At 45.5% G+C, this 143,637-nt stretch overlaps 7 protein-coding genes across 7 annotated transcripts; 3 read left to right on the top strand and 4 right to left on the bottom strand.

The window, feature by feature from the left end:
• Nucleotides 1-2,253: 2,253 nt before the first annotated feature.
• On the bottom strand, nucleotides 2,254-7,600 carry LOC137795852 (eukaryotic translation initiation factor 4E type 3-like). The gene is made up of 7 exons (XM_068593370.1): nucleotides 7,318-7,600; nucleotides 6,177-6,249; nucleotides 5,566-5,660; nucleotides 4,922-4,982; nucleotides 4,762-4,828; nucleotides 4,395-4,550; nucleotides 2,254-3,640 (listed from the first exon to the last, which is right to left on the bottom strand). Exons 1-7 carry the CDS (start codon nucleotides 7,473-7,475, stop codon nucleotides 3,594-3,596), a joined length of 657 nt encoding a protein of 218 aa, XP_068449471.1. The 5' UTR covers nucleotides 7,476-7,600; the 3' UTR covers nucleotides 2,254-3,593.
• Nucleotides 7,601-9,007: 1,407 nt separating this feature from the next.
• Nucleotides 9,008-12,135, top strand: gpr27 (G protein-coupled receptor 27). Its single transcript, XM_068594287.1, has one exon. It carries the CDS (start codon nucleotides 10,241-10,243, stop codon nucleotides 11,411-11,413), a length of 1,173 nt encoding a protein of 390 aa, XP_068450388.1. The 5' UTR covers nucleotides 9,008-10,240; the 3' UTR covers nucleotides 11,414-12,135.
• Nucleotides 12,136-15,152: 3,017 nt separating this feature from the next.
• Nucleotides 15,153-17,955, bottom strand: prok2 (prokineticin 2). Its single transcript, XM_068595053.1, is given in 4 exon segments — nucleotides 15,153-15,275; nucleotides 15,477-15,602; nucleotides 17,720-17,928; nucleotides 17,931-17,955. Coding segments are annotated over 4 exon segments (483 nt in total).
• Nucleotides 17,956-53,300: 35,345 nt separating this feature from the next.
• rybpb (RING1 and YY1 binding protein b) lies at nucleotides 53,301-69,144 on the bottom strand. The gene is made up of 5 exons (XM_068594774.1): nucleotides 69,005-69,144; nucleotides 68,224-68,349; nucleotides 55,068-55,412; nucleotides 54,882-54,980; nucleotides 53,301-54,557 (listed from the first exon to the last, which is right to left on the bottom strand). The coding sequence occupies exons 1-5, from the start codon at nucleotides 69,028-69,030 to the stop codon at nucleotides 54,308-54,310; spliced, it is 846 nt and encodes a 281-aa protein (XP_068450875.1). The 5' UTR covers nucleotides 69,031-69,144; the 3' UTR covers nucleotides 53,301-54,307.
• A 19,979-nt stretch (nucleotides 69,145-89,123) lies between these two features.
• shq1 (SHQ1, H/ACA ribonucleoprotein assembly factor) lies at nucleotides 89,124-116,523 on the bottom strand. The gene is made up of 12 exons (XM_068594322.1): nucleotides 116,439-116,523; nucleotides 115,628-115,796; nucleotides 115,401-115,465; nucleotides 113,219-113,347; nucleotides 112,962-113,128; nucleotides 112,583-112,695; nucleotides 112,410-112,507; nucleotides 108,578-108,735; nucleotides 108,054-108,107; nucleotides 104,692-104,815; nucleotides 99,258-99,378; nucleotides 89,124-89,929 (listed from the first exon to the last, which is right to left on the bottom strand). Exons 1-12 carry the CDS (start codon nucleotides 116,518-116,520, stop codon nucleotides 89,296-89,298), a joined length of 1,914 nt encoding a protein of 637 aa, XP_068450423.1. The 5' UTR covers nucleotides 116,521-116,523; the 3' UTR covers nucleotides 89,124-89,295.
• Nucleotides 116,524-118,279: 1,756 nt separating this feature from the next.
• On the top strand, nucleotides 118,280-131,707 carry gxylt2 (glucoside xylosyltransferase 2). Its single transcript, XM_068594108.1, has 7 exons — nucleotides 118,280-118,704; nucleotides 124,224-124,422; nucleotides 125,386-125,517; nucleotides 127,480-127,731; nucleotides 128,067-128,190; nucleotides 128,831-129,003; nucleotides 130,766-131,707. Exons 1-7 carry the CDS (start codon nucleotides 118,370-118,372, stop codon nucleotides 130,940-130,942), a joined length of 1,392 nt encoding a protein of 463 aa, XP_068450209.1. The 5' UTR covers nucleotides 118,280-118,369; the 3' UTR covers nucleotides 130,943-131,707.
• A 2,680-nt stretch (nucleotides 131,708-134,387) lies between these two features.
• ppp4r2b (protein phosphatase 4, regulatory subunit 2b) lies at nucleotides 134,388-141,145 on the top strand. The gene is made up of 9 exons (XM_068594109.1): nucleotides 134,388-134,509; nucleotides 135,197-135,278; nucleotides 135,585-135,755; nucleotides 138,088-138,181; nucleotides 138,274-138,311; nucleotides 138,439-138,513; nucleotides 138,656-138,811; nucleotides 138,899-139,206; nucleotides 139,611-141,145. Exons 1-9 carry the CDS (start codon nucleotides 134,476-134,478, stop codon nucleotides 140,003-140,005), a joined length of 1,353 nt encoding a protein of 450 aa, XP_068450210.1. The 5' UTR covers nucleotides 134,388-134,475; the 3' UTR covers nucleotides 140,006-141,145.
• The last annotated feature ends 2,492 nt before the right edge of the window (nucleotides 141,146-143,637 follow it).

Raw genomic sequence — 143,637 nt, 5'->3', positions numbered from 1 at the left:
CAAATTAATTGTGGATCCCTATCAGTTATGCAACAGCCTCAATATACATATACACACACACACGCACAACAAAGTAATTAGCTTTCTGTTAATTAGGTAATTAAGCAAATGAATAGGAGCTCCTCTTGATTTACAAAGGCGGGGTCTCCCCTTGTTGCAGCAGCATTCAGCATGTAATGAAGGGAGAGGCTGTACAGATAATGACCAGTAAATGACTATCGAGTGACTGGCAATGACACTTCGTTGTTGTGCACCCAAGGGGGTGGGGGAGTTGATGTGGCGATGGAGGGTTTTTTGGGTAGTTTTTCTCATTTTGAGGGCCAAACCTGAAACAGTTTTCAATGCTTTCAATGCTAACCTTTTAAGGGTTTAATATCATTAAACGACAAATAAAACTATTTTGGAAGTGTGTTACTTCGCAACACATCTCGTCGAAATGTTTTGGCGTCGTTACATTTTTCACATACATACACATCTGTACATGAAGGTGGACACATGGACTTTTTTTTTTGAAAGTTCAATTTATGTATGTCATTCCCCTGTTGTGATAATAATGCAAGATGCAAACATACACTAGTACTCAGGGGGTGAATGACAAATCAAGCTCAGTCACTTTAATGCAGCCACATTAGAAATGAACATGTAATAAAACTACTGCAACAAAACACTTCTTGACATCATTGTAAAAACAACAAATAAATACAAGTTCATCCCATGTTAGTGTTGGCTCCATGGCTTCCCATCATACAGTGTGCTGCGTGTCAAATACATCATCGTATTTGAGCAGTCTTATAAAGTAATAGTTCATGATAATAATAGTGAAATTGATATTGTGCATAATAATGAGTTCTTAATTAGCTCAAGTACATGCTCTATCAATCTCATTCATGTAGTTCTTTGTTTGTTTTGTTACCGCAGTTTAAAAGGGAGAGAAAGGAGATGAAGTAGAAGAAAGAGATAAGTTTCGTTGGAGCTAACTGCTTGAGTATGTTTCGAGTAACTTGGAAGTACACAACTGTACGTGGCCATGTGATGTGTCACAGTACCACAATAAGCACGGATGACGTCAGGCTTCAGCATGCTCGGCTAAGCGTTCCAGGTGTGTAGTTTATAACACTTACCTCATTGTAAGCACAAAACTCTTTTGGCAGATGATGAACGATGCATCGAGACTGGAGAGGAAAGAACGACGACTGGGAAAGTTTCAACCGAATCGCAGAAAGTTGGGACTTAAAAACATCCATTTTAGAACAGTCAACAAGTGACAATGTGTTGAAATCATAGAGGAGCAGGAGCGTTTTCATAAAACACCGAGAGGCTTTTCTTGTAGCAGTCGTCAGCCGTATTGAAAGTGCAGCTTGGTGGAGGCGGACGCACTCCGTGCTGGTTTCTTTCTAAATGACCGACCGGCCTTCTGAATGCATTTTATAACCACAGGAGACACACACACTCTGAAACCTATGAGCAAGCTGTCCGTGTAACGACATTCACATCAACATCTTGTATATTTCTGACATGTCGAAGAGATCAACACCACTAATTCTCTGTGCTTTGGCTTACAGAGTTCACTCTGAATCAGGGGATCTGCGCGCTTAAAAAAAAAAAAAAGAGAAAAATCTAATTTAATCCTTTCTGAAGGCTCCACAAAGAACATGGATCCTTTCCACAGCAGAAGAAAAAAAGCACATTAGTCATAAATTAATCACGATTATATATCCTACCAGTATTATTATTATTATTATTATTATTATTACACACATGGGATATTCTTAAATATTCTATATAAGTCACTGGTTTATAAATGCTATTCATACTTTTCTTATGAGTTTATTGTATCTATTGTATCTTATATTTGAGGCTTAAGAGGCTTATAAATAAAAAGTGGTGTCATAACTTAAAAGCACAAATATCAATTGTGTCTTAAAGATCTTATAGGTGGGACATCTGGTGGCATCCAGTGGCCAATTTGAATATTGCAATTAATGGAAACTTATCCCGAGTGCCAAAGCGTGACCTGCGGCCGCCGACGCAATACCAGACAATAAACGACTCGTTTTAATGAAAAGGTAACAAAAACTCACCAGATGATTATAAACTAAAGAAAACATACTTCACTTTCTGTTAAACAGGTCCCCTATTTGCCACACCGTTCCTTTAAAAGTAGATTTAAAAACATGCCCTTTACTTGCTGTCTTCCAAGGGACATACCAGTAGGGTTTTAGAGTACTGTCGACAAAGAAACAGGCGTGATGATAATAATTTTATTTTCGTTTTATTCTCGTTGTGTCACTGCAAAACAAATCATGTTTACAAAAGGAAATATTGTCCCCTAATAATCAACCAGTCCAAAGTTGAACGATAAAAGTGTCGTGACATAATAGCACCTGTCGCCTACAATGCAATAGTATAACTGTTAGTGAAGGAAACCCGATCTGGGTGAATGTTTGGAAAGGGAGCGGATAGAAAAATATGTTCTTTCTCTGTTAATAGTGATGCTATTCATCATTATGGACGTTCTCAAGAAGTCAGTGTGACTTCAGGTTTAAAGTGTGTTGTTGTCTTCGAAGCAGCAGGTGAAACAATTATTGGAACTAGTCACATCTGTCATAATTGACTTTTGGTAAAAATGTAAGCCTCACGTTGCTCCCTCTAAAGCAAACGTTGCCTTTTCCCCTCTGCGTTACAAGAAGAAAAAAAAAAAAGTCCAGTTATATTGGTTGGGGAAACAAGTACAGAGCGCAAAAAATGTGCAGCTTCTCTTCAGATACTACACTAAACAATGTTAAAAACCCCTCCGACCCCGCTCAGGAGAGCACAGGGTCCACTTTCAAACACGCGGAGAAAGAGAAACGCTGAATGCGACGTGGCGGCGAACATTCAGAGAGGCACCTTTCAGGGTGGGTCTTCCTCTCCCACTAAAGCCCGGGGGCCATATCTGCGCTGGCATACGTTCTGATGCTCTACGATGGCTTCACAACGGAAAGGGACGCCGCGATCGGAATGGGTAGTCATGTGCAATATTTCCGAGCGTCACCCTGTTTTCAATTCGACAGTACGACCGATGAAGCCTCAACAAACCGCATGGGACATTCACTCCATCCTGAGAAACGCGGGTCAGACCCCAGCGGACTTTGAAACCCTCCGTTACGATTCAAATGTCCTTAAAGCGGCAGAAAAGGTGCTTTGGCACTGACTAAGGCTGACTTAATTGAAACCCGATATGAATCGAGATATCTTACAAACGGTAAAAGACACGTTTTGTGTTTAATAGCGGCTGTTTCCATACCAGGAATAAATGGTGGAGGTCCGACGGGCCGTGACAGCGCAGTTCATTATAGGAGGAAGTCAAAACCCCACGTTAGCTAGTGAACTCCGGATGGGATTTCTGCTGGACACATACTCTCTCTGAGGAGCCACGTCAAACTGAAACGAGGCATCAGTCATTAGAAGTTATAAAAATATAAATTGATAACAGTTTCCGTGTTTGATGCAGAACAATATCCTTGATTAGGTTGTGAACAGCACCTTTACGTCAAGGCAGGTACAGAGTTCAGGTTAAAATCATAAAAATAAAAAAAGTGCTTTACGGTCATTTAATGTCTTGAGCGTCCTCCTTCAAAGGCATGATGTTCCATGTGAGCTGAAAATGTCAGAGAGGTTCACGGTGAGTACAAACCCATTTGATGGCAAACAAACATCATTATTTTGTGTGTCCAGTGTGTTAACCCTCGCCCAGACAGTTTGAAAATAAAAACTGTAAACTGTTAAATTGCTTTACATCATAGCATCATTAAAATTCTCTCTGTATTGAAAAGACTCGCAGATGTGAATGTGCTTTGTGGAGCAGCTATGACGGCACATGGCGCGCTTCTCTGCAACGTCAGCGAGGCCCTGATTGGCCGACAGCTATGCATGCTCCTTAAATCATCCTCTGGCATGCTTTGGTTGGAAGTGTCATCTTTGGATAGTGTTTGGTCCAATCGGCAGTACAGATACATACTTCTTTTTCCCCTCCAGGCTGACTTGACACGAGATAGTTCCCGGCATGGTATCTGTAAAGCTGAAGCTCATCTAACAATGACGTTTCAATGGAGCGAGCCCCGCGGACGTGTCTATTGACAGTTTTTTAATGTTAAACCCTTGTGTTTTATGTTATGTGGTCATAATTAGGGTTATATTCTTATTATATAAAGGAAATGTATTAATTAGATTTTTTTTAAATACAAAATAATGAGTTTTTAGGCTTGACTGCTGAAATACTTTGTTTGAGAGTGGGTCTTGTTGCAGAAAGAGCATCTAGTCTCTGCCGCCAAGTCTGCACAAGATCGATGTTTGAACACAAAGAAAATGGTGACCGGCCTGTGTATTTACGTGGATAAAAAGGGCATACTTACACTTATAAAAAACAGCTTTAAAAGATATGTGCGGGAGGAGCTCATAGACTTTCGCCAAGATATTTGCTTCGCCAGCAAGCGACGCGTCGCTGTTCCAGACCTGGACAACATCTTCCCGGTCCCGCACGCTAACGCTGACACCAACGACCTCATCGTCTGGGAAATTACAAGAGAGGAGACAGAAAAGAAAACTGTTAAGAAATATTCAACTGCTCTGTTGAGGTGTTTGCACTTTTTGTAAGTCGCTTTGAATAAAAGCATCAGCTAAATGACATTAAATGTAATGGAATGGCTGTAAACAAAACCCCAAAAGCACATTTCTTCTTCTGAAAACAAAGGCATGAAATATGGACTGATAGTAGCTCACCTGAGGCACAGTAATCTGCAAACTGCTCCCCAATAGTAGCAAGTAACAATTCTTTCCAAACTGCAGACTGAAGCAAGAAGAACACAAAGTGGCTAATTAATAATTCACATATTTCATCTATTATTATGCAAAAAGCAGCGAAACAGAGCACAACACCTACAGTGCTTTCTTTTGGTATTTTCATCTTCCATACTCCTCCTTTCGCATTGCTTTCTTCTTCCCTGTTGGTGTGAAATAAAAAATAAAAAATGTAATTGATACCTACTATTCTGTGTAACCCCAATCAAGTTACAGGTTTCTCATTAAATATATATATGTGACTTTAAATGAATTGAAGAGACACGGAGATAAATGTTGGATCATGTAAAAAGATATCAGAATGCTAAATTGTCAAATTTGAACCTGTTAATGTGTCAAACAGGAATCTTTTAATACATGCATAATCAATTATCATGTAACCTGTCTAACGAATGGCCTTATACTAAAAATGATAACAACAACAACAACAATAATAACAATTACATGACGATTACAAAATATAATGTAACAATTTAAGCTTTAATGGCATACTTAAATATATTTTACATTAAAGTTAAGTAATTGCTTTGTTGTAATTATTTCATTATCAATTCTCACTATCACACCAATGAAACCGGAGGAAACATTGTATTACATTTTAACAATAACACATGACAGTTACGACATGAGCTGCAGTTACAATTTTCTCTTTGTTAAGGAATATACTCACAATATGTATAATAATACTAATAACAATAATAACAATAATAATAATAATAGGCTCACCACAATGGCCTTCGCTCTCCACGCATTAAGTGATAGCTACATCTCAGAGGCAGTGCTGTGGCTGGAGGGATGTTGTTGTATACACTCCAGAACAGCTGTAAAAAGAAAAAAAAAACATGTTGACAAGCGTTGCTTTCCCTTCTCAACGCTCCGAGACAAAAGTTACTATCCTACGACGCCACAGATCAAATTGCAGAGAATAAATTGATTCCAATTGTTTAATAAAATGCAGCATGTTTCCTCCTGTCAGTCTCATATTGATGCACATACAGTGTGCAGTATCACAAGCTACCGTCATTCTTACTTCATGACAATATGTTAATCAACAGAAACATACACATTTGCTGGAACAATAGAGTGGGATAGTTTGAATTTCACAAGAACAAGCTGATGAAATATGGTGTCAGTTAACTGCGCACTATGTGTTCGTGTTGCAGGATATTATGGTCTCAACTCCTTCACCACTACTTGTGCCTACTGGAGCTTTAAGTGTACACCAACAGCTTATTCCCTTCGCATCAAGGGAGCAAACTTGACTCCTAGCCAAGTCGTGCACTCGATCCCTTTCCTCTCAAGACGATGACGCCCTTTGGGCTGACACCAAAGCTCACCTGAACGCTCTGCACAGTGTAGATCTTCTTCAGATTGGATTCACACTCGGCAGCAGTTGTGCCTGGTAACGATCTAGAAGTACAAGAGGAAACTGTTTTAGCTCACATGATGTAACCAAATGCACCTAAACCTTACAGACACCAGGCTGTCCTACTTAGGGATGCAACTGACAGATTAGTTACTTTATTGATTATAATGTGTCTCGTTTTGTTCCTCCTTTATTAACCGTTTGATTGTTAAAATGGAGAATAAACGTCTAGTTCGGAGAGGCCAACATGATATGTTCAAATGTCATCTTTTTGTCAGCACAACAGTGCAAAAGCCAAATATATATACATACATACATACATACACACAGACACACACACACACACACATATATAAATATATATATATATATATATATGTTTTATAATTGTACAAAAACAGAAAAGCATCAAGTCGTCTCACTTGAGATGCTGCAACCAGACAATACTTCATATCTGCTTCATACAGCTGTAATGGTTTTCAGCAATGACAGAATGGATGCAGAATAATCCTTCTTGTTTAAGTTCAATGACTTGACTATAATGCTTTTCAGTCCTAATGAGGACTGGACCCTTTGAAAGCTTTTCAGGAGCTTATCCATTAACGAGTCCTCCTTTCAAGTCAATACGTTGAGTCAACAAAAGTGGACCAAACAGCGCTGTGTGTCGTCCCATGATCAAAGGAGAAGGTGACACGAGACCAGCAGGTTGTAGAAGCACTTTGCACCGAGGACAGATGGAGGAAAGATGGAGGCTGAATTATCATCATCTGTGATACTTTTTTTTTAAACGCAACTAAAGTAACCTGGCTTGAGTATGTCTGCGTGCAAGGGGGATCAAACTAGCATGTTTGAATACTAAAACAACAACAACAAGGTGGACGCATGCGCAGTAAGCTTGTATAACAACAGCAGACAAACGCTAACTTTCTAACGGTATTGTGAACAGAAGAGTGAAACACGACCCGGCTACATTTAGGCCTGCGGAAAGATGTGTAGCCTCGACTCTTTTTGTTTCTTCTCCTCCTCCTCCATCACTCCTGCTCCTCCCGAGAGGGGCTATAACCTCACGGGCAACGCGCGAGACGAGACCGGTAAACATGGTATTTATTTACCTGTCCAGCCAAAACGTCCAGGGGGAATGCAGAGGCAGCGTCGTCCCCTCCTCTTCTCGGTGTTTCTTTGTGATATTCTCCAACTCTTTCTCGTCGATGTCAATGTCGTGTTGGGCTCCTCTGTCCACACGCAGGGTCTGACCCGCGGGAGCCGCCATTACAGCGACACGGAGCTAACCTTCTTCTACCCGCGGTGTGAATCTTTACAAAAGCACCCGGTCTGGCTTTCTTTTTCTTCCTCCAGGCACCGACACGCACACGCACTACCGCTTTTCCGCCTGCCGACTAGTGACGTCTTTGCGTCACTGGGCAGAAACGCCGCAGTTAGTCCAACCCAGAGAGCGGGAAAAAAAGGGAGAGAGACCTCACTCTGTTTGGTTTCTCGGGTACCTGACGTGAATCCCAAATGTCCCGCTGCATCTCACGATCGTGAAGCTATAGGGGATACATTGTCTTACACAAATCTGGCTAAATGTGTTGTACTGCCATTCTATAGATACATCATCTTAAGAAAATAAAGGAGTTTTATGTTTTTCTAATTAATAATTGTACTTTGCAACTGTAGTGGCTCTAGTGGCTATACAATGAAGGTTATTTTACACATACAACACTGCATGCACTTGTATAGCAAAACATATCAACTGCACCTTAACTCTGCATAAGAAATTGGAACAATTACAGCTTGCCTGGGGGCATAATATCAACAACATTCAACGTATGTTGGTTGATATATAAGTAAGAAGAAATCCACGATCGGGTGACACTTTGTTCCTATTATACCAACTGCAACCAAAATGTTTCTTTCCACTGAAAAACGGTGTGGACTCAGAGAGAGAGGACAAGGGCCTCTAATGTAGATCCTTCAACTTTTGCTGAAAGCATGTGAGAAGTGCACTGTTCTCACAGAAAACACTTTCTTGTAACTTCAACCTCAATGTATATAATCTCCACTGAGTATAAAGAAAGCATCTCTTATCTGAAACACAGGAGTGAATGATCGCCACTTGTGCAGACGAGGAAGTGGGCACTTTTTATTTGTACTGAGTGAGGCCTCGTCCTATCGTACTATCTTCAGTCTCCAGCCGCTTGCTGCCTCTTTCAGAGGCACTTTGGGTGAAAGTAGGCCTCTCTGCAAGCTGCAACAAGACGGCTGATCTTTTGGGCATTTTCAGCACTCGAACCAGTGAAACGTGAGGTGTCGGAGCTTGATCCATGGGGAGCTGCACTAAAACCCCTGTGTTAGACTCAACCGCCTCTAATCTAAGACCCAAACAAAACTATTTCTAGAAAGGGGGAAATTACCCTATCAATGCTACTTTCATAACATATGTGTCTGATCTATACCTAACCAGCCTGAGCCGGGAGCAGTGGTGTTACTGGGATTATTTTATTACTCATCTGGGCTTGATCACGGAGTCTATTAAACAGTTTGACAAAACATCAGACTTTGGGCTGAGCATATCATGTCCTATGTGGATCCTGATCGGTTGTGAACCAGGCCAATGACAACGTCGAGGGGCCAACGTGCCATATGTGTCATGTGCTCGTGATGCTGCAGGGGGTGCTGGTGAATCACTCCAGCACCATATGCAGCCTCATCACATGATGGGAGCTGCGAGTTCAAAGTACACAAGTTCTGCTGAGAGGAAGATTTTATAGCTTTTATACTTTAGTTGATTTTATACTTTAACATATTATAGATTATCTTATACTGAGATTGTCTTTGCCTCGCTTGAACCCACATTGTAAGCATGATAAATGTGCTGCATGCTACTTTGGGATAGTCAATAAGTGGCGTATTAGTCAGTAAAACGTTTAATGAGGCCATTATTCTTGACTCCTGGCAAAACATGCCCACGTGACTTAAGTGCAGACATGCATTTCTTGCAATCAATGGGTGATGGGCCTTGTAATATTGATCGTCTAACATGCTGTGCACACATTGACAACAACAAAGAGAGAGATTTAATTAAAACTAATACCTAGTAGTTGATGAATATTGTTTTGGTTATTTCATTTTCGAGTATCTACTCTTATTCTTCCATGGCCTTGTAAAAAAAAAAAGAGATGTGTTACAGTTACACTATGACCTATGACCCATATCTTTAAATAAAATGAGATCAAGTCAATTTAAAGTTAAAGTCAATATCAAAGTTAAAGTATAATAAAATGTCCAATCAGCTATTTTTCATGACCTGTCGTCCATCAGGTATTGTGCAATTTCGGTCTGTCCACATTTGCATGTGTGCACGGACAGACTTCCATGTGGATCGTGCTCGACACACACCGTCAGATCCAGACTCTGCTGACTGATCCCAGGCCTGCTCACTCACTCACATGCAGGCGGACGTGCGTCCCACAGGCTCGAGTCTAGACGCTGCTGTGTGAGACCCACACTGGCGCTCCCACATCTGCTCTCGGCTTTTCCCAACATGTTTGCCTTCCTCGGCTACACGTTTACATGTAGCTGCCGCTGGTGATGGATGCGTAATTGCGCCGTGCTTCCGCACAGCACCGTCTGACTTTTTTTTTCTTTATTATTCCTCAATGCAAACGGGAGATCTCCGCCATCGGTTGTAAATTGAGATGTGTTTTCCGCGCCGCTCGTCTGCCGAACAGCTGCTTACCGGGATGGCGTTTCAAACTCAACCAGACCGCCTCGACTCAGCGGAAGCTGGACGGACAGACGGGGACAGAGACGCCTTTAGCACCGGACACTTGTGAGATGAAGGACAAGAAGAGAAAAAAAAGAAGCAGATGCTTTTATTTTTGTTTGTTGTTGGTGGGGATCGCGGCACACACACACCGGGATGGACGCGAGCCGATGTTGAACGGATGCTTCTGAGTGGGATTTATTCCTGAGTGTTCATTTGTTTGTTAAAGAAGGCTTTAGTTTGGGCTCTCAGTGCTCGTGGATGAATTGATGAGGGGGATCCGCGCCGCCTCGGCTGCACAGATGGCGAACACGAGCGCGCTCGGGGAGAGCAGCAGCCCGTCCTCGTACAACTACGCGTCCGCGGCCTCTGCGGTCAAGCTCGCCTCCCTGGGTCTGATCACGGGCGTCAGCCTGCTGGGCAACGCGTCGCTGTCGCTGCTGCTGCTGAAGGACAGCTCGCTGCGCAAGGCTCCCTACTACTTCCTCCTGGACCTGTGCCTGGCGGACGTGGTGCGCTCCGCGGTCTGCTTCCCCTTCGTGATGGCGGCGATGGGAGCCGGCGGCGGCGGCGGCGGCGGCGGCTCCGCCTGGCCGTACAGCGCGCTCTGCTGCAAGATCGTCGCCTTCATGTCGGTGCTCTTCTGCTTCCACGTCGCCTTCCTGCTCTTCTGCGTGAGCGTCACCCGCTACATGGCGATCGCCCACCACCGGTTCTACTACAAGCGGATGAACCTGTGCACGTGCGCGGCGGTGATCTGCATGGTGTGGACCCTCTCCGTGGCCATGGCTTTCCCGCCGGTGTTCGACGTGGGCACCTACAAGTTCATCCGCGAGGAGGAGCAGTGCACCTTCGAGCACCGCTACGTGAAGGCGAACGACACGCTGGGCTTCATGTTGATGCTGGCCGTCATCGTGGGCGCGACGCACGTGGTGTACGTCAAGATGCTGTGCTTCGTCTACGACCACCGCAAGATGAAGCCGGCGCAGCTGGTCCCGGCCATCAGCCAGAACTGGACCTTCCACGGGCCCGGGGCCACGGGGCAGGCCGCCGCCAACTGGATCGCGGGCTTCGGCCGCGGGCCCACGCCGCCGACGCTGGTGGGCATCAGGCAGGCGACGCACCCCGGCAACAGGAGGCTGCTGGTGCTGGACGAGTTCAAGATGGAGAAGCGCATCGGGAAGATGTACTACATGATCACGCTGGCCTTCCTCGTCCTGTGGGCGCCGTACATAAGCGCGTGCTACCTGAGGATATTTGTGCGCGGAGCTGCGGTGCCGCAGCTCTACCTGAGCGCTGCGGTTTGGATGAGCTTCGCCCAGGCGGGGGCGAACCCCATCATCAGCTTCCTGTTCAACAAGGAGCTCCGGATGAGCCTCAGAGCCTGTTTCCCCAGCTGCCTCGGGACCCAGACCCCAGTGGAGCCATACTGTGTCATCTGACTCGTACATATATAAACACATGCTGCCAAAGACACATGACATCTTGTTTCAGAATGTACAGACTGGCCCCCGGGATGTGTTTGCGCACGCACAGGGAGGTTTTGAAGGGTGAACCCACTTCAGTTTAATTTAGCCACTATTTTGATCTGACCAAAACTTTAATATTATGTCAATGAATGCTATTTGCTCATCCTAATAAGAATTTCTTTACACCCTTTTCAATACATCAACTTTTTTTTTTTTGTCAATACACAAATATTATACATGAACTTTGGCTATCTCTTTGTATATTTTGACATTCTATCCCAGCACACCCGTTGGAGGTTGTATGCCTTTTGCAGCATGAGGACTACACTACAGAACTATTTTATCAGCTGATGGGGATCAGTTCCTCCTCAGTGGCTGTGACACCTTTAGTGGTTTGGATTCCACAAATGAGATGCAGAAAGATCTCAGTATATTTTTAATGAGGACAGCGTCACATTTGTGAAAGCCTCTCTTTTCCCCTCTTTTCTTAAAACCCCCCCAGATATGTTGTATATTTCATAATCCAGTGGGCATCTATGCGTTTAAAAGGTGTCGAAACTCACTTCAAAGCTATTTGGAAAAACGTGTATTCTTCTTCAAGGGTCAGTTGTGGAAAAAAAAGGGTTCCCTGCTATATACAGATGTTTTTTTCTACAGATATGGACATGATAATGTTTAACAATTCGGTGCGTTGGAAAAGGATGTTTGCATTGTTTGTATTTCTTAGCAAATAAATGAGGAATGGACGATAAGTTGTTTGGATTCTGTAACCTTTTTTTTTTTAACAAGATATCTTTAACTGATCTGTTTCTTCCCCGAGTAGCGTTCTCACCATGCAGGACTCATCCAGCCTTATGGCAGTGTTTTTTCTTGTGTGCCCTGTTTCCTGCAGTCCTATAGCTTGTTGCATTGGTTTGTAAATGGAGAGAGGGTGGTGGACGTGTCTAAAGATGTTACAGTTGAGAAAAAGAGAGAGTTACACCCTGTATTTGGAAACAAATCCATACAGACATTGGTGTGTTTGTGGATTTTCCCATGTCCTTGGTATTTACTCAAAGGGCTCGGACTTTAAGGACTTAAAGGGCAATCCAGTGATTTAAAGTTGCACTTCCATAAAGTTAAGGAACGAGCAGGAGGCAGATTAAAAGAAGAATAATCAGGATTAAAGCAGCGGCAGCAGAAATATCTTGATTTTTAGTTTTCGGTTTGGGTCAAGCTCAAAGTTCATTTCCCGTAAAGCAGCGTCCAAAACATCCACTTCCTTCAAATTCCCAACCTCCAGTCAGCGATTCTTACTTGTAGACTTTTTTTTATCCCTCTGGGGTTCATCGTTAGACATTAAACATGTCTAAAATGAAGAGAGCCCCTTTAAAAACCAGCATGGTGTTAGTTTAATGACTAAACTTGTGCTTGGTATATTTTAAGCTAATTCCAGTATTTTTAGACTACATTCCTGGCAGTGTGCTGGCTTTCAGCATTTACACCTTTGGGAAATCAAATATAAACCAACAGTTAACTGCATATCAAATATGAATGCCTGACAGTGTAACGGACGTGTCATGCCACATCTCTGACGCGTGTCTGCCAGACAGTCTGTGAAAATAAATGTAAGACAAACAGCGTGCAGAAGCTTACTTACAAGGTTGGGGGCTGGATTTTTCCTTCTCGACACAGCATTTATCCAACAGATAATTCGATTTAATTAGATTTGTTTCAATAGGCCGATCGCGTGGCACCTGCTTTTCTAATCAAACTCCCTCAAAACCCCAAATCCCCTCCTCCCTCCTCAAGCCAGCAGCCGGCTATTGATTCAGCTAATTGCTGTTGCATTCACCGACGGCGGCCTCAATTACACCGACCCGCGGCTTTCAAAGGCTGAGCGGTCCTCCCGGTACACACCTTAATCGCTGTGATTTAGCGAGGTGTTCCCGAGCGCTCTGATCTGCCCTCCGACGGCGAGCTCCTCAACACGCCGCCTGCCCGCGGAGCATCCATAACCATTAGCATCACAACACGCCCGCTTGTTCCTGACAGATGGCTGTGCTCCGCCACCGGCGTGCCGAGGTCTCGTGGTGCAGTTGCCGCGTCTCCTCGGCCGCAGGAAGCTCCTCACCGGCACGTGCCCTCGTGCAACGCCGATGCAGGTTGTTGTTGTTTTTTTTGGATCATCGAGTCGGGTTGTGCCTCTGTGTGCTGGGTTTTTTACTGCTCTCTCTTTTATTGATCTTGTCAGCTAACTGCGCTAACTTCGGTACTCCTCACTGGGTACAAGTACAATTTGGACAGCTGGAAATGTAGCTCTTAAAAAAACGCTACCTGATGAGGTTAGGCTGGGTCGGGTATTCAAAGTTCTTAACTAATCGATTCCAAGCTCCACTTTTCCTTGTCAAAATATGGCGCCTGCATTACCCTCCGAAAAATGACATCCCCATACAAGCCAATAAACTGCATGCTCAACTACAGTTTACGAAACAAAACAGAATCAGTGTTTGGCTCAGAAGTATGTTCATTTTGTAATTAAGTTACTACGTAAGTTCAAGTAAGTCCTCGAGGACTTTTTGTTTCATGGACACACACACCCCGGATGAAAGTCCAATGTTTGTTCGATCCATCGTTACGAGCATGCGGACCTTTCATGAGCAACGTATTCCCTTTAAAACACGATGGCACATGCAGTTGGTAGGAGAATGAAAACTGCCTCGACCTGGAGCTCGGTAATGTTTGAAGTTTACGCTCAAAAAGGACGTTATAGATTATCAAAACAGCCTAATCAATATCTGTCAGCTGATTTTTATTTATTGATTTAGTGTTCCCGCGCTCAGTGGGTGATATGATCTAAAAACCATGAACGTTTTATGACTCCACACAGTTCATGGTTTATTTCATATTCCTTTATCTGCGCTCGTGTTCTCATCATCATTTTTACGCCGTTTGAATGCTCTCGTGTCCAGAGCCACAGAAGACCAACATCCATTTCATAAGATTCATGTGAGTCATTGCGTTACACGTCGGGCAAATCTAATTCGAGCTTTGGGCCACGAACGAATGCTGCAAATCACAGCCTGACTGATTAATTTTCTAGTGGTCTTACTGTTTCCTGCCGTGATAAAGACGTGCTGCCAAGGTGAAGGGGAGGAAAGACTCTCTCTTCCCCGCTCGTCTTTTCACCACAGTTTAAATGTTCTCACGCTTTGTCCTTCATCTACTTTGTCGTGAGTGAAAGCGTGTTTCTCCTCATGTTTCCCTGGAGGGCAGCTGACAGCATGTATTCTTACCGAATACAAATGAAAACGACTTGTTTCCATGTGTATTTTGAGTCCAATAATCCAATACTATTTAAATTATAATATATTTAATACGATTGAATCATTACAATATGTATTATTTGTGCTCTTTGGTGTATGTAACTAAAGTAACTGAAACTGAAGAAGCACACTCATACACAGAAAGAGGAGGTCATCATTCCCCAACACTACCAAGGTGGCATCTCCCTTTAATTATACAGTTAAATCCAACCTGCGCCAAAAATGACGATGCATTATGTAATTCAATACAAATCTATATATCTATATAGAGATTTATATATAATTTAAATATATTATACAGTTAAATTTAACCTGCACCAAAAATGATGTGTGTGTACATATATATATTCTAAATAAATAAATAAAAACAAACAAACAGGCAATTCAAGGCGGTTGAGCGTTGGTCCTTAGAGGAAGCCTGGATACTTGTATGGTGAGAGACATTTGGACCTCCCCTCCACTATGGTGATGCACAACAGGTTGGGCAGGCAGGGGCACGTGTGGTGGAGTCTTCTCCCACTGAAAGGAATCTGGAGGCAGAAAGGGAGACACAATTAGTATGAGATTTATTTAATTTCCATCAGGCTTAATGGACGCAGTGGAAGATTTATTTCTGGCCTCTTGGGAACATTTTTGGAGCGGAGGTGCTTTGAAAGCAGCACTGCCGTGACACCACTGAAAGGGGAGGAATCAGTGGTGGGCGGCTCCTCACTGCACATCCAGGATCTCACCTTGTGGCTCATCGGGTGACAGTCGTCTCCTTCACGTCCCGCCGGCGTGCACATACGCAGACTGCGGATCCACAAACTAACCGCACAACACATCCCTCCTCCACACTGAGAGTCCTTCTCACAGGCCTAGACACACACGCACACACACACACACACACAAAGGCAGTATATGCTAAAATTTAATTTAGGATATGATTGATTTATACAGATCAAAAAGACTTTGGCTTTATTGAATATGAATAAGTATGTTATATTTAGTAAAGAATCACCTGAAAATAGGAATTGTTGTGTTTTCTTTACCGAATGAGGCGTTTATTTCATTCTCATTGTTTTAACTCATTGTTTTAAGGAGAAGTGTTCAGGATTTAGTGGCAACCAGTGGTAGATTGCAACTAACTGAATACCCCTTACCTCTCCCCCCCCAAGGGTTGGAGAACCATAGAAAGCTCTATAGACGACAGGAGAAGTGGACCAAGAGTCACCCATTGGTTTGTGACTATCATACTTTGTAGAAGTAACGTGAGACAGCGAGATTGAAAACTTAACTCTGAAAATTACATTTTAAAGGCGACCAAAGAGGTTTCAATGAACTTTCTTAAAAACTGAAAACACACTGTAAAAGTGTTGAAGTTATCGGATGAAAACACGGACAACTCTCGACCAGACAACGCCAAGCATCAGACCTGAAGCGTACCCTGCCTATTATCTATTTCACTCTAAATGGACCATAATTTACTGGATGAGTATCATGCTGTATTTAAGAAGACTTGAAACAAGAGATGGAGACCATGAACTCATTACAAGTGAGAAGTAGAGTCATTTTCTCATTGACCTCTATACAATCTTATTTTAGCAACCAGAGGAGTCGAATTGCGCATTGAGCCAACGTTTGGTATGTCAATGTTTGGTATAACATTTATTTGTTCTTATTTTGCAGTGATTATATGCCAATAAAAAACAAATTATGAATATTATATTCTATTTCAGCCAATGAATGCCCCTGAATCCCACACACTGCTTCTTTAACATTAGGACATATGTTCCGTTCGTTCAAATTGTTTGGTTTGAAAATGGTCCAAAATGCAATAAAAACGTATAAAAGCGTAACTGGTGTTAAGTTAAGGAGAAATGTAATTGGTAATATGTAGGTAATGATATAATGTAGACATGCTATGCGATGTAATTAAACACAATAATATGCAAATTATTATACAAACAAGAAAAAGCAGGCTGTGTGTTCTAAAGCTTTAAGATGGGTGAGAAATGTATTATGAGGGGAAGAGTGACACCCAACACAAACTGGTGTTACCTTAACAGCATATTATGCTAATGGTGTTGTGTTATAACACCATTAGTCATATCATACCTCAACAAAACACCTCAGGATCGCTGGTGGTTTATTGTCTGGAGTGTCGGGATGAGATGCTGAGTGACAGTTCCCGCTCTGGATGACATGAAGGGAACACAATGAAGAGGAACAGAAGTGATTCCATGTGACAGACGAGGAGGAAAATCACTTTGGGCTTCATTGCTGCACGTTCCTCTCGCAGCGCACATCAGCGACCAGAGGCTTGCTGTGACAGGGAGGCTGTTTTATGAGCTTTTATGGCCACAATTTATGCTCATTGAATTATATGAATCCTGATTTGGAAAAGGAAATCTTGCAAAGAACTGGTTAAATTAATATATATATATATATATATATATATATATATATATATATATATATATATATATATATATATATATATACATACATATATGTAGTTTGGGGTGGTGGGGCTTGACTTATAATTTACAGTAGCCCTTTATGTTTTTAGATATCTGAAATGCAATGATATGGGGTATTTTTGAAAATAAATACATTTAATATCGTATAGTGATTAATTCTCTGTATAAGATATTTAAAATGTTGACCAAAGCTAAACCTTTCAAGCAAGGAAATTCAAATACTTAAATCACTATTTAAAGAATAATTTGACAATATTTGTTATCAGAGAATGAAGCGTCAGAGCATTAATAAGACTGTATTTTTTTTAACAAGAATATTGGTCTCGTTCTTTTTGTGTTGCAATGCGTGAAGTGTCAAAAAAATCCCCGCACCTTTGATGGTAAGAACTAATGCCCTTCACACCAAAGAATATATTGAACAGTGCACATCAGGCAACGTTTTCCTTTTTGAAAAGCAGGCACCTCCATATCCCCACCAAACTCCCCATCATCTACCTGTTGGCCCCACTTACCCCTGTGATCACTGCTGAAGATCCGTGGGACACCAGCAGCAGGGTGAAGAACAGCAGGACGAAGGACCTCATGATGAAGAGCTGTCTCTGCGCTCCCGTGCCCTCGAGGGTGGAAAGTAGGGATGCTGAGGCTGTCGGACTTTGCAGCATGTGCATACGTGACAGACCGCGGAGACAAGTGGCCTTCAAACTCATGTGTTGAGGGCTGACGGAGGTTTATAAACCCAGCCCGCCATTCAGAGACTGTGACTCACTCATCACCTCACAGGGCCTACGAAATAAAACACCCCAACAAATACCGAGGGTCGAACGTCAACATGAGGACCCTGCCTTTTGTTTTTCCGGGGAAAAAAAGGGATCCGTTAACTTTACCCTGACATTTTTTTACAGTCACTCATGCTCAATGTGATTTAAGATTTGTGCAGCGCTATTCAACATGGCATCCTGTTATATTCTCAGCCTCTTTATTCCCTCTCTTTTCTCGATTATAGATTCCAAGGCCACAGTTTTGAATGCATCCTTTCAAGCCCACAGAGTGTTCTCAACAACGAAAGCATTTGTGAGTCCACTGCACCCCTGAGAGGAAACATATACTTGAGTGCTGCACGCCACTTCACATCTCACACTGGGATTTTAGATTGTTTCCAGTTACAACAACGGTCATTTACTTAAATAATGATGTCCAATACTATGCATGGAGAAGGCCTATAGAGTCTCATGACTCACTTTTATATAATTAACAAAAGGAAAGTTCAACCTTAGCAAATGTGATTTGTTAATGCTATCTGTTACATATCATTGTAATTCAAAATCTTTGCAGATACCTTTTTAATTGCTGTTTTATATTCGTCACTTTTTTTTGGAACACAGATAATACAGAAATACAGTATTTTCCAACCTGTATCCCATTTCCTCATGTTTTTGTGTCAAAGTGACTCATGGATACAACAGTTTTTGAACTAGTAGAACCTGTTTTTGCCACTGACATGCTCCAGTTGTTATTATAAATGTCTGACAACATTATGGGCAGAGTCTCGCTCAAGGAGAAGTCTCATCCTCAAATTTGACGAGGATGATGCGTCGCCGCGAGACATCAGCGGTACGGAGACTGCTGGTGTTACGCGTCTTTATCTAAAAGATTGAAAGAATGTCATGGCCGCATATTTGTATGACCGTTACATTGACCCTGCACAACTGTGAACCAGTATGTAGATGACGACGAAGATGACGACGACCACGTGTGAACAACGTGTGAAGACTTTAGATAACTGTCGTGAAGTGACGAAGTAGTGCCGTCGCCTCAGTCAACGTCAGTGTGTTTCAGAGCAGTGGCGACTCTTGAGACTGACGCAGCCAATCAACACTTCTGAGCTAAATCTGTCTTTGTCACAGCTCGACAGAGTGACACCGACAACAGAGTCATGCAGGACGACACAAGTAAAGCATGCGGCTGTGACCCTCAAGTGCCTGTTTTCATCTCAACTATTAATTGATGGAAAATATGCAAAGTTTAGTTAATTTGTGGACAAGTTATAGACTCAAATTAGGCAAAAAAAATTGAAACACAAATAGAAATTAGAACGGTGTAAGGTGTGAGTGCAACAGTTCAGTAATATGCCGCTCCAAATACAACGCGGCAAATACAAGTGCAGTATTTAATCCATTGAACGCACAAAAGAGCAGCAGAGCTTTTCATTGAGATTTGAAAGTGGTGCATTCAAGAGCATCAGAAAGTTGCTTCCATCCGTACGTAACAGCAGCTTCACACTTGAGGTCTACTCTCTGAACTTTGTCTGGACGCGTCACCTCTAATTCCTTCTGTTTGTTTAAGATGTTGTATTTAGTTATTAAGACACGTTTCAGCATTATGTGTATCATGACAACACATTTATCTAAACTCTTAGATAAAGTCCCTCCTGATTGAGACGCTGATTAAGTTACTCCTTAAAGGTGCGAGCAACAACAACACAAACGCTGTAAACGCTGTATGAGCGTAGTGCAGAGCGGCCAGTGGGACACGTATGAATGACTCAACTTCTCTATTGATTTATTCCCTCAGTAAACATTGCAAACATGAGTTTATGGTCTAAATCTATAGTTTCAAGTCTTCTTTAATATAACATGATGTTCATTTAGTAAAGTATGGTCCATTTCGAGTCCAATAGACCACAAAGCAGAGTATGCTGTAGGTCTTTACCGCTACCAGAGCCATATACGGTGTCTCTATGCTACTCCGCAGTCTAAATATGGTCACTTCCCTTCAGTGGTTGCAAAAAGTCAAGATGGCGACGGCCAATACGTCAAACTCAAAGCTACACAACAGCAGTTCACCGCATGTTGAATTTAAACAGATTGCAGTTCAGACGGAGCTCATCCTGATTCCTTCGCTTCGCTTCCTCTTCCATCCCCAATCTCATTTGCTCCCCGTCCATAAACATGGACAGGGTCGTGGCAAACATGGCATTCTCTCTGCCAGAGCGTGTCATCAGAGGATCAGCTCCCCTCGGATGACATAATGTTGCTGCTGTCGCCGCATCACGCTCCAAGCAGGCCTCCTCCCTTTTTTTGTGCCGCATAAACATGCCCGCATCCCACGCAGATAATCTGTCGCTTTTTTTCTTCTTTCTTCTCTGTCTCTCTCTCTCTCTCTCTCTCTCTCCCTCTCTCTCTATTACATGACCCTCTTGTAGGTTTCATGTTGGCTGACTCTAGGTAAAGCCACGCCCCCCACCTGCTGGAACAATCCATGGGGCAATGGATGAGCATTGTTTTCAGTATATAAACTCTCTCTGTATGGTAAAATATATGAAGGAAAATGAAAGGAAAGAAAAACTCTTCCCCAAGGATTTATGCTGAATCCAGTGTGGAATTCTGAATTACAGATTTATTCTCTTTCAAAGGAAGCATTGTGACGCTATTCCACAATCGTCAAATTAACATTCTCTCAAAGCAGCTCAGAGGCCGCCCCACTTATTAGCCTTTCATACACTAGCATTTTGGCAGAGCTCAAATTTTGTCCTCGGCTGTCGGATTCGCAGCTGAGGACTGAATGTAGCACAAAAACCGAAGGACACAAGAACAGCTGCAGATTGTGTGTGGGGAAAATTACCTTTTTAAACACTCGTTCCATGTGGTGAAGTTCAATGTCAGCGTCGTTTTGCGCATGGGAGCTCTGCCGCACACCAAAGTGCCATTTTGGAATAATAATTTCTTCTCATTTGTTGAAGCCTCTTGTTGATACAAGCCTAATTTTTGCCCCGGCAAATGACAGGTGTGGATGTCACGAATACGTCTCGTATTCGTGACATCCACACCTGTCATTTGCCGTCGATCGTATTTGAAAAAAATACAAATAAGTCCCTACCGCCTTTCATCCAAACACAAGGTTGTAGCCAATCCATTTTGTTGGATGTCCTCGCTTTCACGCCATCCTTCTACAAAGGCTTCTTCTCATGGCCGCCGTCTATTCTCGCCTCGCAGCTACAAGGTGTGACGTTCTCACAGCAATTTACATTCTTCTCAGGATGGCCCACACGTTTGCATCTTTTGCAAATCCCACCGCAACTTGACGTGAGCTCCGAGAACATTTAAGGCCGTAATGGATGAGTTGTTGGAGTCCTCACGCAGCAGCTTCGACACTTTGCTTATTTACTGGAAGTGGAGACAGAGAGCGCAGAGAGCACAAAGAGAGTCACGTCTCGCTGAACATTGTCTTTCTGTCAGTGTGTGTGAGTGCGTGCGTGTGTGTGTGTGTGTTAATGTCTTGAATTTTCTGGCAACCGCTCATCAGCTCGACCTGAGTATTGCAGAGGACCACAGCAAGTGCGAGCTCTCGAGATCAACGGTATATATTTGGTAGCAGTGTGATGTGTACACAACGTGGAGTGACTTGAGAGGAGACCCCTATCAACTGTTACGCCCGCAAACGGTATGCTGGGTGCTGCTCTGCTGCCCGTTGCTCGCTGCAATACGTTCAAGAAGCGACACACATGTCTAACGTATTGGTAATTATCTCAACAGTCGTTCCACAACAACGCCCACAGCAGTACAGTGAGTGAGGCTCAGTCATCTGGGAAACTCCGCTTGGATGCCTTCTGTGTGGAATATGTGATGTTCATGTGTCTTTCCAACAAACGTGACTTGGTTGGTGGATTCACAGCTTTATGTGTAACATATTTAACTAAGTACATACTGTAACCTAGAAGTATTTTTTTGTCAGAAGTAGAATAATTGAAAGGTTCCTGGTTTGATGCCATATTCATACATGCCCTGCATGGCATGCATGAATATGTGAACAGGTGAATGTCAGCATGTGTTTGAGTGATTAGTAGGAAATTGCAATGTTATTGCAGTCCATTGACCCTTTCACCACGTGTTTAACTGCGACCATCTCACAACGTGCGCCTGTCGCTGGTTTTTCATGCTGTTTGGGGAGTCATTGTAAAAGTAAAGCACTGGTGATGTATCTGCACATGAATGTGATGTAATAAAGTGCAATATAGAGACATAAAGGTTCATATTTTCGGAATATTGCACAAGGATTGTGTTCGATAAGGTCCTAAATGAATAAACAAAAGCCTGTGCGCATTTGAATTGGCATACGCACATACCTGGGCTCACATTCATATCCACCTGTCTCTATTCACACACTTGAGTGAACAGAGGAGGGCAGCTCTTGAGAAAACAAAGCAGGACTATTCAGTGTGCATAAAGCATCGCTGCCAAAAGAGCTGCTATTCAAAATTCTATGTGAGTACGGTCTGCAATTATCTTCTCTGTCTGTCTGATTAATGTATTTTTTGTGGGGGGTTTTTCAGAGGAGGGGAATGAAAGGTGCTTCCACGTTCCACTGAGGTTTATAGCTGTCTGAGTGAGTCAGATGATTTGGGTCTTCAGCAAAAGCAGAAACCAAACACGCCTCAGTGCTCGTTTGATAGAGATGTTTTAATAAAAGAACGGCTGAACTGCAGGGAGTTTGGTCACAAATCTGTTGCATGTAAACACTTTGTAGTTTGGGTTGGGCTTTATTCTGCAGCCTGAAAACCAAATTTATACCGGAGTTCACTGAAGACATCGTTAGCGTTGTAGCCGAGTAAACAAGCCTGGCAGATTTAGATGTCTCATTAAGCCAGCCAGTAAAAGATATATGCTACAGATGCTCATTACCTCACAACAGCGACTTGACATGCTGTATGTTAAAGACTCGCACACCACTGGAGGCAAGGAGGTGATTTCGTCTCCACTTCTGTTGAGCGAGGGGACAACTGGGCCAAGCTCTCACGGAGTATAGTTTTAATGGTGACTTCAAAAAGGGTTTGGATTGCAGAAAAGCCTAAGAAGCCTTTCACTTCCTTGTTTTGATCTCTTACTTGATCCACGACTTGAATGCTCTCAAAAGGATGGGGAGTATGCCATACCTTTCTCTTGAGGCATGAAGGTCAGGCTCAGTTTCAACATGTAAGGGAACCCGGCGAGGAGCTACTGAGGCCGGTGGCGACGTGTAGTGTTTCTGATGCTAACACACAGCGACGTGGGAAGCTCCGACGGGCCCCGGGCCCGACACTTCGTCACATAGGCGAGGTCATTTGAGGTCTCGGGGAGCAAGTAGGCTGTCACGGCCGATTGGTCAAAGATTCTGTCATTATCAACATTGATCAGAGCTGCCATTTGATTGATAAAAGGTTCTCCAGAGCTGCAACGTGCGGGCTGATTTATCTAGTGTGGAGTGGATGACACATTTCAGGGCCCCTGGCTGCACCATCCACAGTTCAGTGAGGCAGAACACGAGGACAAAATACATTTAACAAATCAATTTGAGACCGGAGAGGACTAAGAAAGATACAAATTCAGGTCAAAAGTAATGTAAAAGTAAAAGTAACGCGTCAAAGTCTGTAGAGCTTGACGTTCTATTGAAATATCACTGCTGGCACTTTTCTTGGCCCATGAGAAAGACCAGTTACTAAAACAGTCTCACCATAAGTTGCAAGCTGGTCTGGAGCTTTCCAACCATATCACATGATCTTTATCAGCAGAGTTCCAGTTCAATAAAGCAGTTTGACCCTCTGATTATCAGATGAACAATTAAAGCTTCTTCAAAGAGCGAAACCTGTGATTGGGAAAATGAAGGTCCTGAATGAATACAACTGGATAACCACGCGTTATGATTGATGTGTGTTTTGTCGCAGTCTGTTTTGTCGCCTAAAACTAACCAATCATTTCACGACGCTAGCCACATTGTCGTCATTGTGCTTTTCTGCGAACACAAAATGAGGCTTATATAATATCTGTTGATGAAATCCATATTTTTAACCTTTTCCAGAGTTTGCAAAAACATACACTGCCAACACAGGCGACTGGATTGAAATAATAGCATGTGGAGAGTAAGATAGTTGGTTAGTAGGCTAATAAAAAAGCAAAAGAAGATAGCAAAGCTAGTTAGAGATCACCGTGTGGTGCATTATTCATGAACCATCATTATGCAGGTCTCTGATCTTAATTATGTTCAGGACTCACGGGTGGCTGCACTCTATAATCGTGAAGATCTGGATGGCATCACAGCTGACCCGTGCATTACTAATGAAGACTCATTGTGCCCAAGGGGTTTCAGGACTTCATGCAGTAACTAGTGAGCATGTACAGTAGATCTGTGGTATTCCTCGAGGCAATGCAAGCAGGACGGGGATTTCTCGAAGCTCGGACCAGTGACCACTGCAACCTTGATGAATGTCGCTAAATGTTTTCTTTCCTCATTTAAGCCTGAGTGAAATTACTATCCATGTGATGCATGTTTCCCCAAGGGAAAGAAAACCACAGCTTGGTTTGTCATCAGGGAAAGACAGCATTGGTAGGGATGCAGACCAAACACTATGCGTCCCCAGCAGCAAAAGGTTATCATTACCATCTCAAAGATTACGCCTGAGTGCACACGGCTCCTCGGCTCGTTTTTGCCACCTCCCGTCCTCATCCTGCTTACACAAGACAAGCCCCAGGGTGAGAGAAGAACAGCAGGAGGAGGCCTAACAAGTCGCTCATTACCGACAACACCCGGCAAACCCTGCCCTCCTCCCTCTCCGCCCTCCAGAGGGTCAGGGTCTCCGATGGAGAGCTTGGAAGCTGTGACTGGGTGATATTTTAGTTACAGTGTGTTTTCTTCTTTGGTAAAGCCTTGATCTTTATATATATATATATATATATATATATATATATATATATATATATATATATATATATATATATATATATATATATAGCTTTTACATCTTGTGGCTCAGATCCCCATAACAAAATGCTTTTTTTGTTCATCCCTCTTTGTTTGAAGAGGGATAAAAACATGATGCACGACTATATCCTGGGAGGTTGTGCGGCATGTTAAACAAGCTCAATGAGCAAACACACGGCGTCTGTGGGGAGAAGCGGAGCAGCAGTTGCCGCGCATAAATATGCAGACTGGTCCATAGATTGTGAGCGTCACTGGGAGTTAATGAGCGCTGTGATTCATGTAGACAGCAGCTCTGTCTGGCTCCCTGATCACACAGAAAATACCACACTTGACTGCTTTGGTGAGGGAACAAAACAGCGCCGCAGCGTGCAGGAACGGTGCCTGTGTCGCGGTTTTGATGAGGTTATGTTTGACAATGAGGAACTCGCTACCACTCAAAATAGAATAATTAAAATTCATTGATTGATTCATGAATCATTTCTGCTTTTAGTGCTGAAACATGGACACAGCGGGAGAGCTGCTCATGGAGCCTCAACTCAAAATATGAGACGTCTATGTCGTGGTCTGGTGGATAAAGCTGTAAAACCAAAAAAGACAAAACACAAATGTGACAAATAATCTTACCATGTGACCGGGGAAAATCTTTATTTTGTTTTCCATAAGAAGAGACTACATGTAGCGTGAAAGGGGCAGTGTGTGAAATCCACAAAGATAGTTAAGTTTTGGGCTTTTTAATCTCGTTTATCTCCACTGTTTCACTTTCTCCACTCTCGTCGACCCCAGTACCAAGCATGTGTTTTCAGCAAAAAAAATCATCCCATAAAGCAAATGTATGCTAGCTGCCGAACACCAGAAGGACAAAGTTAGCGACTAGCTGGTGAAGAAAAGCCAGAAGGGTAGAAGACCCAGAAAGCACACACACACACACACACACACACACACACACACACACACACACACACACAGTGAGACAAATGACACCTTCATAACTCCTAGCATGGTTCACCACCTTCAACTAGGTCCAAATCAGACTAGCTAAAAACAGCTGTGGGGGGCGTGGCTTAAAGGCCACTCATAACGGTAGCCATTTTGACACAGCAGAGTAAAGACAGGTGTAATTGACTGAACTAATTATGTTGCCATTCCTGTGAAGTGTGCCAGCACGCCCAATACCAAGGTCCTGGCCCAACTAGGTCCTGGCCCAACGAATTGGCACAGGGCCATAATGAATGTTATTAATCAACCGCTTGTGTTTGTGGTTTTTGTGTGAAAAGGTCCTCCTTCATATGTGAATGTCGGTCAGTTTGTTTGGGGATGTTCTGCCGCCTCCAGTCCAGAAATCAATTATTACAGCTTTAACTGTTTTTATGGTTCTGATACCGAAGTACCTATATCTAATAGCCTCTTGGCTCACTTTGACACAATCAAAGTAATATTTCATTGATACGCGCTGTCCCTACCAAATAAACCAATAAATAAAATAAACGAAATAAAACAATTCAGATATGCACAAATGATGACGTCTGATAAATAAGTTAGACTTTCTCAAAAGTGCATGCAAATGAGCCAAGCGGGATTTTTCATACTTGTCAATAGCTTTGTTTGTTTTATTGTATTGTTCCTTTTAAAGTTGTATGTAATAGCTCGTGAACTATTTTGGCCTGTCAGAAAATATTACAATAGGCCTGCAAAAAATTAGGCAGATCAGACTATTTCTGACCACCTCTGTGGAAACCACACCCGGATACAGATATCTTGACAGATACGTTTGTGACATAAAAAGGTACAGCTCTCACGAAAGCCATACATCACTTTCCCCACCGTTTTATCCACAAAATCGTTTACTATGCTTGTTTGTGTCCCTGCGACTGAATGAATGAGTGTGAACTCTTCGAGAGGTGTGAGTGTGTGTGACAAATGTGGCCATCACCTGTCTGCCCAAGATGCTCAAAGCAAATAAACAACAAGCCATAATTAATAATAATAAATTGCTATCGCTGCCTGGATTTCTGTATTGTGTAATATATGATTTTATTAAACCTTTTACAACAAGTTCAGGCTATTCTGTGGTTAACAGGGTCACGCAATTACTCCCCAGATTCCCATTTGAACACATTTACCTTTATCCCCCTAATATCTTTAGAAAGACAATTTCCGCGCTGTGCAGGAGCATCACATATATTATGCAAGATGCCGTGGAATAGTTCATTGGCTTTTCCCCCTTTAGCAGCCAATTTGATTATCCTTTCATTTGATTATATTACCAGGAAATCATATTCTTATGTAAAAATGTAAAACTGTCTTTCACAAAAAGAAGATTCTCATCATTAGACCCGTATTCTCTGCCAACCAGCGTAACCTCAGACCCCTGTTTAATAACAAAATCTCCTCTTCTTCAGCTGACTCTGACATACTTCTCACCTTTGCAAAAAAAAAAAAGATTGATCATATGAGGACAAATATCACTCCTCCTACCTTCTTTGTGCTATGTAGAGAAATAGTTACCGACCTGTTGGCGCCACTTCGGTTGAGGCAACACAACTACTGGGTTGTGTTTTGGGAAAAGACCATGGCTTAGCTTGCACACTTGGACACAGGAGATGCAGGCGAGCATAGCCTTTTAAAAATGAATTTACTGGCAGCACTGAAAATACAGAAACATACTCTCATCAACCCCGTACTGCATACTGCAGGCTATTCTAGTCCACTAGTAAATCAAATGTTTTCTTACGTACATATATACATATCAGCTTCATTCACACAAGCGACATTCTGTAACATAACTTGCGAATAAACACATTTAAAAAAGTAAATGTTGCGTTTGAGGTTGGATGAGTGTCTAATATTGGGTTCACACAGAGGTTTGGTCAGTTGAAAGCCGAGCTGGCTCCTCTCATACAGATGCCAAAGGACCTTGTGTGTCATGTCTCCACCACTCTGCCAAGTCACTTTGTCCAAATTCTGTACCAGGTCACAAAGTCCTGTTTCTATTGGCTCTCTGCCCTGGAATACAAAGCCATCTGACGGGTTCATTTCCACTTCCTTCATCCCTGAAATGACCGGGAGTATTTTTTTTTTTAGAGTCTTCTTCACACAGGTCGGACTGTGACAGCAGCACAAAGGGGCTCAGAGATGCTCAGGAGGCGAACACGGTCCCTGTGTCTCGCACATCCCACAAAGGCATGTACAGCTTTGTGCGTTACACCGATACAACAACTCAAAGCGCGTAGATGCCTCCAAGGGAACAGATGACTGCTTTGTCCCGATCCTCAGACAGAAGCTGCCGTCTGCGTGCCAGTCTGACAGCGAGGAATATGAATACAGACAGAGGGATGTTTTTTTTTTTCCCCGAAAGGGAAGTTGTGACAGTTATTTATATGTTGGTGTCTGCGCTTGGAGGTTGAATTACATTTCATGCTTTTGGGCTTAAACTGGGATGAATCAGAATAGCTCTATCTTTTCTGACAGGCATCCCTGGATCTGACGTAGCATCACACACACACACACACACACACACACACACACACACACACACACATGCACACACACAAACACACACACAAATGCACACGCTTTTATTTCTGCTGCTAAGGTGATACGGCATTTGGGAACATTTCCAACCAAAGCCTTCACTCTGCACTCTGCTTGTCACATGAAAAAAAGTGTTACGGATTTGTTTTTTGTAAATATAAACAGCTGTGTGCTCCTCAGCTAAAATCATGTACCTCAGTGTCATTTGAATGAATAGGATTTGAAAATACTTTTACGATATTTTCAGCTCTCACTTGAGGTCACGTTAGTGTCATTGCAAACCTCCCAGTTTACATAGAAGGTAATAATCATCAAACTAAGAGAATACAAGAGCCAGATACATGTTTATTACATTTAGTTAGGGTCAATACGATTAAATTAAAGGATTTTAATGCCAACAAAAAGTTATACTAGATGAGGAGGCTAGTTATAAGGTCCGCTGGCTCGGAGCTCCACACAGCTCACACTGAGGCAGCCCGATGACTGAAGCATCTGCCGGTAACTGCTCCCAGATCTCTCCAGTTCACTTGCCGCAAGGCCGAGGCTATTTATGGCCTCTCCTGCGCTGCCTTCTCATCTGATGACGATGCGACTTCCTGCCTTTTTGTCAGCGTCACTTGAATGGCCCCTGTCCCATTCACCGGACTCCCTTCCTCCAATGCAGGGCCCCTCGGAGCACCCAGCGTCCACCTCCAGCCTTTCTCTATCCTGACGTCTTCTCCTGAAGTAGCCACCTTTACATAAAAAATAAAAAGTTTTTTGCAATTATCACAAGATATTCAGTTTAGAGGACTGTCAGAAGCAGTTAACACTAATAACAGTTAACAGTAATAACAGTAAATAGTGAAAACAGTTAACAGTGTAGCTCTTGAATGTTTGAATGTATATTGTTTGAAGAACAATGAATAAATATTTTTTTCCTACTATTTTATTTGCATATATCCTCAGGTTCTTGCTTCTTCTTTCAATACTTTTATTTTAAATTCATACAAGTTACACATTTCCTCAAACTAGACAACAAAAAATTAAAAAATTAAGAATAATACATAACAGTATAACAAACTTTATGAACAATCATACAGAAATAAATCAGAAATCATAACCCTCCATATTGAACCAATATAACACTTTTATATTAATGAATGTTGTGCACTTTGGCCCTTGGTGGTCTCTTGGATCCCAAAGTTGCAACCTCTCATTCTCACCAGCGTTCTGGCTCTTTTATGCTCGCCTCTTCGGAGCAGGAAGTCAGAGACAGCTGAGCACCGTGACCGAAACACAACTGGTTCTCATCTACTAGTTGATCATATTCTGATGAGCGAGTGTCCTCCTTTCCTTTTCGGAGGGCACAGATCCGTGAATTGGATTAGACACGAGGTGAATTCACATGTTTCATGCCGGCCCTGCTTCTCATTAGGCGGTTAATTGAGCTCGTGTTCGTTGAGTTATAGGACACGACAGGGCTTCCATTCAATTAACCCAGCTGGCTGTTCTGGTGATGCAGTTCAATAGTGATGGACCTGGTGGGGAACCCGAGCAGATCTGTGTGTGCTTCTATTTGAGGCTGATTTTAAGTCAGCAGTCAGTGGAATAAAAAAAATTGCTCTTACCAGAGATGGAAATTACAGTTTTTCTCGATTGCTAAAAACACAAAACCTGGTTCCTGTAGCAGAAACACCCAAACCTTTTCGTCATTCCCAGAAGCACACACACATTTCCCATAACCAAAAACACAATTCACCTGTGTCCACACCACACATGTCTCAATATTCAAAACACTTTCTGCAAAAGCTTACACAAAAGTGACCAAATCAATCATTCATTGCACTACGTGTTCATTCAGCAAACACATGCTCTCAATACAATGAACTCAAGTTATCACAACATGAACTCAGAGACCACACCCTTCTCAAGGTGAAAACACTCCAATTGTTAACACACCATTTAGAATTGGAGGTCAATAAAAAGAGGTTAGAGGCATGCTCATGTCCTTTGGAACAATGGATCCCAACCAAGCAGAGGTTGAGAGACTAGAGAGAGGAAGATGTAAAGGAAGAGGAAGAGGAAGAGGGAGAGGACAGCAAAGACAAGTAATTTCTGATGAAATCCGTGCCACTGTTGTTCATCATGTGATGGTACATGGGAGGACAATGTAAGAAGCTGGCCAACTCGTCCAGCCAAAGAGTTTATGACCGCAACCCATACACACAGCACAATCTCCTGGAGGCAATGGTGAACGCATGTGAGGATATTTCTCTGGACTCTATCCAGGATTGGATCAGACACACAAGGGGATATTTCCCACGCTGCCTGGCGAGAGAAGTCATAATGTTTGACGTTGATGAAATACTATGGCCTGACCCTGACCTGAGACAAGATGATGCTGATATTGATGCTGATGAACCTGTGTATGTGCTCAATCTGGAAGTGCTGTGAAACACCCTATTATTGACATTTTGGTGGCAGTGTGTTGAATTAATCCCTCCTGTAGTCTGTGTTTTGACAGCTTGTGTGGATTGTCTGAGGGTAAACACTGATTGGGACCCAGAAGTTAGATGATATTGTGTGTGAAGATTTGAAAAAACGGTGAGTTGTTCCAGGATTTGTGTCTTGGCGATCGAGAAAAACCGTAACATCTGTGTTGTTTTTCATAATATGGCCAGATATTCTTTCTCAATAATGAAAAAGATCACTGTATGTATCAATAGGAGCGACTTTGTGGCGGGCGGCAGGAAAAGGAGAGAAGAAAAGAAGAGCCTTCAGAAAGAAGAGATCCTTCTAAAGCTGCAGGAGAGGGCTGATGCAAACGGTGGGCCACGCAGAGAAACAGTGTGTGTGTGTGTGTGTGTGTGTGTGTGTGTGTGTGTGTGTGTGTGTCTGTGTGTCTGTGTGTGTGTGTGTGTGTGTGCATATGTGTGTCGAGGGGGGCGTCAACAAAGCTGTTCTAAAAACCCTAACTTGCTCTTCGTACGAGCTGAATGTATAACGGGAGGCGTCCCGCTGAGCAGCCTGTTTGCCGGGTCCAACGCAATTTGAGGTTTCAATTTCTTGCCAAAAGTGAGAAGCAAGAAATCCACGGGAGAGCACGAACCACAGAGCAGGGAAGATCTCTCTCTCTCTCTCTCTCTCTCTCTCTCTCTCTCTCTCTCTCTCTCTCTCAGCGTGAATCAAAGGAATGCTTAATGTAACTCCAAGAGCTGCCTCTTTCAGAGCGGTGTAAAGCATCATGGGAGGCGATGCGTCCCATAAACCGTGAATAGCAAAAAGCTTTTTTTTTTATCAGGGAACCAAGCTGAGGCAAAAACGATATTGGATAAGCAAAGTCAAGATGAAGGTATTCTATGTCCACAGATCACTCTGCGCTGCAAGATGTGACATGTTATCTTTTGCATCCCGCCTCCACCTGTCTATTGTTTCTCCTCCTGTCATTCCACACAGCTGGAGGGCCTCTTTGTTCTGCATCGAGGTCTTCGTGCAGGATAGCGTCAAACAACAAAGAGAGAGCGTCTGCTCTCCCTTTGTTGTTTGGACCATCGTTCTTTACGACTTATTTTTTTGAGTGATTTATTCATAGGCGGAGCACACTTGCAAAGCAGACGTCAGTCTCGGAGGAATCGCTTCGCGAGGGGGAAAAAAGGGACGGATAAACAAAAACATCCAGCATCCTGACGAGATGATGCGGAGCGGAGATTCCCTTCACCCCCTGGGGGAAGCAGGGAGAAGGGAGGCACACACAAGATAAAAGAAAAGCTCAGATCTGCATATGAAAACAGATTTTTTTTTATTCATTTTGGTGGTTCCCTAAAGTCGAGCAATGCTAAAGTCTTTATACTCTTTAACTCAAAGAGTTTTTTTGATGAGTCATCTGCTCCTCTGTGCTGATTTACTGGAGAGCTTTTCTGTCTCTGAAGTATAAGTTATGCAGCATATATCACCGTCCACTTACCCCCTTCACTTCAGATAGCATCCAACCAGCTGCATCAGTACTGCATTGTTTCCCTTTGTGCCTCACAGGACATTTCTCTCTCTTTTTTATAGCCACTGTAAAGGGTTTCATGAACTAGCCACAGGTTGATTTGGTTTTCTTGTGAGAGAAGAGAAGCAACACAGATTTAACTGGATGTATCGTTGGAGGATTTCTATCTTGTTCAGGGGAGATATTTGCATAATCTCAGAGTGATTCATGGGCTTTTTCTGGTTTTGTTTGAACGCATTTTTGACACAATTTTACATCACACCTAGCCCTTTAACTCTTTGAATGGGGACCATTTTATATCAGGTCACAAGGTACAAATCAAGAAAAAAACATGGTATAAATCTCCCCCCAAAAAAGAAAAACATGTCAGGTATTAAATGAAACAATAATGTATAATTCCCATGTACAACCTCTAAACATAACTCAAACAATACATAACATTAGGAGTTAGGGTGAGGGATTAACCATTTAAACCCCTTAACATAACCTCTAACCTCTAATGCTATTTATGATAGTGTAGCACCCTGAAATATGTTATTTCATATATCTTAATAATTTAATACAACTGTGTCCATTTACAACAATTTACTTAAAGTTGTGTGTTTAAGTTAAGTCATATGCTGTTCTTCCAATTTACCTGTATATATACTGGCTGTGGAGGGCAGACAGTATTAAGGGAAGTTTTTGCAACGGATGATCGGGACACTGGATGCATTCCTGATCTACAGATGAAAATACGTTTGAAGGACGACATCCCAGTGACAAAGACATACAATTCCATCCCACGTCGCCTGTATGAGGAAGTGAAAAAACACGTTCAAGACCTCCTCAGTGGAGGATGGATAAAGTCAACCTCTTTCTATACTCATCACCTATATGTGAGGAAAAAGGACTCTACTATCAAGCTCTGTGTCGACTACAGACGGCTAAATGAAAAGAATTTCCCTGATCGACGCCCTCGCCTGAGAATCCAGGAAATTATTCAAAATCTTAGAGGAAACTTGTAGTTCACAGTACTTGATCGAGGTAAAGCCTACCATCAGGGCTTCATCAGTGAAGAGAATCACACATGCAACGCCCTTGAATGCTTATGAACTTTGACCTCCATGTGGTGAATGTGTGGAAGGTGATGCAAAGGCAAAAAAAAAACTGTGGAATCAAACCAAAGAAATGTGACTTCTTTAAAAAAGGAAGTTTGCTAAGTGGGACTAGTATTTCAGAGGAGGGATACCAAATGAATCCGACAGAGGTAGAGGCTGCATTGAAAAAAAGAAATACAAAAACAGTCAGAGGTGAGATCCCTGATTAGCTTCTTATGCTACTACAGCTCATTTATTGCTGATTTTTCCAGGATTGCAAAGTCGCTTTATGAGCTGCTGTCCCATTAGGACAGACAGCATTGCATTGGCCCCTTAGAAAAGAGCGCTGTCTCTTTAAGAGGGGAGTGAAGTTGACTACAGGCTGAAGACAAAAAGTATGCGTGTTATTAAACCAGGAGTTGTTAAGTAAATGTTGCAAAACAAAAGAAGGATGTGTTCCTGGATAATTTGTTTCAAGGGTGCAACATCATTTTCAAAAGCAAGTTCCAGCTGAAAAAGTGTGTTTTTGAAGCACATGGCCCCATGGACGAGAAGTTGAGCAGGGCTAGCTCGTAATGGCGGCGAGCAGCAGCAACCAGCTCGCATTGCAGCGGCAGAGACACACACAGGGAAAACAAGTTTGAGCAGTATACAATTCTGGAAACAAATGAAGACACACCATGGCCTGCTGGACTGAATATAGAGCAAGACTCAGTATAGTAACCCAGTGTAGATAAAGCCAACATTTTAGTTGTGACTGAAAACAAAACAGAAGATATCAGACTTCAGAACTGAACTGCACTTGGCAGGTTGTAAGCTGCAGATAAAGGAAGCTGAGGAAAAAGCCACACCTGAGCCACAAAAGAAAAATGCAGGTTTTGAGTGAATTTATTTATGGAGAATCACTAAATACCTTGATATATCTGTTTTACATATTTAAAATTGAACATGCCTTTTAATGTTTCAAATAATAGTGACGTTAGTTCCTGTAAATCAAGTGTGATGACGTATGGGCGCGTGGCAGACAAAGGTGTGCGTGAACGCTTCACGGGAAGGAGATGGAGACGCTTCTCTGCCGGCTGGATCCCATCCTCCCGGTCCCCGAGATGCGATGGGAGCCCTTGAAACATTCATCACTAAGTGACACTGGAGTTTGACACCCCCTCCAACACCGACGCTCAAACAAGCCTCTGTGCACACCAGTCTTTTACCAACAACACTGCCAGTCAGGATTCAATGTTTCGCTGCCACATGGAGAATTCAAGAAAACCGGGAGCCCCCCTCCTTCTTCCCCCTTCTCCCTCCAAAAAATAGCACGGTGTTATGTCATATTTCCACATCAAAGAGGGGAACAACAGCCAACGTATCACGTATTTGCTCCCTGGATATTTCACATCTCCCTAATTGACTTGGTTTTCACAGCTTGCCTCGCAGCTCCTGCTGACGACTCCAACCTCTCAACACCGCCTGAGACTGCCACCACCACCACCTCCATATGTGGCATCCTGCCGATTGCACGAGTTACCATGCACGGGATGCGCGCATAAGTGTGGCCGCTGCTTCTGTTTCCGTGTGTGTGGGCACATTTTTTTATTGTCAGTGGAGGAAGCTGACTCCAGGCAACAGATGCCCAATTAACATATCCCCATAATTAGGATGATGTGGAAGGACGAGGGTGAAGATGTAAGGGAAGAGCCTGATGTTGTCCATCACGTCTCAATATTCATGTGACATTTTTGTGACTTTTCAATTTTTCCACCGCGCGCGCCGGCACTGCTATGTCACACGACCTTGGTGCTCATGTTCATTAAAGATCTTATTAGTGCTAAATGAAAGAGGCCTCCGGTGTCGTGAAGAGGAGTGGGTGGAGGGGGGCGGGGGTGTTTGTATTGTGCGGGGATGAAACACAAGACAAAGGCAAGTCACCGCGTTTGTTTCGGGCCTGTCATGGGAATACACTGTGCCCCCTTCGCACAGCTGCGTGTTTGCATTTTCTGCATGAGTAAATGTTGTGACAACTGCTGAATCCACCACCGCCCGCCAATCTGCCATTTAATATGTGCAAATGTGTGCAAATGTATGTTCCTGGGTTCAAACATTCTCTCCGGTGTGGTTAAATGAATCAGCGACAGTGATCTGACAGTGATCTTCAGCACTCACGGGAGGAACGATGAAGACGAAGGGACTCAGCAGCAGAGACTGCTGCACTCACGCCGTCCGTCTTTGTCAGCAACTTCTGCTCCACCCGGCATCGCCATCGGGCTTTTCTTTGTGCTCCGATGACGCAACGGCCGGCTACTTCAACTTACAGATCAATTATTCACATGGCGCTCTCTATAAATATCAGGCCGTTTAAAATGGAGGAGATACCATCGGAAGGCTGCCTTGTGCGCTAAACTTGGACCCATCCGCTCATGCCAGAGGACAAATTACAGTATTTAATATGGCGCGCGTGACGTATGGCGTTTTCAGAGTCCACATTGAAGAATCCAGTATATTCAGGCGATGACATCTCAGGCTTAAACCAGAAGAGTCGTTTGGCAGTTATTTTAGGAACACGCTGTGGTTAAATTACTATTAATACAAGCTAATACCGCGAATCCAAACATGTAGTAAATGATGATGACAAAATTGTACAGTAAAAGCATGCGGTATTGAAGCAAGCTAAAGATGCCACAGGTATGCTGGCAGCTCTTTGAGGTTATTTATAGGTTCAGCAGTGCATTGAGCTAAATGCTCAACTTTAGCATGCTGACATGTGGAAGTTTAGCAGGAATAATGTTTAAAATGTTCACCGTGTTAATGAAGCAGTGTTTGCTTATTAATACGGGTTGACTCATATTTGGTTAATAACATATAACATATTACACACACAACAGCATTTGACCTCAGTGAACCCGGTCTCACAAATCCCTCGTCTCCTCGGGACCTGACTGGCTTTCCAACGTGAACACACCCTCGTCATCTTGAGGCCCAAAACTAATCGCTAGAAGGCCCGAGAACGTCGTGCTGAGCCACTGACCGAATGTCGGTGCTCGACGATCTGGAAGTGAGACTGAATGGGAAAAGCACATGTGTTACTCATGACACTTCAGACGGCTCTGTCCTTTTCCCCCATGGTCCAGTGGGAGTGATGGACAGCATATGAATGCAGAAACTTAAGGACACTGGACAAGATTTTGGCCTTATAGCGTTCTGGTTTAAGACTGTTGTCCGTAGTAGTATGTATGGAGCAATCCAGTCTCAGAGGCTTTGGCAGGTAAACCAATGTGATGTCATATACATATATATATATATATATATATATATATATATATATATATATATATATATATATATATATATATATATATTTATAGATATGACATAACAACAGCCTCTTCACAGCACATTCTGTGGTGGTGGCACGGAAACAGTTCAACAAAGGCTGAACAAATACTCAAAATGTCCAATGGACTTTCATTTGTAGAGCGCCTTTGGGAGTGATGGAGACAAACAGAAGGTGTGATGGCGTTTCCTCCCCTGATGGAGGAAATGGAAGGACGGGATGACGGGGGACTGAAGAGCCTCCTGCAGAAGGAAAGAAGCCAGCAGCGTCTGAGGCTCAACGAAGCCCAGCTGAGGACTAAAACCGAGCGGGGGAGGGGGGCGAGAGAGAGAGAGAGAGAGAGAGAGAGAGAGAGAGAGAGAGAAATAAGTTGCTGTCTCAGAAAGGAGGAACCATTTTTCATAACCGGGGGCCCTCTTAACAGTGTTGTTCTTTTCTCTCTGGGGTTGCTCAAATATTCACAGCCTGTTGGACATTATGGTTTGATGATGAGGCATGGATCTAATCAGTGGGGTTTGGGGAGCCTCAAAAATGGCGCTGGAAACAAACAAAAAAAAGCGAAGGGGAAAAAAAGACTCTGCGCCATCTGACAGCAGCTCCGGGTTCGGTGCCAGAGTGCTGTCGACGAGTGGCGCATGATGATAATTAACACGCCAATTAGACATCTGCTGCGTTTCCAAGGCTGTCTTGAGAGTAATGTGTTTACAATTAAACAGGAGAGCTGGAAACGGGCGAAGAGGCCACACATCATCCTCCTAATGGGCGACGCTCGCCAACGGGACTCGGGTGCGACGGGGCGGCCAGGCGCCGGTGATCGTTTCTGGTAAGCGGGGGCCCGGGGAGCTTGTCATATCTGATTAGGTGGGAGGGCCAAATGGGCTGGATGGACGGCGAGCACCAGGAGCGACGCATTACCACTGGGTGTCACCACTGATCACATCACATCATCACTCCCCTCCATCCACTGACAACTCAATCAATGATCTAATTGACTGGGAGCAAAGCCGAGGCCTCCACAGGTCCTAGTGCTCGGGGAATAGCCGGGCGGCATCGTGATTTGTTACGGGATCAAATAAAAATACAAAACAAAAAAAACGAAGATTCATAGCTCAGAAACGAGGTTTCAGGTGAAAGTCTTCTTTTTTTCCTGCTGGTTTGACCACAAGATGGCAGAGTTGGACCATAAAAAGCAAAAAGGCTGCTCTTCCTTTTCCCCCCGCTGGCTGTTTTTCTGCCTTTGTTTTATCGGCCATCATAAAGTTTTTACGCCTCTTCATCAATCTGTGTTGGGCAGTGATGGAATTCCAAAGCCCGTAGACTTCAATCAATAGCCCTGTATGTCGACAGCATGCCCGAAGAAAGGCAGCAGGGGATTGTTTTCCACATCCCTCTTTGTGGAGAAGCGTCTCTTTCCATGATGTCTTGTTAAAATTCTCTAAGATTAGATTGCTGCGGGTGACGTTATTTCCTTTCAGTTCTCATCTAAAGTGCGAACGTGCTCTGTATGAAATGTGCCGTGCGGCATTAAAGCAAAGACTCCATATGAAATCCTTGATTATGCGTGTTCATCCTTGACCTTGCAGACATCTACGCATGGACTTTCAGTTTTAAATTTGAAGCCGATATTGATGAGAAGTCCTCAGAGGGCTACTTTTTTTTTTTTTGCATTTGACAGTTTACATATCCATGACAACAAGGCAGCGCCATCTGCCCAGGTAGATTGTGCAAAATGATCAAAAGCTCCAGCACAGCCAATCTCCAGCTCCAATTTACAATTTACACAGATGAGCCGCAATTTCACGTTTTTCCCATTGACACACTTTTTTTTTTTCAATCCCAAGCATATCTCTGAAAGGCTTTGATTAGCACCCTTTCAGATCGAGTATATGCTTTCTGACATCCAAACGGCTGCGTCATTCAGAACCACACATCTTGGAGACACAAGGTTTCATGGACAGGGTTCAACAAACTTACTGGCGGAGGAAACGAGAGAGATGGGAATACTGGAATCTTCAATAAAAAAAACCTTCTGTGGTTACATACTTGCTCTGCGCCGCTGGAGACTGGCCAAGTGTAAAAACACACACACACACACACACACACACACACACACACACACATATGTGCACATCTTCATCAGTAAGGGGTTTATTTGGAAGGTTTCCACTTTAAATCATGGTGTTTTTTGTTGCTTGCTCGTTGCTGGTCGTGCATGCATGGAGAGTCTGGCTCTGGTTGCGAGATGAAGCCCAAGTGAACGTGTTCCCAGCCCTCCTGCCGGGCAGCGAGAAGGAGCCTGGATTTGCACTGGCTGGCGGTGAAACAGATACACGGTTTTTGACTGATTGAGACTTCCCTGTGTCTGTCTCTGCATCCTCCCTGGGAAGATAGACGGCCAGGATCTGCCAACAAAGTCACATTGGAGGAAAACTCCCCATCTGTCAGGTGTTGCATCGAGGGTATGCATATGCTTATTATCCCTTTAATGCCGGCCAAAACCAAAACACAGACACAAAGACACATGCGGGTACGCGCACAGCTGAACAAATCCAGACTTCTACTTCTGTAATGTTTCTGTTTTCAGGTGGATCTGTACCGTTTACCCTCTAATGATATTCAGACATCCCTTATTCACGTAAAGACAAGACGAGGTCACACGTAAAGAAACTAACTCTTTATCTGTAGACCAGCAACAATGGTTTTCAGTTGCCCGGCTCTGACAGGGATTCAGGGGTCACGTTCAGCCTCCATGGGAGAGCTTGTGCCACAGCGCTCCATTGGAGACAGAGTGGCGGTAACAGACCCCGTCCAGGTTCAAGGGGAAGAGTCGTCTTCCAAAACCAAGAGATACGTTCCTGAACCAAAGTGGTGAGTCCTGTGTTTGTTTGACCCGACATCCACATGTCCGTCAATATTCAACGTATCCGTAGTTTGCAGAGACAAACAATGCCAACAATTTTCTTTCCCGCCGACTGAACCGAACGGTAAAAGGGATTATTAGGAATTTAAGGACGTCGTCTCTCTTTATTTACGATTTACTTACTATCAATTTTGACTTACTAAATGTTCATGAGTGCTGCCCATCTGAAAGACAGAGCATGAGGAAGCCAACGGCTGGCCTCACACTCAATGGTGGCGTTGGATGGAGATACGAGAGGATCCAGATGTTAAGTCACTGTTTTCTGCACCTGGTCAGAAAAAAAAACTCTTGTGTTGTCTGCATACAACAGAATAGAAAAAATATATATTTATAAATGCAAACAAAGCGTCTATCTAAAGACAAAGTAACAGCTGACCTCTATCTACAAAACAACACTAAAAACATGCACACAACTATCCAAACCTTTTTTCAAAACCAGAAAAAACATTTTTTTTTCTTTTAAAAGGCGCTGCAGGCGCTAAATGTAGAGTTAAAGGTGAGGTTTGACAGTTTGGGGAACAGCCCATTAGATAAGTTGATCAATATCCATCCGTTGCATGTGGAGCTGGAGCCAGGGCGGTGATTAGCCGTAGCTTAGCATAGTGAATTAAAACGGGGAGAAAAGTCCGCCTGGGTCTCCGATCAGCAGGTCACATCTCGTCCATTTGATCCCTTTGAACAGCGAAGGCTTCAACACCAGAAATTGTTTGCGCGTCGGAAACTATTTCTTGTCCGGGAGCAGCGGCCTCCTGGAGTCAGCCTCGGTTGCCTGGCAACCTCACGGAGGCAGCCAGGGGTTTGGGTTCCCCGTGAACTGCAAACAAATGAGGAGCGACGGGCAACTTGCTCGGCTTTCCGCAACATCTCTCACCCTCGTTCTCTTCTCTAAAGTTTTGACAGAGACAAAAGAGCGATGTCGATCTCCTCATCTATTTCATCTCTCAGAGAGTGTTGTACTTTTTTTTTTGTCAGGAATAAAAGTACTCGTAGGCTGATTCGTGTTGATCACCTTGCATGTAACGTTTAATAACCACAGCGCAAAGACACAGATCTCGCGATCACACATAAGGTTGCCAGGTACAAACGTAATCCCTGAATAACAGACCACTTCTACAATATACTACATCCTCCTTTTCCAAGTAAGAAAACACCTCAAAACAATTTCAGCAAATGACATTGGTCACTAACAACCATCCTTTTTTATGCATACAACATGACCTGAGAAGCACAAACTGATTTGCATAAAAACACACATCTGTTTTAACCACTCTTATTCGGTTAACTAACATTAACTTGAACTTAACCCATCAGCAGGTCACAGTCATCAGCATTAGCTCATCTCAAAGTCATTGTACTTTGACGGATGCTTTATGCTCGTATTTAAAAAAAAAAAAAATGTAGAACTGGGAGGAAAGCGAGAGAAAAACACAGACAGTATCATTTCGGTACTTTTCCGGCAACCTGTTGCTCGCTAAACGGCCAACCACATGTTTTTATGAGCTGACAATCTTATCAGACGGACTATAAACTCCTATTAAATGATTGCAGAGGAGCTGTGAACGTACAAACATTGCAAACTCTGAACTCACTACACCGACTGTGATGTCGGGAGAATGTTAGGGATTTTTTTTTTCCTTCTTCTTCTTTCGGTCGAGGGTTTATCTCGCTGTAGCCGGCTGCCTCCTTGTTTCCACGGCAGCGCCAAGCAGCCGAGGTGCATAACAGCACAGCAGCCTGCTTTCACATTCATAGAAATCCTCGCCATTAATTCCTAAGAATGGAGGTGAGTTCCAATGCTGATGAAATATAGGAGAGGAGCAGAGGCAATTTCTATCTTCAAGCCAACAGACACCACCGCAACGCCATTCTGTCTTGGCTGGTTGGGACTGAGGTGTGGCGAGGTGGTGTGCAGAGAGTGGGAGGATTGTTTTTTTTTTTTTTTGGTGGGGTGGTTGGGTGGTTATTTCTCTGCCAGTAGGTCCCCCTGCATCTCAATCAGACTGTGAAAACATCCGTCTGACTGAAGCTGGTGATGGTGATGTAAAAAAAAAAGAAAAAAAGCTGCAATTCATGACTGCTGCAACGAAAGCCGAGCCGAGGCATTCCCATTGTGCAGATATATTTGTCTCACACCCCCCCCCCCCCCCCCCTTAAGTCTCCTTAACGACACATCGTGCACGAAGATAAATAGAAAGAAGTGTGTCATACAAGCGTTGGCTCGCCGGCTTCCGAGCGGCCCCCGCGTCGCTCCGCGCGCGCTGCGGGAGACTCGCTCAATATGCAGCGGCCGGCTGTGCCAGTTTGGCAGCAGGGCGCTGTGGGTTGGCACGGCTCGCGGCCCTCGTAGGTACTGACATTCTTCAACAGGATTGTAACATCCCGTACGCCCCCGTTTCTTCAACCTCACCCCACCACCACACACACACACACACACACACACACACACACACCTCCTCTTGAATCCAGACAACCATCCCCACTGGAGCCTGAAATAAGACTGGGGCTCATACACGCCGCACTCTATCTCCTCTCCACATCTCATTATGCTCCCCGCTGCAGAGAGCAGGGCTTTTCACTGCTGCACGCGCACCGAGGAAAAATAATCAGGCAGCGGCTGAGGCACTTTTCAATCACACCGGTGCATAACAACCACATTCACTTGTTGTGAATTAAATGTCACAGCAGAAGCACCTTTATTTTATTTTATTTTTTTCCTCCTCTCAGATTCCAATCCCCTCCTCCTCCTCCTCCTCATCCTCCTCGTCCTCCTCCTCCTCCTCCTCCTCCTCCTCCTCATCCTCCTCGTCCTCCCTCTCCTCCTCCTGCATTGTCTTCATTATCTGCCGCTGTTGGGAGCGCTGCAGCTGTGGCGGCAGCTGTGGCGCGTGTTCATCGACGGCTCTGTGAAGATCAGAAGACTCCCAAATGGCAGTGGAGAGCCACAGTACGCGGATAAACATCCGGCTGCTTTCAGTCCCCTCACAAGCAGTGACAGGTGAAATCCCTGTAAACTCCAGATTATGTTATCTGTGGGGCGACGTTCTTGTGTGTGTGTGTGTGTTTTTTTTAATGAAATACCCCCTTCAATGTGTCAGACTGTGAATGCCTTCAGAGTTTCTCAGTCTCAGCAGTTCCAGCACAACATGTCCCGTCTCCTGCATTGTTCATCATAAAGAGGTCACCGAACATTGGCCCAAAGTCGACAGCAGACGCGCGGAGTCGCATTGCCGTGACACTTTGAGCCGTGTTTCCAGAGTTCTGGTGGTTGTTGTCAGCGTCAGCATTAGTGAAGCTGCAAGCGTTCGCTGGCACGAGTTCCCCCGCAGTTGAGGGAAAAGCAGTTGAAAGTAATTCCTTCAGCGCGCCATTATCTCGTCACCTACTTCAGAAGCCGAACGGCGAAGCTGTCAGACTGTTTTCTTTAGCGCTGAGTAATCTACTTGATGTGACAGAGTACATTTCAGAGGTGCAGTCCGGCCCGAGAGCGGATTCCTTCTCCTCCGCTTTCGGAATCCAGAAGAGAAGTTCAAATTTGACAAAAAAAAAAAAACATGTCTCCCGAAGCCCGCCGGTTCGTCCGAGTGAATGAGTTCACGTTAGCCTATACCTCCGGCCGCCCCGGATCGCTCATTAGGAGCTTGGCCGAGCGCTCAAGGTTTTGTTTGGACGACTCCCAAATGGAAACGCACACGTGGAGCCGCGCCAAGCTGTCGGCCTCGCGCATGATTTGCAAGGGTGAAGGATTGCCGTCTCCTCGGACGGAGCCGTCCCGAGGCCCCGTCAGCGGGAACAGAACTTTGCGTCCAAATGAGGAAGACGCTGATCACTCGGGCCGCCCCTCCTCCACCAAAAACACTCCTACAAATCCAACACGTGGGACAATGGCGTGATACCAGGGTTACGCAAGTTTTAAAAGTCCGTCTTGTTAAATGTATGAACTTATAGAAACCAGTAAGTTTACTTTGTTTTCGGAAAATCATAAGCTCAGCGCTGGGTTGCAATAACTTCATTAAGCCAGACATGAAATACCTGGATGAGCTTTTGCAATGTCCCTTTAAACCGACATGAATAAACAGCATCAGCTGTCTTAAATGAGCCGTTTCTCATGTGCCAAACTACCCACCGCCCTACTAGAGTCCAGGGCTCTGACCACATCCTCACATGCTAATAGCCAGGAATCAACATTTGACCCTTGCCCTGGAAGTGCTCCAGCAAATATTACCTGTTGAAACCATACTTTCATGACAATATTCAGAGTTTTGCATCGTGTTATTTTGTTAGAGTCCACTCGGGGTTCTCAGTCTTTCATCCTGTCTCCCCCTGCCTCCAATGAGCTGCGCGGCCGCCGTTATTGGGAGCACAGATTAAATGGATGGCCCATCCCATGCAGTTTGGTCCAATTAATAATTAAGCAGGGAGAATATTATACAGTTCACATACTTCAAAACATGGAGTTCAGTGAGTAGGTCAGGAGTGACTACAGGCTGTTCAGGGGTAATTAGCCTGAATGATCAAGTAATGCCGCCCCCGCCCCGACCAGGTTCGGCACAACAACGCGGGCAGCGGCGCACATCCGGGATTCAACCTCCTGGAGTCGGCGTTTCCTCTCGAGGCAGCGAAGCCACGACGGTTCACGCCCAGAGAGGCTACACTCAAAGCCTACCGAGAGCCTGCGTAAGTCATGTTTAATGCATCCATCGTGGCAGCGTGATGTCTAAATGGTGTCAGAGAGCAGCGCGCGGGCCCTGAGGGCAAGCTGCGACTGATAGCAGAGGCTGAGTCTCCGACCTGCAGGTGAAGCTGCTTTACAAGCCTCTCAAGGCTCCGGGGTTCATCAATAATTTAATGCACCGCCAGTCATGTTAACACTATCCTTAAGCACCGTCATTATGATCCTCTGAAGCGCACGCACACACATCTAACATGCATGCACGGACTCAGACATTTGTTGGTTGGCTTCACACACATACACACGGGCACACAGAGATACGTTATGGGGACGTACATCGTGTCTCCGTGACTTTTGGGGACATCACATTGATTTACATTCATTTCCTTGATTGACTTATTCCTTATCATAACCGCTACCGGACTAATCTTAACCCCTAATTGATCCTAAATCTAAACCTAGCCTTAAACCAAGGTTTCCCACTAAAATTGTATTATTTAAGTTATGATGAAGTGCAATTATTCCGATCTTGTCCCCACAAGAAAGGTGAGTCTGCACAATGTGACTGTGAAATCACATTCATGTCCCCACAAGACAGGGAAACACACACACACACACACACACACACACACACACACACTCACAGATAGTGGATTAAACGATATTCTCATTATCTTGTACAATCTCAATGAGCAGCAGATAATCACAATAGGGCAATAGCTCTCGCTATTATATGTAAGGTCAAATATTCCAAGATGCATTGGATTATCTGACATGGACGCATCTTCTTTTCTGTGTCGCTCTTTCGTACAGAATAGGAAGAAAATATGCAGCTGCTGCGAACGAGGGAAAAAAGGGAAAAAGTCCTCCCACCGACCGGCTGTGAAAAAAAATAGAGGTAAAGTTCTTCAACAGAGATTTACTGTTCCACTTTATGAGCACGAGGCTGCTGCTCAATAAATCCTTTATCATTGTGCTTTTATTGGGAGATTTGATCTCAGCAGACAGATTGGGGGAGCGGGGCCCGCCTGACTTCACCGCAGAGACCCGCATTGATCATCGCGGCGGTGCGACGGCGCTCACTCGTGTGGTGAGTAATCGTGGAGCTTCCCCCGTGGACTTGTGCGAGCTCCCGCAGCTCGCGCCTGAGCCCCCGCGGTGGGCCGCGGTCTGACACGCGGTCTGATTGAGACGTCTTCATCGGCTTTGTCATAATCACGTCAATAGGAATGCGCCGCAGGGCTCTTTTAGTCTGATGTCTGGCCATAAATACACAGCTCGGAAACGAGCTATCATCATCGCCCGGTCGCAATTACACAGCACTGTTGGCAAAGACAGATTCATTCCCCCGGCGTGGAGGTCGATGTCATATTGATCGATAGGCGTCGAATAAGTGGTTCCCTCCGTTGTTTACGGCTGGGAAGGTTAAGTAAGGACTGCTGGAGTTTATGTTTCACATTATATGCTTTTTAGAAGAACTGTTTCCTGCTCTCGTGAGCAGGAAAACAGGAAAGTGTTTGGAATTCAATTCAATTCAATATGAAAAAAAAAACAAAATAACGAATTAACGAAATCTTGAGGCAGCCTCGCTGGTATACTTGCTGGAAGGTCGGATCCATCATATTGATCACAATGGAAGAGGAATTCATCTTTGTGACACCGGGGCTTGTTAGATCACTGCTGGCCCATATTGACTGTCATGGATTTCTTGTGATTTTATACGGTGGGAGCTTTCAACCAAAATAAAGGTCTGATTTCCAACGTGTGAACACACGGGATGCACAATTTACTGTACAAAGCTCTACCGGTCACTCCCCAAAATAATGACCTGAGTAGCAGGAGATGTTCGGCCTCGCAAAGCAGGGGGTCGGCAGCCTTGAGGGTCATTTATTCCCTGTTTTTACGCAGAGACGCAAGCGCGCGAGACACGTAGTCCCATCAGCCATCTTGTGTGCTTGCGTGCGTCACCCAAAATTTCTGACTACTCGACAAAGCTACGCAAGCCGTACGCAGCCCGCGAGGCTGTGATTGGTCCGCTAACCGCGTCCTTTCTGAGTCTCGCATTTCCGGTTTCATAGCGTAATATCGCTGTTTATAAAAGCCGTAGCAGAAACACGAACAATGGATCCCGTTGAAGAACGTTTGGCTGAAGAGGTCCGCAAATATGAGCATTTATAAAACCCGTCTGAGTATGAAGATACGCAGATGGAGGTGAATTCCTGGAGGGAGATATCGGTGAACGTCGGTGTGCATGTCGACTGTACGGTCGTTGCGCCACCTGCTGTTCTGGCGTATAGAAAACGCACGGAAACTATTAACCAAAACAAGTTCGTCGATCCGATTAATGGCATTCGAGCAATAAGTGTGCAAGAGATATTTGGACGGCACCTTTTATCCGAAAGCCAAATGAACTCTTTCACAGCCATTGGCATCTGTTGTTTACGGCAGTTTGATAGATTATTTCCCCCCTAGACCCGCCCACTCCGCCTCTGATTGGCTAGGACTCGTTGCACTTATCACGTAGACTGGAGAAAGGTTGGTTTAATGATTCCCACTCAGATGTGGAGGTTTTCACAAGAACGGCTTCTTGTCCTCATTTCTTTCTTTCTTCATAGGGATTGAATCAATTCACAGATCTGTTGGCGATTTCAATCTCGATGTGTAAAATGTAAAAATCTAATTTGATGCAGCCCTGGAGAGTGTTGTAAGCTCCAGCAACACAGTTTCTGTCCCTGCTACGTGTGTTGGCGGAACAGTGCGTTGCTCCAGCTCGTGAGGAGAAGAGAAGCGGGGGAGCGAACACACAGCGAAAGATATCAATTCCTACAACAGCACGCAGACCTCTCCGAGGAGGAGGCGCACCGCAGGAGTGTAAGATGCCTCTTGAACTTTGGAGAAAAAGGACCCAGCCATCCGGGCAGCATGGTAGCTTTTGGAAGCTGGTGGAAACAACGTCAGCAGAATGTGTAACCTGATGAATACCGCGTGATATTAGCGAAAGCCGCGGAATGAGCGAGTTTGGCCCCGCTCATCCGTGGTGATAACGTGTGTCTTCAGTGGTTGGATCACAGGTGGACAGCTCTTAGTGCGGCGGTTCACCTCAGGCAGCAGAATAACCAGCTGAAAACAGATTTCACTTCCCAGCTGTTTTTCCCCAAAAAGCTACAACATCATCTCCGTTCGCAAAGACCGAACGTGTTTCTCAGACAGCAGCGACCTCGGGGTTTTAAACTCTGACCTCACAATCTTTACCTCACAAAAGCGAGAACAGAAGCTCCGAAAGAAGGAAGCTGACCGGAGTGGGAACGATATGGAAAACCAGTCTGAGCTACACCTCGACTGACTACACAGAACAGGCTGGTCAACTCTTCAAAGTGTGTATCCTTGTGCTTAAGACAGGCAGGAATGTGATATGTCATAAGTACATTAGATAGAGAGAGAGAGAGAGAGAGAGAGAGAGAGAGAGAGAGAGAGAGAGAGAGAGAGAGAGAGAGAGAGAGAGAGAGATAGATAGATAGATAGATACATAGATAGATCGATAGATAGATAGATAGATAGATAGATAGATAGATACATAGATAGATAGATAGATAGATAGATAGATAGGTAGATAGATAGATAGATAGACAGACAGACAGACAGATAGATAGATAGATAGATAGATAGATAGATAGATAGATAGATAGATAGATAGATAGATACATAGATAGATAGATAGATAGATAGATAGATAGATAGATAGATAGATAGATAGATAGATAGATAGGTAGATAGATAGATAGATAGATAGATAGATAGAGAGGCAGACAGATAGATAGATAGATAGACAGACAGACAGACAGACAGACAGACAGACAGACAGACAGACAGACAGACAGACAGACAGACAGACAGACAGACAGACAGACAGACAGACAGACAGACACTTTATTAATCCACAAATGGAAATCTTCACACATTACACAGGGATTAGAGAATATGTTGCCATGGAGCATCACGCATATCTTAATTATAATTGATTCCTTTTTTTTTATTCCATTTTCTTTAAAAGGCAAAAACCGAGTAGCACATTAATTCATACATTAAGTTTACGTTGTTCATACTTGTGATCTAATAAAGCTAAAAGGTCAATATTAACCGGAAGTGTTGTTTATAGTGCTTGTAATTGTGATGAAGTAATCATCTGTTGAGTATTTTAACACAACACTGTTTGATTGTGTTGAATCAAAACCTTCAAAATGCAGCACGAACACTGGCTGAATAAATAAATAACAAACAAAACCGCTAGACAGCCGTATTTGGTGCCGGTGACACAGCTGTTTAAACCCACCTATCTTCCCAAGCACTCAGCCTTAAACATCACAGGATGGTGGTTTGAAAGGAAACACAGCTCACTTCACCTCCTGCTTCACACATCGCCGGCGCTCCGAGTCCAGCCTCTTGATTTCCTCTTCACACAGAAGTGCTGGTTTTCTGATCCGCAGATGTTCAGCCCTTTCCTCCACATGTGGGTCTGGCCACAGTGCGGCGGTTTGGCCAGGCGGAGGGCTCGACCGCGGCGCAGGGCGACCATGTGCTGGGACCTGGACCTGAAACGGGACGTATCCCAGGGAGGCTTTTGTCTGCGTCTCTCGTTCAATCGAGGGCGGCGACAGAAAGGAAGTGAGGTTCGGTTTTACTGTTTGATGAACGAGAGCCACAATTCCGCCTCCTCCTCATCATTTCACAGCATTTCATAGGATACGTTGCTCATAACTGATATCCTGATGAACAAACACCATAATGGCACCATCAAAGCAAATGCCAACTCGTTCCTTTTTTTTTTTTTTTTTACTTTTATGTCTTTAAAAGCGCTTTTCTATGTTCGTGTTTTTGCCCTCGCTCCACTTGGGTAGTGACCCGAAAGCAATTTTCTTTTTTACGATATACTTCATTTGTCCCTCAAGGGAGAGATCCTGTGTGCTCCGTCCCCAGCGGCCCCGGAGCCGCTACAGGTTACGCATCAAGGACACCCGGGGGCCATGCGGCCCAGAGAGAATCCAGAAAGATCCTGCTCGGGCTGAGGAAGTGCCGTTCTGAGGATATTTTACTCATGTGCCGTTGTTGTTGTGACTGTAACAGTTGAGTAAACGCAATACGTATACTGGCTTATTAAGAAAGTCTCGAAAGATTAAAGATGATCTTTAGTTTGCAATGTATGAAGAGGATGATAACAAAGTGCATCAACAGGACATTCTTCTCTGCTTGTTCAATGGTGACGATTCCAAAATTATTAAATGTGCTATATTCCCCATAGTGTGAGCTCAATTAGCATCTTGTGATCTGGTCATAACTCTATTTAAATAAGGGAGAGGGGGAAGGGGAGGGGGGTTTACACGGAAACTGGTAAGAAAGGATCAGATTAGATAAGGAGCAGAAAGTTCAGACTGTTACTCGTGTTATTACTTTCCAGAATGACAAAGAGATTCATATATGTAAATGTGACTCATTGTTTCTTTTCTTTTCCCCAACGTCACCTCACTAACAAAGGCCACGGCACCAACACTTAGAAGAGTTCCTCACAAATTGAAGGTGGCAGAGAGCGAATTTGGCGCAGTAAAGATAGAATAAGGGTCAGGAGGGATGGGTGGGTGACGAAGAGGTGTGAGGCGAGGGAAGTGTGGTTGAAGGGTAAGGGGGGATGGGATGAGAGAAAGAAGGGTGAAGGGATGAGGGGAAGAAGGGTGAGGGATGAAGGGAAGAAGGGATAAGGGGAAGACTGGGAAGGATGAAGGAATCAGGCGATGCCGTGTGAGGGATGAAAAGAAGAGGGATGAAGGGATGAGCGGAAGAAGGATGAGGGATGCAGGGAAGAGGGTGAAAGATGAAATAATGAGTAAATGAAGACTGAAGGATGAAGAGCAGAGAGATGAGGGGATGAAGGGATGAACAGTGACAGATGAAAGAAAGAGGGTAGAGGGATGAAGGGATGAGTAGTGGCAGGTGAAGGGAAGAAGAGTGAGGGATGGAGAGATTAATAGTGATGAAGGAAGGAGGGGATGAAGAGTAAATTAATTCTTATTACAAGAGGAGATTAAGGGTGAAGAGGTGATGAATGGATGAATAATAGTGAGGGATGAAGGGATGAGAAGATTATGGATAAGGGAAGAAGAATGAAGGAACGAGGGGGAGAGAACGGGGAGTGAAGGAGTAAAGGAGGGAAGTTAAAAAGGTTTTCAAAAGGCAACAAGGAGAACTTCGACGTGAAACTGCGTTTTAAAGACAAACGCGTGCGTCCACTTTTTTGACGAGAGGAACGCAGCCATTGGTCGGAGCTCTGAGGTGTCGCGTTAGTGGCTGCTTACCAACCTCTGGAGGCAGACGTGATGGAAAGCTGTCGTCAATACGAGGGGCTCCCTCATGTCATGTGTCATGTGTCATGTCAAGTGTCATGTATCATGTCAAGTGTCATGTGTCATGTGTCGCTGCACTGCTGAGGCCGTCCTCCACGATGAACACACACTCCGGGACATCTTAATCAATAGTCTGCTGCCTCGGATCCATAACACACTTCCCGTTATCCGACGGCGCACAAAAGCAACCGAAGAGCCGAAATACGTGCGTTGGAGATGCATAGATTCAAATATGAATAAAGACACAATGCAGCCAGGAAATAAGATAACTTTAACAATTTTATTTGTGAAAAACTACAAGCAAAATTCATAAATAGACGTTTCTATTTGAAGCGGAGGAGAGAAAAGAAATGATCAGGTTAGCCTATAAGCGCAAAGTCGTGCACATGCCAGAAACATGTATTATTTTAACATTATAAGCTAGACAAGGAGCCGTGATCTGCTGAAAATGCAGCGTACATTTCCACACCGGAAACATGATGTGACCATTTCACAAGGGGAAACAATGACACATCAGCTATAAGTTGAACAAAATAAAACAAAATGCATTAAACAAAGAATGGATTATTGTACTGTCCCTAAAACTTTTTTTTTTGTCCTTTTCTTGTCTTTTTCAAACCGAGCAATAACTTTAAAAGCATTGTACAAGACATTGTTATAGCAAGAAATGAGTTTGTATAATACAGTTAATTGGGAATTCACGGTTAAGGTTATACAGTCAGTAAACAAGCCTTCTATATTTGGGTCTCTGACAAACAAAGCTAAAAAAATGTAACCATCTTTACACAGTAAATTAAGGTTACTGGTCGCACACAAGAACAGAACTGCTTGCGCGGAAAAGAAAACAGGAAACAAAAGACTTCAGCTCCGATGCCATCATTCATAGTGTTTTTAAATTCTATGTACAAGCAATAATTCATATACTCAGCAAATGGCCATTTGTCAATAATTTAACAATGAATCCGTTCTGTTGGAGTACTCAGTCAAGTGAACATGGTTGCAGATAAGGCAAGTGAAAAGATGGCTTCTTAGGCCCAGTTCTAACAGATTGCATTACAAAGCAGGCCGGGGCGTTAGTTGTTTTTATCAGTAAAAATTGAACAAAACATCCCGACACTCTCACTTTTTTTTTTTTTGTTTTGTTCTATTCACATTGCTTTTCCTCTGTTTGAACACAAATTCATAAAGTATGCAATAAAGTACATAATAACATATTAACCATAGCTTTAGAAGAGCAGGAAGAAAAAACAAAAACAACAAAAAAACAATAACTCATAATGAACACATTATCTCTTGGACTTCAAACATTGCTTACAACCCACATATGATTATCACCCCTATGGTGTGAAACTGAAACACTTTTGGGTGCACACAGGTCAAGTCTCGCCCCTCAGATCCTGGTGGGATATATTGAGGTGGCAGTTTTTCTGAGTGGGGGTCTTGTTAACCTCCCCTAACCCTGGATTTAGTTCCTCAGGGAGCGACTCGAGGGCCTCTGTTGTTAGGGGAGCTACACGCACTGTGGAAGTCCAGCAGAGCGGAGACGGGGATTACTGAGGCCAGAGGCTTCGACCCAGCAGACCCAGACCTCTTCTCCACTACCCCCCCGCTTCACGTCGCCTGCACAGCGAGGACAGATCCACCCACTAGGCAAGAGCCACCCACTAGGCAAGAGCCACCCACTGGGTGTAGCACTGCTAGTGTCCTCCAGACTTGCACCGCCAACATTTCTATGCCCCTCCCCCCTCCCCGATTTAGGCGTGCACAGAGACAAGTGGACAATAAGAACACCATTTACATGGATTATATTAGTCTTTATTTAAACTGTTATTCATCTCACACATTAGATAATTGCAATTCAAATTGTTATTTATCTGTCTATGTATCATGTCATTATGAAATTCCTTTGGTCCTTCAATAAATAAAACTAAGATATCATATACACATTTATTCTTTATACAATTTCATACAGTTAAAGGAAATTATGTTGGTCTATTATCAGCTAAGGTGGAAGTGAATTAAAACCCTTAAATAAGCCTTGCTGTTTAAAAAAAATTGAAAGAGCAATTGTGTTCCATTAACTATTACAATATTCTTTTTTTCAGGAGTCTTAAATTAATACAAAAATAATAAAATAAAATAAAAATCAACTGAATTGTCAATCTTTGCTAATTTAGTTTTCCGTCTTTGCACTCCTTTTTCTGGGATATCGGGTTTGAGGGGATGAAGATTTAAAGCAGTCTTCAGGACCGCAGCGAACAAAAAGAAAGGATGGAATTGATTCACAACAGCTTGACACAACGGGTCTATTTTACAGTTCGCTCTGGTTTCACCGAGTGGAACTGCTGGCACCGCCCTTCAGTCACCACAGACACAAACTCTGGCTGCGGAGCTGAGAGGACAGCTCTGCCTTTATCCAGAAGAAAGAAAAGGAAAAGAACTCAATATCCAAGTACGGAATGCAGAAAATATCAACAGCTTTTAGTGTTTTACACAACAGCCTACACTGTACAGTTAAGGACATAATATACTGTATAAGAGATCTGCTATAGCATACTAAATCATAGACAATCTAGTTGAAAAAGTCAGGAGTCTGAACCTTGACCCGTACAAACCAAGACGGACCTGATGGAGGTCCCGACAGTGTTCAGAGTGAGACAGTGTTATTGAGAAAAGTGAATGAGAATTTGATTCATCAGCACTCTGTCACATTTGAGTGAATGGGCAATCCCAGATCTGCAAAACCGCTTCACAGTGTATCTAGCACCAGTGTGTGTGTGTGTGTGTGTGTGTGTGTGTGTGTGTGTGTGTGTGTGTGTGTGTGTCTGTGTGTGTGTGTGTGCGTGTGTGGTGTGCGTGTGACTCGAGTCTTGTCCTGTCATCTTCGTACTGTGATAAAAACACTGAAGGAATGGTCGATCGGCGGGGCTACACAGCAAAGCTTCAACATAAAAAAGGAGAATATCAAAGTATACGGGTGCAACAGGTAATAAATAAGGGTAATAATAGTTTAAAGTTATTGAAATGATGATGGTTATTGTGCCCAGCGAAGGATTCTTCTTTACAAAAACAAAAAAAAAGGTTGATTTGGCCTCACATCCACATAGAAATATAAAACAATACATACAAGTGTCTGGATGCTACCGCAGGTTGGGGGTGTGAGGGTTTGGGAGGGGGGCGGGGATGGGGGGGTGTAGTTATTCCTTGCAGCTCCTCCACGGGGGGAGTTTCCCTGGCAGGCCCACTGCACTGTTCCTCTGAGACATCCGACTCCTCTCTGCATCCGGGGCTGGGCGGGCGGGGGGGGTCATGGAATGGAGGCAGGGCACCGATGAGAAAGGTGATATCTCTCCCCATATGGGATCCATAGTGTCCAGAAACGTGTGTGGGGGGGGGAGGAGGGGGAGGCGAGGAAGAGGAGGAGGAGCGGGGTAGAGGGCGGGGATGGGAGCGAAAAAAAAAGGGTACGGGACCTCAGAAGGACTCGTCGTGCCCCACAGAGAGGTCCCCTTTGGGCGTGGAGGCCCGCGAGGAGCCCTTGTCCATGCTCTCGGAGCCGGAGCTCTGGTGCTGTTGTTCGGACCCCGCGCTGGACGTGATGGTGGACGAGGACGTAGAGGAGGAGCGGGTCTTCTCCTTAAAGTCTGTTATGATCACCGTCACGTTCCCTACGGTGATCGCCAACTGCTGGGCGGTGCTCCGGTCGATGTTCTTCAGCTTGGGCCTGGAGGGGCACAGACACACACACACACACACACACAGACGTTAACAACCAGGCAGACGCCGCGCAATGTCTCGACGAGCAACGAGGGGGAGGCTGCCGGCACTGCGGGGGCGGTTACACTAAACTGCTCAATTCGCTGGGTGACACATGAACCGTCAGAACGGGTGTATATAAAGTGAGCGTGGGCGTTTAGTGTAAAAGATCATTTGTGAATCATTTGAGGTTTTCCCACTAGCCGAGCGTTGCATGAAGTGCTGTGTAGCTGTCGATGTGAAACCGTGTGTTCTGACAAAGAAGGGCAGATCAAGAGAGGCTGCTACACACCTGGAAATGTGAGAGATCTTGTTGGTCTTTGTTGCTGATTTGCCAGACTGTATGCTGTGTTTGTCACTGGGCGGGCTCTGGTGGTTGTCTGATTTGGGTCTGGGGACAGATAAGACAAAAGGTGAGGATAATATCAGCAAACAGGACATGCAGGGACACAAGTGAAGACTCAGCGTGCGCACTGACCTGGTCTTTTTGCTGCTGGGCTTCTTTGTGACGGCTGGGACGATGTCCTTCTCTTTGTTGGGTTTGTCCGTGATCGGCTGTTGTTCGATGTCGCTCCTCTCCTTTTCTTTTTCCTTCTCCTTCTCATTTTCCTTCTCCTTCTCGGGAGGGTCTCCCTCCGGCCTCACCAACTCTGGACGCTCAGCCTCCGGGCGTCCCTCCCCATTGGCGTGCTCGCCCTCGCCGTCGGGGCGCTCCCTGTCTGTGCGCTCGCTCCTCTCCCGCCGCTCCTTCTTGGGCGGCGGAGGCATCGGGTACTGTTGAGCCACCTGCTGGGCAACCAGCTGGGAGTTGATCCTGGGTTTCCTGTGGAGGGAAGCCGAGGCAGAGAGATGGATTAGCCTCGTAGCGGAGCTGCAAGCAGACTCGCTGGCTACGCACCAACGCAGTCACACTACGGCTGACAAAGAGGGCGAGGGACACGAGCTGCCGCAGAGGTAGCTTTGCGCAGCCGCTTCCCAGCGAAGCGGCTGTGTTTTGAGGGCTAATCTTGTTAGCTCACGGCTGTAATAAAATGAACGCGCAAGATCACAAGGTGGGACATTTGCAGCGCGTCACTTAGGTCCTCTAATCTGATTACTGCGGGGTTGGCCCCATTTGTCACAGACTCCGATTCAGTTCGACATGGTGGAGCTGCTCCTCTCACCGAGCTCACCAGCGACCAGAGTGCTACAGACACCTTTTTTTGTCCCATATTCAAACACTGCTGAATTATCGCTTCTCGTTTCCTCATTGACATTTGGAGAGGAAAAAAAACAGGCCCTTCACTCGAAAACCATTCGTTTTCAGACATCATTTCCATAAATGTTAGAAACATGCATGTGCAGCAGGATGCAGCCTCTCGCTCCATCAGCTGTGCAGATGCGCGGGGCCTGAAATTGAGAGGGGAAAAAAACGCTACGCCCAAGTCAGATCGCCTGAGCCAACTCGCACACCTGCAGCATAATGGACACCAGCTGGCAGCATCTGGGAGGAAGCAGAGGACCTCGGGGGGGACGAGGGGGAAGAGAGAGGGAGGGGGCTTTGACTCAGCTGAGACCAAACTGCAGCCAGCAGCGTGGATAATCACAGGCCAGGACTGGGCATGCATGGTGAGGAGTAAACCGCAAGTGCACACAAGCGCGCAGTTGAAAAGCTTAGTGTGCAAACAAAACAGCCTGGCACGGCTCGACCGGCCGCTCAGGAGACCTCTCAACGGGAACACGACAAGTTACGCTTGCTAGCTGTGTGTCCTCGGCCCTTCCAAATTCTAGTCCTGGCTGGAGTTTTTGTTTATATCCCTGCAGAGGAGAGGAGGTCCCTTGATCCCCAGGACCAGCTTTGGAAGACCTGTGGTATAGTCGGGAATATGTAGAAACTCTTGTCAGCATCAGACCAGATAAACAAGAGCTACTGCTGAGAAAGTAAATAAATAAATAACGAAGCTCTCGCAGTGAAAACAAAATGTTTTTGGCTTTGCTTTTGGGAATGGTCTAACACAAACAGCAAATGCATGTGGCAAAAAAAACAGAAGAAGCTCAATAGTGTGAAGCGCTTATGGAACCGATTTGCGTGGCTCGCTGTGGAGAGGGGTTTTCAGACAGCCGCTTAAGTGGTTCGCCTCAGTGGTTCAATATGGCAACATCATATAGCGCCAGTCCAGTTACTTGCGTTTCTGCACTTGCACCTCCGCATGTCTTTCACGACCGACACTACACTCTATATAGTGTATGTCTTGGTAGTCAAGTACTTAAAAAAAAAGAACAAAGAAAATCGGACAATCCAATTATTTTTGCAACTTTTTTCTCTCTACTGCTTTACCGAGCTCATTAAGTCCCCCCCTGCTGCTGCCTATTGCTGACGGAGAGGGCATTTCCTTGAGGAGGGCGCAGACGATCAATCGGGGCATAATAGAGCATCGTGCCGTTATGTTCGCGCCACACTCCATCAATACGCCAGCTGTGGCGAGTGCTGAGGAGCCCCAGGCCGTTGATCCAGTATCCATTAGGTTCCTTGGTTCTCTGAAGCCCGGAGCACTTTATACCTGCTGGCATTGTGTTAATTCCCTCTGGGAATTAAAGCGTGACACAGGAGTGAAGTTCCCTTTCCCTCCATTTTGGGCTTCAGAATTGCCATCGCTGTCCCGGTCACCTCAAAAAGTTCCCAATTCCGTTTCAATCAAGAGTAAGTACTTACAGGGTTTCCTCCGGCTACCTAAATCAAAAGGCCTTTGTATCATTGGCTGCCACTTTGGGTGAAAATTTGGACCAAAAAAATGTGTCACTTCTATACGTCAAAACCATTGTGCAAATGCTTTGATACCATGTCATGCTCGACATTCAGGTGTGAATGCAGCGGGCGTAGTGACACGTTCTGTTTAACAATTCATTGCCATGATTTGTACGGCCGTGATTTTGTAATGCTGTAACTTAACGAGAAAAAAAGATAAGAGCATTCTTTAATTTAAGGCTTTGGGTCAGAGAAAGAAATAAGAGATGACAGACATAACGCAACCTTTATTACAGTGCCTACTATATTCTAACACTTTCTCTGCCACGTCTGTCTCAGGAGAAAATCCAGGGAAAACCTTGACTACACACGTTGAGTACCGACGCTCACTACCCATGTTGAGTACCGACGCTCCTCGTCATAGTAACTCCGATTGGCAATCCATTTGAATGCTTTGTCGATTAAGTTGATAAGCAATTAAGTAGAAAGTGATGAGTTAACGTCATTGGATCTCCTCGCCTTTGTTGCTGACAATTTTTTTCTCTAAATTCCAGTACACTTCTGAGTCATTTCTCTGTCAGATCTGTTACTATGTCAATGACATCATACACCTCCCCCCAAGGGAATCGTGTGGGTCCATCGAGTACCTCTGGATTAGTGATCTGGGGTCAACGTGTGGTGGGAAAGTACAAAAACAAAATGTGCTCACAGACAATTTCTGAAATAATATACTTTTGTAGAGGAGGGTGCGGGGGGTGTCTCTCGAACCCTCATCCGTGAGTAAACAGATTGGGAACTCACACAGCATCCAACGGGACGAGAAAATGGGCCATAGAGGCGTTGAAGGAGTGATTGATAGTTCCACTCCTCTATTGCCTGTTGCAGGGATGAAGCCCTGGTCCGAGTCCGAGATTTGTGTCGGCAGCGGCGGCGGCAGAAGCAGTCCCGGTAGTTAAGCAGTGATTCAGTGCCAGCTGTAAGTCAGCCATGAGTTGTTGCTGCTGGCATGATGGAGCCACTGCTCTCTTTGCCCCATTATTTATTTACTGACCACACATCGGGACTTTGCACAACCACGCTCTGCGGCTCATTAACAGGGCTGGAGATTCTGCACACACAAAGTGTGTGTGTGTGTGTGTGGCCCTGAACAGCTGAACAGCTGGGTCCACCTCTGCTTTAAAAAAAAAACTCTTCATATTTAAAATGAATTATGACTTTTAATTATAATCTGTCGACATTGTTGAGCGTGGAATGTCCTAATTTCACAACGACATGCCCATATTATTTCACAAACATCCAAATCAAACGCGAAACATTTGTTTCACAAGAGGCACTGGAAACGATCCCGGGAGCAGGACCAGGAGTGAACTCCAGGGCCCAATTGCAGAGATTGCTCCAACCTCCCACTGCTGCCAATATATTCCTGGGGATTCAGCACGAGTGTGTGAGTGAGAGTGTCAAGTGTGCAAAGCCTGCTGTCGAATCATTTCCCACTGTGAGGGCTTACAGCTTATTACCTCCCCTTCGCACAACAATAGTCCATGATTGACAGCTCCTCCCATGCTTGGCCCTAAATTCCACCAACTGGGGGAGGGAGGAGTGTGGGACTCCCTCCACGGGACGCCCTGAAATAACTATCATCATGAGTAAAAGCTTCTAATTCAGTCAGACTGACACCCTCAGTTAGACGGCTTCGCGGGGCCAACACCATCCCAGAGACGGACACACCTCTGCTCAGCTGGTGCTCTTGTTGGCCGGCAGCAGCAGACACCGCCGGCCAAGGGGCGAAAAACAGTGTGGCTGCTCTTGCAGGGGGGAACTCTTTTGAGAGAAACCAAAAAACAATGAGCCGAAGCGCACTTCACACAGAGAGTAATGAAGAGAGCGAGCCAGCGATGGCGAGTGTGATATATAGACAGAGAGAGGGAGAGAGAGAGAGAGACACAGACAGACAGACAGGCGCAGGAAAGCCCTCATTAACACAGCTCTTTTATTTGAAGTGCTGTGTGGAGGACAAGCAATTATTTCCTGCCAGGCCGAGTGAATGCAGTCAGTGGCAGACAGCTGAGCGAAGAGAGGGGGGGAAGAGAGGCAGAGAGAAAGAGAGAGACGGAGAGACAGAGGGAGAGAGAGAGAGAGAGAGAGAGAGAGAGAGAGAGAGAGAGAGAGAGACACAACAGTATTCTTCGACCATGAACAGCCTACCAAAGAGCTTAGACTATTTAAACGCCACCCACTCTCTCATTCAGACTTTCAAAATAGCTGCATTTACGCAGTACGAATGTGAATCCTTGTCCTCAATGATGTGTAAAGTTGTGCACAAACATGAATCCTCCATTCATCGGTGACCTGGCGGCCCACCTCCCTCCGACCCTCCCACACACACATACACACACACACACACACACACACACACACACACACAGGACTGAGGGACCATCCCAGTCTCGGCCTGGAGCAGGTCTCACAGATCTGGCATGTGACTCTCCCCCAGGGCTTTGGTTTGGTCCATGATGCACTGGCCACATTGTAACAGATGATCTACGCGCTCGTCTGTGTCAAGACTTGCTGCACGCCTTGATCATTATGTGGAGACACGTGACGCTCTCCCCCTCACCAGTAGTGAGGGTGATGGAGCAGAGCACACAGCTGCCCGCCTGCGCTGCTTCTAATTTGTTAACCAGTTGGCGGGTCTGTATTCCTGCATGCTTTTATTGTTCGGTCTTTCCAGAGAGGCTTGAGGTACGTATGGGAAAAGAGCGCGGCGCGACCACTGCCTGACAAACACGTCTTCCTAAAGCGGTGCAGGAGAAGTGCCGTGTGCATGCGTTGAGGGCAAAGTCATCACTATGGATGGTTATATGAGCATCACTTTACATGAGGATTACTATCGAGCTGAAACAATTATTTGTTTAGCAAAGCAGCTATTCTGATAATTTGTTCATTGTTCAAGTCGTTGTTTAAAAAATGTTTTAATTAAATCACTGCTTCTGGTTTCACAAATGTGATTGTGCTTTAGCATTATCAATTTATCGGTCAGTTATTTTCTCGTCGATCAGTCGTAAACGCATAGAGCCAAATCTTCAGTGATTATGTCCAACCATGTGTCTAAAAGATATTCAATTTACTGTGGAAAATCAAATATAAAATATTTCCAAATTAGGTTTTATGCTATTCAACTAATTAATTAATTGTTTGAGGACTAATAGTTGTACACTCGACTGTGTGAATTCGTCAACAGGAGGAAAAGGATCACAAAAGTAACTCTTCGCAACCTCCGTACTGCACTCCAATGCTGCCAATGTCCAGTGCTGCCAAGAAAGGATTAATGTCAATCTCCATGTCTCATATTTTCACTGAAATGAAACGATCAGCAGTAAAACTTTATTACACACTTTGCTGTGTAATTAATTGGTGATTAACACAGGGAGGGATCCATACAGGCAAACTACAGTCCGCTAAGACACTATCTTCAGATAGACAACAATCTTCAACCGAATCTTTTAGAAATCGCCCCTCAGTGAACAGGAACAAACCCATTTGTTTATCTGTGGGGATGTTAAATGGGAAAATGACAAATAGGAATGCCGCTGGACTGTGGGACTTGTGTTCCCCTGCGAGGAGGATGCTCTTGATCAGCCTCAGCACGAGGTGACTGTGTGCGTGTGTGTGTCACAGTGTTGTCACCTGCAGCCATCTGTGGGTAAAGTGAGCCGTGTGAGCGAGCGTGTTGTGGAGGTTGAATGAGGACAGCACCTGAAGAGCAGCCTGGGGCTACAGCGCTTTACGATTCATACCCACTGCCCACCAGAGGCATTAACCATTCATCCCTCCACGAGTCCCTTCCAGTCAGGACTTTGAGGGCTTAATGCTACCGTCACAACCCCTCAACGATCTCCACTTCTTGTGGGGGTGTATGTGGATTCAACCACCATATTTCAGTCAGGCGCTGTGTGCACACAGCAGGCTCTCAGAAAGCAGCTACACCCCACACCTTTTTCTCAAAAACAGTAAAAGAGAAAACAGTCAAGCTTGACATTTAGTTGCTCCTGACATCATTGGACAAGAAAAAAAGAGGAGAAATTCAAAGAAATCGCTCAATGATTTCTCTACTCTTCTGTTACAGCTGTAAGCCTTATGCATCGTGCTGGCTGGTGGGAGTCTGGTTTTCTGCTTCCGACAGGCTGCAGCAGACCAACTGGCTGAGATTGGGTGCCTTTAAAGAGACGGACATGAGCGAGAAGAAAAGGAGATCGATGAATTACCAGAGGAACCGTCTACGTCAAAATGCCGGATCATAACTGACATGATTGCTGTGCCGGTTGCTGTGGTTGAAGTGCTTAAACAAGCGACCGGGCTGCAATGATAACCAATGCAACAAGCAGGTTAAATTTGTCTTTTGTCCCCAGTTCACCCCCACTGGAGAGTAAAAAACCTTGATGTTGCGTCGTCGTCATGAACACAGCAGGTCTCCGCCGCATAAATTAAGCGCTAGTTAAGCAACGAGGTTGTCAGCCATGTGTCTGCTTGGCACGCTCCGTCTGGGTTTTCCGCCAGTGTATTGCAATCCCGGCGTAGCGTTAGCGCGCGCGTGTGTGTGAGAGAGAGAGAGACAGAGATAGACAGAGAGAGAGAGAGAGAGCAGTAATGTTATAGCTGTGAACGCAGCAGTGCAGTGTGTGCCCAGTTTATTTGGAGGGGAATACAAGCTACTACTCCTCGAGACCAAAGCCAAGTTCCTGTGTTTTGCTTGCCACCTGTTGATTAAAATAAAAGAGGGATTGGCCCCAAAATTAGCACCAACTCTGGTTCAGGGACGCTAAAGATGGGCTGAACTTCATAGTGGACCGGCTATTCTACCGGCAAGGCACTTCTCTAAATTTTGTTAGACTCTTTTGTTTCTTTTAATGGCGTAACAGAGAGGTTAAAATTATTATCTTCGGTTGGCGGTTAAAAGGTTGATTATTAACATCCTGAGTCTGCTCGTGTGTAAAAAACAATTCCTCTTTACACTGCTGACAACTTTATCAGGCTGTGAAGTGCCTGGCATTGGGCAGACTGACAGCGAGCCATTGCAAAGGCACTGAGCACGTAGGAGCTCCCTCCATCAGCAGCACTGCGTCACATTGCTCTGTATCATTCATTTGTTTTCCTCCTCTCCGCTGCCACTCCATCACTCCCTTTGTCTTCTTTCCTTTCGCCCTGTGCATTATCCCCCCTCTTACCGCCCAGCCTAAATCCTGCTGGCTTTAAGTAGGTCGTCTTCACCCCTCTTCACTCTCTCTCCCACGGTTTGCCTCTGGTGTGCGTGAGTTATCTGTCAAGTAGACCCGGTCGCGCCGTCTTGCTGCTGTCCTGTCATGCGCTTGCATTGTTTGTTTTAGCGCAAACAACGGCTGGTTTACAATTTGTAGAACTACCAAAGGGGACATTGCACCTTCGCAACTAGCTCTCGCGTTCCACACAAGGGGAACAACGTCAAGCGAGCAGACACAGAAAACTCAAGTGCAGAAATCCGACACAGAGTCAAACACAAAGCCACCACGGGCGGCTAGCCAAGACTGACGCTCCAGCCACACCAACACATCTCTAAACCATCTCTGTGGACGTGTCAGCATTGTTTTCTAAATGATCCGCGTCCACACGGCAACCTTTGAAAATGCACATCCCATGACCATTTATGTACACTGGGCATTGCGTCACAGGGTAAACAGGAAGCAGGTTTTCTACACACTGACTGGAGTTGGTTTAGTTCTATAAAAACACTTCGTAGGAAGAACGCCAAAAGGAGAAAAGAGGGACGGGAGATTTTTTTCCGCTCGGACCAATGACGCTCTGAGTAATGCTATAGGGGCGTGACAAATGAGAGAAGGAAAAGTCGTGACCACTTAGACAACGATCAAGCAGCAAACGTCTTCTTCGTTTACACCCGTCCACACCAGGACGTAACCCCAGAGCGTATCCAAACTCCTCCGTTTTCCAGTGCTCTAAAACGACGGCATAGTGCGTATGCTCGATGTTAACGTATTAAAAGAGGTGCGTTTTTAAAATGGAAATGCAGTAGCGTGCACGGCCTCAGATATACCAGATTTCCGGTGTGCAGTTTCTCCACAATCTTCAGGCTACCAAGATCAAACCATCCGAACTCTTTAACAATTTTTCGCCACTAAATGTCCTTAATGTTCACAACGTTAACTCTGCATTTACTCTCGGTCTGCAGCGAATGGTGCCGTTCTCTCCCCCGTTGCATGGAGGTGCTGGTAGAAAACAGAAAAGGCTGCCCAGACTATCTCTCTCCCTCCCTGGGTAATGATGTGCTTTAGCCCCAAGAGACTCTTGGCTGAGTGAGCACATCCCCCTTGCAGCTACCCCCCCCTCAACCACCCACCTCCTCCCCCCGCCACACACACAAACACACACACAAAAATGTCCAGACTCTCTGTCCCTCCACCGCTCTGTCTCTTCCCGTGTCCTCTCTTGCCCTCGCTCTCACTTCACTCCTCGGCTAGCTGTGACTCCACACTTAACGACTCCCTCACTCCTTGTCCTCATATGCCTCTTTCTGTATTTTCCCCGAGACTCTCCGCTCCCTCGCCGTTCGCAGTCATTTGCCTTGTCTTTTTTTTTGTGCAGGGAGGAGCCACCGATTCAGCAGCTCTCTCAACATTCTCTCATTTTGTCAAATTGCCAAATTGGCTACTGTATTTAATCACTCACACACTGCCAAATCCCATGAAGTAATTAAGAACTTTTAAATCCGGCAATTAACATGTAAAGATTAGGGCTACCCGCTCGTGCTTAGGGCTTTAGTGCAGATGCTGATAATGCTGGATAAGCAAAAGCAGTTTCCTCTGAGCGGGGGCCTGTGGGGGCGGGGGGTGGGCGAGGAAGTGCAGATATAAATTGAGCGCCGGCATGTCCCTCTTATGTAATTCCATTATCCTAGACAATTTGCTTTAATGTGACAGTGGTAGAATCCAAGGATTATAATGGCTCTATTCCATCATTGTAAAAGAAAGAAAGGCATGTGTGTGTGCATATACACACACACACACACACACACACACACACACACAGACACACACACACACACAATCATTTTCCAATAATTGTGCAGCCTCAACGCTTACACAAAAGAAAAAAAAAAAGAGATTTTTTTTTTTGCCCACGCCAGCCATCTTTTGGCTTTCGGGTCGATGTTCATCAATCCTGGTTCTAATTTTCATAAACTGTGGATTTATGCGTTTCCCATATGGCTGCATTATAAAGCTACAGACTTAATGCAAAACACATTAACGTAAGTGCATTAAGGTCTACTGTAACCGCTTATGGTCGAGTCACAGAGGTTTGCTGGAGTGATCAGAAAAACATCTTTCCATCACCTTACAATTCACACATCACACAATATTTGTGAATAGCATTACCTAATAAGTCAGTCCACACAAACTACAGGTAACTTTTACATCACCAACAGTGAGGCCTTACCGGCTGTCTGAGTACAAATGAAAGATGGCTAGGGTAAACCCACAGAGACAGCCTGGTGACACTGACACAGATAGAATAGACATTAAGAAGTGCAAAAATAAAATGTCATGTGTCATTTGATTAAGCTCAGGCTTCGTTTTGCTGAGTAGTCTGGACGACAGCTATTGAGATTGCCTGACAAATTTCACCACATTCGTTGTATGTTAACTACGACATTACAACACTGAAAAGTATCAAGTTGCTTTAAAAAAGGTTTGGTGTCATCACTGTAGTCTGAGCTTCAGATAAATTGCAGACTATTTCAATTGGTTTTTTTAATCCGGTCAGGGCTCTGCGTGTTGCTAACCAGTGAGAGACACTCATTTGTTCCGTTGTACATGAAGCACAGATGCAAACTACTTGAAATGACAACAGATAAACAGTGCATAGATAACAGCATAGCAGTCAAAGACTGAGGTACCTCAAGACTTCCTGTGATCTCCGCCATCAATCAACTTTAGAGGGCTCCTAATGGTTTCTCCCAGGGCCCCGGGGCTGACAGAGGTGCATACCAAACACCACCACAAAAGCAAACTGATGCGCGGCAACGCAGTGTCACGTTCACGCAGAGATCGGGTTTGGATGCCAGAGACATTTCAATGATCGCATGCGTCTCACCGGGGATGCTAATGTGAGCACTTCTCCAATTACCAAAGAAGCAGGCGCTGGATGCAGACGCTGAAGACTCGGGCTACTTGGACTTGTAGATTAGCAGCGAGGTCAGGTGCAAAAAGCGGGAGGGCTTTCTTGTTTAAGAGTCAGAGTGTCGGAGGCCAGATTTAGCCTACTTGGGTATAATGTTACATCACTCAGTTGGACTGGGTCAACAGGTTCGTTAGGCTGCGCCGGGCTGGGGAGATGGGGCCTCTTCCTGCATGCTGATGCCGCAGCCAGAGTTTTGCGCTTGTTAACACACATTCTTGCTTCTATTGACCCACAGTTACCTAGCTTGCCTACCGCTGACAGGGGTGTGTGTGTGTGTGAGGAGGGGGGGGCAGCGATAATGTGCAATTCAAGCCTCTATAGAGCGTACGCCACTCACTCACTGTCACTCACATTAATTGTGTATCCTCCCTCGGCACCTGCAGAAACAGCTGGTGTCTCAATGACTCACACAGTGAAGGATGACCATATCACACTCGAAGGGTTGGAACCATTCATCTGATCTGGAATTTCAAGTTGGACAGACAGGTAAGACACTTCATGACTCGATCAAGCGGGTCACTACCCATTGTCCGCTACCTGTTGTACCAACAACTCTTCAGGAATGGGTGAAAGGCACGTGCAAAACTTCCGCCGACTTATAAATGCTCTCCTTGCTAGTTTTAAAAACAGTCAACACAGACTGACCTTTGTCCCAGGACACAGGAAAAGAAAAGCTGTATTTGGGGACGGTGGAAGGAGTGTGTGGAAAGAGGTCACTTCCAGACGTTCACACCACTCCCAGCGAGCCCTTTCAAAAGACGCTGAAACAATCATGCCCCACCTTCTAAACGGATCAATACCTATCGAAGTCCACCCTATCTTGTAGTAAACACAAATTGACGATCCAAATCAAAATTCAACTTTAAGAGAAGGGGTGTTGTTGACTCCTACCAGCATGCGAGGGGCCCTATAATTAGTGAACACACGTGCCCTCTTGCATAAAAGCTCATCCAGATAAGAGCCTCAGATAAAAGCAGCAAGACAACAATGTGCACATAGCCGTAAGTGTGAATCATTTAGCTAAGAGCATGTTGCCTCGTCCCATCCTTTGCTGGTACACATCAAACGGCGAAGAAAAGACAGCTAATTAGTACTCATTAAAATAAGCAGCACCCGCACAACTACACAATTTCATTAATCAAAGGTTAACCATTCACATCAAACAGAAATGTGAGACAACCCCTCCTGTGATGTCATGCGCTCAAATGTACCAAATAGAGGCAACTGGGCTGTTGCCAAAGCACAGTGGCAGGATGGCTACGACATGCTTGTCTCCGCTTCCTGCTCAGCGTAGCGAGCTCAGCCTGCACCCATCAGCTGTGGGCTTAAGCTACACATGGCTCGGGAAAAGATCATAGGGGGAGGGGGAGCCAGACAATTAAGACGGAGCTCAATCTTTTGGATTTTCAGTAAACCAGCGTCAGTGTGTTCTCCCCGCTTGTGGTGCGCCTGGTGTCAGTCGAGCCACTCATTGTAAAACCACAGCTGGAAAGGTTAGAGAGCAGGGGACTTGTCAACAAACCCACAAATGACTCATCTGTCGCTCCATCTCATCGCACAAGTGGTGACACAAGTAAACAATCTTGCACTGCGACACACGATACTTATCAAAAACATCAAAAACATTCCCCCAATCAGGGGGCGGAAGTGTCAAGTTTATACATACACACACACACACACACACACACAAAAGGGAATCCTGTCATGACATTAAGCTACACAGTGATTTCATCTCAGTTTCCCATAAGATGCAGCAGTCTTCAGCTGACATCGTTCTGAGGTAAGCTCAGGGGAATTGTCCGGGGGACATGCATGCCTGTTGCTACAGACGCCGATATGATTAATCTGGAGACATTTTCTGAGAGCAAACATGAGTGAATTTACTTGTTTGTGGCAGATTGAGTTTTGTACATGATTAATTATAGACAAATGTATTGACTGACATTTGAAGGGATAGATTTGTTTGTAATGGGAAAGAAAGGCACTGGCTTAAACTATCATGGTACAATGTATAAAGAAAAAAGAGACAGAAATATAAAAACACATATTCAAACATATCTTGGAAACAGTCATCTCCTTACTATACATCCACCACATGCAAGATACAGCTGGCTTGTCTGACCATTAACAGAACCTCTGCAATCCTACAGGTATTAAAATGCACGCGCATGCATTCACCTCGTTTCACTCCATGAGGAAGAAAGGGGGGAGAGGGGCGAGCTCTTTCGCTGTTGATGCACTGTTGCTGTACAGCCATCATGAAGTATGGTTGGTTGGTTGGTTGGTTGGTTGGTTGGTTGGTTGGTCTCTCTCTCTCTCTCTCTCTCTCTCTCTCTCTCTCACACACACAAACACTCTCACACTCACACACACACACCGGCTAGTGAGGCAGCTCGCCTTCCTAGACCAACGCATGAAAGCAACACAATGTGTTCGTCGCATAAAACGAAAAACTACGGAGAATCCAGACAACGGCGGGATGTGTTTGCAGAGAGAGTCCGTCAACAAGTCCGCGTTTGCTCGCAGACAAATGGGCTGTCGATCAAAGTTGTCATCCGCTTAAATTGCGATGCAATGCTGCTGCAGCCAGCCGAGCAGGAGGGGGGGGGGGACGAGACGCTCAGACGAGATGGAGAGGGAGAGAGTGAGGGAGGGAGAGAGAGAGAGAGCGTTACGTTACCTTGTGGATGTGCCCTTCCTCACATCGCAGATGCTGCATTTGAAAGCCTCGGCGGTGTTCTTGTAGGTGCAGACGCTACAGTCCCAGTACCCGTCATCAGCAGTCTGTTTGGCTTGTCGTTTTGGCCTGACAAATGTTAAGGTCAAGTTAGTTTATTTCTCGCTTCGTTTTTTTTTTTTTTTTTTTTTTTTAAGTGTGTGGAAATAGCACCAACATATTTCACAAATTAACAAACATATGAGGAGGTGACAAGACGAGCCACCACGTTGTGTAAAAAGCGCAGGCTGCCAAGTGCAGCGCTAAATTCACGGGGTTGTCATTACATGTTTTAGGGGGTTCGAGACCCGGCAAGTGGAGCCCCCTCGGTTAATACCCCCCCTCCTCAGCCGCGGAGCTCCACACCGTCCCGATCGTATCGCCAGCTAGGCTAGCGGGCAGGCGGAGCGCTGCTAAAACCCTCGGCATCGGAGCTTAGCATGTCGGCTAACAAAACCAATATCGAACAATGTCAATTTCGACATTGACCCTCCGAAAGGCTCCGTCGAGACTGAAGAGCGTTTCGGAGAATGCCAGGCGTCCCCTCCGAAAAATTTCCCTTTGTCTGTTTAAGTGACTGGGTTGTAGGGAGCGAGAAGCCGCCATAGTGACTGCACTATTCTAGCTAGCTGTGGCATACCAACTGAAAAAGGGAGAAACGATCCCTGTGTGAGGGAGACGCATCCAAATATCGAGCCCGAAACGCGCGGAACAAAGCTAAAACGACAGCGGGCGGTCGCATTACCTGGTCGGGCTCTTCTTGTCGCCCATGGTGAAGAATAGTCCTCGGAAATAAGAAGAAAAAGGGGCCTCCTTTAATTGTCAGTTAGTGTAGTGGGTTCCAGATAGAGCCGCTGCTGAAGCTGTTGGCAGACAGGCTCCACTCAGCGCTGGCTCGAGGCACGGCACAGCGACTGACTGCACTACCCCACGTGACCGCCGCGCAGCCAATCAGAGCGCGAGTCGGTTTAAAAGTCTAGGTGGATGTTTAGCAGCTATTTTAATAACTACTAGAGAAATTTGACAGACCTCACCTCACCTCAACCCACGCGCACACACACGAGATTACATCGCTGGCATGCTGACGTCGTTCGTAATGCCTGAAATGAAACGAAAGCACAGGGAACTTTTAAAACGTAGACGAATTGCTTTATGAGGCAGAGGAAGAGGCTGAGAAAAGAAAAGGAAGCAATACACAAATGACAATACGGACAAAATAAGTAAAAGACAACAAACACACTACATGTTAGTCAAAAGTAATTTTGTATTATTATATATGTGTAAACTAAAAACACTTTAAAAAAAAATAAAAAGCAGCCGTGACAAGCTCTTTCAACAGGTGACTTCTGCTGCAACCTAATTTTAATTGCGGTATATATCAAACACATGAGGGATCCGCTGCTTACCAAAGGCAGCTGTCATGCTAATTTATTATGGTTGATAATACTGTCATTACACACGTAATACCAATGATACAGATGCAGAGATGGTGGATCAACACTTCTCGACACCAGCGTCACATGCCCCAAGGAATGTGTCGAGCTTCTCCCAGCGTGCATTAGGTGACAGAAAAGGAAACCCTTTTTTGGGACAGTTTTCCCATTTATTGCAGAGTTTATTAAACGTGGCCGAACACACACATTCACACTTAGTTTCACACCTTAAGTGCAATTTAAGGATGTGGGAGGAAGCCGGAGCAGCCGGACATGGAGGACCCACACACAAGGCTGTGATTACTTTATTGTGAAGAAGAAATGTTGCAGTTCACACGATGTTCTCTTGCATTGTGAATACTCATATTAAAAACATTTACCCATTGAACGTCAAGCATGTTGTCTTCTTCTCAATAGCTTTGGACACGTTGTTTACCGAATCAGAACCGTTTATTGCCAAGTGTGTTTCACATACAACACATTTGTCATGGCGGGTGGTGCATAATTGAACATGTCCACCGTCAGTTCATTGATTTGATACCCCAATACGACTAAGACCCTCATTGCAGCAGAAACTTTGAATGGCTGTATACCGTCGGGCTCCTGCAGGCTGCGTCATGGGACGTGTTGGAGCAGCGCGCATCTCGCGCGCCTCCGCTCAGCTCGGGACAAGGCTCTCTCGGCGGGGGAGACCCAGAGTGAATCATGTAGGCTCATTAGCCTCCCTCCACGGCTGCGGGTCCTATTGTGAATCCCTCGCCTCCGCTGCAGTGTGAATATCCGCGCCTCCACATAAAGTCTGCCCTCCATCCAGCGATTGCCTCATAGCACGCTGCTCTAATTGAGCGTCATCACTGTGGCCTTCTGGTAACGACAATACAGTCAAAACAGCAACCTGCCTCGCTGGTACTGTGATAACTTTTATTTTTTTTAGCTTGCAAGCTATACAGTCACTCATTTGCACAGAGTATAGCGAGTCAAGGTCATTTGTATAGGTGATGAGTTCTGATACATTAGGTGTGAGGAACATGTTAAAGGAGGCACTTAAAACACTGAGAACAGCTTGGCTAAAGTTACAGTTAGTGCTGTTTATTATTTATGAGAGGTGAGTATGAGGAGCTGGAAATTATCAAATGGGGAGGCAGAGTGAGATGCATCGGAAGAACTTAGAATAATTTCACACCATCCAAAGCAGGATGACGGGTGTGCCGAGTGTGTTTGTTCAGAATAATATTTTCTTATCCCAGAAAGACTCACAGAAAGTGGGAGTCGTTTTCAGATTGTTGATTTGTCAACAAGACAAAAAAAAACAACTGTTCAGACTTAATGTGACAGCAACCACTGAGTCAAATGGCAGTCTGTCTGAAACACAAAGCCACCTCGAATAAATAACCCCAGAAGGCTGCTCAGAGTCTGTTAGGAGATGGAGGCTGTACCGCTTTCTAAGCACAAAGGTGAGTCTGTTTGGAGAACTCACAGGTTTAATCCCGGGAAAAAGACAATCTGCCCATCAAACATCCCTATCAAGTCCTTATCGGCATCTCCTGTTTTAGGTCCAGTGCCAGCGTCGAATGCCAATGCAGAAAGCAGTGAACCTTTGGCAGAGAGGCGGGATGTATAAGGTGGACCGATTAAAACGCAGAGTGCACAAAGGTACAGTTCCCAAATGCAGAAATCCCAATGGCAAAGTTCCAACTGGCATTGGGTAAAAAGCGTAGCACATGTTCAGACCGTCTGTCCTGAAAGACATCTCCTGTGTTCACTTCGGTCGTTCACTTGAACGAAGGGTGTGGAAGGTTGCAGGTGATCGGACAAGTAGCCCGACTTTCATGCAGAAGACCAAAGTTTGCATCCCATTGCACCCCTGCAGTTCCTCTAATGGTAACCCCAAAACGTCCCCTAATATCATCCAAGTCTTCTGAATGCCTGATACTAAACTCATAACTAAACCAAAGTTTATTTGGCGATTCGACCATCCGGCACTTCGATTGAAGCTGCAACTACCGCTCTTGGAAACGTTGTGCGCAGATATTGTTGAAAGACAGAGTTTTTGATACGGTTCTAATCATGTGCACACTGTGTAACGTGTTGGGATAGGCTCCCGATAAATGTGGCCCCTGATGTAAGGGTTGCGGCCCTACACGGGGTCACAAATGCAGCCTGTAAAGAATCTACAATAAAATTATTTACCACATGTGTAAAATTGTCAGAAATGAACACCAGGCAAAGTCGTTTAACCTGTAAAACACACCAGAAACCCAGAGAACTTCATTAAATCCTATTACTCTCCGTGCAGTAATGAAAGTATATGTGAGGGATTGTTCACTAGCTGGATCTAATGGAAACTGGAGTGTATGGCAATTGAACTTGAAGAATAAATCTGTTCGGCACCTTAAATGCAAGTCCTCTTGCCTCGAGTGCTTCAGTTTGTCTTGAGCTTCCAGCGTTCGACCTGAATCTTAAAACCCTCTGCAACTTCTCCAGTGTGTAATTTCAATATCCAGCTGAATCATTTATGGCACAAAAAGAAAAAGAAAGATGCGCCGCACCAATCTGCCTGGTGAGCAAAACCACCCAGGGAAAGAAAAAAAAAAAACTGTCTCGGGCCATTTCACTCCGTTTACTTGTTTCTCAAGAAAGAACGAAAAAATATTCAGAAACTGAGAAGGGGGAAATAAGCCGAGCGCGAGCCGGGTCAGAAGTGTAAGAATTGGCTGCTAAAAAGGCAGCGGGACAGTATTGAGGACTCTCTCGCTCTCCGGCACTGATCCATATGCACAGAGGAGAGAAGTGACTTTTGATTAATCATCTCTCGCTGCCCCCTCCGGAATAACGTTCCCCAATCGATACGCCTCGCACGCCAGCAGAGAAAAGGCGGCGCGTATGAATGCGGGTTTAAATGATTTAAAGCCTTTCTTCTGCACGTCTGAATCCCCGATTCTTGTTTGTCTTTCTCTCAGAATAAGCCCACGCTCCCCCCCACGACTTCCATACCTCCAGCGCCTACTAACCACACGGAGGACGAGTCGCCCGTCGGCTTTGCCTGCTGTTGCCGCGATTAGACCCGCTCGACCTTTCACACGCAGGTGTTGCCCACGTGTATGCGCATGCGTCGAGCCGCGCGATTTATTGCTCTTACCCGGGCCCTGCCTTCTGGTTGCAAAGAGCCCACCTGCAATGTTAATGAAACTCACTCTTCTGACAGGGCACATAACACTCTCGGTCTCCAGGATGGTGTTTGCTTTTCAGCTAAAGATCCCATGGAGTTTCATTGGAAAAAGAAGAAAACGAAAGTACAGTGGAAGGACAAGTTGGTGGACGAACGTGGTTGAATAAGCCCTCTGAAGAAAGCCATTGTTGAAGATGAAGGATTTGGGAGTGAGCTGATGACAGATTTCTTTACAGAATTGTTCAAACCTTTGCGTGTGTGCGTGTGTGTGTGTGTGTGTGTGTGTGCATTGTCTCATACGCTCCCCCTCTCCCCCTGTTATCTCCCGTCTTTCTCACGGCCTTCTCCATTTCCACATCCATGTGCTCTGATGCATCATGGCTACAGCTTGCGCCGCGCATCCTGCGCGCGTTTCTGCGTGAGTTTAACGTGTGCCGATTGTTCATGCGGTCAAGCCCCGCGAAGAGCTGCGAGCGTCGTGTGGAAGCGTCCGTGGGGAGAAGAAGGGGGACGGCGGTTGAGGACACTGTTTTCTTCAGCGGTGGAATGTCTTCATGCGTGTTCCTGTTTGGAGAGGCCGCTCACGGCTCCCAGAAGTTGGCAGGAAACCACATGCTGCTTACACTGGGGCCGATAAGGAGGAGGAAGAGGAGGAGGAGGAGGAAGAGAAGAAGTGGGATTGTAGTGGTGCGAAGGAAGAGAAGTGTGGTGCTGGTGGTGGTGGGGCAGCTTTAGTAAACCTTCAGGAAGGTAGATTATCCCACAAAATGCTGGCAGAGCTTCAGCCTTTGTGCACTCCTGTGTGTGTGTGTGTGTGTGTACGTGTGTGTGTGTGTGTGTCTGTGCGTGTGTGTGTGTGTAGAGTAGAGAAGGAAGAGGGGAAAAAAAGCAGCTTCTGAGTTTCAATGAATCCGGGGCAGGCTCCACAAAAGGGTCTGCAGAACAAAAGGCCTGCGAGCTGAGAATGTGCAGCGTGGTGGCACGGCCCGATCTCACGCTTTGTTAACTCTCAAACATACCAGCGAATAAAGACGGAGACAATCACGCCTCGCTGGTCAATTACCTGCCTGTTGATTACAAAGCTGACCGCTCAACACCTTTTGACTGCAGGATTCATACGCGATTCCCCGCCTCCTCGCGCGGGACGACTGCGCGCCACAATTATTAACATTTTTTTTTTTACATCTATTCCCATGGAATTACATCCGTGTGCCGCAATGCTGAACACACCGTGGGGAACAAGATGTTTTTTTGTCCAAGTGGAAATATTATTTTTAGTGGAGAAATTAGTGTCAAGCGGAGGATGAATTATTTAGAACAAACAAAATAAACAATTGAAAAGCTCAATATATTTATTTTAATTTGGTCTCCAATCGAGTAGAATGCTGCAGGGATGAGTCCTAAAGCCATGAAATGACTCAGCATGTTTGCACGTGTACGCTTCCCACATTCAAAAGTTTTTTTCTTTCTTTTCTGCATCGGTTTTTGGTTAGATGCCTTTACGTATGTAAGCTAAAGAGTCAGGGAATATTCCACTCGCGAGTTTTAAAGTAAAAATTGTTTGCGAACAAGTGGCCCAATGAGACGAAACTCCACCTGTAGCTCAGTGGTGGCGACATGAAGTCATGTGACCGTGGTGTAGTGTGTTTGCAGCCTATTGGCGAACGCATTCACACTTCATGGCAGTATCATAAAACGTGTTTGCCTCAGAGGGAAAAATGGGAGAAAAGACCTTCTCGAGGGAACCAGTGAGACGCTTCTGTGTTAGCCTATAAAGAGACGTCACCCCCCACGGCACAATATAGTTATAAGATTATCTACAGTAAGGAAATAGCTCAACCGATGTTGCAGTCAGAGAGCAAGTTTGCTCAATTTTAAGACTTCTCTGCCCGTTAATTATACTTGTAAAAAAAAAAAAGTATCTATTCTTCTGTGTTCCAAATGTCCCATTCCGTGCTCAGAATTCAGACCTAAAATATAATTAGCTCCTTGACTCATTATGCCGTTATACTCTATCGCACCACTCATCACGGTGGATCAAAAGAGATAATGAAGCCAGTCTTCTCAACAGTCATGCACAGAGAGACGTGACAAACGAGATTGGATAGGAGGGTCGCCACGGGTCGCCGATTTCTAGTCCGGGACGCCGCTTCTCAGAGAGTGGATGGAGCCAATCAAATGTCAAACAGGCACAACATAGTCCACGTCTGGAACATGCTCGAGTGTACGAGCCTGTTTGTATTTTTTTATTTGTACCCACCCCTCCCCCCTATCATAAAATGGCATGGGCTGAGTCTCACATGTCCAACCACAGTCCATAGTAATTCCCTCAAGTGCACACACACACACACACACACACACACACGCACATACCCACAAACAATCCGAGGGATTATAAATCACAGGCACTTGGGAAGGTTTCAGCTGACTATGGCTGATGTTTATGGTTTTCTATGACTGGATCCAGCTGTTTGGAGCCGCACAATGCCCCGAGAGGTGCAGTCAATTTGGCAGATTAGCGTATTGACAGATGGTGTGCCATCCATCCAGCAATCGATATGCGTTATTTTAATCCCTTGAAATGTTTACTCGAGGAATGTGCATACAGAAACGCCTTTCTCCCCCCGGGCTGTGCCGGTGTTTAGACAGTATCCTTCCCCACCCTCTTATTACACCTCTACTCTGCCCTCCCTCCTCCTCCCGGCTTTTCTCTCCCGCTCCAGGAATGACTTTCTGGTCATCCCGCGCAAAAGCAACTCTCTCCCCTCACCCAGAAAGTGCAATGGGACATGCTCCCCTCTCCCCGAGTGGGGCGGCCAAATCGAGCAATCAGAGAAGACATCCATCACCGTCCCGTGTGGGGTGGGGTAAATGACCTTGATGTAGTCTTCACACTCAATTTCAGATACCCTTGGGCTCCATTACGTGGCGATTTAAGCAGCCGGAGCGCGGCCGGCCTTCACATCTGATTCCTGCGACACTCAATGCGCTGAGCGTGCGATGCAGCGCCGAGGCAGAGAGTCATTCAGGAGGAGGCACAAGGAAGAGGTGGGTGAGTCAGCAGGTGATGAAAGCACGGCATGGAAAATGAAGATGGAGTAAGAGGGGGATCTGGAAGAGGAGGAAGAGGAGGAGGAGGAGATAGCGTGGAAGTGGCCGGAAGAGCGAGCACGCAGACAGAGGAGGACGGATTGTTCTTCTTGGACCTCCTGAAACCGAGCGCCATACCTCTAAAACCAGCAGCACTCAAGCTGGAGGACAGGCGGCCGTTTTCAGGCGAGGAATAAAAAATAAAAAAACAAGATCTCAAGAGTGATCCATCACAGCAGCACAACATGAGTGAATGTAATCATCTGTGAATATAAAAGCCCTGGCGTTCATGCCTCTTTTTTTCTCGTATCGCGGCTGGAGAAGAAAGCAAACCCCAGAGGAAGTTTGCACAGATGAAAACATGTTTGCATACCGACCACACACCCAACACACACACACACACACACAGCTGCATTATATATATATACGCCAACATTACCAGTGGTAAGATGTGTTATTGAGGTACAGGAATTTGTGATGGACGTCTTGAACTTGAGAGCAGCTGTTGCTTCATAGACACAAGTCACTCCAGGGTAAAGGGACTAGATCCTAAGACTCGGAGTGGATTTTCTACTAAATCATCTGTTAAATTCTGGCTTCCAAGGCAAAAACATGAGTCAAAATCACCAAAATATGACAATCAACATAGAGGAAAGACTTAGCCGAAAGCGTTGTAAATACGTTTCATATTTGTGGAGTTTAAAATGTGACCGTGAGGGTCTTATGAACATCGCTCCTCATCGCTGTATTTAAAAAGGTAACACCAATGTCATCTTACTTTCAATCTACAACTGAACAAACCGTCAACATTTTAAAACATATTGCTGTTTGGTGACACATATGTCAAGGGTTTCTTTTTTTAAAATTGACACTTGAATATTTATTAAAATGATGAAAATGCAGACATCTCCAAAGGGACAGCGTCGGCCTCATCACATGTATCTCTAGAAATAATGATCAGAATGTCACCAAATTCTGAGATCTCTCTGACGAAGCCCGAGCGGAGAAGTTCACTGGAGTGTGAACGTGGTCCATGAGACGGCTGAAGGGAGAAATGAGCCAAAACGGGAGCAGCTTCTCCGCTCATCATACTCGCAGACACAATAGCTTCAGCACCATTGTTCTTTGTGCTTCCTGAACATCTATCAGCTTCTCGTGTTGCCTCTCAGCCCAGTGATTAAAAGTACCTTCTAGTTATGATTTTACTTTGTGTATACATCAGTACACATCTTGTCCTTAGTTACAATTGGTCTATACACCAAAAGAAATGAAAGTTGCAAAGTCTCCAATGATATTTGTATGTTTATTCGTACATATATTATACATTTCAATCCCCCAAATCATTTTATAACAGTTTAGGAATTACTGTCCAGGGCTAAATTAGGTACTTTAGTAAATATGCATTCATTTTTGTTTAATATAATTTAATGTTACCACTGGAGGCCTCCAGATATATCTCGTCAAATGGAAAAGTCTGAAAGGGGAACATCAGTCTTTGAGTTGTCAACCACCAAACCTCATAAATGCACTGCGAGTGAAAGAAAAAGGGAAGAAACCTTGGCGAGAGCAACAGAGGATCCCTCCCCCCGGATGACGAGCGCAGCCATGGCAGGAGGCATCAAAAGTACAGACAAGATCTGGACAATGGTTTTCTTCTCATTTTCACTTTGTCGGATCCTTCAAGTCCTACCTGTCAGGGAGGAACGAGGCGTTTTTTAGCGCAGCGGGCCGAGGTCCGCTTGAAAACAACCTGCCACCTGCAGCTTTATGAGTGGCATCATTAACAAAGGTCAGGTGTGCTCACTGTGAAATTATACACACACACACATTCCTCATTGACTTGTTAATACACCTGATATCTTCGCCCATGGGTGACAGCTTGCCCTTTTGCCGTCTTCTGAGAGGGAAAGGGAGGGGAGGGTGCATTCTTGATTCAATTAAGAAGCTGCTTATAGAAACACTCGGGTTTAACGAGTATGTAAATAAGATTAACGTCCAAAAACAAGCCGATGGGTTGGTCAGAGTGTACAGCGGATCGTGGCACGCCGAGTCGCTGACTGAGCCCGCGTCCCACTTCTATTGTGTTTTTGTTCCAAGCGGAAAAAGTCATGTGACGCAAATCATCTTTCCTCTACACGGGGATAGCCATTATTAAAACAATGTGGATGGACTAGTCTGACAACAACAGGTCCAGATTAACTTAAAGCCTCATGCCTCAGGGGACTGTAACCCAAGAAAAGCCAGTTGTCAAAGAGAGAGTTATATGTAATTCCTACAAAGTACAGAGATGATAGTTTCTCCCGGAAGACGTCATGCTGTTGAAAGAGCCAGATGTAGCTGTGGAAAGAAGGAAAAATGGAAATTACCACTCCCCTCCTTTCCAGCATCTGTAATGTATGTGTGCGTGTGTGTGTGTGTGTGTGTGTGTGTGTGTGTGTGTGTGTGTGGAGAAAAGAACATCACAATGTGATTTTTGTTACGCCTCACTGAAATTTTTGATTTATTGCCACATATGTATTTATACACGAAATTTGCTGCATTAGTTTGTTTCTTTGGGAGCAGCGGGATGCTGTGAACCATCCAACTTGGGGATCAGCGCCTCGCTCAATTCGACATGCGTCCAGGTGGAGGCGGGGATTGAACACAGGTCACAGCTGCGGCTGATGTGATTGTCATTCATTTTGCAGCCATTTGGTCTTAAATCAAATCTCTGACCAAATTCTGGATGGAAAAAAAAAATCCACCTGTTTCATTTAAAAGCACAAATGTCAACCCAACAGTGGTTCTAGAGGGAAGGGTCGTGGGACTTCAAAATAAAATCAAAATACATTTAAAAAAAACATAAAATGTCAAAAGTCAGGGGGTCTGCCAAAGTCGTTCAGACTCTGCGGCCCATAAAGGTCTGTGCAACACAACCGAAAGCCACTCAGATATTCTCTTCTGAACCCAAGTGGTGGACTGACTGTGCACCATTTCCAGACCGACGAAAGCGTGACTAAAAATATCAGAGTTCTGTCAAATCATCGAGCAATCAAATCAAGGCGACTCCGTCACCCACCTCGGAAATGACCGGGGTCCGGCAATCTGCTCCCGCCGGGTTCGACACGAAGGAAACACACCAACAAGCCACAGTCACTCTCCAACACATCCGCCTGCAGGACTCTCACCACCGCGGCGGTCAGAGCACTCCCAGACGAACCCTGCGTGGGCATCTCGCTAACGATCCCACCTTAGCGTGAGCAATTTGCGGTCAAAACATTGTGAGAAGGGCTGTCATGCGAGAAGAAACCCACCATTAGGAGTCAAGCAGCTGTGTCAGATCAGACTTTCACGCAGCCCACCGCTCTGTCATGTCAGAGAAAAAGGTTGCAGCTTGTCCTTGTCCAATGGAGCGAGTGTTTGCACAGTGGAGAAAGAACAAAAAAACAAAAAAACAGGGCCCAGGGCAGGTTAACGGGTGCCGCACTCACCCGTGTAACCGTGACATATACAATACTACAGGGAGGCTTCTTCTCCTCCGCCTCGTGAGCGGCACACATGCTCACGCGGGTGAAGCGGCAGCGCGACGGCCGCGCTCACTGTGAGCGTGTGCGTGTGCAGACGCCGTGAGCGTGTGCGATGTGCATCGTCCGGCAGACGACAGACTGCCACGAGGCAGGACAAAACTGCGTATAGAGAAGACGATGCTAAATGAGGTCGCGGCTAACAAACTGCCCCTCCCCCAATAATACATTTTCACTGGAATTGTATTTTATATCATTTCACCCGACAAATAAAACCGATGTATTGATTCGTTAATGGGGTATAATTTAAAGAGCAGTAAAAAACATGTTTACTGATGGGGTTTAGAGTCGTCTCAGATGTCTTTTTGAGGTTATTTAGTGAAGGAGTACATCAGGAGGGTCGGGTCAGGTTAGGGTTCAACAGTGTCAGGATTATAGTCTATCCTCTCGGGTTTCCTGGAGGGCAGGACAGCTCTCCTGGAAACTGATCCAGTGTAAGCCCGGCCAAGTAAGAAGGATCCGCGTATGCATCCACTTCAACACATTGTAAACTGAATTATTCATTCCACTTCCGGTGAACAGTTAAAAAGAAATGGGCACGGCCCTCAACACAATGTTGCCTGTCAGTGGTCATGTGATCGTGCAACAATGTCAAGTGATTGCTTTTTTTAGCTAGCGACACGGCTCGACAGACCTCTGTGGCGCCCAGACAAAGTATCTCACTGATATGCAACGGTTTCCCAAAGGAAGAATCCTTCTGACTTTGGTGGTCCTCTCATTTTTTAATCTCCTGAAACACTGCCAAGATTTACATTTGGATTCATCAGATACCTGCAAAACTAACATCATTCCCATCTGTCTTAAAGTGTGCTTTGTGTAACCGTTAGCGCGGTGAACATGGTAAACATGTCAACTTTGCCCGTCGTTGCGAGCGTGTTAGCATGCTTGTGTAACCATTGCACTAACTAGCTCAAGCTAACTGATTGGCTAACGTCTGAACACAAAACCGATTTCATGGATCAGTGAAGAACGGATCTGTTCAAAGTCAACGCACACGGCTTCCAAACGTGACGCGTCCCACTGCAAATCCTGCGGCGGAGACAGCCGAGTCATCACTTCAGGAGTCATGAAGGCATGCTGTTTCTTGGTATGGTTGCAAAGGGGCCAATGGACCTCCAACATGGTGACCGAATGATTTTGATGAGGTCTCCTTGAAGTCCTGGGGATGTAGACAAAGACTACTTGTAATAACCGGCCAAGAAGCCTCGTAAAAACCCACACACTATATGTCATTGTGACTCAATCCGCCATGACTCTATTCTAAATCAAAGAGTGAATGAAACGCGCACATCCACAATGAAAATGAGTAGACATTTAATAGGCGGTTTTAAAGAGTGGAGAAAAAGTTCCAACTAACTTGATTTTTAGGTTACAAAACACGTAAAGAACGAACATGGAGATCATGTGTAAGAAAAGATGTTTCCCCACCGGGTTCTAAGTAGACGTACTCTCACAGCTTGGGAGATGACAAGATGCTCGTTTTCACTGGTGAAGCTGGTGTCCAGAACCGAGGTCTGTTTCTAGATGAGAGCCCGTCACCATGCCTTCTGTCACCCGCTGGCATCCTCCGATAGGCTGGGACGGCTGCGAGACGAGATGCCAAGACGAACATCTCCGAGAACGAGCCCGTTGGCACCGGACTCTCCGCTGTACGTCGCCCTCCATCTCGCTTCCTCTCTCCCGCTGACGGGAATGCCGAGGATCGCCTACTTTGCGATTTTCCTCACTGCTGCTTTCTCGGGCTCCGGAGAGAGGCTCGGTGAGCTCCTTGACATGTACACAGTGCACGGGTGAAATAAGCGAGGTCAACATTTCTCGACTGGTGTTGCACTTTGCCCATATTAAACAGGGGAAACGCTTATTTGTAAAGCTTTATTTCCTTTTGATGAAACGTGCTTTTCAATTTTTTCCCATTTTATTTTATGATGGTGAAGACGGATATAGATCGATACAACTCTTGTGTGTACACTTAACATATATAGCTAGACCCGGAAGTTGGGTTAGCTTAGCATAAAGATTGAAGCAGGGGCTACAGTTGGTCCCGCTCAAGTTGACAGCTCCTTCAGAGTTAGCACGCTATATATTGTTTGTTTAATCTGTACAGAAAATGAAAGTTGGGAGTTACATGCTGCAACGTTTTTCCCCTCACTTTCAGCCCTTTTGCTAAGCCGTAGCTAAGCTGGCAATAGCCTAAATGCAGTGTACAAACATGAGTGATGTCCATTTTCTCATTCCAAAAATTAAGAAAATGTGTATTTCCCGAAACGTCGAGCCATTCTTTTAATTCCGCTCGTGTAAGGATATACAAACGTTTGCCCGTCAATGCATTAACAACTTCATTGGTGGTCACTTTGTGGCGATTAGGTGCGGCGGTTGGCAACTCCCTGTGTTTCAGCTCTTCAACAACAGAAACGATTATCCCATTGCACCACAGGGTTCACTAAATGAGTACTTTGTTCTGAACAACAAGCATTTGTACAGCAGACTCTGCTTGACCCTTCGAGGCATATTAGTGACATATTATCTCATATTTTTCCAGAACGAGAGGTGTGTGAGCGAACGTGCTGCGGCTTATCAGCACAGGAGTAGATTCACGAGCGATGCTGGCACCCCCTCCCCCCCCACGCACACACACACACACGCGTGTGCGTGTGTGAAGGCTGGAGTCTGCTGACTCAACCTCAGAGATAAATGTTGTGTGGGCGGGCGAGTGCCTCATTGATTTTTTGTGTCGGAGAGATTAGTGCATGTTAGGGTTACACACTCAGGGCTGGGACAAATTAAAGAGGAACATACACTTTGAGCCCCGGCTGAAAATCCCGCTTCCCTCTCGCTCCCTTCCCCCCTCTCCCTCTCCGTTCCTGGAGATCAGAGGACGGACCGGACCAGGCGGCAAACAGATGTATTACCAAAAATAAGCATCTCAAGGTCTTTTGATCCAATAATGAATGCTAATGTTATTCAACTGAGAAGATTTTATTTGAAATGAATCCACATTTCTCGTTCAAACCAATCAGTTATTTCAGCTCATGAATATCCGCTTACTGCTACCTTTTGGAGCTTTCATCTTATCGTCTCCGTTCATGAAATGGGGGGCGGCTTTCTTGACTTTCTGGTGGTCGATGACTTTGAGCAGTTCTTTGGTGTTCACCGACAGTCTGCTTTGTTTATACTGCTACCCTCCGGAGGGTTTACACTTGATTGTTCCCCACAGCTGTTGCGTGTTATTTCTGGAATCAAGCACCATTTTCCTGGTTGGATGATAGTCCATTTTCCGTTTTGATCCAAGATATTGACGCTTGATTCTGATCAAATGTGTGTCGGATTTAGCGGATTCGAGCAGTGAGGTTGCAGATTACATCCAACTCAAACAACCTTCACTCACCCCTCCCTTTCCAGGCACGTGGGAGAACTACGGTGGCCTTCAGGTAAACCGCAAAAAAAGGCCTTGTTCAGAGCCGGTGTTTGGTTTTTCCAATCTGCGCTACAGTAGAAACATGTATGAGGAAATGTTGCGCCTCATTTCAACAACCGGTCAAATAGCATCTGACCAAACTCCGTAGCACGAACGTCAGAGAGCTCAAAGTCTCCACCCACGTCGTCGCCCGGCGCCATTTGGACCGACTCAAGGTCAGCTGAAGCAGCCACTCGGCCGGGGGTTCGCAGGTCAAGCGCCCTCGCCCGCAAGCAAACAGATCCACCTCGCCAGCAGTGGTCCGAGCGCCGGCTGGTTATCTGGTGGCTTCCTCGCGCGCTCCTCAAGTGCAGCGCCAACTCGGCTCACAGCCCCCGCAATGCCGCAGATCGCTTCTCCTCCACATTATCAGCTCTTATCTGATCTGACACCGTTCCCACGGCTTGACACGCCATTAACATGCAACATGCGCATTCCGCCGCTCCGATGTCAGGGAAATCCACTGAGCTGCCAGTCACGCCGCCGCAGATGTCGGCGGCGGAGCCAAGGCCCCGCGTTCTGTAACACTTAGCGGCTTTTTAGACGGTTTTTTTTTTTTTTTTGCTCCTTGTTAACACGCCCGCAGGAAGGTTTCATTAGCCCCAAGTCTGGTTCTTTGATGAGAATCAAGTCTCTTTCAAACTAGAGAGACAGCGCGAGCAGGAAGTTCAGACAGACCATTTCTTCCAAAAGTGGTGCTCCTGACACTGATTTCTCCCTCTGCTCCTCCTCCCCCTCCTCCCCCCTCCCCCTTTCCCTCCTCCTCTTCAAGCCCTCATGTGTTACCCTCTCTGTTGATGCCGCGTGTCAGCTGGAAGGCACGGCACTGAACCATGCAGATGTAATCTACACCTCTCCGTGCCAGAGCACAGCGATTGAAACGCGGCGGGCGGCCGATCCGTGACATGCCGACAGGATCGGCATGGCGACACATGTGTGGGTATCAGCTTTCATGTAACGCACCCCATGGGGGGAGAGAGAGAATATGGTAGGAGGCCAACTTGTAATCTGTGTGTCGTGAAAAGGAGAGGTGTTGGGAAGGGAAAAAAAAAAAAAAAAAAAAAGCAGCACGACCGGGTGGGATGTACGCGGGTTGGCGGAGAGATCTGCGAGAGAGGCGATAAGAGGAGATGTGTGGAGATAGCAGGCCACAAGTGAGAGGGCGAGGTAGGAGGGGGGTGAGAGACGGCGCATGAAATAGAAAGAGCAGGTCAAAGGAAGCACAACGGCACCAAGCGGGAAGAGAGCCGCATAGGCAGACGAAACGTGGCAGGGTGGAAAAGTCCACATGTTCGTTTGCTCCTTGGGCTACGGCAGCAGAAACACTGGAGCCGAGCGGATTTAGAAGGAAAAACAAGGAAGGAAGGGAGGGAGGGGGGGGGAGGCAGCGCGTCTCTGTGTCGGCTCGTGAGGCAGGAGCTGTTAGCCGTGCCGAGATCCCGTGTCGGCGGTGTCCGAGGAGCTCGGGAATCGCGAGCACGAGACCCCTTTGTTCGCCGTCTGGTTGCAGTGTACAAACATCCGGGATGCATCATCAGCATATGGTACGGCCTCACTCGCCCCCCACCCCCCCCGCTCGCCCCCCAAAGCACCGAGAAACACAAGCTCAAGACGGAGGGCCAACATGAGGAACACGAGGCAGAGCAGACACCGGCACCTCCTCTCCGCCGGAGGTTCAGCCGAGAGGATTCCCCCATCTTTCCTCTTCCGACGAAGCTCTGATCCGCTCTTCCACTAAAAAAAAAAGGAAAACACCTGAGAGCCGTTCAAACATACCCCGGCTTGGAATGAAGCGACGCGCCAACAGCTTGTTGTCAACCAGGAGCGGTTTCACCTGGGTTTTGTTTTGATTTCCACACACCAACTCACTAACACCCCCCCCCCCCCCCCCCCGCCACACACACACACACACACACAGCTTTTGTTCGCAGGAGTCACAAAAAGAGTCGCTCAGTTCCACGAAAGCGGCGCAGGATGGAGGCAAAACATGCGGCGCGGCAGCCGAGGAGAGAAAGGGGGGAAAAAAGCAACGCGTCGTTTTGTTGTTTCCAACTCCCCTAGCACTTAGAGGTTCCCTACAGCACACTCTCCCGCTGAAATATTAATCGTGTTTGACAGCTGTTTTAGCTGTGAAAACAAACACAACATCGGAGCTTCTTCTTTTTTTTTTGTCTGTGCGTCTTCGGGAAGGCGCGGAGACATACGCTGGAGCGTGGACTGGCTCAGATAACGAACAACTGTCGTGGGAGAGAAAGGAAGAAGAAGAAGAAGAAGAAAAAAAAAAGGGAGCGGAGAACGGGCTCGAGACGGCGGCGCAGTCTGTGGAAGCAGCCTCATTAGAAATGGGCTGTTGTTTCGTTGTTTACCAGTGTGAAATGTTGACAAGCTACACCGACACGTCCTCGGGGGATGGGATGGGAGGTTGCTCTGTAACGTGGCCTACCGAGTGAAATATAGCTAGCTCAAAGCCGACTGTTTGGATATCAGCAGGTCAGATCCTCGCTGCTCAGCCACGTGACTCCTCTCTCTGCCGCTCTACCTCCCAGCCTCCCTGCGACTCCAACGCACTTAACAAGGTGGGAAAGCGATGAGGATTTCTCGCTCGCACACAGACACGCACGCACATCTCTCGCTCGGCGGAGGCAATTTGCAGCATTAAGCCGCCTGATAGCACATGTCCACCGAGAGTTAGGGAGTGATTTAACGGACATTGCTCATACCAATTAGAGGGAATCAGCCAGGCGACGCTACTGACGACAAGTGGATGCCGGCACTGTCAACACACACACACACACACGCACACGCACGCACGCACACTCGGAAGGAAAAGAGGGTATTTCTCCGTTTCTTTTGTGATTAAGAGCATGCAAATAGCCCGTTTAAATAATCCCTCCGCTATCAGCCCGAGAAGACACCGACGCGTCCCCTCGCGCTCATTCCCGACTCGCCGTACGACAGTCAATCACGAGAGGGCCAACGATCACAAAACGCAGAAGAATGAGCCGAACGGCAGCGGCCACTTGCTTCTCTTTCCCCCTTTTTTTTTTTTTTTTACCCCCACTGTCCCGCCCCCTGGTTTCACGAGCGCCCGAGACGCTTTTCGTCCCTTTTTTCGCCGGCCGAGCCTGGGAGCGACACGACACAGTACGGGGGGCCACAAAAGGGAGAGAGCCGAGCCGCCCACCGGGGCGAGACAGGCCGTGTCCAGGAGAAAGAGATAGCACAAAAGGGTTTCTATTTGCACGCCCATTGGAGGAGATGGCAGGGAGGGGGGGGGGGGGGGGGATTCAGGCCCTGGAGAGCACCTGATTCATTTCTTCTTGAGGGCTATTAATCTTTTCAAGCACCAGAATCACTTTGGCTCTCAGGAGCTGTGGAGGAGATTGAGTTTTCTATTGCAATCAAGGAGGGGGGAGGGGTCAGCGTCCACGTCATCCTTGAAGCCCCCCCCCCCTCCCGCCTCCCCTCCTCCCAATTGAAAGCAAAAAACGAAGGAGAGCATAGCCAACAATATGGCGTATTAGCGTTTTCACTTCGATGGTTAATAGTTCATGTTCAGGGACAGCGCCGTGACCCGTTTCACACACGGCGATTGTTTCAGCGAGCGCGTCTTAAGCCTCTCGTGCATCACTTGGTTTAAAGCTTTTAAATAACCCATTTTATTTTTATATTTTGTCCAAAAAAATGCGATTAACATACGTGACGTGATGTACGTCGGAGGCGAGGTGGGAAAACTCCCCATAAATGAGTGGTTGTTAAACTGTGGGGCGCAACCCTCTAGTGGGGCGCGGAGGTATTACAGGTGGGGCGCGGGGGGGAGATGCAGATTCTTAAATATATATATATATATATATATATATATATATATATATATATATATATATATATATATATTTAAGAATCCTTTATTAATCCCACAGTGTGGGAATTATTCTCTGCATTTGACCCATGATCCTTAGTAATGAAGGAGCTTTGTGCTGCTGTGAAGCACAGGGACTTCAGTGTCTTGCTCAAGGGCACTTCAACATGAAACTACGGGGAGAAAACAGTGATCCAACCGGCTTCCTTGGTAGTCTTTTTGTCAAATATGAGTTATTTTTTGCACACAACTTTATTTGCATTGTTTTAACAAAGCGATTACACATGTTATTAGATTTTATCTGATGGAGCAATCTGGATAAGATGAAAGGGATTTCAATTTTCTTGAATCTATGAATTAAAATAACACAGATGGAGGAGTCTCAATAAGTTGGACCATTTTGTTCCAGTGTTGTCGGGGCGGTGGGGCCCGAACATTTTGCTTCCTCCAAAGTTGGACGTGACAGAAAACGTTTTAGAACCACTGACATAAACCCAGTAATTAGATCCTGGGATTAACGGTTAACCTCAATCAAATAGTGAACTCGGGCGCCATCGTTTTCCAAACTTCTCCGTTTACGGCAATTCCAAGATCGAGCTGGAGCTCCCACGTGCAACGGTTGCTTCTTTGTATTCTTAAAAAAAAAAGAAGAAAAAAGTCTAAGACAAATTTCCCTGAGTGGGACAATAAAGTTTATTGTATTGTAGTGGATGTATCGTAAGTATGTGTAGAGAGCGCGTTGGTAAAAGGGAAAATCTATCACCCCGATAAGCCTCGGTGGCCTTCCTGTATTCGACGTGCGCTGTTGCTAATGGGCTAATTATCACAGTGGTCCACGTGAGTCCTGAACCCATTACTCCACTTTCTTAGACCCTTGAGGGTCAAAGGGTGCTCTCGCTACATGAGTAAGGGGCCAATTGATCAAATCCAAGTCAAAATAGAGCGTGGGCACCACATTTATTACTGCCCTTGTATAATTTATCAGCCACATTCATTAAAACCACGGCCTCGTCTCTTGAAAAATGTCCGCCGGCGAGGAGCATTAATTGCAGGAGAACCGAGTGAAGTGAAGTGCTGGGCTTGGGCGCGGATCCCCCGGTCGGCCTGCGAGATGTCTACGCTAATGGTGTAGAGGGTGTGGGGGGTTTGGTGGATACGGAGGCCACTTTAAAATGAAAAACGGCGAGAGAGCCCGGTGTCACTTAATCAATGTGAAACCCCAACAGGGAGAAGAAAGCGCCGCCTGTGGGGGCGGTGCAGTCCCCTGACTCATGTTCCTAGCAGCGATAGATGGGTGGAGAGAGGGCGGGCGGGCGGGGGGGGGTGCGGCTCTTACGATGTAACTCATATCAGTCACAGCAACGATGGCGCTCGGTCCCAAGGGTGGCAGCTGCGAGGAGGTCATCTCTTCTTGGGAGGTGTCTTAACGGCACATCCGTCTCGGTAACACATCACCGTGGACACCGCCTCTACCCGAGGAGCCGTCATCACCGGCGGCGGCTCGTCCTGAGCTGCCTTCATTTACGTGGGAAGAAAGAAATGCCAGAGGCAACACGCGCACTGCGCGGTCAGATTTGGCCATTCGCTCACTCAGACAGTTATCATGACCCATCAGTGTCACAAAAACCAATGCGAATCAGTTTCTGTAACTCTGCCTCAATTACAGTAATGAACCCGAAGCCCACTCTAAAGACACAATTCAAAATCCTTCGCTGAAGGGTGGGTGGATATCGCTGCAGCCAACATGTAAAGGGCACAAGCGGGCCAGAGGTCCAGATAGGCCCCGCCGGTCTCCCACGGGATGCTCTTATCCCTCAAAAGAAAAACCGGCTCGCGTGCCTCATCTATCTGTCCGTCATGTGCTTTCTCGTTTGTTTTTCCTCTCGCCTGCTGAACGCAGCGACAGCGATACTGAGACGCTTTTGGCGGCACACCGCTGTTCGTACCAGATGAATCGACCCCCGTGCGGCGGCTTTGCGGCCCCGTTAAGTGCCGACAAGAGTCTTTTTCCACTTCAATCGATGCGTTGGGAAAGCGGTTAGAGCTTTTCCTTCTATTTATTGGGAAAAGTGCTCTCGAAACCACCTCGCTTGTCAGTTTGTTTCGGCTCCCCCCGCGGAGGTCTCGCTCACAAACTGTTGAATTACGTTTTAAAAAAAATACATTTGCGGAGCGCGTGGCTTGTAGCGAGAAAGTGAGATAACACATGATGCAGAAGAGGAAGGCTGCCTCTCTTCTATCCTCTTATCTGCTTATTAATTGACAAAAGCACGCACTTGCTCATTAAACAACCATATCCGTATGAAGTAAGTACTTTAATGAGGCTTAGCACGTTCACATAGTAAGCGAATACAAGTCTTTGTAGACAATAAGGTAATTGAGAGGACAGTCATTAAAAACCTTCTTACACAGCGAGTCAAAAGTTCAAAATTCATTAAGGCGTCCACAACATCTGTCTCTCAGCAGACTCATCGCGATCCTTCCACGTCCGGGACGATGAGCAGGGGGTTTCTTCTGCGAGAGCTGGACTCCAACAAAGTCCCGTCGCTGCTCCCGTTCCCCTCCGATGTTGCGTCCGCTTTGGTCGCGGCGCCGTCCGCCCGGGCACGCGTTCTCTCTGCTTCGCCGCAGCCGGAGTCCTGGGAGATATTCAGCTCCTCCGCCACCCGTTCCCCCAGCTCCTGGATCAGCAGGCTGGAGCCCCGCGAGGCTGAGGGGAGGGCGTCCGCCTCGCTCTCCGCTGAGATGAGTGCGCTGGTGGACTCCCGGGGGCTGGGAGAGGCGGCTGAGATGAGTTGGGGCGGTGGAGGGTTGTCCTTAGACGCCCCTGCCCCTCCCCCTCCCCCTCCTCCGCCTCCTCCCTTGGTGGATTCGGTGCGGCTTTGCCCTTCAGCCTCAGACTCCTCGCTCTCATCGGACGAGTCACCGCTGCTGCCGCCGCTGGAAGCTTTGCTGCCGTCACTGAGGGATATCGGAGCTGCTCCCTCCTCCTCAGCCACCATTGTCGCTGCCTCCTCTAACTCCTCCAGATCCAGGTCCAAGTCTTTTTTCCGCAGGGAGGCTTTTTGTAACGTCACAGCTAAGGCTGACATCTTCTTGGACCTGAGAAGGGAAAAAAAAGTTACATTTAAAAGAAAAGTTGGGGAGGGAAAAAAAAAAGAGACATCAAACTACAATATCAGTGGTACCCGAGAGAGCGAGAGAAAGAGAGAGATACTGACTGATCGACCAGCTCTGCGTACTAAAGACATAGCCACAGGATAACCATCTACAAATCTAATACCCATTAACCATATCCCATTCTCATCTGAATGCTAAGTAGACCACGATTTGCCGAGGCGTGGGGGCTCAATGAAATATGGAAATATGGATGTTTAATAATGTAGGGAGATGAGCTGCAGTGATACGCGGGGTGCGTGCTCTCCTCCTCCTCCTCCTCCTCCTCCTCCTCCTCCTGCTGCTGCTGCTGCTCTCCCTGCAAGAGGTGATAAGAGAGGGATTACAGCGAGCGAGAGAGGGAGAGGCAGAACCCCCCCTCCCCCTCTCTCTCTCTCTCCTCAGTCCTGCGCACGCAACCGCCCTCTCACTTTCACCTCCACATACTGAGGCTAAGCCAACAGTTGGAGGCGGCAAACAGTGCGGGAGGAAGAGGGGGAGGGTAACAATCAGAGGAGCCTTTTTTCCCCCCTCTCCTTTTTTTTCGGGGGGGGGGAGAGAGAAAGATCCCGACAGTGTGCTCTGAATTTTTCACCGGATATTTTTTTTTATATCCAACAATCCGGCTGTAGAGGGATTTAAAGCCGCGTTTCCCACCAAGACATTCTTGATCATTTCTGTCCCTGTACTACTTCAAAAAAAAAAACTAAACGAAAAAAAAAAAGAAAGAACAAAAAGGTTCAGTCAGCCCATTGTTGTCCACGTTTCCCCTGACAGGTCTAAAGACCAGGAGACTGGAGAGGGCTGCTGAAGGTCGCAGGAGGCGGGGCCTGCGGTTCAGTGTCGCGGCTTAGTTGCATCCAAAAAAAATTAAAATAAAAAAAGGACCCGCTGATAAAAGAATAAAAATCTCTGCGCTTTTGTCCGACAGACGACATTCCCGACTGTACAGTATTTACTGATCACGTTGTGATGAATGGAAGGGCAGAGGAGGAACACAAAGACAGACGCGAAGAGCGTCTGTCTCCAAAGTAAATCATCTCGATGGTTATTTGGTTGTGCTTCAGGACGTATACTGCCATAAAACTCTTTCATTAAAAATAACTTCTTTCATTCTGAGCATCACTCACAGCACCGCCCCGAGCAGTCTCCCTCCCTGCCTCCCTCTCACTCTCTCATCTACTGCTCACCCTCTTGCGATGTCTCCATTTCGCTTTCCTTTTTAAAAAAAAAGGGTTTTAAATGAGCTGGGAAGCCGGCAGCAAGGGCCTGACGTCACCTTTAATGTCATAGCAGAAAGAGAAATGCGCTCCTCTCGTCTACCCTACATCTTCACAGCTTTATGAATCAACCGGTACACGAGTTGAAGCAGCGGCGGTGTGTATGTGTGTGTGTGTGTACAAGTGCCTGCACTTTCTGAGAGTACTACCCCACGACCAGGGCTTTTTCTTTCCTAACGGGGTAAAATGCAACGAGTTCCTCAAAAGATTCCTAATCCTTAGGGTCCCTGCGGCCCAAAAGGTTCTGGTTGAACGAACGCAGGCATGTTTTTTGGGAGAAATCCTGCAGAATGGGAAGCAGGGTAACAGATTGCAGTCGAACCGAATAGAGTCAATAAAAGTCTGGACCGAGAATGGCTCCGAGCTGCAGCCCCAGCGCTGAACGTCCCCACAGATTCATAAAGCATTAAAGTGCATTAAGCAACGTGTCCCCCTCCCCTAGCTTCTGCTTTATATAGTCATGTCCCCACGATAAAAACAACGGACTCCTTAAAGGGAGGGAATGTTTTATTGCTGTTGAATGTCCTCCTGTGCGGAGCCATCAGATTGTTGGGAGGCCTCCGCTTGCGCATTATTCATGCCGGGAATGCCCGCCACGCTGCCAGAAAAACTTAAGTGGCCGCTATTCGTTGCCCAGCACGGTTGAGGCGTGTGCGCCGCCCCCTATTGCCATGGTTGACCTCTGCGGGTCACTGCGATTCAGACGATGTCCATTCAGGGCGGAATCGTAAAGTGTGTGTCTGTGTGTGCGTGGAGGGGGGCTACTCTTCCGCTGCCATTCACATTTTCACACTGGGCTTCGCTGCCCTCTCTGGCCCAATTAACCCACTGCTGAGCGCCGGGATGGCTCCTCGTTAGCACGCCGTCCTAATGAGCGCACTTTCCCGGTGAGTAAAGTGTTTATAGAAGCGCCGTGGAGGACCTCAGGAGGGACTATGTAAACTGATCTCATAGCACTTTCTCTTCACCGTACACTGAGAAAGGAATAATCTTTTTTAGGGGGGAGGGCGGTGGGAAAGGAGGGAGATGCCCTTTCTCACGTGGCGCCCTTAATCCAAAAATGTTTTGGCAGTTTTCTTGGTCACAACATGGCAGAATTTGGAAACAGTAGCCAAAGTCGATTCCCCCAGCTAAGATGCTTGGGACACCTGCCAGCTCAATGTAGAAAGAAGAGAAATGCACGACTTTCTAAAGCTACACAGCCGAATAAAACCCTGAGACGCTGAAAAGAAGAAGAAAAGGCGTGTATGTACATTATGAAGCAGACATTTGATTGCTTCTTGCATTGAATATGGTAATATTCTGCACTACCATATTAATCCTTTAATACATTCTATTGATCCTGCAGACGAGTAGTATTTGTGTATCTGAAGCCTAAAATAGCCTGAAATGGCAGAGTCCTCTGTGCCACAAATCTCCTATTAAAAATAAATCAATGAGCTCCACTGTTACACTAGGTGACACGTCCCATCATACTGCAGTGCCCAGCTGTTGCAGGACGTTATTTTTGCCTCATTTAAGAATTACAAACGTACATTTTTGACCTCTTTTGAATGACATCTTTCAGTAGGAACCATTGGGCCACAGGCAAGAGAAGGGACTCAAATTAAAAGATGAGCTGACTGAACAAAACAAAGAAAAAACACTGCGTTCGTTTCTTTGGGATTCTGCGGGCTCCATGTGTGAAAACCTCTAAAGACAGGCACAACTTTTATTTATTTTTTTAAAAACGGTGACAAATGGCTTTTTCCCCCACACCCGACTACAGGATATGAAGACATTAAAATGTTGCCCCGACTAATGATGACGAGTGTGCGCAGGCTGCGTTGAGCCCGTTTCGGTGCCGCGCTCCATAAAAGCCACTTGAGAGCTTCCTGTATCGCTGCAGCTCGGGCAGAAGAGCCTCCTGCAGCACAGCCACTTCAAAGACGGCCCTGTATTCTCTTTCCCCCCCGTGGGAAGTCATTATTGAGTTAGTATTGGGGAGGCGCGCTTGTTTTCTCTCCCCTCCTTTGCTCTGCGGTTGGAGAAGCTCAGCCTGCGGTGGATACAAAGGCTCCGTCCAGGAGGGGGAGGGATAATGTTGTACACAATCCAGTCATTACTGCACCGCTGTTGTGGCTCGCCTTCATTAAACTGAGGAGGGCTGGCTTTTTCAAGGTTGGAAAACTTCTGGCGAGACAAAGACGCCTCCATCTGCCAAAGTCTTTAGATGAGAATGGGATGTGTGTGTGTGTGTAGGAGTCAGAGCTAAATTACAATCTGACATTTCTTTCATCGGGCTCGTGTTCATTGTAACAGCAGCTCAATCAGCGATACTGTGCTCTTGAAAAACAGCGCAAGATAAAGCTTGTCTTCAGATGTATAAATCTCTGTAATATGAGCACCAGATTTCCTCGGTTTGACTCGGCATCCTTCCCTAGCTAAGGGGGGGGAGGAAGATAAAAGCCGCCGCTGGGAGATGTGATCCGCCACTGTGACTGAATGCTGTAAAAGTCTGAGGCACTGGATGCCACTTCGATTCCAGAAATGAGAAACGCAGATGTATTTATTTAACGCTCTCAGACCTGGAGCTGCCTTATTGTACTGGACACACACTGATTTGTCATAAACATCTGTTGATTGTCAGGTATTGATGCTTTCTTTTTATTTTTTTAGAGCTTTGGACATCTTTCATATCAGCTATAATACAATCTTAACGATTTCAAGACGGACCTTTAAAGGTTGTACAGGAAACTCATCGATTACTTGTATCAGAAAACGGAGGCAGCTATTTTCAGTCGCGAGCGGCTCAGCTCTGGAAATGTCAACGTGCTGTGGATGGCCCAGGATTATTTGGGATATTTTTGTAAAGGATTCATTCATGGTCCCCAAAGGATGAAGCCTATCAACTGGATAACACCCTGGTTTTTTGCCTGAGCGCCACCTATGGGTTGACTGTTCTGTTTTAAGTGAAACCTTTTGTCAACTGTTGGATGGATTGCCATCGTACGCTGTACGTTCATTCATGCTCCCCAGAGGATGAAGCCTGCCGACTTTCCCTTCCGCCCCAAACGGGTGGGTTCGAGTGAAATGTTTCGACATCTACTGGATGGATAGCCGTGAAACTTTGCACAGACATTCATGCTCCCCCGAGGATGACCCGGAACAACTTTGAGTATCCAAGTTCAGCTCACCCAAGAACTCACCTTCTACCTTAATGAGTAAAATGTCACCATAACTAATAGAGGATAAAGTTTGTATTTTCTTCAAAACCAAAAGGTTAAAGCCTCTTGAGCTTTGGTGACGTATTTCAAAGCAAAACAATGTTTAAGTGGTGTAGAGTTATAAGAGGAGGTTTAAATCAAACGCAAAGGATTTTATTCAAACCTTATACTGCATTTGATTGGACCATTTGAGGACTGCTCTATTTGGGAGAATGATCCACAAATGTAGTTGTCTATAACCTGTGTGGCCAAAGTCTCATTAACTTTTTTATTTAAGTAAAGTGAGTCATGAAATGAACAAACACAGGGGACAAAGGATTAAAACCGGGAGAAGGTATTTTGTATTTCACTGGGGGGCTTTAAGGCTTTGGATGTGAGGGAGCACACAAGGGAATGTGGGAGATTTGTTTAAAAACTTGTTCCTGTTGCATTTCCCACATCATTTAAGCATCTACAGCATCTTTACTGTTGCAGGGCTTTTGTCTGTTCTGGGCTCACAAAAAGTTGTTTTTTTTAACATTGCAGCGTGGCAAGATAAAACTTTCAGGTAAACTCTACTTCAGCTCATTATTGTCTGCTCTCACCTTGTGATTCATGTCATCCCTAAAACATTAAAGCGCTGAAATTGTGTCAAATGTTTACTGCGTCTGTTTCACATTCAACTGTTAATATCTCATTTATGCCTCTCAAAAGGGACGGGAAAGCTGATGCGCGCAGCAGTTGTTTAAAATCAGCATCTGCTCAGACGGAAAGAAACCCCATTTGCCGTAATCGATTGTAATAACTAGAGAGGGCACTTCAAACATGGACGAAGGAAATTATGCAAGTCCGTGTTTAAGATGAGCCTGTGTACTCAAGACAAAAAGCTGGAGTGGCCCCACGCTGGGAGGAAATCTGTACTACTTATCCCCGTTAGCTGAGAGACATTTGCATCTTTGTTCTCCCCAGCGGGGGCCTCTCGGATCCCCTTCAGCGCGGAGGCCAACATCTGATAGAGCGGCTCCATTATCCGCTTCAAAGCTGCCGGGACGGCCGTTTGACAGTTGCGCGACGCTGTCTGATGGTTTTCAAGCAAACGACTGGTTGTCGCATCAGCTGTTTGGTTGGGGGATGGGCTGACAGGCTAAGAGGCAATTCAACATTTTCTTCCACGTGGGGAGCACGACGCCACAGAAGTAGCCTGCAACACCTAATTGGAATTCCCCAGGGAAAGCTCACGATTACCTATAACGCTACGTAGCCGATGGGAAAGTCTGAGTGAAGGGTGCCTTTAGCTTTGAGATCGCAAAGAGGTGTGTCGAGGTAAAATGACCAGCCGTGAACGACAGGGTTGAGGAGGTGGAGGGGGGGTATTCATGCCACGTGCACTCTCAGAGCGTCTGACCGCTTACATGCTGACCCCGTAATTGACCCGAAACGTTTCCTAGTTGTTGGAGCTCCAGATGCGGGTCTCCGCGGGGGAGCTGCTGACGGAGCTGCCGATTCCCTCAGTGGCCACGCGGTGCTGAGGGCGAAGGTGAAGAGGAGGAGTGTGTAGAGATCCTGAGGGTTGCTTCATCCTCCAGGAATCAAAAAGGATGTGTACAACTTCCTTTGTTGTTTTCATGTGGTGCTGCACGCATTCTTTTCTCTGTCGTCCTCCCTTTCTTTGGTGAAAACGACACCCATTGTGTTGTGCTTTTGTTGGGGTAGTATAGTTGGATAGTTGACAAGCTTTGCCTCAACCGTTTATTGTAAAATGTTCCAGTCTCTGGAGCAATGTGCGATTGTCCGATTCCCACAGTTTCACCAAAAAAAAAGAAAAATTACAGCTTTTTTCCTTTTCTGCTAATGACTTCATATGGAAACATGAATCTCACCTCACTTCCCTTCTCAAAACCATGGAGCACAACGCTTGCATGCTGCCATGTTTTTTTTCTCTCCCATGCTCGAATCTAATTGACCCAATTATTAAAAAGGGGTGGATGGGTGGATGGCTGCAAGTGAAGCAGCGCTGGAAAAGGAAGTCAAAGCCCTTCTGATCTAACTGAGGTACGGTAACACGATAGCAGGCGTATAAGGCTTCGTTTTTGCTGGCTGCCTTGAATCTACGCTGGCTTCTTTCCAAGCTTTCTTTTTTCTCTTGATAAAAGGAACGACAAAGAAGAGAGAAAGTGAGGCCGCTCGCTTATTCTTCGCAGTCCAGCAGCTCTGCAGGGGGCTTTGGCACGGGGAACCTCGGAAAGCACGGGCTGAAACTAATAGACTGGCGACTGCTGCTCCAGTTGGAAGATCTGCTGGCAATAAATGGAATCGGACGAGTGTGTGTGTGTGTGTGTGTGTGTGTGTGTGTGTGTGTGTGTGTGTGTGTGTGTGTGTGTGTGTGTGGGGGGGGTTAAAACAGTTTCCACAAGGAAATTCTGTGTTAAATTATGGATCAGTGCTCTTCACTCCCCCCCACACCTCAAAAAAAGGAAAAGACAATGTGAAGAGCCATTTGCTTTGAGGTCACGCCCTTGAGTTCAATGTGCAGGGCTGTGTGTGTGGGTAAAGGTAGGGGGCGGGGCCTTAAGCACACTGAAGCCTTTACGACGTTGTAAATTTGAGACCGATGCCTCTGCAGACAGAGAAACTTTAGGAGTTGAAACTGCATGTGGGACAGTCAGGATATTGAATAAATCAACCCCCCCTTCCTCACAGTCAACAAACGTCCATCATGCCTAGCTGATGGCGGCGGCTGCCTCTACGTTTGCACGGACTGACAAGAAACAAGGATTGTAAGATGGGGGGGGTATAGATTACATCTCATCTTACCGCTCGGCTCCCAGAGGCAACTCACTTAGCGAAGGATGACAAATCCTGCGGGAGAAAAGGGGGGGAGGGGAGGGGAGATATCTCGCGCCGAAGAAAGCAGCGCCTACACGATCCGTCATCGAACCTGTCAGGCGGCACAAAAGGAGGCCGCCACAACAAACAAGCGTGTGCGACAGAGGAGGGTCGGTCCGTGGAAAACCGCGATCGCTCCAAACCTCAGAAGAAAACTAAACCTGTGCCGCTTTGCATTTTGACTGCAGGCACTCCTTTGATATCGCACTCGTGAAGGCTGCATGCAATGCCCACCGAGGAAGAAGAGTTTTGAATGGGTTGCTTTTAAGTGTTTTTTCCCCCTAATCCGAATGTCTCTTTACACAACAGGACGGCTTACATGTGACGATATAAAAACTTCCTTCCTTCCGTTATTGGCAGGAGAAAAAACTCAAACCGAAAAGGGGGAAATGTAACAATTCAATCACAGATCGCTTACACGGGAGCACAGGACTAATCCATTTAATGATCGATGTCGGGTGAAGATGGAGCCGACGTGTTCGGTCAAGCTGACATTTAGTTCCAATGAACAGAACAGAGAGGAGTGGAGGGTGGAGGGCCTTTGATAGTGCAAGTGTGTCACATATGTTGTTGAGTTGTGTACTTACCAGGGAGTTACCACGGAGTTTGATCATTGGAACCGAATAATCAACCAAAGCAAAAATCGCACAGCTAATAGTTTAGCTGTTTTAAGGATTTGGGAACTTTCTGGAGACTGAAGCTGCAGCCATGAAGCCAGCCCTTCAGTACATAGTTATTAAAAAAGGGGCGCAGCTGTGTTGATTCACCAATTAACCAAAAATAACCAACAACTGGTATTGATAAGAGTACTAGTTTTGATTAAAATACCCATCCCTAGTGCTTACATAATCTATTAATTTGTTCTCCTGTCAATGTCGTCCTAACGCCTTTGCTCATGCATCGTCTGCCAAAAGCTACCTTTTTTTAAAAAAATTGTTTTTATCCATTTTATAATGTTTTTAACTATATGTTGAAGCAAATAAAGGGTTATGGGACATCTGGATCATAGGTTATCAGAGAAACAAGCTGATAAAACATTAGGACGACGTCAGGTGTCCACAAACCAGAGTTTTTTTTACGAGAACCTGCTGTTTTCGGTATATTTGCCAGTTGTAATCACCGGGTCCTTTTGATGAGAAAATTCAGCTCTTGGTGAAAGACGCGGACTGCAAAGAGAACAATGGTGAGAAAGACAACTCTTCCTCTTTTCCTTCTTTTTTCACACCGTCTTGATTAAGAGACCCTTGGCGGCAGAAAGCTACGTTTAAGATTTCAGCATCTGCAGCATTTTAAGGAACAAAATTCAAGAAATTAGTCGTGAAAAATTTAGGAATGAGTATATAAGGAGGAGGAAGACGGGGGGCATTAAATCCCTGCAGACCTTTTATCGTGTCTGCATCTGGGCGCCGAGCCTACAACATCAGGCGCACATTTTTCAACTGGGCTTTTTCCAGGCGAGTGCACCACTTGGCTGAACCCTGGCCAAGAGTAAAACAGGGCTCATTACTGAGCGATGTGCTCGCGGGCTCACATTTGAAATGTGTAAGCAATTGTGAATTATGGATTTATGGAGGTGAGAGAGTAAGGAGCCGTCCAACCGATATCGGATTCGGAGTGCTTGGCCCGCGATGCTGCAGCGTGGGGGTCACACCCACGGACGACACGGGAAGATCCACCACCCTCCCCCACTCACATTTAAAAAGTTCCACGTGGAGTGGATCTGCCGAGCAGCCGGTTCTTTTACAACTTGCCCATGATTACGGAGATAAGAGAGATGTGTCTGATGTCTCGCTGGCCTGGTCATTCAATTGGCCCTGCTGTGACAAATGACTCGCCTAATCCTCTCCTCTAAAGCACTGATGCATCATGGGTGCAGAGTGGAAGATGAAGGTCTATGAGGTGTGTGTGTGTGTGTGTACTCACTTGACCCTCTGGATCCAGATGCAGTAGTCTGTGATGTACAGATCGTTCAGTATGTAGGCCGGGTCGTTCTCTCTGAACACTCTGTGAATATCCAGCAGGCATCTGAGGACACAGGCTTTCCCTGGGCAAATGGAAAAACAGTGTTATTGGTGCTCGGTGTTAAGGATGACAATATCTGCCGGTAGACGTGGGGCGCATCTGAAAAAAAAGAGCTCACAGCTGAGGTATAGGGGGATCAGAAGAGAGGGGGGGGGGGGGGGGCGAGCGGCGGAGTAACTTCATCCGTGCGGTTTTGAGTGCAGTCTGTCGATTTAAATGGGGGCTGTGTTCACGACGTCCTTGTCAAAAATGTGTTTGCCTTGATCGGTCAAAAATAGCGCTGGATGCGTTTGATGCCTTTCCACTTGACTTGCCATTCAAGTGTGCCAATGCAGCGTCACTACGGTCTAAATCTGAATCATTAAGATCCGACGAAACCAAGCGCCTGATTTAAAGTCTTTTTTTTCCACAGTAATCAATAATTCAATGCAGTGTTTTTTTGTGTGTGCATGATATTAAATCCAACACCGGGCACTTAACTACACAGCTTTAAGCGCCCGGGGGCTCTCACATTTTGAAGAAGAAGAAAAAAATCCTATCTCATTTTAAATGAAGGGTATCAACATGTCAAAGCCTTCAAGCCCAAAGGGCTGGGGTGGTTGAGCAAATCACAGGGTATAACAAAAGGTGCGATCTTATCATGACAGTTCTGTAGTATATGGATTTGCCACACACTGACTCGTAGTTTAAGCGTTTGAGTAAATTCAATCCGGCCCCTTCTCTTGGTATTGGTGTAAAATATGGACACAGCTACAGACAGAGTGAGACACTGCTGAGCTTATGCTAAAAACTAAAAACCTTCAAGGGATTACTTTGTCCTCCCGTCCTGAAATGCAAATGTCCCGCGCTTAAATAAGATGTATTCGTGGGTTTTATGCAACTCTGGGATTGGAGGCAGCAGAAATCAAGATAAGACTCTCAAAACCATGGCACGTCGAAGCATAAATATCTGCACAGCATGTGTGCTATTGAGGACATATGGGCTCTTTGGGGACGTGGGTGAACCGATGCCTGAAGAACTCAGACAAACACAGTGCAGAAACGGCTTATAGGTTTGTCTACACCCGCCAAAAGCACACAACACTTCTCCTTTGAATTAAAATCCCATCAAATTAAAACCACGTCAATCACGATTTTTCTCCTGGCTTTTCCGTTTGCTTTCGGGGACTTTGTGTGTCACGAGACCAACACTCACTTCCGAACATCATCCGTGTCGAGCAAGAGGAACGCAAAGAGGTTGACCCGCTTGTTGTGTTTCGCGAGGCATCGACATGGTTTGCGGCCAACACCTGCACGGTCATGTGGATCATTTTAGCTTCCGACACCACAGAAAGTGTCGCGTGGAATCTCTGCCCCTTCACCCGTCTTGCCGCCACCACCTGCAGCCTGCGACAAGCCAAACAAGCCACAGCGCTTCCAATCAGGCGTATAAATAGCCTCATGATGTGGCCGGCGATCCATCGAGAGCGAAAGACAGAAAAGGCTCCCCTGCACCTCCGCGGAGCCGTTTGGCATTGTCCAGACACATTCCAGACGTATCCAAATAAACCGCGCACTCCCAGTGAGAAAAGCCTTAAGCAAACATTTGGTTCCCATTTAAGAATGAGATCGCATGCAGGGAACTTAAACTCAGGACTTGGCTCATGTGTGGCAAACATACACTTGCTTCCAAGAGTTTTTGTTTTGTTTTTTATAGGAAGATTAATGAGTTGTTGGGAGGCAGGAGGTTGCTCCCAGTTCAACACTGGCGTTGTATGGTGAGATACACAGAATAAGTAATAAGTAGGCAAGGGGTCTTGATTAGGTGTGAGCAGGTTACCCAATGAGTGTGTGGGGAGGAGGGGGGGGACCAAAGGTGGGTGTGAAGTGGACCAAAAACAAAGCCGGCTGTGTCTTCTCAACAGAAATGCAGAGTTTCCAAACACTGTAGCAGCCTCCCCTCCACCCCCCCGTGGCTATATTTCCAAATGAATGAGCGCATCAACATTATCGTTTCCAGTTTGGAATCCGTTTCGTCGGATGTAAAGAAATGCATCCTTTGAAACATGTCTTATGTTTCACCTCCATCGATAGTTTATCTTTCTGACCGAATATGCACGAGGTGTGCTATAATAGTGAGAACAACATCTGTTTCAGAGGGATTGGATTTTGGATTTTCAACTCTCCTTTCTGTTGCAAGCCACGGATTAGATCCATCATCTCTGGATCCGCATGTATGCAGCAGTAAGGGTGCATAAGAAAATACTGATACATTTCAGTATCGCAATATGGAGCTTTATGTTTTGTGCTTTTGATACTGTGTCGACTCTCTTGGCCAATAAATGATTCTGAAAGATTTGTGGCAGAAAGTGGCTCATTGTGTGTTGTTTAATGTCCCTGACTGCTAGACAGCAGCGTTATAATCTATCTCCTGTATGCAGACGTGTGTATTGAGTACCATGACAGTTTTCCTTAAATTGGAATAAATGAAACATAATGTCATCACTTTGCTTCAATACATCTGATTATATTGAACTGTAATCCCTGTATCTTGATACACACATTTGAAGATTCTTGCAAATACACGGTAGTAAAGCACGGCTTTTAGTTTAATATCATGAGACGCCGAAAGTCCCCCTCTATGGCAAGTATTTAATTTGGGATGATTGCATTACCATATGAACAGAGAGAGCGTTTTAAGATAAAATCTCTACGAGGTAGGCACTACTTCAATTATTGAAATCGTGACATTGGGAATTGAATGGGCCAAAAAAAAAGTAAATCTATTAAAATGTCTTTGAACAGAGCTCATTATTTGAACTTCAATAATATTGGGGTTCATACATCACACACATTTTGTCCAGTAGATTTTGTGTCTTAAAAAAGGGACGCTAAACCTTCTAAAAGGCATCTCATGGATGCAGGGAAAGGACACATTCGTCTGTCGTCTGCAGAGAGAGAAACGGTGATGACGAGTCTAGTCTCATCTGTTTGATGACTGAACACTGCCTCAATGCCGGGGCTAGCGGGTCCATTGATCACCGATCACAAAATGTGGGAGCCAAAATATTTTTCTTCACTCAGACAAAGAACATTTAGTGTAATATTTATCATCGTATTTCACGGTTTCTAAGAGCAGGAACAGGCGTAAGGAGGAGTTCTACTTTTCTCTCCGATGGTGCGCTTCACAGGCAGGAGAGGCACATCAGTCCGGCCGCGACCGACGTCCTGAACATGTCGTTCAAATATATAGTTCAATAGTCTAGTTCAGTGCATCTAGTTTGAAAATAATGCATACTGCATGCAGAACTCAATATCAGCTACCTTCTGTTGTACTTTCCTTTTTCAGTCTTCTTTTATTCTTTTTCTGCATTGCATCTCACACACACACACACACACACACACACACACACACACACACACACACACACACACACACACACACACACACACACACACACACACACACACACACACACACACACCTCATCCCATAATCAGTGTTCACACCCATCTCTGGTTGTAGAATTTCATCTTTTTTCCTCGATTTCCTAGAACTAGATCAAAGGGCTTTTTAAAATGTTTTTTAAAAAAAAAAACCCTATAATTGGATTAAATGCCGAACTCTTTTCCTGGCCTTTTGGAATTCCGGAAGAAATTCCATTTCCGGCGCAAACTGTGGCGTAATGGATGTGTCACAGAGGACCACGTCCACGGCTGGTCCCATCAGCACCATCACCGTAAGGACGACCCCCACCACTGCTCCTCTCTACCTGCCCAGTAGCTCTTTAGTCAAAACCACTTAGGCAGCGTGGAGAGTATTCTCAAGGAGCTCCTCCACTGGCTTCCTGAGGACTGTTCAAATATTTACCCCCCCCTCCCCCCGGATAACATTTCCTCGAAAGGCCTCAACCTGTGCGCTGCCGTTAATGGGTTTGTTTTGCTAATACCTATGAATGTTTGCTTTTGCGGCCACTTAAAGGAAGTGGCTTCGAAACTGTAGCGTGCATTTCCATTTGCTTTATACTGACAAATTAATTAGTGTGTAAAGCAATGCTGGGAGGAAACACACCAGTTACAGTTCATTAAGAAAAAGCCCTATTGCTCAGACTAATGCTGGCAAATAGTGAAGGTTATGAGTCAAGAGCAGGAAAACAATAGTGAAATAATAAGTTCCCCCCCCGCCTTAATAAATTGACACAAACAAACAAAGCCAACGTTATGGCAGAAAAAGTGTTTCCGAGGTAAGCGAGACAGAGAAGGTGAGGGGGGAGGAGGGACTCCAGCTGCCGTTTCCCTGGCTCTCGTGATCAACTCGTCTTCCGACTTAATGAGGCGCGAAAATGCTAATCTGGAGCTTAAAAGGCCTTTAATTTGCTGTCATTTACCAGCGTTAAAATCATCACAAGCTGGATAATCTTAGCCCTCGCACACCCCGAGTGTGTTTACACCGCAGCGTTTCATCTGTCCGTGGGGGCTTTTGATTTAAAGATTACTCTGGGATTTGAGATATCTAAGTCAACAGTCCGTTCTCCACTAATCCACATCTCGCTCCCCGAGGTGGTGGGAGTGGGGCCACTCTCTTGTTTAGCTGGGGGAAATATTACTTTCAAAAACACACACTGCCTCATGAAGCACTTTTCTCCAAACTCTGTCCGTCCGGCAGACAGCTGGGTTTCCTTTCAATAGTCAAGTGCATTTTAAGAATAAAGAACGCATTTAAGGCGCATTTCCCTCAACTGCTACAGGGGAACAACTCTGCTGCAGTGTAGTTTTGCGATTACGCTGTCTTCATATTTTTAGTTTTTTCTGCAACTAATGAACTGTAGTGACCATATATGGAATGCGACGTAGTAACACTGCAGCTGGTAGCACAAGAAAAATGTCAATCACAGTAAGCCCGCCCTAAAGCATAGCCCGCTTTACGGGATTTAACTATATATGGACCATAATTTACTAAATGAACATAATGCTGTATTGAAGAAGACTGTTTACAATGTTGAAGGAGGGAACAACTCAAGAGAGAAGAAGAGTCATTTTGTCAGACTTCTATACAATCTGATTTATTTTTGCAACCGGGAGGTGCCGCCTCTGATGATCGGTAGAGATAAAACGCATTTTAAGACCCTTCCGCGTTGGCTTCACTCGGCATAACCGGAGATCAGCACAGGCCGTTTCCATAATCATATTTGCGCATCAACTTTTTTCCGTGACAGAGGCAAAAATCACCCCAAGCAAGTGAGGCAAAAACTTTTCCAATGCAATATACTGCAAAATGCACATAAAACATGGAATTCGAAGCTTAAGCATGTGTGTGTAAAGAGGGTTGGGGCTGTGGTGCTCCTTGCAGACTCACCTAACTGCAAAATCTTTGTTGTGTCACGAACAGCCGCGGATGCCATTGCAAAGTGTCTGTAGAGCGGGTAGCACAAAACCCTCCGTCCAAACGACGCCAGGACGTCTTGCAAGGAGCTGTATGTCTGCAGAGCAGAGAACAAAGGAAGTCAAGACGGCTCTTTAGCACACACAAAACAGACCACGCTTTTATTCAATAATAGAAGGAACTGGAGATGCAGCTGATGGTAAAGGTTTCGATCCGGCCATATATTTAGAGCCCTTTCCGTCCTTATTTTAAGACAGGCTCCCATTGTTGTGTCTCGCAGTCGCCGGTGCGCTAATTACTCCCAACAACTCCTGGCGAAACAGGGGCTCACAACTCTTTAACGCCTCTGCAGCGCCGGCCCGTTAATTGCTGCTTCTCTCCAATCACTGCCGTCACTCTCAGATTTCTGCACGAATGGACACGCGACAGAGGCGGAGATGCGTTATCTGGCGGTTTCCCTCTCCTCCGTCTTTCCTTCCGTGGCTTGTTAGGGACGTGTTGCGAGCTCGCGAGCGCGTGTCATCCGGGATCACGCTCTCCCCCGGGCGTGTTCGGCAGGAGTGTAAATAAGGTCTGCTGCTGCGAGGAGCCGCTCACGGTCGCACCAGCGCAGTCGACTGAGGACAAGCAAACATGCAGCAGATGGAGGGAGGAGGGGGTGAAGCTGTAGCGGGGAGGCGAATGTTTCGCACAAGGGAAGAGAGATAGACAGTCAGAGCTGAGGGGAGAGAGGAAAACAAAGATAGCAGAGCGGGAGAGTGGAGTGAAGAAGCAGAGCAGATTTCAGCGGTGACACACAGCAAGCCAGACAGGCAGTCAAAGGAGAAGAGGAATCTATTGTGGAACACAAGGTGAAGGGAGGAGGAGGGGGGACTCGAGCGAGGCAGGATTGTCAATGGGAGCCGACAGCTCTGCTGACTGACTGACGAGCAGTAAAAGAGCTGCCAGGCAGCTGGAGACTGTTCTTAACTACACTGTTGACGTGTGCTAGGGGGGGGGGGGACGAGCATGACTACAAACCCTCAAACTGGGGTCAAGGTCCCAGCAACCACACTTCTCATTGGCTTGTTTGCCATTCCGATGGTTTGACCACATCCGCTGCGTAGCGAGAGAGCTCTGACGTGCAACATTTCAGACGACGACGACAACAGAATCAAATACAATGGCGGTATCGGGCCACATGACTGGTCTGCAAAGTGTTACAGTGTAACTGCTAACGCTTTACGGCAGAGGTCACGCACGCCTTTTCTCAAACATGTGATTACATATATATGATATATGAATATTTGGTTCCTTGATGAAAAAGGTCAATGGTACAAGTCTGTTTAAATTTTGAGGTGGACGTAAACAATGATTGAAATTAGTCTGAGTGTTTAAACTTCTGTTACCGGCGGGCTAAATACCACATGCAGGACAATATCTGATGGGCCTCTTCTTCATTGCTACGGTGGTGAGGCTTATGGGTATTGTAGTATGTATGCCAAACTGACAAAACATGATACATGAATATAAGATCATTCAAACTGGTGGCCAGAACATATATCGACATGATCCGTCATATTATCTGGAAGTGAAAATCTAAACATGCGGCATGCGTTTCCACGGTGGGACGCCCCATTGACGCATAGAGTACAAATCTGGCTTTACACGCAATGAATTCTGCCAGGCGTGAACGGCAATTTATGTCAAGTGGATGCGGCACATGGCTCCGATGACGGCCTTTGTCAGGCTTCTTTGTCCCAACAAGGCGATTAGATGTTCAAGCTTATCAAGGCGGTGCACGCATTACTGTAAATGCATGGTTTCCTCTATAATGGGACGCTGACAGGGAGAAACTTGAAACTAAACGACCCCAGCGTGTCAAAATAGACAAAAAACGCACTGTGAAAAAAAACACACCTGCACAAGACACTTTGGAAAAGAAATGTTTATCCAGCTACCAACTAGCAGCTGGATCTAGTAGCGATGACGACAGGGGCCGACCTATCGATATGAGAGTCAAGCCCGACCAAAAAGTATGACCACGACTCTAAACTGACTATTGTGTTTACACTGAAAACATTTTATTTTTTAAAGTTGCAAACGGAGAGTTTTGTCGGTCAGAAACAAAGCGTCCCCGTCTAGCACTTGCGCTACATGCGGCCGTCGTCGGGCCCGGGAGGAAGGCGAGCTTTAACTGTTCCCTGCTGTTCGGGAATGTCAATGTTGAACGCCAACCTCTGTGCAATTCACCGCGTGTGAATGGATCCCAATTTGACACAAAACATGTCGTCCTGGCATCTCTCTCTCTCAATTTAAAAAAAAAAAGATCCAACTGAAGGTGTTAGTGTCACATGTCATCAAACACTAATGCAGCTGTCAACATATGTACACAGAGTAAAACCGTGTGTGTGTGTGTGTGTGTGTGTGTGTGTGTGTAAATCACAGACGCTCAATGTTCACCTCGAGAGTCTCTGATCATTTTACAGCGCATCCAAAGTCATATTCACATTGTTGCCATTTCAAAGACACATGGCCAAGAACCTGAAGAGATGCCACAAAAAAAGCTGTGAGATTTAGGGAAATCAGGCTACTGTTAAATACATCCAAACTAATTAACATGTGATTTTCCAAAGCATCCCAACTGGTGTTACAGGGAAATTAAAAAAAGTAAAGACCTAAAGAAATATGTAAGCCAGTTTGAAGCTGAACACAACCAATAACGTGCAACAGTCGTTATGATCTTAATTTAGGATTAACGGACCAAATAGTACTTCTTAAGCCATACAAATTGAATAAACCAATCATTACAATTAACTGATATAATAATCTGAATTTGATTATTATAAAAAAGGGTGACTTTGTGTAAAAAAAAAAGAAAAAAAAAGTGTTTCCTTGCCTTAAACAATGATTAATGGACTGTAAATATTACATTTGTTTTCTTCTTACCCGAGAGAAGAGCAAGAACGAGAAAACATTGGTGAACTTTCTGCATGCGGTTCATTGTTCTTTTTACAAAGTTTCTCTGACGGCTGAAATAACTGTTGAAATAAATGGCAAAATAAGGTTATATAGTTGTTTTTTTTAACATTTTTATCTTATCCTGCTTCACAACAGATGAGAAGAATTGCTTCTGCGAGAACGCCACCACTGAGATACCGGGCAGACCGCTCAACTCTGTCCGCCAAAAACCTTCTGCGCTGATTAAGATACACTTCAATGGAAATCATGGCCGTTTCTGCCATGAACGGTCTTTATATTTGCCCCCCTCCTCCCGTTCCTGTCGAATAAGCATTTGCTAGTAAACCAGGGATGGGAATGAATCACGATATTATTTGGACTCCCCAGCGACTCACCTCCAGCCAGCAGAGCGTCCCGCTGAGTTTTCTGATAGTCCACGGGGATTCAACCTGCGTGGGACGAAAGGGGACCACTTATCATCACGTGAACAAAAGCATGTTCACAGAAAGGAGCAGGCTGGAAGCTACTTTAAATAAACCAGGGGGCTCTTTGTTAAACTCTATCCATATCACACAATATGGTATATGGAAATTAAATGTTGAAATTGAACGTCCTGCTGTATAGAACATCGCTGGTATTTTATGAGCACGCGCTATACGAGCCGTCTTTTGACAATGGAAAACACGTCCGCTCACCTTGCCTCGCTGCAGCTACCTTAAGAGGAGTGACACAAAAGAGGCCTGGCCTGAGCCCTCGGATCTGCTGGTAATCTCTTAAGGCTCTGAATGAAACGGAAGGGGGTCTAAAGGATTTGAGGATAGAGGGCTTTGTCATCCAGGGCTAAGTGCTGCTCCGGAGGAGTAGCGCGCACACACACACACACACACACCCACAGACACACATACAGATATTCACTCACGTTGTGCTCTCCCTCCGTAGAGCGCGCTTCGTAGCAGTACGCCAGCAGGACGTCAACCAGGCTGAGCCACGCTTGCTGCCGGGACGGCTTGTCCAGCAGGTATGAGCGGTTGGCGAATTTCCTCAGCTGCTCCTTCTCGTCGTCGGTGAACGACACAGCTGCACAGGGAGAGCGAGGGAGTCATTTTGATTTCAAGTCGCCACGAGGCAAAAGGCAAACATTTTAAAAGGCCTTGTTCAGAATTTCACTGCTTTGATAAAACGTGAAATAGCCGCCGCTAAATCTCGTTATCACTGCCGCATACACTTGTCCCCGACGCGCGGCCCAACCATGAAATACCATCGTTGTGGCCATAGAACCGGATCGGCCGTCCGGCTGCAGGTGATTTTACGCCGACGTTGCTGAGCGTCCAAGGAAAGGTTGTAACCGCCAGAGGCGACGCACCCAAACAGCTGCACGACACGGATGTTGCTGCTGTGCCTCACTGGGCGCTGTCAAACCCCCGCACACACCCGAGGGGTCACAGTTGTTGGATGCATGTAAATGAGTTGTTTTTCACGGTGACTTCTGCTTGAGGTTTTAACGCCGTTTTATTCCCCTCGGAAATGCTGTTGTTGAGCAGTTGAGGTGCAAAGTGATGGGAGTTGATGAGGAGCAGAGGGGAAAATTAGGTCATTAATTACATTACATTAAGGACATTAGTAAAGCCAGTCCCATTTATCCGTTATCATATTTGACGGCCAAACAGCCTGACATATAAAAGTTAAATCGTATGAGAATCTCTCGAAAACCTCTGCTTCCCCTGCTCGCTGCAAAATCACTAACTGTTGCCTTTTGAAAGAGACATCTGTCTAATGGAGGTGTGTGTGGGGGATCTGTGGCAGGCCTAATGGGGCGACACAAACAGACTTCAATCCCATTTAAGCTATCTGCGTGGCTCAGTATTGAGAGGCGCGCTGAATGCTTGCAGGAGCGTGCTGTAACTCAACTGTTTTTTTTCTCTCTCCCTGCCTCCCAGCAGCTTATAAAACAGCTGAAAGCAATTGCTCTTGCTCTCCCCCCTCTCTCCCTCTCCATGTGGAGAACAGAGTCCCTGTGCCGATATGTGCAAGCTGAGATGCTGTGTATTGGCTGGGGCACATGCACAAACACACACACAGTGCTTCAGGATGATCTCCCTGGTTGCAGTGGGAACTTGGCTCTGCTGGGAAGGAGATTCCTGTTGCATTACGTCAGGTTGCAGCTCCCTGCAGGCGCTACCTGAGTCCCTCGTCAGCACAGCTGCAGCAAGAGAGCCGCGGACGAGGAGAACAAAAACACACACACACACACACACACGCAGTTCTTCAAAGCACTTACATGAGGCGCGCACACACACACATACACACACCGAGAGGATTTAACCACATTGCCTTGCACTGGCAAACAGATATGCCAGCAAATAATACGGCATACAGGCACTTGAGAGGTAAAAAGCTATAAAAAAGGAGCAAAGACGTATCTAGGTTATTTTTTTGTGGATCAGCATTCACAAAAAAATGACCCACTCCAAATTTTTTTAGTGGTCGTCCATTGTGAAGAGAAAACCTGACAATTCACAATGACATAATGCAGCATTTAAAGCAACGGTTGCAAGTTGGACTCACAACGAGGAGATATTTTTTCTCTCCATTAATCCTGCAGCCGCACCGCTGATGGGAGGTTAGCAGACCGGATAGATTCACCCAGCCCGTCGTCTCCGCTGTGGAGCCCGCCGGGTCCATCGGGCATTAGCACACAGCGCGTGGCGGCTTCTGCTGATTGCAAATTAATTTCTGACCTAATTCCTCCAGTTGGAACAGTGGACCGGCTCTCCGCCGCTCTCTGCAGGTCCAGATGGCCGGATGGCATGGAGTAAATATGCTTTGTGGAAAACACCGCAGAGGGTTTCGAAAAACGCTTTTCGGAATTTCCTTACAAGCGCGGGGGTGAGGGGACGAGGGACGGGGGGTTTAATGTGCAACCTTGGACGGCAGGTACAGTTCATGTTGACACGCTGTGATGATGTCAAGTATCAAATCATAAAAAAAAGGGCACTTGGCGACACTCGGTTGGCTTAATGTGTTGGCCCTATCGAACGTGGTCAGGTTTCTAAAACCAGCCATAACAAAGAGTTAGCAGGTAGAGAGACCAGTATGGGAACACAGGCCTCCAGTGGACAGCTGTGGCCTGTCAGAGTGTGTGTGTGTGTGTGTGTGTGTGTGTGTGTGTGTGTGTGTGTGTGTGTGTGTGTATGTAGACACTGGAGAGCACAGAGGTTTATTTTTTTTACCTTCATTAGCACTTATGTTTCCATCCATCTGTCAGGTGACACATATATCAGACTTAGCAAGAGTGAAGGGAGGAGGAGGAGAAGAAGAATAAATAAAGACCAGCAGTTGCCATTTTTTAAAACACACGACAAACTGTTGAAAATCATTAGCCCGCTCTCTGGATTTGATGGCAAGCCGCTTAAACGACCTGACTGATGCCATACTTCACATTCAGCTGAGGCTAATGCCATTCGACCCGTCAATCAAGCCATTAACTTTAATTTGGCCCATTTATCTACGCCTGGGCTCCCGACTGAGGCACTCAGCCGGTGGCGGCGTGTGGAGGAGGCGCCACAGGGAGCCGTAATGTCCCACAGAGGCTAAACTCGGGCTGCGGCTAATGGCCCTTGCTGCATCTCTGACTGACGGCTGCTCATCAGCGACCAGGCGCACCTCGTGCTGGTGGAACCCCAACCTACCCCCTCCCGCGATAATGCTATCTGTTTAATCTAAATCCACTTGCAAGAGCACCACACCCCTGTGCACTACACATAAGCTGTGGCTGGGAGCCACGCGCCTGCTTAAGCAGTGGAGGTGCTGGAATTAGCAGGCTGTCTGTCGGAGGAGCCGGATAGCACAATAAAAAATAAGTATCTTGCGGCGGCGAGGCTTTTCAAACCATCACTCCACATGCAGGCGACTGAGCGGAGATGTCTCTAGCCAACAAACAGTGCGTCTCAAACAATCAATGATTTTGAAATGGATGGGAAAGAATTGCAAAAATAAAATCAATAAATTGAAATGCAAGAAGGTCAAATGATTGGCTTTTTAAATTGAGTCGCCGGATTCTGAATCTGTGGCTGTTGGTCAAAAGGGAGAGATTTGGTGATTAGAGTGAGCTCCAAGTTTAATTACTCAAAATGCAAAGTGTCTTTCCTGTTCAGGAGCCCCAAGGCTCTTTGGGGGAGGGGACTTAGGGCACTGTGTTGCTTTCAAAGCCGACCTCCCTCAAAAAGGAGGCAGTGAAAAGACTCGTGTGTCCTTTGGGGATTCATACACTGTCCGAGAACAATGTCAGCGCCTCGCCGGCGTAACTCACAGCCAGCGGGCTCCCGTTCAGAGCACTGCATGAACGCTAATACAAGAAACAATATTCTACTAGTGGACATTCTGGAGTAGTACTACTGGGGGATGGTAAAACTAATTATATATTTATTTTATTTGGTCAAACAATATCAACAAAACAATCCTCAATTTCTGCAACTTTCCGCCACCTTCTGGTCGCCCTCAGTTACTACTTTGCTGTTTCGTTTTAGAGCTCAAATGATTCACAGCTGGTACATGTCCCGCTAATACCTTTAAGATTTATTTAATTTTTCCATCTCTTTTTCTTCTTTTGTCGAAGGAAAAAAGAAAAGCACAAATTCAATTTACTTAGTTTCGAAAGCAGGCACATCTTCGATTGCGACACAATTCAGATTAAGAGATCTGCACCCTCCCCCCTCCAAAAAAAGGATTACGAAGAGAGGACTTGAACTCACCGGCTTCTCCATTCTGATCTGTGGAAGGACTCAGCTTTTCCCACCAGGGCCTAAACTCCAACAGCCCCTTGATCTCCTCGTCCTCAAAGAAATCAGCTCTGAAATGACACCAGAGATGTTAGCGGACAGTACAGGGCGGGCGGACGGGCGTGACGCTCTAGGTTTTGACTCACAGGTAATGGTCAGGGGAAAACGCAGCCGCCTCTGCGTTGAGACGTCCCTGCCTCCTCTCTGCCGCCGTCGTTCCCTCTGGGTTCTTGACATCCGTCACGTCGCTCAGTTCCTCCTGTCAGGGCAATCCCAAACGTTTAGAACCTCGTAATGTCTTACTTTTTTTCTGTGGGTGTGTGTGTGTATTTACAGATATATATGTAGCTGTGTTTAGAAGTTAGCGGGGTGTTGCACCACTCGTCAGCGTTACACTCGGCCCAGACAGCTGATTGAATGGAGCAAGAGGAAGGCTGTGCTACTTCACTTTTATTATTCCTCTGTCAGGTTCTTTCCATTATCTTGACACTCATAACAACAAGTCATCATTAGCTCTAACCTCACCTGTAATCTTGCAAACACACCACACCTCTGGTTGCCAAAGCCATATTTCTGCAGGGCTCCAAGCTCCTCCTCGGAGGCCTCCTTGTACGCCTCCTGCTCGACCTGCCAGTCAAAGTCCTCTTCTTCTTCTTCTTCTTCTTCACCGCCCTCTGCGCCTTCACCGCCTCCTTTGAAGTGTGAACAACCAAAAGAAGTTGGTTCTCGCCGACTTCAGTTATGAAATCAAATAAAAAGCAAGACGTGAAGATTTGACCTACCGGTGCTCAACTCCTCGATGAGTGGTCTTGCTGAACGGGAGCCTTTTGGGGCGAGGAGACTCGTAAGCATCTGGAGCCCCTCGAAGTGCTCCCCTGATGTTTCTTTCGGGACCCGAAGAGTGACGAGACCTGCGGTGAAAACGAGGGGGATGATCATCAACCATTACAGAGCTCCTTCTTTACAAAGCCGTTTGACAATAAGCACTGCATAGATAGATAGATAGATAGATAGATAGATAGATAGATAGATAGATATACTACAAATTAACCAATGAAACAAATGACAGTTAATCAACCACAATTCTGATTCTGATTCATCGTAGTCAACCTCCTCTAACTGTACCAAATGATTTAGGCAATACAGTCTATCAAATGAGACCATTTGCTTACTTTTTTTTAATATTGTGACTGAAACCTATTTCCGGTACTTGTGACTGGACAGAAAAGTCACTTCCATTCCCAGTAATGTCAGTTTGGATATGATGTATAAGGCCATTCAAACATTAAAAAAAAGAAAAAAACATCAGATGAAAATGGATTATGTAAATAGGCATTACTTTCTATGGAAGGATACATTTAGGAATTAATCCAAACATCAAATCAACTAAGTCTAAATTAGACTTAGAAAACCGACATGCGATTAGACAGACACATATATCTCACACACACACACACACACACACACACACACACACACACACACACGATCTCCTGATAACAAACGATAGCCACCTGTGCACGGAATCCTTCAAAATGATTCAAACTAAAACAGGCAACCCATTATTGATGAATTAGACTGGTTCGGCCAGCCCACAGAGAAAAACTGAACGTCTCCTGAAGACCTCGTAAAATTCCACCCCAACCCCCAAGTGTGAGAGCTTGGATGTGCTTAACGATGGGAGAGGACTAATTGCTCGAGTTGCAGAAGTCTGATAGAGGGGTCCTAATGATCACTGCTCGTTAGAAGTCCAAACAAGGACCCTCATTAGTGCAGCTTTATTAGCAGATGTTACGGCTTATTTAGTTAACCGGGGCCACGCTGACAGACGTGATGACAGACACGAGGTGTCAGAGTCCATAAGGCAGATGTCTCGAATAAAGACAACTTCGTTAAAACAAACTGCAGTGGGTCAGAAAACGAGGATCGCGGAGTCACCAGTGCACGTCAGCCCTCATCATTATATATATATATATATATATATATATATATATATATATATATATATATATATATATATATATATATATATATATATATTTAAGACAATCTGTTAACAGAAGCTGCAGGCGCCTGCGAGTTGGAATTGTGGTGAAGTTACAGATGGCGCTGCTGGCCCTTAAAATTGGACAGTCGGTTAATTTACCCCGGCTTATTGACTGAAGCGCAAATGAGCCGACATCAACCATATGGTCAACAATATCATGCACATCTATGTTTTCCAGAAGCCAGTTCATACCAAGGATGTACACACTGCTGCTGTTATTGTTGTTGTTCTAAATAACCGTCAACACCATTCTGTGTCCACCAACTGAAAACACCACTTAACATATCCCAGTTGCAGGTCACATCCACTCAAAGTTCACGCTCATGAGGATCTTAGGTTCACTGTACCTTCGATTTATTTATTTTATTTAAAAAAGGTGACTGAAGAAAGACAAGAATCACAGTCAAGTTACTAATTTGAGGCGTCTTGGTGGACTCAAGACACATACGTCCTGGGTTCAGCCCCAGCCAGAGGAGACACGTCTCCAGTCTCTATCGTCACGGTGAAACTATCCAATAAAAGGTCACACCGTCTTTCAAACCGCACACCGGTGACTGGAATGAGACACGACTCCAAATGTTGCGACATTTGTACAACTTAGAAGACAAAAAAAGTTGTTGAAAGAAAGGTCAGCACATTCTGGCAAACACCGGAGGGGAGAGAAAAAAACTAAACAACAACAGTTTGTTAGAACTCAGGAAACAAGTAAAAGGATACATTTTCTGTGTCAACAAAACTACAAAAGAAATGAAAACGAACGGAAGACATCCGATTCCACCGGTTGTGTGCATGCAAAAAAAAAGGTAATGCAACAGCTGTGCATTTACTAAAATACCTCAGCAGGCTTTTTTCTTTTCTTTTTGTAAAGCCACCATGAAAACTGATACACATGATCATCATTTAATAATGTGACCTACCTTTATCAATGTCAAACTTGGCCGTTTCTCTCCCATCCTCCACTATTCTTCCAGGAAGAGACAATCTAAAAAAAATAAAATAAAACAGACCCAGACGGTTACCGTCGCAAAAAAAAAGACCCCATTTGGTTTGAGCCTGTTAATCTTCTATTGATGTGGAGAGAGAGAGAGACTTTGGCGGCCTCCCATTTTCACCCAAGCCGGTCTGCGTGACCCATTAAGCTCACCTGAGGAAGTAAGGTTTGGCAAAGAACTTGAAATCTGCTCCGTCCACGTCAAGGTCAAACTCTGATGTTCTGGTGTAGGGCACACGGATGCTGAGGATCAGGAACTCTGGATCCTGGCTCAGGTCAAACGCCGGAGTTAACATCCTGAACACCGATTGTAACACGGACCCTGCAGCATCAACGAGAAGAGGGGAGTGAGGAGGACGTCAAGCTCCAGCTGCAGCGAATAGCAGGACCGCATAACGCAGCGGTCTGCCGCCTGCGTTTGAACGGCGGGCCCCGCAGACTCCAGCGCGCTCCCTTGTGGTCGTTTCGAGTAAGCGTCGCTGGATTTAGTCCATCACGCCTCCTCCAGCAGCAGCAGCAGCCCACGTGTGCCAACAAGGGTGACGTGAGAACTGTAAACACAGCTCTGTTCTGACCGTGGCAAGTCACAACCAGGCGTCTTTACATGAGCTCGTAACCGTTTCATTTTCCCTCCGTCCGCTCTTGCTCAGAAACGTCTCGTTACCAAACTGCATTTGAAAATCTAAACATTTTAAAAAGGTATGCACTTGTTGACAGACGTGTGCGTCGCTTAAAACGTCGCTTTATCCATCTCACCGAATACACCTGTAAGTCCCTTCGGCATATAGTTAACTTACATCTTTTATCTACACGCGTGTTTTATAGATACTTGCCAACGTTGAATGTCACATGGAGCTAACGTTAGCGTTACTTTAAGCGAGGGGGGAGTTGACGGTCTAAATAGAGTTAAATTAAGGTGTCATTGGCTTCAATGCATTCTGAATTAAACACTAAACTCACACACATTCAAAATAGGTTAAGCGGCGACATATGAAGCGACCACATGTGGTCGATGCCGCTTTGTGTCGCACCGACTTCACGAGCATGTTATTAACTGAAGTTTAACCGTAAGGTTAGCGTTAGCTCGCTGCTAGCATAGCATGCTCCCTGGGCTAACGTGGGTCTCCTCGTGCTTCGGCTAACGGCAGCTCAGCAGCCGACTGACACTGTCCGCTGCCGGGCACTTGCTCTACGCAAGGCTGTTTGAATCCCTTCATTGACGGTCACTAAACCACAGCACACACTAAAAACACCGTTAAAAGGGACACTTACCAGCAAGCCACGGAGTTATCCCAACAAGCTTCACTGGCAGCTTGTGGATGTAGCGCCCATCTTTTACCGTAGTGTAAAGAGTAAACGAGCAGCAACAATGTTCTGACAAAATTCACCTTTTTTCTCGTCTCTTTCTCTCATAAAAGATACCTTTATGCAAAATACATATTAGGGTCTGTCAGTCTGGCAATAAGAGTGACGAGAAGTGGCACACATGTTGTTCAACGTTTAAGTCCCAAGGTTAAAAGGTCGTTGAAGAGGCGATGCCAAATCCTTACATTTTCTTACTTTCACAAAAGGGGTGTTTTTTCCCCCTGCCATTACAGCACAAGGTTGCAACATTGTTGATAAATTCAAGGACCTTTCTGCTCTCACATTCCTGCATATTGTATTCTCTGTCTTGGGGGAACCAGGCTTTATTTGCTCATCCTCCATCCCAGGGATACAATTAATTTAGCTCTGCCCGTGTGGTTCCTTATCACAACTGATAAAATATTCTCTGCTCAGACGGCTTTGAAATTGATTTTGGAAGAGAGAAGCTTTTGATGATGATGTAGATGAAAAAGCTCTAACCTCAGGGATCTCTGACCTACGGGCTCTATGCTGTAACCTCAAGGTTCATAATCTGACCTCAGGGTTCTACGCTCTAACCTCAGGGTTCCTTGACCTCAGGGTTTTATGCTTTGACCTCAGGTTTCTCTGACATCCAGGTTACCTTAAGGTTCTATGCTTTGACATCAGGATTATAAGATCTGACCTAATGGTATGCTCTGACCTCACGGTTTCATAATCTGACCTCAGGGTTCTCTGACCTCAAGGTATATGCTCTGACCTCACGGTTTCATAATCTGACCTCAGGGTTCTTTGCTCTGACTTAAGAATGAATGAATGAATGAAAAGTACTTTATTAATCTCCAAGGAGATTAAGCTAGTTCCAAAAGGAAGACCAGCCCCAGGACCAGCCCGCCAGGAGCCAAGTGAAGAAATATGGATATCAAAAAGTTGTAGATGCAGTCTTGGAAGCACGGGTCTCTAAATCAAACCCTTTGCATGTGTGAAGTAACTGCTCAGATTTATAACTGCACACCACGACAACACAACTTTCTTTTAAAAACGAGAAGATGTATCCTAAACATCCCCTTTGAAAAGACAATAAGAGGGTAACAATGACACCTTCAAAGTGAGTGTTCATCAGCTCATGTTTTATGTGGGATCTGCAGAAAGAAATCAAGCAACACAACAACTTTGTGGTACTTGACCAGCAAATTTGAGCATGTATTGCTTTGTACAGGAAAACTGTTGTCCTTGATTGTTGTATTACATATCTTGCGAAACCTGCTGTGCCAATAGTTCAAACTCCTTTTTTTTTTACACACAGCTGTTGCAATATAATGGTGCGCTCGTACGACCGTGATTACGGTAAGGCGGGAGGAGCCACGCCTCCGCGGTATAATCCTCCACGGACGTGCACAAGCTCCTCTCCCCTCTCCATCATCATCATCATCTGCTGAAAAATGCGAGCCGTGAGCGGTAACAAAATGTCAACTCGGGCTGCGCTCCCTCGCCTGCAGACATGAGCGGGGTCCCGTCTGCTTCTCCCACCAGCAACAAGTCGCTCTCGCCATGCGGATCCACTGCAAAGTAGTTGTGATCGCCGTGTGTTTCGGAGTTTTCCTACTTTTATACTTTTTGGGAGGCAACGCCGCGGACGATCCGCTGCCGAAAGAAGTTGCTGGGGAGGCGGCGGCGGCGGCGGCTGCAGCGGCGGAGGAGGACGGACTCTCTTCTCGGTCGCCGCCGGAGCCTGAACGCGACGTGGCGGCGAAGTTTGCGAAGAAGAGAAAGAAGAAGAAGCCGCCCGCCGGAAGAGTCGGCGCGCGTGCGGAGGAGCCTCCCGGGGGACGGAAAGCGGGGAGAGCGGTCAGCGGAGGGGCCGGCGTGCATGTGAATGCGAAGAGGTGAGGGGTAGTTTCGGGTGTCTTTTCCCTCCTTGGTCGACTTCCACAGCCCCGGACGAGCCCGCTTCCGTTCGTGCACACACGAAGGCATCGCCCACTACTTTTTTGGCGTCGCTTTAATCTCGTCTTTCCGTGCCTTTTTGGGGGGAAGTCACGGGAGGGCGCGCGTCACGCGTTTATTCGGGCTCTGGAGCATCAAAAACGGCCCACATTGTGCTCAAGGACGCTGGCTCCACAATATAGTGATCTGTCAAGCGGCACTTGCATACGGCCATATCTGCTGTTTGGCTGCATTTTACTGGCAGTGTGTTTTTAAACACATTTTATTCTTGTTATTGGACTGTGAGTCACGCTGTTGCAATCAGTGCGTGCTCACTTGTCTGGGGTGAAATGTGAGTATAGAGAGCATGACGGTTGGGTGGAAATATTGGCAGAGAGGACCACGGCACACAACAGAATAATAATGATCTGACCTCCAAATGTTCATAATTTGACTCCTTTTCAGGCCTTTAATTCTGTCCTCTGCTGCTCTGAAGGGGGTAAAGGTCACCTTGAAAGAGCCACATTGCAATTAATAAGGAATACAAATGAGCTCAGACTGGTTTTATGTGGCCTGCTAACATTAACACATTTACTGGAAATGGCTGTTTATCTCGTCAAAGTCTGCCAAAAACCATCTAATGTGGGAGTTGAAAGCACGTCAGGTGGGATTTTCTTTCCTCTTTGGACGCCGAAAGAGAAGCTGCACGCTGGCAGACGATCATATTTTTGTTCTTGTTTTTGCGGCCTTTTAAATTTAGACAAAAGGCAGAGTTTGTCAGTTGCTATTTTGGTTTTATTATGTCTTCCAGCCTCGCACATCCCTTACCGTACCCCCCCCCCTCCCCCACCACCACCACCACCTGGGCTGAGCGCCAGCAATGCCACAATAGCCACAACGTGGTGGTGGAGATACCAGCCAGTAATATGTATTCTACTCCAGAAGCCAGACGGAAGCTTTCGGGACGCTGTTTGCTTGATAAAAGCCATCAAGGCGTTACGTTTGAGAAAAGGACCTTTTGCGTCCTCCCAATAACCACACTCCTCCATGTGTGCTCGGCACTGATAAGGGAGATGGGGTGGAAGGGGTCACCGGTGGCCTCTGAAAAGAAAAAAAAGAAAAGAAAACACAGCCCGGTTTGGAAAGCGCTCAGGACTGACTGACTGCTGAGATTAAGGGGAAAAGAGCTGAGCAGCTGGCCAAAGCCTCCACAAAAATGTTTCTCCCATTTAATTGCGTTAGCTAATCAGATGTCTGGCTGTAGAAAAGCCAAAGAAGTCCAAACAATAGGGTGTAGCTTTTTTAGCAACACGCCTCGGCAGAAAATAGTGAACGCTAAAGCTCTGTTAAAGTGGCTCATAGGGGCAATAAGTCCAACGCATACAGCTGAATCATCGATTATTAGGGTTGTCCACTGTGCCTAGTATATGAAACGGATCATATCGGTGTGGATCTTTGCCTCTATTCATCTGCAGATCTGAGCGGCGGGCAGATTTCCTGTGCGGCGTGCTTTGTAGACAAACATCCCTACGTTTTTTTTTTTTCCGGAGTCGTATCATTTCCTCTGGACACATCACACTACTTCCTGTGGCTTAAAATAGAGATCTTCACTCACCGGACAGACACCTTACATAAACCCCGGGCTTTCTATAAAGCGGGGAGTGGGAGGGGGAGATTTGAGTCGCACATCTTCAGCTGATTAATCAAATGATGAAATGAGAGAAAGTCATCAAAACATCAAACACTTGTTGGTTGCACATTCACAAATGTGTGGTTTTGCACATCCCTTCACTCTGACCTGTTGATCACTTTCAGTGTTGTGTTTCACATGCAGACTAACACAGATGTGCCCCGCCCCTCTATCTGCTTCGTTACTTTGAATTAAGGGCCCTGCTTCTGCAGGACGAGATGGGCGCAGATACTTTGTGTCGAAACAAATCCCCCGGCCTTGTCACTTCAAATAGAGTTCAGCGGTGCCCCTCGCAGTAAAAAAAGTCGCTCTCTCACCGCGGCATTATGCATAGCTATAAAAATGTCATCTCGCATGACTGAACGCTCTCTCTCTGCCGGGAGTGTTTTGAAATCTCCTCGCTTGCCCGTGCAGACCAACGCGGCGGTTGGAGAGGAGTTGGAGAGAGAGGGAAGGAGGGAGGGGGGGCTGTGTGAGCATCATCAGGGGCAGTTAAATCTGCCTGTTAGACTGGCTAACTCACTTTTAATTTACTAAGTGAATGAGTCATACAGGGTGAGGAGGGAGAAAGTAGAACGGTAGGTGGACGTGCCTCGGGTAGAACCGCTTCGGAGGAGCAGGATTTAAGACCAGAGATGGCCTCTTTTTTTCTTAATGGTTATGGATCCAGCAAGTGTTAAATCGGTTCATTGATTGGTTGATTAGCTGATGAGTCTGCGCTAACATCCCCCCCGCTGTAAAGCACAGTGTCACTATCCACGCTTTCCTCGGTGTAATCACCTCTTAAAACACATGCCATGGGTGTGTAACTTCTGATGCAGATGTAATTAAAGTGTATTCGTATTCAGTACAGGCGGCGACCTCCAGGTCTGATGAGGGAAGCCAGTACTGAAGTGTCATAAACTTGCAGTTTCTCTCATGGCCAGCAGATTGCAAAAAAGTAGTCTGGTTGTATAGAAGTCGATGAGAAACTCCCTCTACTTCTCCCTTGATTTATTCCATCAGTAAACATGAGCTTATGGACTCAATATTTAGTTTCAAGTCAATACAGCATGAGGTTCATTTCATCAAGTATGGTGCATTTAGATTAAATCAGACCATAATGCAGGGTATGCTTTAGGGCGGGGCTATCTTTCGAGTGACAGGTTGCTACCATAGTGGTCCGGTCTGCGAGTTTATAGTCAATAGTTAAAAGTTTCTGAATTTCCATTACTTTGAGTCCAAGCCACGAATCGATCTGAAGAAGCACCCGTAGCTTTCATCGACGTGGCGTTGCATTTAGAGAAGGCAGAAATCTGGTCCATCCTCCTCTAGAGGAAGGGACTGTTGAGGACATGGCAAGCAGTTTTTCAGTCTTTTCGCCCACTGGTTCAACCCAAGACGAAGATGCTGGACACAAGTGCACCAAATGACCCAGTAATATGCTGACTAATTAAATGCCTTCAAGGTGTTCTTTGGTGTACTCTGGCTCTTCACTCTTTACATGTACACTTTTCTTCGACTTTATCTTCAAAGATGCTGCTCGCCCCCCTCCCCCTCCTCTTCCCTGACATGATTTAAAAGGGTTGGCTCTGGTGCTTTGTAGGCAGGCGGAGGGCTCCTCGTGTGCTCACTCTGCAGCCAGTAATGAATTCAATCCTTTTGTACCTCCTCTGTGCTTTTTTTCCCTTCTTTTTCTTTTTCTTTGACTGCTTCCAGATGTGAGGAACGCTGCCATGACACAAAACATCATGTGTGCGGCCCAATGCTTAATGCAACAAAAATGAATTTGTGTTTTTTCTTTTGTCCGTGCAATTTTCCCGCAGAAATCTGTTTTTCAAGGGCATTTATTTTTGCGACGTAATTACACCCCACTGTGTTAGGAGAGATATGGATTACTTTTTCCGGCGGGAGAATTTGGAATGTGTGTTCAACAACCTTGACAGAGCATCGGCCTTTGAAGCGCGGCGGACGAGATTTCTCAGCACCTTCTCCTCGTTGCACCCTAATCTGCGGTTCATCATTGTCCCTCGGCCATGCAGAAAACGAAGTGTCACGCTCGGAGGCCGCCCCGCAAAACCCACCTGTCAAATTTCACCCTTCACTCTTCCCATCCGGTTTTATGGCTGCTTCCCTCCAGGCTCCGAGGAGATGCACGCCGCTCGGAACGAGCAGTCTTTGATGGTAAAACGATTTACCATCCACTGTTTTTCCAAAATGACGCTTCATGCTGAAAATAAAAGGTTCACTGTTTTCGATGTGCCAGTCTCCGCTCCCTGAGGCTACGACAACATTTATGTTGAACATGCTGTTATCACAACCAGCCCCGTGGAGCATATGTACGTGGAGGACACGTACACACGCTCCCCCGTCCTCCTGCTTCAGGCTCCCCCATTGTACAAATATTTCCTTATCATAGTAGGAGACACTCTGTACTGCTCTGTGTATTTTAACACAACAGCACTACTAGCGCTACAGAGAAAGCACATTTTTTTACATCAGATAAAGGACCTTCTTCCCTCCTGGGCATGGAAGAACAAAGTCCAGTGGGAACTTAACAGAGCAAGAAAAGATGTGTGTGTGTGTGTGTGTGTGGTGGGAAAAAAAAGCCCAGATTCTTCACCTTGTCTGTCTGACAAAAAAGGATGAAAGTCATGATCTGCTATTTCCTTGACTGCGTCGCTTTGTTTCACCGGGCTTGATTCTCAGAGAGTGCGGAATGAATGTCTGTCCGCGTGTTCATGCCATTACTGTCGGACAGTGGACGTGTTGACAGGTGAGAAGAGCCGGAAATGTTTTCAACAGATGTAATTGCTGGGTGTGCATGGAAAGAGCTTAACCCTAAATTATTCTGGTCAGATACGGCACATAAAACACACTTTTAAAGTGCCGACTTTGAACAAAGACGCAAGACATTCTGAAACTTTACAAAGGAAACGGTGAATTGATGAGCAGCCACTCGGTTTTTTTGTGTGCTAATGACCAGCGGCTGGCAGATAGTGGAGAATAGTTGTTATCTTCCAGTCAAACTTACAAGCTCATAATGTCATTTTTTAAAACCTTTTTAACTGGGACACATCTGCTTTCTTTGAAGCGGCTAGCCTCGTCCGTTTCTTAACGCGAGAAATGTCTTTTTTGTTTATAAAATCATCGCTTTTTAAATTGCAATCACCTTATTCTGTAAGAAAATTAGAGTTATAAAACTCAAGTAGGTCAGCCTTACTTGTATAATTTTATTCTATCACTGAGTTTAAATTTACATGACGAGCAGCTGAGATTTATTCAAATACCTAAAACTAAAATTGTCAGTTATTATGTTGTCATTAAAAAAAAATGCTTCCAACTCTTTTGCTCAAATCTACTATGCAGGCGTTGAATTACAGTTTCTTTTTTTGGTTCTTTTACTTTGAATGTTTGCTCTCGACTTGAATACAGTTCAGTACATCTCCTGTTGAGTACAGATTGCTCTTCACAAGCAGTGCTGCGCCGCAGGCCAATCTACAGTGCAGGCGATGAGTGAAGAAAACCAGGTTTGTGTAATCAGTGATCCGAACCCCCTCCACTTTCCCCCCCCCCAACACGTGGCCTTGGCCTCATTTCGATTTGAAACATTGTCCTAGCGTGCATCATTTGTTCACTGAATGAGGTCCATTTGTATCATCCTGTCCTAATTGTTGCTTTAAAAACAAACCCTCATGGAACTGTGTTCAGTTTAAATATAATCTATTGTACATTTTCTGTTTTTCCTTTTCCTTGTACCGGTCTTCGAGCACTTCTTCAGTTTTTGGTCTTTTTCCATGTCCTTACCAGCAAACAGCGCGGTAACGCGGCCCGACCTGTGACCAAGCGCAAACGGGCGGAGGAGGTCATGCACCTGGCCGTGGTGGCCTGTGGGAATCGTCTGGACGAGACCCTCGTCATGGTCAAGTCGGCCCTCCTGTTCAGCCTCAAGAGGATCACGTTTCACATTTTTGCAGAGGACCCGTTGGCCCCGCAGTTCGAAGAGAGGGTGAGAACCTTCCAGTGGTCGGGTTTTTACAAAAAAGATTGAATGTGGTGCCGCGGATACTTTTTGCTTTTAGCGCCACTCTTTTTGGTTTGTTTTCTATGTGCACTTCTTTAGTAAATGGTTTGACTTCTGATATAATCCAGCCCACATTAACCCCCCCATCTCTCTCTTTGTTATTGATGATATCAAGATCAGAGCAGTTTTAACTCTGACTCCCTCTAGTACAGACATATAACCCTTTTATCTCAAGGCCGGGGTGTCGTATATCACCAAGACGCCCTGTTCTGTTTCTTTTTTTCTCCCGCACCATGCATCACTTCAAAGTCACCTTTACAGAGGTGCCTGGCGGGATTTTGATTAGCTCCACCGATATGGTAACTCGCAGTGTATTAACATCGCGTCTAGAAATGGTCCTTAAACTGCTTTGGAATCCGAACCCTAAACCCGTGTGCTTGCCGTCGTGTTTAGCATTGCCATGTGTTTTAAAAACAGAAAACACAAATGAAAAATCTCTTTGTGCAACAGGGAGTTGTGGTAGATAATGGGGCACATATGCTGGGTACGCACAACAAAGAGCTTATGTCCGTCCGCAGTGTAAAAAAAACCACAGTGAACACGTGTTGGGGGAGATGGGTTTGTTCATAATCTCGACACAATCGCTGCCAATGGCCTTGCGGCGCTCCCTCACCCGTTTCAGGGCCAAACTGATGATGATGATGATTACAGGGTGCCGTCCCTTGTTTAGGTTGGAGCTTTTTAATCAAACAGCTGGCAGATGCATGTGCTCCGTGCACAGCCACACAGTGACACGTGGCTTCGCCAAGTCCATTGGGGCAGTCTTTCCGCGAAGGGGTTTAATGTGTTTGAAGTATCGGAGCGAGAGATTGTCTTTTCAGAATACAGTGGCTGTTCCTCCCCACTTTTCCTCGCACGCCTGTCTAAAGTGTGTCTCCTTACTTCCAGCTGAACCAGTGGCCCCGCTCCGTCTCCGCCAAGTTCCAGCACCGGATCTACCCCATCACCTTCTCTGTGGGGAACGCTGACGAGTGGAAGAAGCTCTTCAAACCCTGCGCTGCTCAGAGACTCTTCCTCCCCGTAAGCCTGCAGCACTTATCTCCTCTCCTGTCCTCACCACGCAAGAACGAATGTCGTGGATCCATTTAGTTTCCTGCTTACACAGCATCCCTCCCCCCCGCTCCTTCCTTACCCATTTTTGTTTCAACCCAGCGCACGCTTAACGTTCATTCACGACTGTGATTATTGACGACTTCACACTTCTGCAGCGTTTACTTAACGAGCGTTCTCCAGAGGCTTTCATCGAGGGGACGGCCATTGATTTTTCTTTTCCTGCCGGTGTCCATTGAAATAACTTAATAAGCTTACTTGCCGTGTAATGAAGACGCTGCAGGTCAGACGGATCCATAGGTGTTTTCTCTGGCCGCGAGGCAATCAATGAACATTCCTTCTTCGCTTTATTGGGAATACATTATCAAAAGCTTGTAGCCTCTACGAATGGTCTGAAATATGGGACGGCTGGATCGGTCCATCCTGATTTTGTACCGTCCTTTCCTTTCACAGATAAGTTGGCAGTTAATGCACATTCAAATCCATCTGCTCTTAAAGTAGGTCTGTTGCACTGAACTCTCAGGTGGGTTGCGTCAGACTTCAAAATTGGGTTGGACCTGCACCTGTGTTGTGCATCCCCCAGTGTATCTCCTGTTTTCACCATCCGTAATTTCAGGTGTCGTCGCCGTCGCCACGATTTCTGCTTTTGACTCCACTGTTCTCTCCCCGCTGCGGGGAATCTGCCAGTGAATTAACTACAGCTACAATATTTCAGGGAAATCCCTTCAGCGGTACGAATATAGTTTAAATTCTCAAAGGTTTCTCAGCTCCGATGGATGAAATCTTCTGTCAGCTGAACTGGCGTAGACGAGGGTTTTTGTCTGCCGCACATAGACGGCACAGTTCATCGGTGGAGATGGGAAGTAATTGTCTAATCTTGAGCTCATCTTATTGTCAGCAGACCGTGGAAGTCAGCATTTCTTCTTCTACTTCTTCTCCCACCACAGCCCACAACTTTGATGTTTGATGATATCTGAATTCTTCCACAGATCCTATCACACCATTCTTCTTCTTTGTCTTCGTCGTCTTCTTCTTCGTCGTCTTATTATTATTAACTCTAAATTCTAGAATCTGCTCAACCTTTTCCGAACAGTGTGAAATGATTAAATGTTGAACTTTGTAAAGCTGTGGATATACACTCATAAAGCAGGACTTGATCCAAAAGTCCCTAAATCTACGAAAAAGTCCCCAAGTCGACAGTTTTATTAAAATATTGGAGCTTTGTGGTTTAGTTTGCTGTTGATTTCCCCCCCCCTCCCCCCATCCTCCAAGACATAACATTGAGCTGATCCAAACTGAACCTCTTGATGCTTACTGCATAATTTATTGTTTTATGTTTTATTAATATGCGAGTTGTGGTCTGGGAGAGCGAGCTGTATGTGGCAAAGAGGAGGTGGAGCTAACGGTGTAAGTATGTCACTGTGGGAAGATACAATATCACGGTCGTAGTAATACCCGTTGTAGTTTGTTTTAGATGAAAAATCGAGGTGTGTGTGTGTAACAGTGGCGGACCAGAATCACAAAGTTATAGGTGTTTTATTTGTTTTTTTGAATATATTATAATTAAAAGTTATAGCCATTTTTTTATGTAATTGATTTTTTACAAATATAATACATGTAATATATATTTTTTTCTTCCCTATTAGCTTATTCTCTCATTGCACAGCTGTCTTCATCTGTTCCTCTGCTCCTTCAGGCCTCTTAAACGGCTTCTTGGGAGCTATTTAACAGCATTTTTATCCAATCACATTTCACCTGTCTTTATCTATAAAGAGTGCTCTGTGCACGACAGGAGCGTCTCCTTTTTTTTCCTCCCTCAGTCTGCCCATGATGTGGACTATATGGCACTCATTAAAGGCCTGAGTTGAAAACGCACGGCCCGCCACTGGTGTGTATGCAAATATAACGATGAACGCGACCGTGTCCTCCCAGGTCATCCTGAAGGACGTGGACTCGCTACTCTACGTGGACACAGACGTGCTGTTCCTGCGGCCCATGGACGACATCTGGGACCTCCTGAAGGCCTTCAACAGCACCCAGCTGGCCGCGATGGCCCCGGAGCATGAAGTCCCAAAGATTGGCTGGTACAGCCGCTTTGCGCGCCACCCTTTCTACGGAGTCACGGGGGTCAACTCCGGCGTCATGCTGATGAATCTCACAAGGATCCGCAGCACGATGTTCAAAGTAAGCATCCAAGCGTACCCCTATTTCCTCACACTCTGATTAAAGTAAAACAAAATCTATATAATGATGATGATAATAATTCTGAAGGTTATTTTCTTTGAGCCTGCAAGTGCTATGAGTCTGATTCACCGCGCTTGAAGCACAGACTTCTGCCCTCAGAACTCAATTTAGCAGCTCTCCGGCTTTTAATGCTGCCAGCAGCTTGCAAATGGAAGCAGGAATGTAAATGGGCTCCTCCTTTGATGATGTGTTTTTTTTCTTCTCTTTTTGGAAGGAGAAAAACAAAGATTTCTCTGGAGCTGTTTGCGAGTCAATGTTTGCTGTTGGTATTTCAGAACAGCATGATCCCCAGTGGCCTCTCATGGGAGGATATTCTACATCCGCTCTATCAGAAGTACAAGAACCACATCACCTGGGGAGACCAGGACCTCCTCAACATTATCTTCCACTACAACCCAGGTAACGTTTTTTTTTGTTTTTTTTCCAGTGTATTCATGTATTCTACAGTGATCATAGGACACATCATGTACCCATCTAAAGAGGCTTCAAAGTGCTCCAGCGAAGGTCCACAAGAGGCACCACCACAACATCGATGTCTTGTTTTGCTGTTGATGAACCGGCCTACGTCATAAATCTGGGTTTGCAAGCAACACGGGCGGCCGTGTGGCTGCAGGCAACAGCAGACTGAGCTCCAGCTGCAGCGGCCAGATGCGGGCATGAAGCGCCCAGAGCGACGTTGAGCTGGCACAGCCGATGAAGTGTTTGTCTTACGTGGCACGGCTTTGAGCTCCCCGCGATCTCCGGGGGAGTTTTCGTTGGTCCATAAGCATAGTTCGGATTTATTTCTTTTTTTTCCTGCTGGTTCTGCATCCAGGCTTCTAACGACTGCGGTCTTGCCCACAGTTTAAGACTTGGTGGGGAGTTTTCTTTGATTCTCTTTGCATAATCGATATATAATGATCTACACCGTAGTTCCGAAGTAGCTGTTTATATAAAATCACTGTCCTCGCTGTGCCCTAGTGTTGGATTCACATGAGATACAGTGCTTGTTGTATGACATGGCAATGATGCGTTGTTTGTGTTTTGCCGCCCCCCCCAGAGTGTCTCTTCATATTTCCGTGCCAGTGGAACTACAGGCCAGATCACTGTATGTACGGGAGTAACTGTAAAGGGGCAGAAGAGGAGGGCGTGTCCATCCTGCACGGCAACCGGGGTGTGTATCACGACGACAAGCAGCCGGCTTTCAAAGTGGTCTACGACGCAATATGGGACGTGAGTATCCCTGTGGGACCTGTTCCCGTTGTACTGAGACGATGTGGGGTCGATGCACAATTCTGTGTTCATAACCGGATCTGGTCACTCAAATACGGTAGCCAACTATTTGAATCAGTTGTATTAGAAATAAAACAAATATATAATATAAGTATGTGCACATCTCATTTCCACGAGCCCTTAAAACTAAATAAACAAATAGAAAAGTACACGGATGTTTATTCATGGCATAAATGTATTTTTATTTGCATGAGCAAAAAACGTGAGATAATGGATCATTTCACAGTAGAAAAACACAGGTGTACCTAATCAAGCTAATGAGGGCTGCCCTTCCTTCAGGTGCGTCCGTCCCAGGGTCCTAGAGTGTGTCTATTACCGAACACTTGTACACTGCAATGCAGTGCACTGACATCTGTAGAGCGCTGCGTAGCTGATGAGCGCCGTATCAAATGAAACACTTACGTTAAGCACTTGGTGGAGGTGACGGAGGCAAATCTGTTCGCGGCACCCGCGAAATTAGGCCGGAAGTGACGTAACCAAATCTGCTCGCGATACCCGCAAAACTAAAACTGACAAAATGAACGCACTTCTTGCCCTCTTTTTGTCCCTCGTTTACCCCTTTCTCCACTCTGTGTGGAAACTGCGACACCTCCACAATCGCAGCAGAAGCATGTAAATAAATAGCTGAAAAGCTGGCGAAAGGACTCCTCCTCTTTCGCTACGTAGCCAAGATGGCGCCCGTTTAGTGCGAGTAGTGTCCATCGTTTTACACTGCATTTTTTTCGTCGTTAGCGGTGCGCCATCCGGGTACTTTCAGTGCACTGAATTCTGCTGGTTTTGTCAGTGTGGCGCCCTAAGCACTTAAAGTCAGTCCTTAAAATGCTAAAGTGTCCGGTAGTAGACACACCCTCTAGTGTTCTCCATCGTTAACGCCAATGCCACTTGTAGCTTTTCCGGCTCTGTGGACCGGAGGAGGGATATCTTTATGGTTTGAGTAATAAGCCCTACTTAGTTTATACCAGGATTTGATTTGTTAATGGTATTTGGGAACGGTCAAGTTATATTATGTGTCTGTAGCGTTAGGACCTAGACAACTGTTTTGCTACCTAGCTTCTTAAACGCGTTTAGATTTAATGTGAATATACCTAGCGTGTAGAGTAGAAAATACCCTTGGTTACTGTGTAAATAAAGGTATGTAAAAGCTCAATGCAAATGTTATCTTCCTGCTCCAGAATACTGTCTTTGCGCTATGCTTAGCCTAGCATAGCGCAAAGACTGGAAGTGGAGTGTCATCCTAGCCCTGTGGGGAATTGTATACCTCAACTAAAAAGCGACTGATATTTTTCACTTTTCACCTGACTTTAGGGTTATGTAAAGAAGCGTATTTTCCAAAATGTCGCACTGTTTCTTTAAGGCCTTTAGCAACAACAAAAAAACAACACATTTTTGCAGCTTTGAGTATTTTCTCTGTGGTACAAATTCTCTATTGCTTGCATGAAACAATCTGGGTCATTTTTTTCTTTTAATTTAGAATTTGTTTTCTCCGGCTGCAGAGTCAGTTCCCCTCCCTGCTCCACAGAGATAAGCCTCTTAAAGACGAGCCGGGTTATAATTTATGATTAATACAGAACACCCTCACCCCAGCTCTGCTGAAGGAATTTGTAAACACCATTTAGCCCATGATATGTTCCATTAAAAACCCATCAAACTGAAATAGCATTGGGATCAGAACTGACGCAGGACAATGACTCTGTTCCTGCAGTATCCCTTCGAGGACAACATGTTCCAGTCGCTGTTCTACCCCATCCAGACCAAGTTCCTGGACACGGTCAACACCCTGTGTGGTCGGATTCCTCAGGTCTTCCTCAAGCAGATCGAGAAGACCATGCGGAAGGTGTTCGAAGACAAAGTGGTGCGACGTGTCAGGCCGCACAAATAAACTGATGGGAGGCACGGACTCCTTGTTTTCAGTCGGACAGTGGCGAGGACCGTGGACTGTGTGTCACACCGCCGTCTTCCAGCCCGATCTTGGGTTGCGCTGTGTTTGCTGTGTATATTCGACACATACCACGTCCTGTATTTGGTCTCGTGAAACATTTGTGTGGGGTAATAAGCCAATGTATACAGAGAAGCATACAGTGCTGGTCAGTGATGCCGTAGAATAACTTTTGCCTTATTGCCGTCTCAAAATGTTGATGTCACAGTTTTTTTTGTTTTTTTTTTATCAAGAATTATGAAACTATGAGTTCTACATCTCAAGTGTGGGTTGAAAGTCAAATAATTGAGACATATTTACATCAACTGAGAGTTTTCGAACATTAATAAACCCGCGCCTCTACAATCATGTGAACATTTTACCGGCGTAAGAGCTTGAACCGTGAGCTCGGAGAGGCACGAGTGGCCACATGCCACCGTCAGTATTCAACATTACAGCACGACAGAGGAAATGTGGAATTTCATGTTCAAGAGCCGAATGTTAAAATGCACTTTCAGAATGACATTGTGACTGGATGGTTGTTTGTACGCAACATGTCCACATCAGCTAAACTGTCCAAGGGAACCAAAAGTGTGTGTGTGGGTGTGTGGGTGTGTGGGTGGGTGGGTGTGTGTGTCGCAGCATTTAGTTCAATGTGGTGTAATGATCTAAATGTGTCATTCAAACAGAAATTGGACTCGGCTGCGCAGTCAACATGTTTTTTTCTAAATAAATTGATGCAATGTGCCCAGTCTTGTTTAATGTGTATGCATGCTAATTCATGGAAATGTAAATGTGTAACGGTATGTGAAATGCATTTTTCTCCCAGGTGCGTTATGCAGTAAGTTAAGGCAAGGTGTGATGCTCCATCGCAACACAAATCTTGACATGACTTAAGTTGTGATGTTTGTTTCGATACTGGACCTCATCTGAACTTCCCACTGCACTGCGTGTGCTTACAGTGGTGATATTGTAACGCTTGAGGCAAAATAGAAAATCCCCCAATACTGTGCCGAAAGTTGTTTCAAACTAATCTTTTGAACTCTATTTCAGTTCCCGACTCCATATTGGGAACAGCAAAGGAACATTAATGAGTCGTCTGTTTTACACAAAACGTCGTTCAAAAGGCGGCCTGGTTCAGGTCCTCGAGGCCTGAACCACACGCAGGCAGCAGAACAGCAGAACAGCAGGTGTGAAACAGCCGTCCAAAAGAGCATTTGGGAATCTGCAAGAGAGCTCAAAATGGACATATCGTTGAACGAAGTCTGGCATATATTTAGCTCTGATATTACCTATCCATAACTAGACACACGTGCATGCACATACTAATGTTTAGAATGAACAGCTTTTGATTTCTGGGCAGTGAAATACTTTATATGCTCTTTTACATTAAGAATCCAAAATTATATTCTGCAGTCAGAAATGTTAGAGTATAAAATGTATTCTGTACAATTAAACTTCATCGGGGCTCACTGTGGTGACAGGCTCGATGTGTCGAATGATATTGAGAAAACGTTTCAGCAATAGTAACACTAGGAAAGAAATGTGGCACTTCATGGTTTGTTTGTTTTTTAAACTGCAAATGCTTGCATTGTACTTGTATTGTTTATTGCATGCCGTTTACTTTCATCGAAGTGTTACTGTATTGTGGTACTAGTGAGAAAATAATATGATTGTTTTTTAAACCCTAGAGGGACCAGCCGAAGGTCAAGTCGACAAGTGTCCTCATCCCAGACTCCCAACTGGCCAAGCAGCTTGTCCTGCGTCCTGGCTCCTCACCGGGCCGTGACCTTGGCCTGAAGGGTACTGCCCACTGAGATAACACGGTGAGAAGGCCAAGGACTCCGCAGAACCTGAACCTCATGCATTTAGTTGAATACTTTCTGTTTTATAGTCTGCCAGACGAGGGTTAACTTTTGAGTCTGGGGCGCATTTTTACTTTTTCAATACAAGTCAAATTTATAAATGACCAGTTTTAATGTGATCTCTGTTTGTAAAGCTTAATTTACTTTGCTTTATGTGTACCCTAAAGGGTATCTGATTGTAGGTAAACTGTGATAAAGCTTCCAAACTAATGTATAACTTACAAGGCTCCCCTTGGCGCACCTGAGTGGTGCACTTGAGCCCCGAGGGAGTCATTAGTGTGGGAAGATTCAAGGGATTTGCGAATCTTCGAGGAGCCACGTGGAGCTGTTTTGAATGTGCACGTCTTCAAAACGACTGTTATGCAAAAGAACTGTAAAAAAATCATTCATTAATAAAAAGACGCATTGGCCAGAGAAAGCTATTCCGTACAGTAGCATTCACAGTATTGTCATATAAATCTAAATTTGGGGAAAACACCAGGCATATGTATATGTTTATACTTCTACTCTTTGTTTGATGTATTAATAAATGTTGTTGCATTGTGACAGTGATCCTTTTATTTAATATGGGAGTCTTCTGGATCCCAGCACCAAACCCTCATACTGGCGCCTCACCCGGCCAGAACCTCTCGGTCTTCCTGTGCACCTTCGTCTCGCTCCTCTTCTTATCTTTCCAATTGCACCGCATTCCTGTGTGTCAGCCAGATGGCCAACTCAGCAGAACCAGCCACAAGTGCGCACGGTCTTCTTCTCAGAACAATATTTCGGGCTAAACGTAAACCAATCGCAAAGAGAGAAAAAAGACCCTGAAAACCATCTTTCAGCTCAGACAGTGCTTCAGGGAAACATCTGGATCACGCCTTCATCCCCGCCCGAAGAGCTTCTGAACCATAACAGAGTTGGTAGACTGTTTTTCCCTGCAGCCGGAAACTCGCATATTTCTTATAATTCTGTCAAAATTCTTATTGTTTTACAATTCACTATTGTGTGTGTATATAAATATATATAAATATAGACATATATACATATATATATGTGTGTGTATATAATATGTGTGTGTGTATATAATATGTATATGTGTATATAATATGTATATGTATATATATAATATGTATATGTATATAATATATACATATATGTATGTATACATATATGTATATATATATATACATTTGTATATATATACATATGTGTGTATATGTATATATATACATGTGTGTATATGTATATATATATACATGTGTATATATATATATATATATATATATATGTAAAATTTGTATGTGTATGTATGCGCGTGTGTATCTTGAGATGTTTATTTATTTTAGATTTAATTTGAGTAATGTGAAGCCTGTAATATTGAATTATACCTTAGAATAAATATATTGTTATTTCTCTTTAAATGTTTTTGTTGGAATCAATTATTGTTTTGTATCTTATTGTATGGATTATTATTCCATAACGATGCTCTCGTCGTTGCGGTGCCTTATCTGTTGCTGAACAGGCAGTGACCTCACGGCGCCATATTAAAATGCTCCCTCCTCTTTGCCTGTGAGGTCTTAGCTTCGTTAGCAGCAGCTAGACGCCAGTCTGCTTCTTACATCCACTAAACGGACAGAGAGCGACGGCGTGATGGAAATTGACTCGCTTCAAGAGGCGCTCAGAGGTCACTTCTGCTCACTTCGATGTATTTGGTGTTTTTTGAGACCGCGCGTTGTGCGCGTGGTCTCCGTTCGCGCTGTATTATGCGAAAGCAAACGGATTCTAGCTAACAAGCTAACGTAGCTCGCTAACGGCTACTCGCAACCAGCTAACGCTAACTGTGCGAGCGGCTTTCACGGAAATGGGTCCGCTCTGTCCAATTCATGAGCAAGGGAAAAAAGCGCACTAAAACATGACTCTCCTCTTCACCCGTGTGGACGAACGACTTTGTATTTGACCCTCAATAAATAGACTTTAATTAGCTGGCGGACGTTATTGGCTGGGTTGAAATAGCTGTCCGGTGTCACCGTCTAATCGGTAGACTGCTGTTTGTGCCGGCTAACTTCACATGCTAGCCAGTGCGCTAAACTTGAGCTAGTTCCAGCTAGCAAGGGACCGAGACAGGGAGCACCCGCTAGCTTGCTAACGTTACGTTGTGTAGATAGCTCACATTAAATGGACAATGTTGTCGCTTTCGCCCAAACTGTCGCCACAAAAACCCGCTAACGAGCTTCGTTTAGTGCAGCTCGCCAGAATACCGACGCTTTGTAGCTTTATATTATCACAACTGGAGGTGAAATCAAAGCCTGTCCTCCTTTTATACATGCTCCTACAGCACGTAATGTCGGTGTGTGTTTTGTTTTCCTCTCAGATTTTGATAAGAAAGCAAAGTCGGAGTCGTCTCCTCTTCTGGAGCAGTTTCTATGTCATGTTGCCAAGACTGGAGAGACCATGTAAGTGAACATTGCGGATCAATAATGCCCGCTTTACTTGCGTCACTGCAATACTACAACACATAATACTGCTGTTATGATAATTATATAACTGTTCATAACCTTTGTAAATGTGCAAAACAAATTTACACAGAATTTGCAGGATTTCATTTTTTCTTAGGTTTGTTGTTAGATTTGGATGTTGCCTCTTTGTGATTAACACGCTTCCATAGCCTACGTGACATGCTTTGTGTGCTCCCCCACTCTCCACAGTTTTTACCTGTATGCTAAGGCAATGATCCTTATTCTGCTTACCCTTTCCCCTAGGGTTCAATGGTCTCAATTTAAGAACTACTTCCTGTATAAATTGGAGATGGTGATGGATGACTTTAGCGCCTCGGCACCTGAGCAAAGAGGTCCTGCAAATCCCAACGTGGAATCAATTCCATTTGAAGATATGAAGGAGAGAATCCTGAAGATTGTGAAGGGTTACAATGGGTAGGTGACATCTGAAATAGTATGTATCTGTTAGGCAGTGGCGGGCTGACTGTATGGATGGATGGATGGATCATGTGACTAATGTACAGGTTTCCTCTCGTCCTGCTCACCCAATTTGCTATATATATATATATATATATATATATATATATATATATATATATATATATATATATATATATATATATATATATATTTTTGTCACAGTTCAATGTGTCAGTGATGGTGCAAAATAATGATTCATGGGTGACAAAAGTATTAGTTTTTTTTACCTCCGCAATGATTGTGAGGTAGCTCGGATCCATTTTGATATGAGATGTGTTGGTACACAGACGCAGATACAAAAACCCGGCCCAACACATGTGAGGGCATTTGCTGTCAGTTTCATCGAAAGCAAAGCGGGCTCATGACAGCTTCTACATCGGACGCTAAACAGAAATTAAAAATAAAGTGTACTGATAATATAAACCTAAAATGTCTGTAGATGCTTTTCATATTCATGTCTACTGAAGTTCAGGTTAGGCTAGCAAAGTCAGTACAGCACAGCTATGCAGCTGCAGTTGTGTCTAGTAATGTCTGGTTCTCAAAGAAACTTTCGTCACACGCTTACACTTCTCAACACCCACACCTGTTTATCAGTATATTGACATTAGAAAGAAGCAGACTGGACATTGCACGTCCCTTTCTGTGAAAAAAGATGAGAACACAGGATTTTCCTCCTCTTGACAGGTTAGAGCCAATTAAATGTTACTTTGCTCATGATATGTTGATGACGGAAAACCGTGTATTAAAGAGCCGAACTTCCGGCTGTTCGGGGTGTTGTTTTGGACGGTCAACCTGCGTTGACTGGACGGCTCCCTGCCTTTGCAACTGCAGAGCTTGTTACTTTACCTGTGATCGAGGAAATAAATTACGAGAAAAAGAGAAGTTGTCGAACTGAATTCTTCTGGAAGCTACACCAGGCTTCCAATAATTTTCACGCAAACAGTACGGCGCCATTCACAAGTTCAGTCTAAAAACATGCGGAACGCGCTAGCCGCGCCGCTTTCATTCTTTCCAAGATGCTTGGGCGGTTGTACTCCTGTCGGTCCTGCTGTTACTAACCAACCAAATTATGGGCGCTGCTATGATGATGACGACATTGTTCAATTTAGTCAGTGTGGTTTACTGCAAAATTAAACAGTCAAAATGAAGAAAAAAAATTGATTTCCAGCGCAGTAAATCCCTTGTTGTGGCGCCGCTGCTCGATTTGGCTGAAATTTCAACCAGATGTTATGATGTCTTTGGATACAAAGGGTAAAGCAAGAGAAACCATGCATGGGACAGATTCTAAAGCTCACTGAAATGATTAACTTCTACCATGGACTGATATTTATTGAAAGAAAATAGATTTGCTGGCTGTCACTCTGAGGGGTTCCAAAAGTATGCGTTTATTTTTATGATAATGCGCGCACACTATCCAACTATATCTTTAAGTGATGGTTTATAAAAGTTAAGAAGTGATTGAGTAACATTTTTAATGGGTGTAATTAGTCAATAATGCAATTATTTGACAACTGTCATGTAATCCTGCTTCAGTAATATGCAATTACCATAAAATGCGGGTGATAAGGTGCACCCTTTTATAAGCCGCATCTACTAAGTCATATTTAATCGCAAACAAGCCGCGGTGCTAGCACTCACTTGCTAGCACTCGCTCGTTGGGCTAGGACCCTTATCGTCAGACCGGTTTTCCATCGCACCTCCTTGGGTGAGTGTGGTGGCATCGTCAGTGGGTGCCACCACCAATTTTCAGTGTTGTTTTCTTGTGCTCAAACACTGTAGCTACTGCAGCTTCTACAAATTATGCAGCGAGCTGCAGCTTCCACAAGGATCTGTGGCTGCATTGTTTAAGGCTCAAGTAAACAGTGTTCTCAGTGCTAGCCCCTCGCTCGCTGGGTTAGGACCCCTGCCTTCAGACTTGGTTTCCAGCGCGTGAGAGGACCGTCTTTTACAGTTAGATCCCTCGTGAAGGGGATTTGTGAATATTTCTCGGGAATTTTGTAATGTGTGTCTCCGCGACTGCGGTTCAATTGTGACTCCGAAAAATCCATAAATTAGCTGCATTGATATTTAAGCCACACGGGTCAAAGTTAACAAGAAAAAAAGTAGCGGCTTATGACCGGATTTTTATGTTATATACTTCCCCCTTCTTGTGATGTGGATGCACAACAACTCCCAGCAATCCCCCAGTTCTTACCAAATTAAAATGTGCAAATTAGTATAGCAGACCAACTAAATGACACATTTTCGATTTACTGCATATTTATTTTGTTGCTTTTCCCATTTCTAGAATTCCATTTACGATCCAGCGCTTGTGCGAGCTGCTTACAGAACCCAAAAGGAACTACACAGGAACTGATAAGTTTCTTCGGGGGGTGGAGAAGGTATGTCCCAATCATCGTGGCTGTTTAAAAACTTATTTTTAAACCTACTCTTACCTGTTATAACTCATTTTGAAATTCTTGTTTCTGTCCAGAATGTCATGGTGGTAAGCTGTGTTCACCCAACCTCAGAGTAAGTGTCACGTGCAAATGAAACATTTAAAAATATTTCTTTGTATAAACTAAATAACAACTGAATATCATGTTTTGGGAATCCTGTTTTTTAAAGGGTTTTTGTTTTTCCTAACTTGCTCTTACAGAAAAAATGGATGCAGTGCTGTCAACAGAATGAATGGAGTGATGCTTCCTGGGAACACATCTGCTTTTACAGAGAGGTTGTATTGGGGACAGATTTGGCCCTTGATCCTAAAATACACATGAAAATATTGTAATTGACATTATTGTGAAAAAAACAAACACAAAATAAGATTTCTTTCCTTTTCCTCATTTTTCCTTATCTTTTAAAACAAAATGTAGGAAAGTGAACGGTCCTGGAACTCCCCGGCCGCTGAACCGACCGAAGGTGTCTCTGGCCAACTCACTAGCAGCCAACGGCCTGCCGGACAGCACAGACGACAAAGACCTCAACACAGAGCAAGAAGATGACGACGACGATGACGACAAAGACTCAAGGTATGCCGCCAGAAAATCTGATTGACGTCTTCAACGTAAAGCCACTGGAATCCTATTTGTATTTCCTGCTTCTCTTTTGTTTGTCAGCGAGGTTTCAGCATCGGGGGGTTCCCTGGGGAGCTCGGTGAAGAACAAACACCAAGAGGACGAGGAAGAGGACATGGAAGCTGACCATCAGGAAGTGAAGAGACTTAAGTTCAGCAAGGACGACGAGGAAGAGGAGGACGACGAGGATGACGAGGAAGATCAGGAGGCCGACACACTGAGGGCTTCACACGCCGCCTGTCTCTCAAAAGAGGCAGAAGCCATGGTCCAGGAGGACGAGGAGGAGGAGAAGGCTGGGTACGGCAAGGAGAATGAAGCCTCCAGCAGTGCGGCTGCCACTGAGGATCAAGGTAGTGTTTTCTTGTGTGCCGTGTGTCTCAATTGGTTTGTTTGCAATGCATTTTGTGCTTCTGGGAAAATTATGATATGGGCTGTTATTGCACAAACACTTTCTTTAAAAAAAAAAGCTGAGTTCACTCAGGGAGGTAATGGGAAAAGTTGAGCGACTCAGCATTTGCTTTCGCTTTAATTGGCTGCACATTACACTCCAGTGTGATGCCAGTTTGTGAGCTACAGGTGCGACTTAATGACATTTGTTTCTATAATTTTGTCCACCCCATTTATATCAATGTGGGATGTCTAGATAACAAAAACACCAGTATTTTTCAGTTGCACGGCATCACAAATTGCAGTTTTCCAAAAATTCTGTCTGAAACTCAAAACATACTTTGTCGTCCAATCTTTTGCACCACAGAACCAACAAGCAGCACGCAGGCCGAGGTGTGTGCGGGCTCCGGCCCGGAGGCTGAGCGGGCCGAGAGGGAGGTGCCATGCGGCTCCCAGGAGGAGGGCAGTGACATGGATCAGACGGAGCAGCAGGCACCTGCAGGCATCCTGGAGAGCCCTGAGACCAGCCGGGACAGCGAGGAAAGCAACAGTGACCCAGTCAGCAGCAGCAGCAGCAGCAGCAGTAGCAGCAGCAGCAGCAGCAGCGGTAGCAGCTGTAGCATAGAGGAGAGTGCAGAAGCCACCAGAGAAGACATAGCGCTTGCTCCCTCCAGCAGTACATCTGAACCTCCTACAGAGGGCGCCATGGAAAGTGCCACCTTGAACACTGGGACCACTGAGGAGCCCATGGAGCAGGACTAGACTGAATGCCCCCTCCCCCTGCAGCCATGTGTGACCATGAACCAGCTTGTCCTTGAATCCAGCTTGACTGTCACTGGGAATGAGGACAACTATACCTCGTACACAGGACGGACACCTCGTCCCTCTTTTGGACACTCCTCCAAAATGGCTACCTGGCATTGATGTGGGCATACAAATAAATTTTCATTTGAAGTTTTCTTTCTTTTTAACTGGAATATTTTATTGATCTTATTATCCTCTGTTTTAAAGTTTCCCTTCAAAGGGGTTGGTTTCAGCAATTTTGAGTTTCGTGGCTGGATTTTTATTTTCACGCTCAGTGCAGTTGTACGGATGCTGGGGTGGTCTGGTTCTTTTTCTTCTACCACTCACTCAACCATGTGGACGTTGTGACACGGCAGTCAACGTTACGCCCAGTGTACCGCACTGCCAGGGTCTCAGACCGGAGCCGCACCAGCCCCAGGTTATTCATGAAATGGTTAACGATATGAGCGACCACCACCATTTCTGTTCCTGACGCCACCTCCAGTATGTTATTACCACACCAAGTTCCACCAGGATGTTGAGAACCTGCGTTTTAAATAAGATTTATCTATCCTTATGAGATGAGAGACCTTTTTTTCTCCCCCTTATTATTTTAACCACAATTTGTTTTGCATTGATACACTACCAATCCCACTAACAATACAATGACATGCTACCTTGTTGAGGCGTCTTCTGTAAAATGATATATTTTGGATGCATAAAACCACCATAATTTATATGATCATTTCAATTCAATTAGTTATTTTGGAGTATGTTTTTCTTATATTTTTTTGGTTTCGTCTGCCAGTTGTAGTTTACAAAACCAGCTGTAAGTACAAAGATGACTTCTGCTTTCTTTGTATCGTGATGTCACCATGTTGTTTCACCGACCGATATCCGGAGCAGTCTCTGGTTCCAGTTCTACACCTGTTTCTGCAGCTGTACTTTTTGATATTTAGAATTTTAAATTTCTGTAAAGTAGATTTTTGTAGATTGTAATACAGTATGTGTTCACTGCCTTTGTGAAACCATATATAATTGTATAATTTCTGTGTATACTCTGAATGCTTCTGCTTTCAGTGCGGTATTCAGAAACGGCAATAAATGTTAACATTTTTATGCGTGGTGGTCTTGCTTGTTTTCCACGCGGCTCTCGGCATCGCTGAAAAGGGAACTGACTCGTTAGCGGCGTTGGTTACACCTGAGCTTTTCCGCCAACCAAATGCATTCAGTCGTTTTGATGCCAGCTTCTTGCTCTGAAAATACTGCTTCCCTTCATTTCTATTTTGGAAGTTGACTCGAGCGCCAAAAACCTCTGCTGTGCCCAAATTCCACACTGCGTACTAATTGTTGACAGCATGTACTAGTGTACTCCTTAATTGTTGTGTATTAATAGGGAGGGATGCCAAAATGCAACTTCGGAGCACCACTGCCAATTTTAAAATCTTAAAGTGCTTTTCAAAGAGTTTTCTTTCATGAGCATGTCCAGACTCCAGACAGGGCAAAGCAGCGATGGTAACGGCACTAAAAGATGGAGAGGCAACACAAGATGCGTTTGGCAAACTTCTCCCGTAGAGGCTCTCCATCTGTTATGGCGCTCTGGTCCGAAAACAGAGGGCTGACTAAACGAAGTCCCCAATATCTGCTTTCACTGCTGAAATTTACCCAGGCTCCCGAAGGAAATAAAGAGAAAATGGACTGCATTAATCCACGCCGCTTTAACCGTTGGGCTATGAAGACGTGTCTCTGGGGAACCAAATACCAGGTCAGGAGGGATATTAAAAACGTCTGAACGCGGAACGACTTTTAATCTGACCGCAGTTTTATGAGCGGGAGATGATATGGACGGAGTACGACGCGGCTCTGAAGGGTCCACAGACTTTAGAAGAGACGCCTGCCAGAAGATTTAGGTGACCTGCCGCTCTGCATCTTGGTTACTCCTCGCTTTACATCATCGCTGCACTGACTTTCTTTTACCTCCGGGGCCCAAAAATAATATCTTCAACGCCTTCTGCGTCTGTAGCCATGAGGGATGGGACTCTTATTAGCATGGGGCAACATTTTAGGAAAGGCAAATACACACCAGCCTGGTGGTTGTGAGATCAGCGAGCCGCCTCTGGCCTCCCCGAGAAAGCAACACAAATCCAATTAAATTAAAAGTGAAAAAAACACACCCTGTAGGGCATTTCCTAGACATCGCTTTACTTTGCATTCCAAATAGTTTTTCAGAATTATAAAAAGAAAAAAATGGATGTTTATTAGTTAGTAGTAGTAGTAGTAGTAGTAGGTGTGTGTGTATACATTAAATAGCGATAGCTGCAGTGAGTAAAGTGAAGCCTTTGAGCAAATTAGGCGGTAAAGTAACTATGAAATTAAACTCTTCCTCATTTTGCTTCTGACCCCTGTGGAGGCCCCTCATGGACTCCTGGGGCCCTCTAGACTACTAAAAAAAAAAAAAACACTGGGCTGCCGGATGAAGTTATACTCTCATTTCATGCTTCACCACCTGCCTCAAGAGAAGAACTTTTAAATGGATCCGTGGTCAGCGTTGGTGCGTACCAAATCCAGCTAATTGTCCCGAGTCATCAGGTTCGGAGGCTTCAGTGTCGGACACACTTGGTGACACTGACGGGATTAAAAGTGGAAATACATCAAGTCCTCAGAAAGTCATTATCACGCAGGACTTTCCTTTTTAGTCCAAGTCCAGTTAGAGTTTTTTCCACATGTGAAGAGGATTGAAAAGTTCACACATGGATCTCAGCAATGTCCGTGTCAGCCAATAGAGGGTGCTGTTCAGTTTCCCCAGCCAGGCCCAACATACTTCGCCTGCCCTCTGCAATTCAGAATGCACACCGAGTCCTCTGCTGCTCCTGAATGCAGGCTGTGACACATTCAACGTGCTTCCTTACGCACTTGCCTCGAGTCGCCTGGGAAAAGCCCGCACAGGCACCGTGACCCTCCTTTCAGCTCCATCCGGCGCTGCCCGCTCGGCGAACCCTCGCCCGCGAGCTTCGGGAGAGAGTGCTGCCTGTTTATGAATGTGAGGCGGCGTGGCCGTCTTTTTTTCTTGATCTTTCCAAATGCTACTCGGTTGAACCCGTGACACATTTATCACACCTTCTCCTCGTCAAAAAAAATCCCACAGTCGTCGGTTTGACTCCTGTGTGGGTCATTTCTGGCGCTTTCATCAGAGGACCGGTATTCCAACATTGGTTTCTTTCCTCGTGGGGAATCGCATGGTCTCGTATATTTCATAGCAAAACAAACAAGCTGGCGTTTTCTCTGCATTGGTTTGTTCTTGTTTAGTGTTGGCTACGTGCTGATCCAGGGTCAGGTGTGGAAGGGGGCATTGGAGCCAACGTCAAGTTGCATTATCTGGCACGCAGATGGGTCAAACATTCTGAACTCGTCTGACAAAATGGCAAAGTTTGTTGGCTGACTCGAAAAGTCTAGGTGCGTGGGAGGGAAGTAAAGTCTTATTTTCTCCCACTCCAAGAATTCCAAGTCAACCCTGAAACTGGAGGCGGCGGAGAACTCTCCGCCGCAGGAGGCCTCAAGACAGACTTCACAAAGCACCGCTTAGGCAAAGTGGGGGTGGTGAGAAATACTAC

The sequence above is a fragment of the Clinocottus analis genome, unplaced genomic scaffold, assembly GCF_023055335.1.
Source record: "Clinocottus analis isolate CAN_PGR_092001 unplaced genomic scaffold, fCliAna1.0.p SCAF_3, whole genome shotgun sequence".
Lineage (NCBI taxonomy): Eukaryota > Metazoa > Chordata > Actinopteri > Perciformes > Cottidae > Clinocottus > Clinocottus analis.
Note: the sequence above shows the minus strand (reverse complement) of the source record. Positions and strands in the feature narration are given on the sequence as shown.

What these genes read in the sequence shown, in the direction of transcription:
- LOC137795852 (XM_068593370.1), bottom strand. Translation starts at nt 7,475, where the DNA reads ATGGCGGCTCCCGCGGGTCAGACCCTGCGTGTGGACAGAGGAGCCCAA. An exon ending in ACACTGTGCAGAGCGTTCAG is followed by an intron (nt 5,661 to 6,176) that starts GTGAGCTTTGGT and finishes TTCTTTTTACAG; the next exon opens with CTGTTCTGGAGTGTATACAA. An exon ending in GGAGAGCGAAGGCCATTGTG is followed by an intron (nt 4,983 to 5,565) that starts GTGAGCCTATTA and finishes TCACACCAACAG; the next exon opens with GGAAGAAGAAAGCAATGCGA.
- gpr27 (XM_068594287.1), top strand. Translation starts at nt 10,241, where the DNA reads ATGAGGGGGATCCGCGCCGCCTCGGCTGCACAGATGGCGAACACGAGC.
- rybpb (XM_068594774.1), bottom strand. Translation starts at nt 69,030, where the DNA reads ATGGGCGACAAGAAGAGCCCGACCAG. An exon ending in GACAAGAAGAGCCCGACCAG is followed by an intron (nt 68,350 to 69,004) that starts GTAATGCGACCG and finishes AACATTTGTCAG; the next exon opens with GCCAAAACGACAAGCCAAAC. An exon ending in CCCAGCAGCAAAAAGACCAG is followed by an intron (nt 54,981 to 55,067) that starts GTCAGTGCGCAC and finishes ATCTGTCCCCAG; the next exon opens with ACCCAAATCAGACAACCACC.
- shq1 (XM_068594322.1), bottom strand. Translation starts at nt 116,520, where the DNA reads ATGCTCGTGAAGTCGGTGCGACACAAAGCGGCATCGACCACATGTGGT. An exon ending in CAAGTTTGACATTGATAAAG is followed by an intron (nt 113,348 to 115,400) that starts GTAGGTCACATT and finishes TTTTCACCGCAG; the next exon opens with GTCTCGTCACTCTTCGGGTC. An exon ending in CATCGAGGAGTTGAGCACCG is followed by an intron (nt 113,129 to 113,218) that starts GTAGGTCAAATC and finishes CACACTTCAAAG; the next exon opens with GAGGCGGTGAAGGCGCAGAG.
- gxylt2 (XM_068594108.1), top strand. Translation starts at nt 118,370, where the DNA reads ATGCGGATCCACTGCAAAGTAGTTGTGATCGCCGTGTGTTTCGGAGTT. An exon ending in CCCCGCAGTTCGAAGAGAGG is followed by an intron (nt 124,423 to 125,385) that starts GTGAGAACCTTC and finishes CCTTACTTCCAG; the next exon opens with CTGAACCAGTGGCCCCGCTC. An exon ending in TCTACGACGCAATATGGGAC is followed by an intron (nt 129,004 to 130,765) that starts GTGAGTATCCCT and finishes CTGTTCCTGCAG; the next exon opens with TATCCCTTCGAGGACAACAT.
- ppp4r2b (XM_068594109.1), top strand. Translation starts at nt 134,476, where the DNA reads ATGGAAATTGACTCGCTTCAAGAGGCGCTCAGAG. An exon ending in GCTTCAAGAGGCGCTCAGAG is followed by an intron (nt 134,510 to 135,196) that starts GTCACTTCTGCT and finishes TTTTCCTCTCAG; the next exon opens with ATTTTGATAAGAAAGCAAAG. An exon ending in GCCAAGACTGGAGAGACCAT is followed by an intron (nt 135,279 to 135,584) that starts GTAAGTGAACAT and finishes CCTTTCCCCTAG; the next exon opens with GGTTCAATGGTCTCAATTTA.